At 42.6% G+C, this 122,573-nt stretch overlaps 7 protein-coding genes and 1 non-coding gene across 10 annotated transcripts in view; 2 read left to right on the forward strand and 6 right to left on the reverse strand.

Annotated features, from left to right (window-relative positions):
• The window catches only part of junbb (JunB proto-oncogene, AP-1 transcription factor subunit b), a 1,768-nt gene extending 707 nt beyond the window's left edge, over window positions 1–1,061 (reverse strand). Inside the window, exon 1 of the mRNA XM_073495119.1 lies at window positions 1–1,061. This exon is cut by the window's left edge and continues 707 nt beyond it. Within this exon, the coding sequence (XP_073351220.1) occupies window positions 1–766 (766 nt within the window). The 5' untranslated portion in view covers window positions 767–1,061.
• A 37,971-nt stretch (window positions 1,062–39,032) lies between these two features.
• On the forward strand, window positions 39,033–55,032 carry hook2 (hook microtubule-tethering protein 2). The gene is made up of 22 exons (XM_073493783.1): window positions 39,033–39,221; window positions 40,007–40,089; window positions 41,246–41,318; window positions 41,398–41,448; window positions 41,550–41,682; window positions 42,028–42,095; window positions 42,412–42,477; window positions 42,639–42,719; window positions 45,169–45,335; window positions 45,526–45,666; window positions 47,412–47,613; window positions 47,765–47,875; window positions 48,978–49,065; window positions 49,832–49,898; window positions 50,248–50,385; window positions 51,060–51,147; window positions 51,880–51,914; window positions 52,000–52,082; window positions 52,166–52,269; window positions 52,703–52,807; window positions 52,898–52,969; window positions 53,179–55,032. The coding sequence occupies exons 1-22, from the start codon at window positions 39,177–39,179 to the stop codon at window positions 53,305–53,307; spliced, it is 2,130 nt and encodes a 709-aa protein (XP_073349884.1). The 5' UTR covers window positions 39,033–39,176; the 3' UTR covers window positions 53,308–55,032.
• Window positions 55,033–55,954: 922 nt separating this feature from the next.
• On the forward strand, window positions 55,955–57,735 carry trir (telomerase RNA component interacting RNase). Its single transcript, XM_073494190.1, has 3 exons — window positions 55,955–56,776; window positions 57,138–57,209; window positions 57,289–57,735. The coding sequence occupies exons 1-3, from the start codon at window positions 56,486–56,488 to the stop codon at window positions 57,394–57,396; spliced, it is 471 nt and encodes a 156-aa protein (XP_073350291.1). The 5' UTR covers window positions 55,955–56,485; the 3' UTR covers window positions 57,397–57,735.
• A 111-nt stretch (window positions 57,736–57,846) lies between these two features.
• Window positions 57,847–68,638, reverse strand: ubn2b (ubinuclein 2b). 2 transcript variants are annotated; one of them, XM_073494187.1, is made up of 17 exons: window positions 68,034–68,638; window positions 66,588–66,716; window positions 66,372–66,473; window positions 65,424–65,555; window positions 65,194–65,300; window positions 64,493–64,991; window positions 63,926–63,996; window positions 63,696–63,825; window positions 63,201–63,307; window positions 63,009–63,119; window positions 62,763–62,906; window positions 62,586–62,636; window positions 62,445–62,487; window positions 60,847–62,130; window positions 59,389–59,596; window positions 58,780–58,848; window positions 57,847–58,524 (listed from the first exon to the last, which is right to left on the reverse strand). In XM_073494187.1, exons 1-17 carry the CDS (start codon window positions 68,346–68,348, stop codon window positions 58,478–58,480), a joined length of 3,549 nt encoding a protein of 1,182 aa, XP_073350288.1. In that variant the 5' UTR covers window positions 68,349–68,638; the 3' UTR covers window positions 57,847–58,477. The 2 variants fall into 2 exon arrangements, with proteins under 2 accessions (XP_073350288.1, XP_073350289.1); XM_073494188.1 differs by lacking the exon at window positions 58,780–58,848.
• Window positions 68,639–70,671: 2,033 nt separating this feature from the next.
• On the reverse strand, window positions 70,672–73,331 carry rpsa (ribosomal protein SA). The gene is made up of 8 exons (XM_073493840.1): window positions 73,276–73,331; window positions 72,504–72,675; window positions 72,259–72,377; window positions 71,710–71,955; window positions 71,277–71,405; window positions 71,021–71,192; window positions 70,910–70,930; window positions 70,672–70,810 (listed from the first exon to the last, which is right to left on the reverse strand). Exons 2-8 carry the CDS (start codon window positions 72,634–72,636, stop codon window positions 70,716–70,718), a joined length of 915 nt encoding a protein of 304 aa, XP_073349941.1. The 5' UTR covers window positions 72,637–72,675; window positions 73,276–73,331; the 3' UTR covers window positions 70,672–70,715.
• On the reverse strand, window positions 72,032–72,171 carry LOC141020300 (small nucleolar RNA SNORA62/SNORA6 family). Its single transcript, XR_012180827.1, has one exon. It is a non-coding gene; the product is annotated as a small nucleolar RNA SNORA62/SNORA6 family (small nucleolar RNA).
• A 1,638-nt stretch (window positions 73,332–74,969) lies between the features above and the next one.
• LOC141019498 (mitochondrial glycine transporter A-like) lies at window positions 74,970–80,524 on the reverse strand. The gene is made up of 8 exons (XM_073494434.1): window positions 80,125–80,524; window positions 79,325–79,405; window positions 78,153–78,277; window positions 77,844–77,928; window positions 77,537–77,716; window positions 76,366–76,534; window positions 75,986–76,146; window positions 74,970–75,849 (listed from the first exon to the last, which is right to left on the reverse strand). The coding sequence occupies exons 2-8, from the start codon at window positions 79,337–79,339 to the stop codon at window positions 75,727–75,729; spliced, it is 858 nt and encodes a 285-aa protein (XP_073350535.1). The 5' UTR covers window positions 79,340–79,405; window positions 80,125–80,524; the 3' UTR covers window positions 74,970–75,726.
• Window positions 80,525–81,616: 1,092 nt separating this feature from the next.
• On the reverse strand, window positions 81,617–115,077 carry LOC141019337 (myosin-9-like). Of its 2 annotated transcripts, XM_073494222.1 has the most exons (41): window positions 114,830–115,077; window positions 102,128–102,459; window positions 100,117–100,273; window positions 98,872–98,899; window positions 98,639–98,732; window positions 97,928–97,948; window positions 96,459–96,551; window positions 96,283–96,346; window positions 95,331–95,429; window positions 95,055–95,198; window positions 94,857–94,952; window positions 94,445–94,716; window positions 94,140–94,313; window positions 93,821–93,994; window positions 93,540–93,654; window positions 92,216–92,403; window positions 91,394–91,515; window positions 91,234–91,303; window positions 90,985–91,145; window positions 90,564–90,672; window positions 90,322–90,453; window positions 89,914–90,120; window positions 89,652–89,789; window positions 89,364–89,487; window positions 89,037–89,208; window positions 88,660–88,872; window positions 88,411–88,555; window positions 88,074–88,280; window positions 87,730–87,834; window positions 86,625–86,777; window positions 86,281–86,529; window positions 85,925–86,137; window positions 85,622–85,834; window positions 85,085–85,246; window positions 84,873–85,001; window positions 84,693–84,781; window positions 84,476–84,599; window positions 84,175–84,383; window positions 83,699–83,807; window positions 83,379–83,551; window positions 81,617–83,218 (listed from the first exon to the last, which is right to left on the reverse strand). In XM_073494222.1, exons 2-41 carry the CDS (start codon window positions 102,452–102,454, stop codon window positions 83,110–83,112), a joined length of 5,883 nt encoding a protein of 1,960 aa, XP_073350323.1. In that variant the 5' UTR covers window positions 102,455–102,459; window positions 114,830–115,077; the 3' UTR covers window positions 81,617–83,109. The 2 variants fall into 2 exon arrangements, with proteins under 2 accessions (XP_073350323.1, XP_073350325.1); XM_073494224.1 differs by lacking the exon at window positions 97,928–97,948.
• Between the last annotated feature and the right edge of the window lie 7,496 nt (window positions 115,078–122,573).

The following is a 122,573-nucleotide window of genomic DNA, read 5'->3' on the forward strand; positions in this document are numbered from 1 at the left end:
TGCGCTCCGCCTTGATCTTCTCCTGAGTCTCCAAGTCGATTGGGGACATCGGAGGCGAGCCGTCGCTGCTGAGGAGGTCCGGCACGGTCTGAGGCTCTTCTTTCAGAGCGACCAGCCGCTGCGGATGGAGACCTGCGCCGGGGAGAGCGTGCTGGAACAGGTGCGTGCCGTGCGTCGAGGTCTGCGGGTGGCTCTGCTGGTGCGGCGGCAAGTAGCTGATGGTGGCTGTGGGGTAGCTGGATGCGGAAGAGAGGCTTGTGTTCGGGCAATAGGCGTTCAGTGTTGTGTAGATGGGAGGCTCGGGCTGCAAGGTGGAGCCGAAGACACTAGAGGCCGCCGGCGAACACGTCGTAACACCGCCGGCACCGATGGACACATTAGGAGGGGGCATCTGGTTCATCTTGTGCAGCTCGTCCAGGGCTTTCACGAAGCCCTCCGCGAAGCCCTCCTGCTCATCGGTGATGCCCCGGTTGTAGAAGTACTGGCCCGGGGTGGGAGTGGTGATCACCCCGTTACTGTTTTGGATGATGAGCCTCTCGAGCTCAGGGGACGCGAGCTTCAGGGACCCCACGTCTTGCTGCTGCCCCCCCTGGTAGAGGTCTGTCTCGGCTCTCAGCTGGGATTTCAGGTTGCGATATGGCTCTGTCAAGTTCAAATTCATATTCTGCTTTAGCAGTTTGTAGTCGTGCATTGCTGCTTCTGAGTGGCCGTAAGCCGACAGAAAAGAGTCGTCATGATAAAAAGGCTGTTCCATCTTTGTAGACATAAAGTCGTAGGAAAAGTAAGCTTACCGGCTGCTTATAGAAACACAGTCAACAAATGTGAGTGACAGCAGAGAGCATGCGCTCGTTGTCTCTCTCAACAGTGTCCCAAAATCTCAAAATATTCAAAATCACTCCGAAAAGAGAAAGAGTGAAAGTCCAATGTCCAACAAAAGTGTGCAGCTCAGTGTCAGCAGCTAAAAGTCTTGTCCAGTGTCCTCCTGCTGCTTCTTCTCAGTCCTGTGAGGGAAAACTTATTCTCTGGACTCCTGTGAGCTGCGGCTCTTGGTGTTTGTTGAGGTGTGTGCAGTCCGTCCGGCACGTACCTTTATATATAGGCATACACACTGGGGCAGTGTGGCGCTCTGATTGGCCAGGCGGCCCGGGCCACGCCCAGTGAAGTGCGTCGTCATGTGACGCTAATGCCGGGAAGAGGCGACTGTAAACAAGCCTGTAGGCAAGAGAGCGCGCCGAGGAGGGATCGCAGCGGAGCCCGCTGTCAGAAATAAACGAGCTCGCTGTATTTCTTACACCTTTCTACGCGTTTGTGTGTTGAATAAGAGCTTGTTGTGTAAGCGAAGAGGTGAGGTTATAGTGATGGATCAAATAAGAGCTTTTAATTCATTCATCCGTGTTGTTAGAAAACAAACGCGCCATTATTTGTCTGAGTTAATGTAAGATAACAAGTGTGGCATTAAATACGGATCAGATCATCCTAAAGCTCATGTTAGATCCATAACATAGGAGTTATAGCCTTTATATCTACTGTTACTGTGCCTTATTATGATCCATCCTGTGAAGGAAGTCCTCAGGCCTTATATGGGCATGATGACGTACCAGTTCCTCTCAGGGAGAACCGGGAAGCCACGCCCACTCGGGCCTCATTCCAGCAGCAGTCCTGCTCCTGTATAAAGCCCATCCATGAGGCAGTTTGTTAGGGACTTTCTGTCCCAGCAGGGAGGAGAAGTGAGCATCCATCTGTAATTACTGACCAGGACAGACAGACTAGAACATGTCCACATGTCCTATACAGTCCAACTCATCTTCTTATTGATATTTACATTAAAACATACTTCAGTGACACACAGCACTGAAGCAGAACGCTGAGGAGTCACAGAGCAAACACTCCCTCCTCCAGGATCCTGACAGGTTCATGAGGTGTAACTGATGTTTGGCACGCTGCCTGAAATAGCCACGCTCTGATCATGAGTGGGAAATAGAAGAAATCCAGTCAATAATCTCAAACAGGAAAATTCATGTTCAGTAACGAATCTGTTTGATCTATAACAGCTTATCTTTTTTTTTGTTTTGGCTCTACAGGTAGAGGACTTGTGATTCGCTCTCTGAGAGCACAGTGCCCAGAGAAAGGAAATGTGATTCCTCAATAGTGCACCTGTTACAGTTGTGGTGAAGGGAACCTTTGTCTCCTGTTTGTAATTCTTCCAACGCCCACACAAACACAAATGCCTCCACTGATGGATCCCGTATCCCTGCACAGACAGAACAAGTCAGGTGGGATGCTTCGCTTCAGCAGGCGCTAAATCCTTCGGGCTGAACCTGAGGGATGAGTCTCTGATCGTTTTCAGTTCCAGTCATTTATAGCAGGAAACAAATCAATAACCGATGTTGGGTTTACAGATGGAGACGAGGCATATAATACAACTGAATAGTAAGACATATAAACAGGCAGAGGATCTGTCTGGATCAGACCTCTCCAACAGCTCTATCAGATGAGTTTAAGGAGCCTTTCATCAACACTGTCATGTTCTAAATATGTTCTTCTGAGTGGATTATAAACTGGATGTTAGTTAAAACTATTAATTATACAAAAGGGGATATTGTTGGGAAAATATTTTCATGCATTTGAATTGTCAGTGTCACTTAGAGTCACAGACACTGGATGTTTCAACCATTCACCCATTTACCTTTAGGCAACTATTTTAGTGTAAATTTGAGCATCACTCATTTCCCATGGGGTACAAGTTTACTCAAGTCATTTCTTCCAAGTTTCAGTTAGTGAAGTGAAGTCACAGGTTGTGTAAAGTCAAGTCGAGTCCTTAGTTAAAGGAGCCCCCCCTCTGGAATACCCAGTCTGCTCTGATTGGTCAGCTCACACACGCCTGAGCCAGCACCGCTAACAACAGAGCAGCTGTGCTAAATCAATTCTTCAATGCCAGACTACCCATTAGTAATAAATTATGCAAATATGTGACATGGTGACATAGTGTGGTGTCACAAAGTCACAGGTGGGATGACTGACGAGGCGTTTCAGGAGCAGTGTTCTCTGTGGGAGAGAGGAGCTTCTGTTGGTGCGTTCTTTGACCTCTTTAACTTTCAAGATCTTTTACATGCACAAGAACCTGTAACACTGAAGAAAAGGCAAAAATGTAAGCGCATAATATGTCCCCCTTAAGGCAAGTGAAGGCCTGAGGTGTTAGTACTTGTTTCATAATGACATTATCGGCCAATTTATTCAACCTGTTCAAAAAGTATGATATACAGTGAAATAAATGTAATCAAACGAAAACAAGTAATGTATCAAAAAAATCTATTATTTCATAATATCTTCTCATTCCAAAAAAAATCCCTCCCCATCACTTTTAAACACGGAAATACTGACAGCCAGACTAAAAAAAATAAACTGAAAACAAAATGAAGACAGACACGCCATTTTTATCATCATTTCTCAAGTCAAGTCCTGAGACTGAACGTCCATGTCCAAGTTCAGTCTCAAGTCATTCATTTTCGGTCAGAATATCAGTCTGCGTGTGTGTGAACTGTGCCGGCGAAAAAGGGCTGGGATCAAGCTTTCAACAGGTTTTCCCCCTGTGGCAGTGAACAGTCACAACTACCCTGTAACAACATGTACTTGGTGGAGATATTTGCTCCGACAGACCCTGTTATCATGTTTGAGCCTAAAGGGAGTGTTAGGACAGAAGTTACTCAACGTCCTTTTCAAATGTTACAGAGCAGAACTCAGCTGTTTACCATCCTCTTCACTTGGAAAGTGTGAAATCACCACTTTTAGGGCCTTCATGCCGAATCATAATGGCCTCATCTCAGGTAATTCTCTGGTATTCGGAGGGACTATTTTAATTCAATGCCTTTCTGTCAGTATCCATGGGAATATGAACAAACAGAGGAAAACAATAGTTCCTGGCAGTGTTGTGCCTCCACTTTGCCACCTCCCTTATAAATTCTATTCTCCGTGCAGCTGCCTGCTTCTGCTGCTGCTCTGCTCTCTGCTCCGGTTTAACTTTTATTCAGCACTGCGGTCGAGGTTGACCGCAGTCCCAGTGACATTTTGGCAAAGCACAACAGTATAGGGTCCAGAGTGGTGAGTGTTTACGGGAACACTCGTGAGGTGGCACCGTGCCATCCTGCCAAATGTTAGTCAAAAAACACTCATGTTACCCAAGCAGTGGGAGAGAGAAATGTGTGAACGCGGAGACAGATGTACGATGTGTTATACATTAATATGCGATATTGTTTGTGTCCTGAATAATCTCTATTAATCACCCCAATGATTTATTAACAGTAGTGCTGTGAATTTTTTTGGGTGGATTCAGCTCTAAACAATGCCATGTGGTGATTAGTCCGATGCTTCAGTTATCAGGTTCCAGCTTTTGCGAAAAAACAAAAAAAGTGTCCGACATCTTAGTCACATCTCGATTAGTCACATGTCTGTTTAGTCTGTTTAGATTTAGAGTTGCTCTGTGTACTCAAGTACAGAAATTCCTTCTTCTGAGTTCTGCTTTTTTTTCTCTCTCCAGTCCTACTTATCGCTAAAAACTGCTCCAGGATTTTCTGTTGATGTGGGGTTTTTATGCATATTTTTTGGGCAAACTTTCAAAGAGTTCCAGGGCAGGACGAGCTGCTTGGCAACAGACTCTGTTTTAACAGTCGGGATCACATGGACGGGTGCCAAAAACCAGCCGAGTGTTACCTGCTGCTGTTCCTGGGTGAGTTTGGGAAAGGCAAGGCCTGAGGGTGGAAGGAAGCTGTTTACCGTAAGATTAAGCAAAGTGTGTACGTGTGTGTGTGTGTGTGTGTGTGTGTGTGTGTGTGTGTGTGTGTGTGTGTGTGTGTGTGTGGACAAGCACGTATTATAACTTAGGGTGGAGTGAAGAATTTTTTTTTTTACCACATTGTGAACATCTGCATGAAGGGAGGAGATAAGAAAAATAAACATATTTTTAACTCTCCCACACCTCCACTGCTGCAAAAAACATTGTCTTCAGAGACAATAGATAATGTAGAGTGAACTTTTGACATTTTGTGGCTTTATTCCCAGAACAAGTAAGAGATTAAGGAGTATATTTTTTTAATGAAGTCCATCTTTTCTCACCTCAATCGTACAATATCACCAATTCCTACACACAGGGAAATCCCCTTAATTTCCTCACCCTATACATTCTGTCTTAACAAAGCAGGCTTTAACAATAAGGTGCTTATGGTGGAGATTGAGCTCTCCTCACCTCCTCCTCTCAAACCATCCCATTGTGCCTCGCCACCTCTGCACAACTCTTCTTTTGTCAGCAGCCTACTTGTCTGGGCCCCTCTCGGTTGGCGTGGCGGCTCTGTCCCTGTGACTCACAGCAGCTCGGGCAGCCAGGGGCCAATCAGAGGTCAAAGCCCCGAGCTCACTCCTCACTTCAGAGTCTTTGCCCTGACCTTCAGAACTCCTCCAAACACCCACTCAGCAGAAAGGAGTCGGGGGTTAGCGCAGAGAGAGCGGGTGGGCAAGGGGAAAGAGAAAGACATGCTCAGTCAAATGAGGTTTGTTTGCAAAGTGGCCTCTTGACAGAGTGGCTGACTCCTTCATTTGGACATAATGGGGCCTCTCATTCACAGCGTCGCTGTTCTCCTTTGTGACTGTGGTCACTTTATTGCCAGGTCTATTAATAGAGGGATCCATCATGGTTTATATCATCATCATCATCATCCTCGTCAACATCACATGACGGCCTGATGGTGTTTTCCTCCTCTCCATGCTATTGTTCCCAAACAGACGATGTTGATCTATTAACACTCAGCCTGCTGTTGTTACTGACAGCTTAGATCTCCTTTAGCCTTTATGTGCCACTAATTTGAAGACTAAAGTCGAGAGCTTTCTAATCAGATAATGCCTGATTGATTCCAAGCCTGACCTGCATCCAAGCATCAAATGTTGCATGAAAGCACTCTGACTAAATATTGTAAAGGAACTGAAAATTCAAAGAAATAATAGAATTATTATAGAAGTAATCATGTTTGATAAGATTTGATTTTTGCTTTGATTATGAGTGTGTCTGTTTATTTTTAGCTACACCAGCAGCAGGACACCACTGATGACTATAACCCCCTTTCAACCAAAGCAAATCAAGTGCTGGTTCTGGGCCGGTGCAACCTGCAAACCTTTTAGGAACTGATTTGCTTTTCCATGGGCATGAGAGCCACTGTATCAACTTCAGTTTTACAGCATTGCTAGAAACAACTATGGCAGACTGCATCGACTTTTTTGCTCCATAGTGAAAATCTTTTGTTTATTCTCATATCAAAACTGCTACACTACCTCTAGTTATTAAAAATGGCGGTCATCAGCGGCTTTAGTTGGCCCTTGGTCACAATTATTCCACCCAGATTTGGGTTGGATTACTGTAGACCAGAAAAGTATCGGTGCTGCTCTGAAACCAGTTTTCCTGGGCGAGAGCCAGTTCTGTTGAAACACAAGAACTTGTTCCAGAGGAGGCACTGGCTCTGAATCAGCACCTGAACTGCCTTGGTCAAAAGACACTCAATGTCAGGCTGCTAGTTGGTCTGTTAGTCACTCTGTCCACTGAAACCCTTCCCCACCAAATTAGCCTTGGTTCTTGAACCGGTTCTGTTCAAGATTCTTGGAACATTGGTACTATCTAATGAACCAGCCAGCATTTCCACCAGCTTTGAGCGGATGTAATCAAGGATGAGTCATCAATGTAGGGAGTTGCACAATGGACAATGACCCATATAATATGACACACCCACTTTGGTTTGCACTTAAGGTCAAAGAAAACCTGCTATTTTTGGTTCTAGCTGGGAAACAACTTTTTGGGTTCTGAGCCAATATGTTTCTAGTCAAAATGCTCAAAATGGTTCAAAGTTAGGCGCAAGAACCAAATACATGTTGGTGGAAAAGCCCTCCTCATTGGTCCAGAAAAACATATCTAAAAAACGAGTGGACTGACTCTTCTAGCAGTACCATGAGGTTTACTTTTTTTTTTTTTTTTTAGAGAATCGTCTCACAAATAGCTGCTGGATTGCAATGAAATTGGGTGCATTCATGTCCCCCTGAGGATGATCCCTTAATGTTAGAACTGTCTTAGTTTTCGTATGAATTTTTTGACCAAGTACCTGTAAAACTAGTTACAATCCCATCAGCCTTAGCTGTACTTTGTGTTTAGTTCTATGAAAATGTCAACATGCTAAACATCGGCAGGTTAAGGTCTGTACAAAAATTACTGGGTTGGATCTTACATGTTGTTTTGGTACAAACCAAGGCTCTCCCCAGCAATATTACTCTTTTTTGGACCCTTTCCTTGACTTTGAGAAAAAAAACTGCTTTACCCTTTCCCCAATATCTCAAAACTATAAATGTTTGCCAAAAGCTTGAGCATATCTGTGCCTAAGTCCAGCTAACAGAGCCTTTAGCATGGATGTAGACTCTTTTTCTTGGTAAATCCTTAGTATTTTTAACTTTAAAAAGGATTTTTTAACTCATTTTCTAATGTACGTTTGACAAATTCCTGGACTGAAATTATACAACACCGTCAATCAGGCTTAACAGCAGACATATATCAGACACAGTGATTGACACATGCATGAAACGCTGCCAAAGCAAATTAAAAAAAGATCTCGCTGTTCTTACATGACGAGATAGTTGGAGGGAAAAACACTGCGCCTACGCCCATGCCCATGGCAGTTTACTGAGGACATGCACACACAACACAGTGAGATCCAAATGAGCTGTAGTGGAAAATCTGTACATCTATCATTTGGAGACACATTTAACATTATATGTCTGTGATTTTTTTAAATAGCTAATCTTTGCTGTGATGTGCCATGAAATCCATGCTGACACCAAACTACTTCTCATTTTTTTTCCTCTTTCCCAGCTAAGTCAAATCCTTTGATCATTTTGGAGTCAAAAAAAGGACAACATGTCTCTTCTGTCCCTGGAAGACTTGTGACCTCTCTGTGTGCATCAGCCTTGTCACAACCTCTTGCTCACATCTTTATGATAAAAGCAGGGAGGGGGTAGGAAGCCTGTTGGGCAGCCACACAGTGGCACGCAGAGCGCTCTCCGTGGCTGCGCTAACTGAAAGGACTCTGAGACCTCCTTTGCAAGGTCCGACGTCCATCCTGCTCAGCGAACCTGAAACTGCCCCGTAGGATCTGTGAGTCAGGTAGCTGACCGGAGCTACAGGGGGCAGCCTCGGTCGCAGGCAGCGTGCCACGTTCTGCAGAGAGCGAGAGGGGAAACGTGATAGAAAAACTGTTAGTCAGTCAAAAGTGTGGGTCACTGATGTTAGCGCCAGAGGTCAACACGTTTGGCTGTGTCCCATGGCTCCATTCAACCCTGCTTTGCTCCCGTCCTCCTTCTGCCTTCCCTCTTTGTCTGTTTATTAGACTGTAGCGTAGGAACATGCATCATGGTAATGAATGCAGAATGTGCTCTTAATGATCTTGCCCAATTCAGGGTTATAAATTCAATCCCAGGGAGTCTGTAGCACAAGAGGACATTTAGCGGAATTGAGGGGAGGTTGAGGGTGTTGTGGCATGAGACAATTGGCTCCAGATCTTTCCTCTGCATGTGTGCGTGTGTGTGTGTGTGTCTCAGGAGAGGTAGGGATTCGAGTTAGCTGACATTTTATCCAGACAGTGTTGAAGTGGCAAATACAAAAAACGACATGAAATCCTTTTTCTCTCCACCAAAGTCTACACACGTTTGATCCCAGCGTGTTCGCCGTCTGCCAAGCTACTTTGAGTTTTCCTTTGAGTGGGTCTTCTCAGTTATGGTTTGGCTCAGTCACACAGCAGCTCCGCTATGTGTGTATGTGTTTCCTCCCGGTTCTTTATCTGCCACATGGTCAAAACATGGCTTTGGCTCTTATTAAATCAAAATGCCTCCAGAGGATTGCAGTGTCAGCCTCTGTGGAGCTCATGATCAGGAGTTATTTCCCTCTTTGGCAGATCTAAAAGCAGCTGCTCCATCAAATTATGCTGTTATTGCAGCCCACATTTCTTTGATAACCAATAAAATCTTTATCAGGAATCGCACATGCTCTGTTGAGCTCCCCTTTTCCTCTCTGCCTGTCAGCAGTTGTTTCTTGTCTGCGTTGAGTCTCATCCTCAGTGTCTGGTCCACTTCCTGGTTTCCCCAACACGTCCAAATTAATAAATAGAGTGGAAACTTTGCAGTGTTACACATCAGGATGTCATACTGAAGGTAAAGCCAGACCAGGGAATCCCTTCAGGGGGATATGAATGATCAAGAGGTCATGACCTGTACAGGAATGACGTCACTGTTCGACAGAGACGACGAGGTGTGGAGTTTGAGTCGATGACAGCGGAGTGAGTAAGTTACAAGTCACTCACATGCCCTCAGACCTCATTAAGTAATATAAACAAACAGCAACACAATCAGTCATTAGTACACATGTGCTTTTACTCGAGTGTGTCACTGTGATAGAAATCCACTGGGATTTTCTCAGGTTAGGGAGAGTTCAGAGAAAAGGTGCAGTGCCAGCAATTTCTGGGGGCAAACACTCACATGCGAGTTTTTCTGTCAACACAAAAGACCGCACATTTTCTGACTTTGTCTGCGTCGGCAACTCCTCTTAAGCCTCAGGGAGCCTTTGCGTGATCCTGTAACTGAGCGCCATTCCCGACGCCCGGGACCCGGCACGTCTTAAACAAGCCTGGACACGGACGCCCTCGAGTGAATCAGTGCCTGTAAAAATCATCCAACTCCCCCACAAACACCCACATATTTCATCCACGCTAGCACAAACACAGACACCGCGCTCCACTCTCGCTCACAGTCACACTCTTACTCACATATGTAAATGCACTTTTGCTGGTGCACCACCTTGTGCACAGCTTGAACTAAACAAACACACACACACACACCAGTTAGTACTCCGTGCCCCAGCTCAGCCTGCCACCAGACATGTTTTTGTATCACACCTCGGCTGACAATTACTGTTTGCGTGCTCTGAGCTCGGACAGTGATCTCGTGCAGAATAGATGCCGGGGTTGCTGTTACGAGCAGTCTGCAGGTTCTGTTGGGCGGAGGCAAGTAGAGACAACCACAGGCAGCACAATTAGCAGTTTGTGGTCTGTTATGTGGCACGCTAATTACCTCACTTTTAATGTAGTTTACCTTAAGTAGTACATTTAGGAAGCTCTGCTCCGAATATAGACTCTCCATGAGCAATTTAAGAGTCTCGTTTGGTCACACATCTCTGTTTAATTGTTTGCACAGGAGAGTTGTTTACCACAGAGAAGGTATCTGGCTAAACTTAATAAGTTTTGAGGCCGTCATACATTAAGAAAACATGGAAAATTTGCACTATTTGAAGGCATAGTTTGACTTTAGCAGCCCATTAGCCTAGATAAGCAAGAATCAGGGGCAAAGACCTCACTAACAGCAACTAAAAGCTAAAACAGCTAAATAATCGCTCATAATATCAAATTGGGTCATTTTTACACTTAAGTTTCTTTTTATTGATTCAACAAACCAGATTTAACTTGTTAATTATTGAGCTTTTTTCGTGCTCGTAGCTGGTTGTTCTTAGCTATCTCCCTCGGTTTCATGTCTTTGTGCTAACCTAAGCTAGCCAGCTGCGTGAAGAGTGATATCAGTCTTTTCATCTTACTTTCAGCAAGGAAGCAAATATACACTATTTCCCAAATGTTACACTATTCTTTTAGTCTTACAGTTACGTGTAATTTGTTTCACCTTTCATCTTGCCCAAACCAAACCCTCTCAAGTAATATAACAGGGTTGATCTGACGTGAAAACAGCTTCTCGGAGCTACCAAACAAGAATGTAGCATTAGAAAGCCTTCAAATAGTTTTCCCTGAAGTCAAGAACAAACAACATCTTCCCCCTTCATATCTCACTCTGAAAGTTTGGACTTAGTCATCTTCACAGTGCCTGTCAAACAGTTCACTGCTTTGTCATTACTCATCACCGTGTCAGTCTGGGCAAAGTCAGAGGTGTCCTGGTTTATTATCACATCTACCTCCATAATAAAGACAAGTTTGTTTTGTTGCAGAGCTTCCCGCACTGTATCCTCTGTTCTTGGCAAGAGATAATGAAACACATTTGTTAGTCTAAAGGAACATATAGTTCAGATGTTGCCTCGCACTTTTCAGGGTTTTATTTTCCACGTGAGAAACAAGAGAGTCTGATGTACAGGACCTGATGTTTCCTGTCGTGGCTGCTTGTGTTTTGAAGCGCAGGTTTTAATGGGGCTCTCGCTCGATGTTTCACTGTAAAGCGCAAGGACAGAAATAGCTAAACAATGCCTGGCGGCTAGAGGCTCGCATCCATAATGACCCCGGCCTTGTGATTGAAGAGGCCCCTCTAAAAGGCAGAGCAGGTGGAAGTGTAGGTGGTCTCCCCCCAGCACTCTCCTCACACTGCATATGCACACATAGCTGCCCCGCAACCTGCACGACACACACACACACACACACAGAGTCAGGCACACTGCTGGTGTATGTGCTGCTGTAGATGTTTTTCACTTCAGTCTGCTTCATTTCATCAGTTACCAGACCCTCTACACATGCTAAGTGCCAAAAATTAGTGTCTCACAGGGAGGGAAATTTTACTTTATTCTATTTCTGGGTCCCTTCTTGGGATATTCATGCTAATCACCAGCTCTAACTGCACTTATTTCCAAGTTCCAGTCATTTTAGTTAACATTTTACAATCGAGCAGTATTCTTTCACCTCAGTCTGAAGATTCCCCAGTAAAACAGAGCAGCTGTAGGGAGCCGTCAACTTTCTTTTCTGTTGTGAGTAATAACGAGAGTTGTTCTCTCATCCCATTGACGTTCTGAGACGATGATGTGGTGGAAGTGACTGTTATGTGAGTATCACCGTGCATCTTTTTGAAACGCTGCAACACCCCGTGACACTAGATAGGAAAAGGAGTTTCGGTGTCAGACACAGAAGAAACTTTAAGTGCAGACTTGGCCGGCTTCTGCGCAGTCAGTTGGCTTTGTCTTTAACCCACCACACAGGCACTTGATAACTGACTCCTCAGCTCAGCCTTGGTAGTTACTCACATAGACGACTGCTCTAGCTGCGTGCATGTGTGTGTGTCCAACTTCCATTTGATGTTATCTGGCTGCAGCCTCTGCCAAGACCATGAGCATTCAAAATCTGTGACTCACAAACACTCTCGACATCTGATCCTGAATATGGGCATGTGTATGGTGGTGCAGGATTCAAATGGAAAAGTAATTTTGGCATCTAAATGTGGTATTGGCTAAGTAGATTGGTTTCTTTGTGCTTACTGACAGATAAGCACAGATGTTGTGTGCAGATGATTGCATGCAGGTGGATCCGCGCACAGATGTTCCTCTCTGCTGAGTGGGTCGAAAAACATGCATACGCACTCTCCATTCTCTCCTCTCACCATGACACACACACAGTTATACACTCACATGTACTGTTTGCTATGGAATTAACAAGAGTTGTTTATGCCCATACAACAAAAGACAACACCTCAGTGCAGTTCAGAAGGTGTTAATGATTTTCTATATCGTCAACTACTATTGAGTCATTTTAACTTGATGATTAACCAGCTAATAATAATGTAAGCCCACATACGCTGCTTGAATCTGAAGGTGTTTTTGATGGAACAGAAGTGATTATTAAAGAACACTCAGATGAATGAATGCGTAAAGAAAATCTAAGGAGAAAGACATCATAGTATCAAGTATGGCACAGAAACAGGACACTTTGGCTCCTATCAGTGGTGTAACCAGATCTTCTAAGGGTCAGGGGTCAAAATTAAAAAAAGGGGCACCACAACCATCCCCCTGGTCCAGAAAACCTCCTCCTTCTGGCGGTCCAAAGCGTGCTAATGTTATAAACAACAACACTTCCCTGGTGCTCCAAGCTCCCACCCTGGGCAGTATCAGTTAATAGGACCGCTAGCTGCATGGCTAATTAGCTAACAACAGCTACGGTTTGCAGCAGTTAGCAGTTAGTTTTGCAACTTAGAAACTCTCTCTCTATATATAAAATAATAAGTAGTCTCACTAACAATCTGTGAATAAGGGTCAGGGTTAAGTAACACATCCTTTGAGCACCACCAAAAGTTAATGGGGTCTATTCTGGACCGGGACCCAATGAGACCCATCCTCCATCTCAGATTCATAGAAATCCGTTCAGAAGTTTTTTTGTGACCGTGCTCACAAACTAACCAACCGACAAACTGACACGTGTGAAAACATAACCTCTTTGGCGGAGGTGATGATTAGCAAGCTTCTTCTTAGCAGGAGACCCATAGTTGGTGGTGTGTGAGGTAGTGTGATGAAGTGTTTCTTGTGGAGGTCAGCGTCCCATCAAAATGATTTTGAAGCTGCTTTTTACAATAACAATGTTGCACAATGTTGCTTTAAAACACTGGCAGTGGCATCAATCTATTCTCCCCCTTCTGTTGTTTGCTGTACTTGTTTTCCTCCCTTCCCCAACTTCTCTTTGTACCTCCTTCTTCCCCTCGTCTCTATCCCCATTTCACCTTTAACTATCCTTCTTTACAACATGCACCTGTGCTTCAACTCCCTCAAAATACAAAAACTTAGCCCACCATCTCTGATCCTCCCCCCCCGGATAACACAAACCACCTTGCCAATAGCCTTGATCAGAGGCACCATGTGCTCGCAACCACATTTGCTCACAGCAGGGGCAGCGCTTCAGACTGATGCATGCGTGAGTGCAGCCACTTAAACTGGGCCATTCAAAGCCATGTGGACCCAGCAGGTGCCTCTTCTACCCTCTTCTCTGTATACACAACCGCCCCCTCTTTTTACTCCCCTTCTTCATCCTCCTCCCTCTCCCCTCGCTAGCCAGCCTTAGCCATCCACCCACATCCGTGTATCAATTAAGAAGGATCAGAGAGCAGACCGATGTCCTGAGGCAAATCATCTGCAGGATCAAACCTAATCACATTAGCACTGACTCTTTCACACAGGTCGGTGCACTCGATCAGCTGGATGAGCGCCTCATGTGCTGATGAATGGATGTCATCTAACGTCTGTCAGACACTTTTCAATTCCGCCTTGCATACAGCAGCGAGGAGGAAGTGGCATTGAACCTAAACTCTATTAGTATTGATTGCAATATTTGCGTCATTATTTCATTCAGCTCGGCTCGCTGTGGTGTGCTCACGTCCCAGCTAACCCCTGTGTCCTTCCTCACAGACACGACTTCCTGTGCTGCCGTGGTAGTTGGGTTTTCACACAGGATGTTGAGGGGGCAGAGAGGATGTACGAATTCTGATAGCATCCTGTGGTCGTGTGTGTTTGTGTGCTTTTTCCTGTCTGTGTGTGATATTTACTTCAGTGGAAGAACGTAAACTCTAATGCGTGAACTGATTGTGCCTTTGATAGGCTTCCAGCGTTTGCCACTGCCATCAGAGGGCACAGAGATTATTAACTAATTTCTAACTAATTTTTCCACAGGTCAGCCTTTCCAACTCCTACCAGTCTAACACAACTGAGGTCTTGTATTTTTGTGGGTGTATTTCATATCTGACATGGTTCCGATGTGAGGACTTAGACATTTTTTGCCAAATGCACACATTTTTTACCTTAGAAACTTAATGTTTTTCTAGAAAAATAAGCAGAATAGCTTCAGGAAACAGTTTCCATCAACTTGTTCAGATTCCTCAAGCCTTTGACAGGAAGTAAATACACTAGAGAACACAGTCGGTAACCACTGGAGCTCTGGCGGAAGACGACCCCACAAATCCCACGAGAATGCCACTTGTTGCGTGTTTTTGCAAAAAAACAAACATGGATGGCAAACAGAAGCTTGGACTGTTCATTTGCAGTGACATTTGCACTGAAAAAGCCAAAAAATAGGAAGTTAACAGCACAGCGTTTGGCTGTGATCCTGGATGGACTGCTGTGGTCAACATGGACTGGTTAGTCTACATAGGAGACTGAAATCACCAATGTAACAGGTCACACAAGACTGAACAAAAGATGATCATGCTTTATTTCACAGCCACTTCCCCCAGACTAACGCTGTATCAAAAGAACTTTCTCCCAAATTTCAATCCTTTTTTTCCTGGTATTAAAATACTGCCCTTCACTACCTCAGCTGAATCACACAAGCATGCTTTAAAAGAAGTTGTTTTTGGTTGATGTCATATCTGTGTCAAGGTCACAGAAGGTGCAGTAAGGAGGATGGTGCTCAAGAAATTTCCCCCGAGCACCCACCTGTTCAAATTTAAACTGGTGTTTCCTGAGTCAGTTTAAGTGGTAGTCCCTAAATAATGTGTTAGTTTTTTTGTTTTTTTTCTATGAATGTTTTGCCTGTAACTCCTCCACCGTCCTCTCCATCTCCCGATATTGAAGTCAGGTCGTAAACATGTAATGTGAACATGATGTACACATATTGTAAAGATGTCAATATGACACACAGCCTATTACACATACAACTGTGAGTGTATCATTTGCAGTAACATTAACTGTGAACATTTATTCTGGCAATTGGGCTGCACCGACTCTCAATCTTGTTAAAAATTGAAATACACTTAAGCCGATCATAAGCCCATTCCCAAACACCAAATGAGCTCAGTCTCAGTCTCAGGCTCAGTCCTTTCCCTCCCTTTAAACAGGGAGGGAAACACCACCATAGTTACTTACCAAGAGCAAGAAGAAACAGGCACAAAGCAACACAGACAGACAGACGGGCAGAGATTCAGACAGACGGGCAGACGGACAGGCAGGCAGAGACCCAGTGAGAGGAGGCCGACAGGAAGGATACAGGCCCACAATGGCTCGTCTGCCAGAGTGCCAGAATATCAGAGAAATAGGAAGAACTCCATGAAAAGAAAGGAAGAACAGGAGCCACAGGGTCAGACAGAACACAAACCTCAGACTGGAATACTTCACACAGTTTCCATTTATCCAGCCTTTATTTTTTTCCACCAGTGCCATTGTTACGGAGCGAGGCCTGAAACGCTGCAGACAGCCTCGGTCAAAACAGGACAAAGGTCACGTTTTTGTTTCTCACAGTGGTCCATTGAGTCAGAGGTGATTGTGTGGTGTTGCCCTCGGATGATACCAGAGGGTTTTACAGGAATGTCAAAAATGTCTGTTTTAATGTATCGCCATTTGTTTGTGCATTTTTCTCTGTGTGTGTGTCTGCGTGTGTGAGTGTGCGTTCGTATTGCTTGTTTGTGTCATGGGGGAAAACGTGTGTGGGTGTACTCCAAGCCCTAGGAATAGCATTTGCGTCGTAAATGCTCTGTTTAAAACAATCAATATCCACTCTGGTTGATACACTATAAAAGAGCATGAAGTGTGTGGTTTGATGTGTGTGCGTGTGTGTGTGCGGCTGTGCACTTTCATGATGGGAGCCCTGATGCGGCAGGGTGAGTATGCGTGAGCGTGTGTGTGGGCTGCAGGGCCACCCTCTGATCGTCTCCTTGGCAGCCGCTGTGCTGAAGTGCTCTCTGGGTGCTGAAGAGGCCTCCCAGAACGAGAAGAAACACACACACACACACACACACACACACACACACACAGTCCAAACTCTTTATCAGAGCTGACAGCCTCTTTTTCTTCACTACACTTGGACGGGAGCAGCATCGCCTAGATGCATCTCTGCAACTTTGTGCCATGTTATGATGCACACACACACACACACACACACGCTCGCACGCACCCATGTTCATGCACACAAATCCACACATGAACCCAGCCCAGCTCCCTCCCTCCCTCATTCGCCTCCCCTCGTGTTTGATGTGGTCTTTGGAGAGCCATGTTTAAAGAAATTCTTCTTCAGCTTTGAAGTCGCTCTGTTTCCCACTCTCTTTTCTGCTATGTTTCCTCTTTTATCTTCTGACAGTTTGCGAGTTGGGAGGGAAACAAGCCGGTGTGGAACAAGATACTCGCCCCACATACGCTTGTTTGCCATGTGTTGTACCTGTGAACTTGAGAAGTTTCTCCAGTAGAAGCTATTGTTTCCTGTGAGATACGGGCATACACCCCCCCCCAACTCCTGCCAAAACACTGTGGTCGCTCTCGTCGAAGAGCTCCTCTTTAAACAAATGCCTCGGGAGCAAAGTTTTGATGTCATTCCAGGCATTTATCAAACACCTTTTGTGAGGGAAGCGGCGCTCAGCTACGTCTGGTATGCTTCGACAAATATGCCGAGTCTCATTATGGCTTCTTGCTCTACAAAGACGCAGTCACTTCAAAGCATTCGTCTGTAGCAAAAGACTCTTAGCCACACTCGCTCACAGGAGCCGTTCACAGGTGGGGATGACAACACGAAACATGCAAGAACAAACGATCCACCGCTGCTGACGTGCCTTTTCAGAAATGAAAATTACGACACATGCATTGCGGGAATAAGTAAATGAGAAATTAAGTAAATCATGGGATGCAGATGTTGCAACACTAGGATGACTGTTTCCATTGAATTGGGTTGTTGTGCAAAATCCCAGCTGGCTAAAGACAACACAGCTGCAATTACGGTTTAAACTGTTCAACTCTCAGGCCGACTTCAAGTTGGGAAACGTGTGCTGAGTTGTTCTTTTCTCAACGGACTGTAAACTGTAAAAAACCAATAAAATCAAATACTCGTGCAGGGCATTAAGCAACGTGCCGTTTTCATACATCATGCTTCATTATGCAAGTCTATATTATTAAATCCTGCACTCTGGTCCAAAGCACAGTAGTGCACATAGTAATTACAGGAAAGGCCTGTGCACTTACAGGGACTCTGGGGTTTAATTTGCTCCGGCTGACTTGCACTGACCTTCCTCACCACGATGAGCTAGTTCATCCCACAGGTCAGCAGCGCCCACAGCAACGTTTGCAGAGAATGAATGCAGGCAAATGATTAATTGTGCTTTGAGAGGCTACATGAAACAATGACTACACTATTTGTACAACTCATTGCTCGTGGAATAATATTTACAGCGCATGCGGCAGGCTGGAAAACTGCACGGCAGTGATCCTGTTCTTTTTAATTAAAGGATAAATCTCAAATCCCTGTCCTGTAATTAGTCATCAGTTACAGAACGTTTTACAACCATAGGGTCAGGTGGGGCCTGCTGGATATATGTATGATTAAAAACATAACAAGGGATAAAAACAGCATCCTTGAACCGGGCCGTAGCAGCAGCCTTCAGGTTTGTGGAAACAGAATATGAAATTATGTCATACTCGACCTGTGAAGCTTTGGATACCTGCACATTCAAAGTGTGTATGAGCTGTAGTAAGAGAGATACATGGCCTTTTTTCACCTTTAAAAAAACCAAACACAAGAGCTTAAGAGTAAGCAGTGTGTTTGTCTGCTCACAAAAGTTAGCATGCACGGCTAGCTAGCTTCATATCTCCAGTAGTGGGCGATGGGGCATGTCATTAGCTATCTACAGTATACTGTTATGTGAGGTTACAGCTTATGTTGGAAATATACCTGTGGAAACACGACAGTAAGAGGCTTAGAAAATGTAAGTCGGACAGTAATTAACAGATAGTTAACCGAACAGCGAGGTCCCTGTCAGACTTTGCAGTAAAAGCAAAGACGAATCAGCTGAAAACATTCAAAGGTCAGCATGAGACGACGTTTTGAACCGACTCACTGACTTTTACCGTTAGCATGAACTAAGCCACAGCTGATGAAACCTACAAGCCAGGCACACACACCTGATGCCCACTTCATGGCCACTTTATTATCATTAGTGAGCTGCCGCCGCTGCTGACACCACCAGCACCATCACCCCTACCCATGCTTCCTCAGTGACAAACAGGAAGCAGCTGTTGCCAGGGAAACAGCCAGAAGGTCTGCAGAGTGTGGCAGAGAGTGTGAGCGAGGTAAGAAAAGAGAGAGAAATGTGGAAGGAATAGGATTGCTGTGGTGGTGGAATCTAATTAGACTGTGACAGAGGATAAATAGGGATATTTCCAGCATCCAGCTTGCGTTGATGGAGTGAGAAAAATGTGTGTTTTGTGTGTGTGTGTGTGTGTGTGTGTGTGTGTGTGTGTGTGTGTGTGTGTGTGTATATATATATATACTCTCATTTGCGCAAATACTGTACCTGCGTGTGAGCCTGGGAATAGGCTGACTGACGCACGGAATGACAGACAAGCTTTGGAGTCCTGGCAACCCGGCTATTTCTCTCTCCCATCGCCCTCCTCTCCCTCTCTATCTCCCCCCTCCTCCTCCTCACACCCCCACACCTCCTCCTCATCTCTAATCCCTCTGTCTCCTCTCTGCCATCTCTCCTCCACGTCTGTCTTCTCCCTTGGCATAAAAAGTGATTGCATATGGATCGTCACATAATCCGATTCTGTCACTGAGAATAGCTTTGCCTCTTTGGATCACTTATAAATTAGCCGGTTGGACCCAGAATCATTAGCTCAGTGTTCGCCCCTGCTATGCTGCAAAGGCTCACTGTGGGAATTAGTTTCATGGAGGCTGACACGGTTCTCACCTGTGAAATGGTGTTACGAAGTGGATAGTCTGGTTTTTGGATCAACATTAAAGAGCTCGCTCGCTCCTCCAGGTCTTTACTCAGCGGTGACATACAATGAAAATCCCTGCAAGCTAATTTTAAGGCCACCTGACTTTGATCTTGTGCCGTGAAAACAAAATGAATCTCTCAAGAGGCTTTAAAGTGGGCACACACACACACACGCACGCACGTGCACACGCACATTCCAGGAGAACAAACGATAGATGTGTGGAATCCGATAGCGCAGAGTGAAACGCCAAAGACAATGTAGAAGTTTTTAATCTGATCTTCATATCGCCATGTCATGTTTAACTATCTGTCACTAACTCTATGAAATATTGTTACATGAAAGACTAACGGTTTGTTTTCTTGCCCTCAGGAGGCGAACACAATGCAGTGTTTCCAACTAAAACTGGACCTCAGCTGTTGGATTTTCCCCTTGTTGGCAAACAGCCTTTTCCTGTCTCTGTATTTTTCCATGTTTCCCTGAAACTGCAGCCGTCCATACTCTCACTTTTGCTCTGCGCCCCAAAGCTTTCACAATGGATTTATGAGAAAGGCCCTGCAAGCAGCTGCTCTTGTGGCAGGAAGCCGAGTCCGATACACTTTCTCTGTGCCTTCAGCAAAGGTAGTTGGAGTGTGCTCCGAGGCACAAGCAGCTCTGATGTGCATGGGTTGGGCAAAATAAATGAAGGAAGGTGTCAGTACAGTCTATACAGTATACTAGTGCTTGTCAGATGGTCAAACAGCTTCAGAAACCCACTCATCCCACACCCTTCCAATGTACGATGGAGGAGGCTGTATCCAACCATTTCTGTAAATTTCCATGATTGGCCAGCTGAGAAAGAAAACTAGGTTTGAGCTCCTCTATTTGCTTTTGCGACACAACTATCTATTGTCTTTTTTTAGGTGAACAACCGATTGCAACACTATGAATGTCTTCCAGGGGGATAGACTGTCTGAAAATGTGATCCCTCATCCCCATACTTAAAGAGTACTGCTTCACGTTGTTGTCAAAATGTAACCTGAGGAGGAAATTACAAATCGAAGGCAGAGGCATTACCCGCCCTACTCGTCTTCTGATTGACTTTGAGTTGCCTTCATTGGTTGGCTTGGGGAACGTGAACGTCTTTACAAAATTTCACCGCAATTTCTCCAACAGTTGTTGAGTTATTTCAGTCTGGAAGAAGGGAGTGGACCGACTGACTGAATGCCATCACCACAGACCATATTAACATGGTGACCATTTTCCTCTGATGTAATGGTCAGGGTGGGAAGCTCAAATACTAGTAGTACTGTTTCCTTCCAGGTTTCGAGTCCAATAAACTTTGGGAATCTGACAAATTGTTATAATCCGACCGATTTCTGATTGATCAGCAGCTGAAAAGACAATGGGTTAGAGTGACAATGGGTTAGAGTTAGGCTGATGACCAATTAGCTAACGGTAGCATTCAACCACTTCTAGCTACTGTTACAAATAACAATTAGTTACAGTTATTGCAGATCATTATACCGTGAAGGAGATCACATTATCTCTTCCACCCTTTCTTCGTTCCATTTGCTGTGCATTTATCTGTTAGAGGTGTTTATCTGATGCCACACAAGCTACGGCAGCGTTGCGATTATCTGGAGTGAATTTACTTTCCAAGACACACATATCACCAGGAGTTTTCAGAAGTCGAGTCATCAAGTTTGAGTTGTGTACGTCAATGAGCGATGTTGCTCAATCATCTAAGAAACCACAAATCAAGGAAGCTGTGATCTCACCAGCATTGAACTTTGTGCAAATTATCGCAGGATAAGAGCTGGTAGAGAAGAACGTAACCATTTTCCATGTAGAAATAGATGAATAAGAATAGCCTCCTAATGTGAGTCATGAGTCACTGATGTCTTTTTTTCCATTGGAAGAAGGCGGTGTTGAACATGTAGTTTTTATGCCCCAGTTCTTGACCAGACACTCATCAAATTTGTTGACTGACCTTAAAAACTAAGGACCCAAGAAATGACTCCAGTTTGTTTGTGTTTTACTAGATACATGATGTGTGAGCTCCCACATACTGTGTCATCATTTCTTCATCGGAGTTCATTCATTCATTCATTCATTCATGCATTCATGCATTTAATTTCAACCAATCTTGATTTAAAAAATAAACACAGTGATGACATGAAATGATGATAAATCACTCACCATAGCGCTCCACCTGTGTTTAACACACACTGTGTGTTACACCTCTTTAGCACGCAAACATCATGGGTGGATCTGACATAACTACGTTATTTTTGGCAAAATTTCATAACTAAGTCTAAAAATAAAGCTGAAAGGAAGTGATATTTTTCTGTTTTGAGCTCAGACGTCAAGTTCAGCTGTGACACGAGATCAGTGTCACGTACTAACCCCCCCCCCCCCCCTTTTTTTTTATGTGCAGTAATGTTCAGTACACACACGTACTTGCATCTATAGTACCACCATACCTCTTTAAATTATCACTGTTTTCAATCTGCAGGGGTCTTTTAAGCAGGGCTGTTCCTCTCCACCATCAAAGTGACTCACACCAGGTGAAAACCCCTTTCTCTTTCTCTTTCTGTGTGTTCTCTGACCCGCTTAATGTCTGCGTTCCCCATGTTGACCTGGAGGACCACACGGGTGTCAGACCACCTCAGTGATGATGTCGGACCACCACAGATGTGAGAGGGAAAGAGGAGAACAACAACATGAAGAAAAAGAGGTTAGAAGAAGAGCAAAGAGGTGAGGAGGGAGCTGCTCTTGGCGCAAGCAACTGAAAATCGGCCATGCGGAAAGTGCAATTTTGGAGTGAGCATATGAAATCTAGATGCTGGCACAGGGACGGACCCAACTTTTCATATTGTACTTCACTGAACAATGCTGCTCACTTGCCCCCTCAACCACAAAGCAGTGGAGATTCTATCAGGTTCCTTATTCCTCTTCTGACCGCAGATCATGTTTCATTTAGAGTGATAATTATTCATATTCACTACCCACGGTTAACCGTAAAGATGAAGTGGTTTTAACCAAGCTACACCAGGAAGCTAAGTTAGCCGTGGAGATAAGTGGTCCTATTAGCTGACAGGAGTCTTTGACATCATGTCAACACCGATCCTTTACTCTCTGTTGAATAGCTGACAAATTTCCCATCAAACTTTAAATGTTGACATTGAAAATGAAATTTGGCAAATCTAATGCTGAAATGAAAAAAGAAATGTTGGCAGTCTACCACTGTTATTGGAAAAAAGTTTTATTGGCACTTAAAAAGTTCCACTGTTAATCACAGACCTTAAAAAAAACACAGTTCTAGCGTGGAAAAGAGGAGTTTGAGGGTACAGAGTGTGATTAATATATCTGCTTCTTAATGATCACTGTTATAGCCTCATCGAGAAATCTCCTATGAAGCATCAGAGGAAGTAATGTTTTCTCCCTCGCATGGTTGGAAATCACTCAACTACACTGCCCTGGCTTCCAAATGCTGCCTATTAGTATTTACATCCATGTTTCATGTTTATATGTGTATATCTGGCTATTGCATGCATCAGTACACACTATTTGCATATGTCAGAGTATGTGTTTGAGCCTTGGATGAGTCGCACGATGTGTATTCTTGTGAACCCAGTGGATGAGTCACGGGTGAAAACCCAGAGGCCCACTGTAGTCCACGTCTCATGTGAGAGGCCTCTCCATGGACATTCTGAACAGGATATAGGAGAGCTGGATCACTTCTGTGGAATCTGACTTCTTTCTGTTTATGGCAATCCGGTCTCACTTCCTCTGCATGACCCCAACCTGAAACTTGACTCATATGGATGCACCAGAAGATAGAGTTGCAACTGTACTGTAGACTAATCTCTCACTAGAATACAAGTGACTGAAAACAAAAGATGTCAATGTAACAGTGGATTTTGTCAACTAAGCTAATGCTACTGCTAAAAACCCCATGAGAATGAGTCATCCACCGACTTTTTTGTTTTCAAATGAACAATATGTATAGAGACTAAAGTACACACTAATTTGGATCCAATTAGAAGACATGGAAATAAAGTAGCAGTGTTGGTCATGTATTGGAGGGTAGAGCCAGTTGGCCCACGACAGTACAGTATGCATAGGGAGCTGGCGTACCACCAGTGGTACTCGTTCCCCAGGTTGAGACCAGGGGTTCTACATTATTATTTATTTGTATTTTCAATCTTCAAGAGAAAAGGATTTGAGGATGACGGTTAAGTTTGGCAAATATAACGCGCATGTAAGTTTGGCTGGAGATGCTGTAGCCACTCTTATTACTCTGAACTCTGATGTACTAGCACCTTAGCACCAGCAGGCAATGTTCCAGTCCATAACAGGTATTTTTCTTCACCTCTAACCCAACATAATAAAGTAAGATGGGCCTACTTAAGTTAGCAAATGGGATGTGCCCTGCCTTTGTTACTACTGTTGGCAATAAGCCAGTTAGCCACACATGCTAACATTTTCAGCTTACTTTACAGCAGATAAATACATTGTTTATCCATTCCTCACACATGCTCTCCAACTTATTTATATGCTGAGTACCACTCTTATAAAAGCCCCATGCACAGAGAGAGAGAAAGCTTGACAGACCTGCTGTGCGATTGCCAAACTATGATTGGACAATTGCTGTTTGGGGAGGGTTTATCTAACGGTCAGGTGTGTGAACCTGGCTGATTTTCCCAATTTCTCTCTTTAGAATCATCCTATAAGTAGTCACAGCACAGACATGGCGACTGTGTGTGTGTGTGTGTGTGGTATAAGCGCACTCACCAAGAGAGGAAGGAAGCATGAAACAAACAGATAACAGATTAGACGGGACGGATAAACAGCCTGATAAGACTTTATTACTCTCTAGGGGAAATGCGGGCAGCGAAGTTGTAAAGAGGAACGACGGCTTTTCAAAAAGGACTTTTTTTTTTACATTCTTCATGTTCCCTGCTGCTAAATCACAAGGCTCTGCATTAATGTCCTACACATGCACAGATATTAAATTCATTATGGCAATCATGTGTCGCATCCTCCCTCTCTCTTTCTTCCTCTCTCTGCTTCTCTGAATCAGCCACTCCAGGCAGCAGCTGCCAGCTTCTAATGGCTTCCAGATCTCCATCTCTTCCTCCCTCCGTTCCCCTTTCCCGTCTTGCTGTTTTTCTCTAGCGTTTTCAGATGAACAGGCCAAAGTGGAAGTGGAAATCCGCTGTACTTCAGCCAGTGAGTCAGCTAGCAAAGCACCCGTTTGAAGGAAAACCACAAGCAGGGGTTTGGAGAAGTAATGGATTTTGTTTTTCATAAATCACAGTGGAGGTTGTTGGGGGTTTTTTATATTTCAAACGGAAGGTCTTTGATGAGTGTATTAGTTAAATATGTGTGTTTATGCACAGGGGAAGACATTCAGAGAAATGTTGTTGAAGTTATTTACCTTTACTGGAAACTGAAAGAAGCTTGTGTGTAATTGCTGTGGGACAGGATTCAGGCTTTTAACTTAATACAGGCTTATAAATGTGAGCGTGTGAACAGGCCTGTGGACTGGCTGACACACTTAGAGAGCGAAAGACAGTTATTTTAAGAATTTTCCACTGAAATATAAAAAATGTCATTTTTCACTTTCAGTGCTCAGAAAACTGATGTGTTTTGGATTCGATTAATCTTAAAAGGGGATTTTTTTTATGTCTGTTTATCATAAAATCAATGAGGCACACACGTTGTAGGGAGGGGGGGGGGGGGGGTAAGCAGGGGCACCATGCAAGCTGTTGTTATGAATACAATGTATGTTTATGACTGATGATGGACAAACGCCTCCCGACAACAACTGGCACGTCTACAAATGGAGCCTGACAGGTGACGCAAAGCCAATAAGGCCTATATGTCACATCTGAAGTAGCCAGTGTGGAGCACACACATGCACACACGCACATTTCAAAGCCTATATTTTGACATGTATTGCTTTTAACTAACTGTGCGCAGACACAACACAAACAGGCTGACCGTCTACCACAGCTGACAAAAGCGAGAGACGCTTGTCCACAAGAGCAAACACTGCCTTATATCAAGTGCTCGATGACATTTTAATGGTAACAACCATCTTTGTGAAGCAGGCCTGTTTCTGCGACTGTTTTGATTACTCACTCTTACTCATCAGCAGCAGCAGCAGCAGCAGCAGCAGCAGCGTCGAGCCCTCATGTGCCACATACCACGACGGCCGCACGGGCACAAAGAGCCCAGTAAGACTGAGGCCTATCAATCAAGTGAGGTCACCGCGGTCGGACTGAGAGGAGAGTGGGACGGCTGCCCTTTTGTTGTACGTTGTTGTGTTGCGGCCTGTGACATCACCCTTTGTAGAGCCTGTCATTAAGGAGTGATAAATATCCTGTGTGTTTTTGCGTGTGTGTAGCAACGGACAGTGGAGAGAGAGGCTCGACCCCCGGAGCTACACGGCCCCTAATAGACGGTTTGAGGGTGTTATTGTGCGGCGTGCAGGGGGCCCTCTGGGGAGAGTCCCTAACCACAAAATGATGTCGATCATCAGTTAGTAGGAACAGAGTGCTTTGGGATGAATGAGTGGTCGCACAAAAGAGCTGACATAAAAATAGGAGAAGAAAGTACAGCAATAAAATCTGTGGTTTTCTCCAAGAGATTTTAAGCACTTTCCATTATGGGCTGCTCCTAAAACTGCTGTAAAAGCTCCTATATTTGAGCCCTGTCATCATTTTACAAGCATTCGTCAGCATGTTATTGTCACACAAGATGAAGTTAGCAAGTAATAAATTCTCAGCATTGGTAGCAGATATCCAGTGAGTCATCTCACCCACTGTATTTGACCTGATCGCAAAAACTGTTTAACACATGCACGCTCACAAGAACAAACCTGAGTGACAAACTGAGGCTCGGAGCCAGCAGCACTTCAAGTCATTGCATGCTTATTTTTTATTCATGCTGTAAGTCTTAACTTGTTATCTCCTCAGGTTTCAAAGTGTGCGCCAACAAAGAGAGCTTATGACGCTGACAGCCGCACAGACAGCTGCGACTCTGGCAGCAGCGCTCAATGTGAGACACTTGTCAAAACTCAAGAGGGCCTTTTGAAAGCATGACGGGGCAATCTGCCGTGGAGGTATTCAAGCTCGGCGCTGCGATGCCAAAGGGGGGAGCGCCGGTAGAAAAGAAAAGTGATGACTCACCAAACTTCCCAAAAACCCCCTCCCTCCCCCTTACTGGTTTACGGGAAGTGGAATGCTGTTTTTTTTTTCCCTCCAGTCTCAGACGTTCATCTTCTTGACAGGCTGCAGGGTCAGGCCCTGGGTTAATGTTTGTCTGTGGGATTGTTTCATCCCTCTCTGTGGGGGCCAATCCGGAGAACCGGTTTAATTATGCGAGGCGGACATTTGAAAGTTTGTTCGCAGCGTGGGGGAGGGCACGGACGGATGGAGCGCTCACTTGTGAAACAGATAAGCCTTTGTTCTGCATCATAATCAGACCTTTTATACCAGTGATTTACACTGGTGAGGCTGGGATTTACTAACTGCCAAATTAATTCACTGTTGATTTAAAAGGGATTAGAGGATCAATTCATATGAGCTGCTTAGTTGTATGTTTCCTGAAGAGATATTAATAGACCACACTGTTTTAAGCCACTTAAAGAATATCATAAGCTGTTTTCTTTGCTATTTCATGATATGTAAAGACGTCCCCTGAGCCCTCAAGGCACAAACATGCCACTTACAAAGTAGTTAAATTGTGATTTCATGGCATTTAACCTACATGCAAACCAGTGTGTATGTTGCATGCAAATGTGGGACACAATATATGTGTTATAATAGGTCTGAGTGCATCTTGTTTTCATATAGTATGTGACAAATGAATTCAACTCAAGGTTTTTTCAGAGCTTTGAACCCCATCTGATGGTTTTGAGAAGAAAATAAAGCCGTGGTTGCATGAAGACGTCTCTGACGGCGGATGGAGATGGCTTTCTTGACCTTCCTCTGACTGTCCACTGACTCCTGATGACCTTTGACCCCTTCATGTCTGATGTTCATTCAGTCTCTTGGCGAGGCTCCTTGCTGTTTCACTGATGTTTTGTTTCCCACAGCTGTTTCATGTGATGCCATAATGATGTCATACACTAATTCAGTCTACCTCGGGCAGGGTGGGTCACGTCTTAATGTGAGCCAGCGGATCTTAAGGTGTTCAATGGTTTGTGGTTATTATCTGTAGCTATTTGATAATGGCTTTTTTGACAATCACACCTTTATTTCATATCATTTTTCGTTTTGATGTCACTTTTCATGACAATGTCATCGCCCTTTCACCTTTCAGCCAATCACATGCTCCTTGCATCTTATGCTAGCAAGCTCAGCAACTGCCACCAGATTTGGCCAGGTAGCTCTGTTAGCTAGAGCATCAGCGCTTCACTTTGATGCCGACAATCTGAGCTCACAACCTAGCCTGACTAGTTAGCTGGCTACGTAATCACCACGTATAACCACGTTTGCATTATTATATCAAAAGGGTCGAGGGAAAAAAGTGCAATTTTAAAATGAAAAACAATGTTATTAGAAGGGCATTAAGAAAAAAAAGATGTACTCCAATAGCCTAAAATTCTATTATTATAATAAGCAATGATGAAATAACATTAAATGATAAGGTTATTTTGCATTAAACTCTGTAATAAGTCTTTAGCTTTTACATTGAACTTTTGAACTTCTCTGAATTTTTCATGTCTGTAGCAAATTAAATTTTCATCAGTAAATACAGAAGAAATCCGGGATGATTACAGGCCTGTTATCACAAATAACAGTAACTATGGCGTAACTGGGAGTGGGAGTGAGGTCAGCCGGCTCTCTGTGGTTAAGGAGAGCAGGGCTGCAGGCGCTGTGCATGGGGGGAATTCAGGCTGACCCTGCAGCGCGAGTTGAAAGGTCGTGGGAGTTATTGCTTCAACAAGGCTCTAATCCTCCATGACAACTCCCTTTCCCAACACCTTTCAAACTGAACCTTTATCCGCTCTCCTGTAATTATCTCCCAGACCACAGGTGCTATCACTGCTTCTTTGTGTATACATCTCTTTGTAGTAGCAGTATGTGACAACTGTATACCTTTTAATGTGTGTTGACCTTGAGATAACAATCAGCACTTCAAAGAGGCTTTGAATTGGTGCTCGGAGTCCAGCTCAGCTTCTCAGTCACCACTACACACAGATCAGAGACCTGACAAGCTCGGCGCGTGTTTACACTAGATGACGGATTCTTAAGAAATGAGACAACACGCGGGGTCAGCAGCTTTCACTCTCTCGGGTCATCAGCCGGCTGTGTCTCATGGCGTGTCAGTCAGCGGAGCAGCACTTCCATCACTTGTGTGTGTGAGCCGAGGGGACAGTTAGTTCACCTGTGTCCACATCACTATTGGTGGCTGTCCGAATGGATCAGCCTCGGTTGGGCAGTCCACACTAGCTTTGTGCTGACAGTGCTAAAGACAGGTGGGCGAGCAACAAGTGTACACGGTGTATGTGCATGCAGACAATACAACATAGGCCTACATGAGATATAATAACTTATGCATGGATATTGGATTTACATTTTTGTCCTAAATCGTGTGAACACAAAAAATATATAAATGCAAATGAGCATTCAGTTTTATTTTTCTGCAGAGTTCAAGCTTTTCAGTATAGTAAATTACATGCAGACCTAAATACATCTTTCATTTTTTTTGTTTTAGCTTTGTCTGTAATTGTAATATTGAATTTTAATTTGGTTTGCTGTGCATTGTGTGCAGCCAGTAAAATGAAATGCAATTCAATTCAACATTCCCCGCAGGATAATATATGCAGCTCTGCAGAACTGTGTGTTTGCAGGATGAAGTGTTTCCACTGTGCGTGTGAGCCTAATCTGTTCCCCTGCGTGGACGACACTGATGTGAATGAGGAAGGACAAAGGAGGGAGGGAGATCAGCCTCCCCCCTTCCCCCCGGTCTCCTCTCTCCCGGCAGCGATGAGGTTAACGGTGGAGTTACAGTCAGGCCAGATGCAGCCGTGTTGATTGCGGTGGACAGGTCCAGTAAACAGTGCCTGCGTGCTGCTGAGTCAGGTGGAGTGTCACTCTGGGTGAAGGGCCGCGGCTTCACTCAGGCCACACTTGTTGACAACCCGCTCTCTGCCCTCAAAGCCGGGCTGTGTAATTTAGGCTGTTAGGGAAGGGCATCAATTAAGCTAGGCTGGCTGCAGGAGGCTGAGCGAGGGATTGAAGGGTGAACATTGTTTGGGTGTGTTCGAGAGTGTGCGGACCGAAAGAATAGGGAAGTTGTGCAAGGTTGAAGGTGTGGTTGATTTTCTCTGGCACGTGTTTTGACAATTCTGGTTTCACACCCAGCCAACGGTCAAGAGTGGTGGAGTCTGAGGTCACTGCTATGAGTGGATATTAAAGAATCAGTTCACTTTTTTTCATGTTTTTTTTAATACAATACTCACATGCAAATATGTGCATTTAAAGAGTTATTGGTTGCTGTAGTCAGTGGTGGATTTTAACTAAAACATTTACTCAGGTTCTGTGCTTCAGTACAGATTTGAGGTACTTGTACTTTACTTGAGTATTTCCATTTTATGCAACTTTATACTTCTCCTCCACTACATCTCAGAGGCTAATATTGTACTTTTTACTCAACTTCATTTGTCGGACAGCTTAAGCTACTAGTTACTTTTCATTCCCTTCCTGTCCAGTGAAAATCATGTATCTCCTAATTTGGTGAAATAGATTTTGGCTCATGATGATGGATGAAGTGATTTAGGATGTTCCTTTATGGGTCGAGCTTAAAGCTCTACAGCAGTAAAATGCAACATACACATTAATGCGGCAGTAATATGAATCCAGAAACATCGTCTGTAATAGTAAAACAATGACAGGGAGCATTTTACTCCATAAAACGCAGGGTTTCCAGGCTGCCAGCCTGGGTGGCGATCTAGTCAGGCTGGCAGCCTGGCACTATTTCTATCAGTTTTCATGTCTCCATTATCGACTAAATAAGCGAATTAACTCACGTTTTGTCCTTTGTTGTTGGTAGCTGCAACTCTGAGGAAAACATAACGTGATCCGGTTGTCTTTGCAACAGCTGCACCAACATTAGTACCGATTGAAAAGTTTCCAGTTTAAGCAAGGTTTTGAATGCAGGACTTTTACTTGTAGTGAAGCATATTCACAGGGTGGTATAAGTACTTTAACTTCAGTAAAGGGTCTGAATACTTCTTCCCCCACTGCCAATGACTCTTTCAGTGTATGTTTAGGGAAGTAAGTTCTGTTTTTAGACAGAACTTGAAGAAATGTGAACCGCTATCCTTTAATTCTGACCTCACATCAACAGACCAATACACAAACACACACAGGCAGAGAAACTTCACCACTACCTTAACAATAACTTTCCTCATTCTCTGCAGTATTTACATCAGTGTAAATGGCCTATTTTACTGGGAAAACAGGCCTTCCAGCAGGCCCAGTCTTGTTTACCACACACCCTGTCAGCGTCAATCCAGCCAGCCACCACTAGCATGACCACGCCACCATGTCCTGTTGCACATGCAGCACCCCCATAGGTCATAATGTTCTGGTGAAGGGTGTGTGGAGTTATCTGAAATGGCAAACAGGGTGGAGGAAAGACGCACCTGGCTTGTGTCCGAGAGGTGGAGCGCACTGCACGCTCAGCTATTGTTACAGTTGATCGTGGGTGTATGAGGTGTGTTTGCTGGCTTGTGAACATGTGCTGGGAGGAGCAGGCTTAAGTACCGTGCCACAAACCTGTTATTAGTTCAGCGCAGTAATCATTGCATTCATGACCACTAAATAATAGCATATTCAAACACCTTTAAGTCACACTTCAAGAGGTGATATTTGTGGTTATTGTATAGTACTCGCCACCGATGACAGCGATATGAACTGCTTCCATTATATTGGAATGAAATAAACAAACACATATTAGCAGGGATTAACATGCTTGTACAATATAAACACTACAAGAGTGAGTAAAACAGCAGTTCCTGAGGTGAAAAATGCATGTTAATTGTGTAAATTCAATATGCACCAAACTGTACCCTTCTGTGTAATGTTTCATTAGACTATGTGACGCTGTAAATAACATTGTCATATCATTTATTTTTAGCCATGCTAGATCTGTGGATAGTATTGTCTTGGCACAAAAGTTGGCACAAGATTCATAGCTCCTGGAGGATGAAGTCTAATGACTTCGGTCATCCCCTCATTTCTTTAAGCACCATCATCAGTTTCACAGTTGTAATTTCGAGTCAATTATCTTAACAACTATTTGATAGATGAGCATAAAATTTGATACAGATATTTATGCATCCTGCAGAGTAAACTGTAATCAGTGTCCAGTACTTTGATTCATGTGTGACAAGTTACCTGCTAAACTAATCACATTCCCCTCAGCTAATTAGCTAATATTAGCATGCTAACATGCTGAACACAAGCTTAAGAGATTTTCACGTTTTGTACAGTAACATAAAATACGGCAGTAAATACCCCACATTTGAATTTTAAAGAAGTTACATGTCTCCAAAAAAGGTGATTGCTAACAAGTGGCTAAATGAGACTACAGAAGTTAAACATCATGAGACTCATCTACTCGCTATTCTGTCTTTCAGTCCAGACTTTAGTTGCAAACTATTCCAACTCTAACTTTACAACTTGTATATTAAACATGTTATATTAAAGTGTGTATAGCATAGTAAGATGTTCAAGTCATGCGACCGCAATGTAGTTTGCTTATAGCCCAATGTTAGCATTTTACTTTTGGCGATTGCATTTTCATATCCAAAATCATGAAAATGGTGTAAGTATCATGAACTTTTGTTTTCCACAGAGCTTTTTTTCTGCAATAATCCAAAATCATATTGAAAAATCCCACAGGCTTTTTGTGGAGCACTCTATACCTGTCCAACTTTATTATGTTAGCATGCTAATGTCAGCATTTAGCTGAAAAAATCACTGTGCCTAAGCAGCCTAGGCCTCAGAGAACTGCTAGCATGGCTGTAGTCTGTTATTTTCACACTATGAGTGACAAAGTTAGAAAGCGGCCAAGCACGTTACATTGTTGCCGAAGCACTGCTGAAAGTTGAGAACGGCTCAACTCTGATCTGTGATGCATCACGTCTGTCACATACAGACAAGTTTCAGGTGTTGTTTTCACGCTTTATATCGCAGGTTCCCATTGAAAATGACTTATAGCCTGTTGTTTTCTCACTGAAAGTGTGAACACACCATTTGTCTCGTTGTAAAACAGCTACAACCAATTAAGTGTATTTTATGCATTAAGTATATCCTAGAATTATTAGTAATCTGTGTAGGAATCTACCCTGGCTTTTTTGATAGTTTCTCTATCTATCTCTTCATATTATATTGTGTGTAGCAGGCATAGCGCTCATTGCTTCTGGACAGGTTGATCCTCTCCGCTTAGGCCTACTGCGTGTGAAATATCCAAGTGATTGCATCCTCCAGAGACCTGGCGTCTCATAGAATACACTTCAATAATACTATTTTTAGATGCATGAGTGTCACATCGAAACTGTGCCAAGGCAACAAAAAGTAATGAAACTATTTAAGATGATTGATAATCTCTGAAGGAGATTGTATCATCTGGCATGAGCTAATATTTACTGTGAACCTGGAGACAATGGAGGGAGTCTCACGTTGCCCAGAGGAGTAGTGCACCTGATACACTCGAGGGGATTGGCCCTAATCACACGGACGCATGGAGGGACTCTCCCTGAGAAGAGCCACTTGTTGCCAGGCCACTGTGACTCACTTGCGCTGACCATGTGCTGCCTGTTTGTGTGTTTGTGAGCGAGGGGGGGGGATGAGGCATCGAAACAGAAAGCGAGACTGGAGCGAGAGAGAGAGAGAGGTTGAGGCTTATCAAAAAACACAAACAAGTGCTGTGAGAGTAAAAGCAAGCAGAACACACCTGTTTTGATACTATAACAATGATGGATTGTGTTGGGGGGGCCTGCTCCCACATCACAGCTGATTCCTCCTCCTCCTCCTCCTCCTCCTCCTCCTCCTCCTCGTCCACCTCCTCGTCGTGGGCCTCTGGTGTGATGTTACAGTGGGTCGAGCCTGAAAAGACCAGAGCGGTGTTTGACTGTGACTCATGTTTAGATTTGGATCAATAAGTACGAGGGTCATATAGCGCCTGTTACGTAACACGAGTGAAACTTTGCTGTTCCTAAGTACCCCAGACCCAACAATCACTGAGTCACCGGAGAAGGGCTGAACCCGCCGGCTGTATTCTGCTGGCTGTTCAACACGTGCTATATTTCTACAGGGATTTCAGAACTGGTTTTTGTAGGCAAACACCCTTTCTGTAGGTCAACATGCTGTCTGCTTTCACATGTTCAAGTGTTTCAAAATGGTCACTCCCTGTCAGGTGTCAGGCGAGGTTATCGACTACTCGCCCTTACAAAAGACATAAATCCACGGTTTGAGAGCGAGGGAGGAGACAAGGTCATAAATCTCCCTTTTTTTCCTCGCCTCTGGTTTACATGTCTTGACAGCACGTAGCTGTGTGTATGGGTGACCTCATGTCTAGAAAGGGGCTTTCTGATCAGACTCCTGGTGTTTGTCACCTACAGCCACACGCCCTCTTTTTTATTCTCGGCCTGTCCGTCTCTGCTCTGCGGTTTGGTTGTTTTCCTTTCCCTGTAACACCTGGGAAAGCTGTCGAGGGGAAAAAAAAAAAAAAACGCTGCCAGCTTCCCAACACATTCCAGCTCCAAATGCCTGGGCACAGCCGCACATTGTTGGCATTCTTTCATTTAAAGGTGCAGCAGTCCTTTGTCCCTCAACACCACATCATTCATTTATATGCAGGCATGTGTGGAAATATTTAGGAATCATGTTTTCACACACTCTTGATGAATTATATGGCTGAAATATCACCTGAAATGAGGATATAGGGCACAGAAGTACTTCCTCTTCCAGACATAGGCTATAAAAAAGTACTCTGCTTGGTATAATAATTTGTCTCTGATATGATTTTTCCACAATTTAAAATCTGCACAGTTCCTGGAAACTTATTTTCCTCATCAGACCTCACTATAAGTGATGGGATTTGACATGAACGCACTATTTTCTTCCAACATTAGAACAGTTTTAGTTCTTTCACACGGGAAAATTATTGTATTTGTTTTTCTCTGTGCTCTCCTCGCTGCTGGAAAAGGCCACAGAGTCCTGAGCTCCGATCAGTATTTTAATTCAACATTTGAATTTGTTGTCGTGAATCATATCCAATCGAACCACACCCACATCTTCCTTATGAAGCAGGTGATTTCATTATTTTTTATTTATTATTAAAAAATTTACATTTTTTAGTTTTAAAATCTTTAAAAAATATGGCTAATAATAAGAAACATTATGTGTCTTCTTTAGTCGTGAATATTAATTTTATATATTAATATTGAATATTCATTTTCAGCAGTGCTGTACCCAAAAGTTATACTTTTAAAATATCACTGAGGTAAAAGTGAAGGTCACCTACATGAGTATGAAAAGTACAAGTAAAAGTAAATTATAGATATAAGTATTTACATGATTACCAGAATCAGTGTCTTTTTATCCAACTGCCAATAAAATAAATCAATAAAAAGGGACAATATGCAAGAATTGTAGTTAAAAATGTTAAAAAATTAACTACAATAATCAACAGAATGTGAATAAATAGGATTTTTAACATTATGATGTCTATGTATGGTAGTGCAGTGATATCTTTTGAAGTTAGCGTGCTAACCAGCTAGCCCTGGCCCAGCACTCCCCCGAACTCCCAGTCCAGACCTTTAGCACAGCTAACTGAGCTAACTAGCGAAGTGCAGCTACAGTTAGCAGCAGTTAGCGGTTACTCTCCTGCTCCTGATTTGTTTTGGGTATGAATTTGACAGGTGGCCAGTTCTTACATATTGCACCTTTAATAATGTGCTATTTTTGCTCTGATGCATCAAAAAATCTGCAAAGTAACAAGTGGCTAAACTTATCAAATCCATTTAGTGGAATAAAAAGTATAATATTTGCCTCCAAAATGTGATAAAGTGGCAGAAAATGAAAACACTAATGTAAAGTACAAGTACCTCAAAATTGTACTTAAATACAGTACTTGAGTAAATGTGCTGATTTTCAGAGACTCTGAAACGACATCTACTCCTCCCTCATTGAAAAATCTATGAACATGCAGATTTTCATTTATACGTTTTAACAGGTTGTCTACTCTCACTTAGAAGCCCATTCTGTGCAAATGAGGCTCTGAGTTTCAACATCAACCTCGATTAATTTGCTTATTGGACCGTGATTGGCTTCCAAACTCGTTTTGATGTCATAAAACCCTGTTGATACATGCACATATTAAACTGTGGTTTAATGTGAGCACAGAGAAACATTCCCCCTCCAGCAGATAATTATGAAAAAAACCTCAAGTCTTCTCGTATTAAACTGCACATACGTCATTCTGCAGAGTCAAGCACAATCATCCAGGTGAGGTAACAATAAGCAAAATGCAAACTGCATGTTTGAGTGAAGTGGGGCTTTAATAAATCAAAGTAAAAATGTGAAACATGCAGTTTTCTACTATTCAGAAGATTTCACAATACTATGTGTCTTGTAGAGTGCAAAACACTAGATAGTTTGCACTTTGCACCAAAAGAAGTTTAAAAAAAGGAACTATCCCCTTTTTTTTCCAAACAAGAAAACCACAAGCTTCAAAAAAAGGAATAATTACTCAATCTTAGCTGCTGGCCCTCCCACCTCCACCCTTCTAGTTCCCCCCAGAGGGATGCAAGTGCGTCAGTGTGGGGTTGGAAAAGAGGAGAAGTAAAGTCTTTTGACTTTCAGGAAGGAAACACATCTGGGGAATAAGGAAAGAGCGAACGGGTGAAAAGAGGAATTAGCGTGGAGGAAGAGGAGCTGGCCAAAAATAGTCAGCCTCCGCTCGAGCCCTGCCTCGCCAGAGCCCCTACACCACACCTCCTTCCACTCAAGCATTAGTCAGCCCTGACCGATCCCTCAGTGGGTGACTAACTTCTCTGCCCCCCGCCCCAATCACGAACCTCACTTCCTCCCAGGTGTCTTCATCCAGTCTGGGGTTACTCAACTTGAGACCCCCACTTCAGCTTTATCTTTAGTTAACTCATTTAAAAACGGTGTTTCCACTTGTATGCCGTGGCCCTTAACAGAGCAAGTCAGCCACATACAAACTCACTAAATGGAATAAAAAATACATAAAGTTTGACTATAAACAACTGAGAGATAACAGGAGTTGTTAGTAAGTCAGGGGCCTGAACTATAATAACAGGCAGTAGAGGGTAATTGGTAAACATGTGCATTCCTCTGGCTAGGAAACCATCTAGAAAAACAGGAACTCTGACCAGACAAATATGGTAAAGCCAGATGTAGGGAGGTGTTGTGACCAAACTGGTTTTGAATGGGAAGGACCGGAAGAATAACAAATATGCCACCTAATGCAGGTGTTCAACTGGCACAGTGGACTGTGCTGCACAGCCACTAGTTGGGCTTGCCAAAGCAAACAGGAAGCAGTGGGCAGTGTTTTGTGATTGGCCGCCGCAGTTTGATTTGTGAGAGTGACAAAGAATGCAGGAAGGAGACGTGAGGACAGGGAGATATGCAGATTACTGAAGAAAGGGTGTACGTGTGTGACAGCATGTTAATAATATGAGAGAGAGGCTTCTGACAGAAATGTGTGAAAGTTTTTCTCAGACCAGTGTGAACCGGTGACCGCGTTTCCACTCCTGAGGCTTTTGGATCATACTCAAGACAGGTAGTTCTTATGAGGAGACAAAAGACTAACTTTGGAGTATTATATCACAGAGGGTCACACATTAAATTACAAAGTGCCAACTGTAAACTATTATCCCTGCTGTTTTAAAACACTTTGGCCACTCAGAGTCTTATTAGAAAGTCTGGACAAAACACCTGTCACGGGCAGTGTGGCTCACACTGGGGCAGCCAGTTGTGCATCAAGCTGTTTGTTAACTAGAGCCATCCAGTGGTGCTTTAAGGAACTTTGAGTAAAACAAGGAGGAAACAACAGGGCCTTCATTGATTCTATTGACCACCATTCGTTACTGGGATTGTAAAAATACAACAATAATAACTGAATAGCAGCATACAGCTTGTTTTCTTTCTTTCTGCCTAGGTGAGAAAGTGACAGATTTTTCTTAGAAACAATCACTCATATTAATCAAAATACATTCCTCCCTTTATAAAGTAGGATTTCCAGGTTTTTTCCTATTAATTCTGGTACAAGCAGGTCAGCAGCTAGACCAGCAGAACTTATCTGCCCCTGCCACCACCCAAACCTACCTCACCATACAGGAAGCTTCACTTTTGGTGACACTGCATATTGCACTAATAATGTATACTGCAGTGATATTGTACATTTGTATTCATACTGTATGATACTGTATATCTTCTGATACTTTATATTTACATATTAAATTGCTCATCTTCTTCTGTAGGCCTTTACTTTTTTATCTGATGACTTTTTATCTTATCATTTATGTCTTATGTTCCTATATATTTTTTATCTTTAACCTTGTATTATGCTGTAAAATGGCAGAAGGCAAAGCGAGAATTGGTAACATTTTATAATAACATCATTAATTAATGGTAAATGTATAGTTACAGTTATGTCACTGTGATTACTTTATAAACCATTTATCCAGCAGTTTATCCTAAAGATGCAGCTGATATTTTTATTAGTTATGGTTAATAAATACTGTGTAGGTCATCTATAAATGTTATTTAGATAGTCATGTTGCAAATGATGTTCATGCATCTTTACAATTGTGTATTAAATGGTTTATAAAGCATTTAATTGTTTGTTAACAGGGAAATTACTAGTTACTTAAAATAAACACTTTGACTTTCGACTTATATTTCCACTTAGTCTTAGAAATTGATGCCTTGTCTGCTCACTGTTGACGTTTTGGGGGTATTTTCGATGCATTAGTCTAAAAAAGATATATTGGTTTGGATTGGTCTCGAATATTTTAATGATTTTAGATAATCTTGGTTTGTTTTAAGGTATCATTTAGGAGGAAATTTTGTATTATTGTTATTATTATTGTTCTAAAGAATATTAGCCTATTTTCTGATTTTATTGTCGTATTTCTCTTTAATTCTGTTTTCGGGATTATTTGTGTTACTAATTTTATGTTTGTCAATAATTGTTATTGCTGCATAACTTGAATATATTTGTCATCTCAATTATGTTTTTTCTGTCCGCCGAATGAATTAAATAAAATGTATGAAATTCTTTTTAAGGCTTAAGTCGCCAGCGTTTAGGCAAACATGATTGTGGGAGCTTAAAAAGACAGCAGGCTATTATTATGACCATCATTACTGTGTTATTATTATTCACCATGACAGACGGGTTGACCCGCAGCTTAATCCGTTTCCATGGGAACGCTCTTAATACGGAAGCTCGCTTGGATAACAGGAGCTGAAACGCAAAGGGGGAAGGAGCAGCAGGAGGGCGGCCATGGCTGGACAATGACTGACGTGGAAAGTGTCAGGAGTGAGTAAAAAACTTCGGGAGAAAAAAAGTCTGGAGCGCAAAATCAATCTCCTCTCTGTACGCTGCTGTCGGGTTCATTGGACGCTGCACAATGAGTCTGGATAAAGCAAAGCTGTGTGACTCACTGTTAACCTGGGTAAGTTTGGTATTAGCGAGGTTTCCTAGCAAGGCTAACCGGAGGCTAACAGGTGACAGCAGGTGTTGGCAAAGTCAGAAAAATAACGTTACTTTTGTAAGTGACGGCCTTACATAAACGATGAATAGCCACTTTGTTGAATGAGTACATTAACGTGTGAGCAGGTATGAAAGTTATGTGTTTTGAAGCCAACTATCGGCTAGCTAGCCAAGCTAACTAGCTTGGTAAACACAGTGGAAGTTTGCTCTCTCGGTGGTCTGTCTTACCTTGTTATCTGAAGCAGACTGACTGCGGTGTCAGCGAAAGCTGACTGCCAGAAAAACAAACCCAAATAGCTTAGTGTAAGCTGATTTATGATGTAATGTTAGGCTATCCAAACTAATGACTTATCAAACCCAGGGAAAATCCACCTGTTTGGCACTTTTCCACACAGAGGCAAGTGTAGGACTAAAGTAAGAAACCAACAAGCTAATAATAGCATGCGAGGTAGGACTGTAATCCCTCATAACTGCCTAGTATCTGTCATTTAAGTAGTGTTTACAAAGACTGAATTTGTTTTCCAAAATTTGACAAGTTTTTACGTACCTGTTCTATAATTAGCAACATTAAAGCTGTTTATTATTTTGGGCTTTTACACACATTAACAGATTAACACCCATGAGTAACACGTTCATCAACATATTACAGTCTGGTTCAGATATATAAATTACATCCGTGCATCAAATATCTACTTGTTTTTAAAGGTTATTGTTTTAATGACTTATTTTTAATGTCTTCATTCTCAGTTGCAGATATTTCAGGTGCCATCATGCAACAGCAAGCACGACCTAACAAGCGGAGTGGCCATTGCACATGTGCTGCACAGAATGTAAGGGCAGCCACATGCACAAGTGTTTGTTGTTTTGATTATGTGAATGCACAGCATGAATTCATGAAAAGCCTGGTTGAAATTCATTCAGAACCTACGCACTGAGATTTGCTTATCTGTGTGGTTTTCAGTAAATTGCCCTTTGAATTGGACATGGCTATTATCTATGTAAAACAGAAACCATTTAAAGAATATGGTCTGGATTTTTGAAAAGACAGTTGTGGTTTCTGTGGGACGATTGTGTTCAAAGGTTATTATAGAAACACAGACATATTTATCTTTCCCATAACTGAATAAACAAGCTGCTCTCGGGAAGATACGGTCTGAAAAACAGTTTGAATCTAGAAAAGTGGCAGGGTCTGGGTCTAAAAACAGTATAAAATTGTGTTGTCCTTTTTGAGGTCAGTTTGTTTATTCAGTCATGAAAAGGAAGAGAGTTTGTTTAGGCATAAAAATGTCTCCTCTGATTAAAATTTCTTCCAAACTACATAGTGCACCTTTTTAACCAAAAAATAAACAATAGTCCAATTCAAAATGAAGAGAACTATGTTTTAAGGTTTGTAATGTCTGAAAATCGTTCTTGTGCATATGCAAGGAATGTAGGAGCAGGGCACAGGCTCACACACACAACGTCCACAACGAATGTGTAAGATGTACATAAAATCCTGCTATATTCTGACAAAATAATCTACAGAAAATATGTTCAAGGGCTAATAATTATTCAAAGGCAACTGTCTACACACCCACTTGGTGTTGGTGTTTGTTAAAAAATATTTTTATAGGCTACATTTTTCAAGTTTTACACCAGTGTGACCAATGACAATGTTTTGTTGCGCTTGGTGGATGTTTTTTGCTCAAGTGCTACCAAAATAGTTACACCCTGGAGCTCTGACAGGTAAGAAGACAACATAATTGTTCCCTTTTCATTTTAAGTTTACTTTAACCTTGAACCTGATGCTCAACTGCTACTTGAGTTATCTCATAACAAGAGCATTGTCCCCAAATGTGACATGTGACTTTAATGAACTGTTGTACTCGGATGTCATTGTGCTTTAGCAGAACAGAAGCACAGGGCTTCATTGCCCCGGGGAATCTTGATGTCCAGAGATGTGTCGTCCTTGTCGTCACCAGAGTTTTCTTGTGCTCTCATTAACAGAGACCCCTCTTGGTTTAATGAGACATGGCTAGGCAGGATCAAGGAGGAGAGCGGGGCCAACTGGCGCCTCAAGGTAATTTGTGAAACAGCAGGATATGACAGTATACCCTACGGTATCCACTTCTTTCCTCTGATTAGTTTTGTTCTTTCAGGTCAGCAACTTGAAAAAGATTCTCAAGAGCATGCTGGAATACTATCATGATGTAAGAAGATTTCTATTATTTCTACTAACTTTGCCACTTCCAGTCCACTTTTAAATTTGCTCAAAGCTCAATCCCAATCTCACCTTACTCTTAATGAACAGGTACTCGGTCACCAGGTGACAGATGAGCACTTGCCAGATGTGAACCTTATAGGAGAGATGGGAGATGTCACTGAGCTGGGGAAGCTGGTCCAGCTCGTGTTGGGTTGTGCTGTCAGTTGTGAGAAGAAACAAGGTACACTGTGTGCTGTAAAATGGAAAAAAAGAGAGAAAACCAAGTAGATGCAGCCATCCATAAAAATAACACACAGGATTAACTCAAAGTCTAATCACATGGTTCTTGCTTTGATCATCCCAAATTGATAAACATACCACATGTTGTGTTTCTCCACACTAAAGACAAAGGAAAGAAAAAAAGAAAAATTGAAAAAAGAAAATGTATTTAAACATTAGCTTTATGATCACAGGCTCTCTGAAAATACTGGTAGAAGCATTGCTGGTTTGGTTTTTAGAGAGTATTTGTGTTAATCTGTTTTTGGCTGCACCTTCACTGCTCTGTGTTGTCGTCTCCTAAACACAGAGCAAATCCAGCAGATAATGACACTTGAGGAATCTGTCCAGCACGTCGTGATGACAGCCATTCAGGAGGTGAGTGAGCCGCTTGCTTATCCCCCTGGTTCTCGCTACTTTGCATTAATCCCAGCTCTTAGTCATGGTTAATTCACAATCAAAGAAATCCGGATAAGCATAAGACTGATCGGAGTCCCAGAAACCTTACTCTGAGATATTTCAAGAATATGTTTTGTGTGTCATTGGCACCCATAGGACTGGAAAAAACCTTATAAATAACATACCATATAGAGACATTTAGAAACTCCTATAAACTTGCTTTTGGGAACAGATTCTTGTATTGTTCCCATAATGTAAGCTTTTCACTGACTTTCTCATGACTGCTTTGTTTTAGCTCTTATCAAAGGAGCCTTCATCTGAACCGGGAAGCCCAGAGACCTACGGGGACTTTGATTACCAGGTGAATCCTGCAGCACTTTCATTCTCTTTCTGTATATTGTTCTTGTTCCTTACTCAACAGATCTGTTACATCCTCCTTTTGTGTTTTCACGCTTTCATTCATGTTAACTCCCTCCTACTAGGACTAGTGTGACATCTCATCTGTCTCTTCTGTGTTTGCAGTCCAGGAAGTATTATTTTCTAAGTGAAGAAGCAGGCGAGAAGGAGGACCTGAGCCAGCGCTGTCGAGACCTGGAACATCAGGTTAGTACACCAAATGAGGTCTACGTCTTACTTTGCAAACATTTCCCGAGGTCTTAAAGTTAGAATCCTTCAGATTTGGTCCTGGTTGGTTTGATGACACTTTTGGTTACTGGTGTAACATCAAGTACATTGAATACAACAGGAGCCAAAATTCAAGGGACGTCAAACGCTCCTTTCACAAAAATACTGGACTATCTATTACAGTACAGCCAAACCATTTGACATCAAAATTAGCATGTATATGCAGGATGTTTAAACGCAGGTAAACTGGGTAAAAGCAGGTGAATGACTCCTTTTCAATTGCAAATGGGCGAGTTTGCCTTTCTCGTTTTTTTTTGAGAACAGGGAAAAATAGAAGGCAGCAGATCATATACCTCATCAGACTACATCCAGAAGACATTAAAACTTGTATTACAAAAGTCTTAATCATTAACATTATGAATTCGACACATCTTTTCTACAGAGCTGATGATTGAAGTAGCTGAGAAGTGAGACATCTCGCATATTTCCCCTCTCTTGATAGTTGAACATGTCCAGTACCGACCTGGTACTGACATGGAGGACAGTGAAAATGTAATCATGGTTACTTTTTGATATCTTTTACTTCAACCTCTCTTTCAAACACTGCCAACTGATCAAAGTCTGAGCGCTGGTCGAACGGAGACGGATTGAAAAATATTTACGTGCTAACCATCTTAACTTTAAGGCATGTCATAGCATGGCAAGAATTAGTGCGCCCACCCAGGTGTTTTGTCTCGATCGGAGCCGATCGGAGCTGAAGGCAATAATACCAGTGACTACTGCAGTCATTTGTCTTGGGAATGAATGCCAATTGTACCGTTTCCCATAAGAGACAAAAGCCAGACGTTTATGGGTGTTAGTGTATTTTTTGTGCAGGGCGAAATGGGTATCATTGGGCTGTGTTAGCATGAGAACTAACTAAATACTCTCTGATACAGTGTATGTAGAGTGAACAGTCAGGCTGCTATCATTGAGATACACCTGCAAACAGTAAAGCAGGGCTATATGCTGCATTGTTTTCCTGTGAAACCCTTGACTGTAGGTAGATAATTTAAACCCAGTGTGGGGATGGCAGACCTTGCCACTAAAAATGAAAACTACTGTATGGAGGCAGTTAGTGAAAATAAATACACTGAATGGCTATTTTTGAAAAACTGCTGTACATAAATATGTACAGCAATATAATATGTTATTTGATAACATGAAAATCTTCAGGATTCTAACTTTAAGATGGCATACTGGGGCTTGGGTTTGTTTTTTCTTCCATTTGTCTTACAGCTGTTGGAATTGTCTCAAAGGGCAAACTATTTTGTGGTTTTGGAGTAACATAAAACCGTTCCAACTGTTATGAACCTGATTCTCCGATACTTGGATTCCCAGTTTAGCTGTACTTTGGTTGCAGCATGTTGTTGAATGTGTGTGCCTGCTCCTTTTTGTGCTCTGGCCCTTATTGATAGCCCGCCTGAGACTTTGTTTGTGTTCTCATGGCTTGTTTTTGCACCACTGACTGAGAGGGGACTAATTTAGTCTTTTTTCTTGTCAATAGTTGCATAACATCAAGATAAAACTGACACATTGCCTTGGGATGGAGCAGTAGCCAACAATAATTTGTACTGCTCTCTGCCCACCTGTTTGTTTACTTACTTAGCCCACGCACTAGGGATTAGTCATTTGTGTTGTTTTGAAAGCTATTTACTGTTACTGGTCCTGTGCTAAAGCATGCAATCTGTCCTTAAAGTTCAGTGTAGGGTTTTGCTGTATTCAAACCGCAAAGATGTCCAGCAGGTATATATACAGGTAAGTATACACCCCACTTTTTTAATATTGGAATGCGTCCAGCTTGTCTAACTGTAACTTGACTCAAATACAAACAACTTGTGAGCTTTTTATTGTAACTCTGCCCTGTTAAATACATTTCTATACTATGACCCTATAACCAATAGTGTTAAAGGTCCTCAATGAGCTGTGCACAGTCTTCTACTTATATCATGAAGATCTGGTTTTGACCCTGAGGACAATCCTAACAACTTCACTATTGAGAGTCCCATCTGCCTGAGACCATTACACATCAGCTGACTAACTAGCTTTTGACAACTGAGCATGTGAAATGAGAGCAAAGCATGTGTTTAGAGGTCCTGTAAGCATGAAAAGTGGTGAGTTCGTCGCTGTGCATCTGTATTTTACTTCTGTCATGTACCAGTACTGTGGCTTTCTCATGTTTATTTACATAAGGATGTAAATTGTTCATGTCAGCGATCTTGATATGTCTTTGAATCAGGACTTTTCTGACGCCTCTTCTATCTCTTCTTTGTTCCCTTTTCACTTTGTGCATCTTCACCACTTCTCTCTCAGCAGTCTTTTACCGACTCCCAGTCTTTTCCCCTCTTTTTACAGTGTTTGTCATCTGTTCCTCTCTCTTTCCTCACAGCTGTCGGTGGCTCTGGAGGAGAAGTTGTCCTTACAGGCAGAGACTCGCTCCCTGAAGGAGAAGCTGAGTCGCTTCGACTCTCAGGACGCCTCCACCACTGCCATCACCGGCAAGAAGCTGCTGCTGCTTCAGAGTCAGATGGAGCAGCTACAGGAAGAGAACTACAGGTAGGAGTCAGAGTTGCTGAGGAAAGACATTTCGAGATTTACATAATATGCTCATCTTTTAAATAACATTCATTAGTTATGTTAACATCATGTAGACTTACAGATCAAGATTGTTTTTGCTCCATTTAATGTCTCACAATGAGTCCATTCAGCTACACAAACCACTGCTCTGCTATCATGTATATCTCAGACTGGACAACAGCAGAGATGACATGCGTGTGCGGGGAGAGATACTTGAGCGTGAGGTGACCGAGCTGCAGCTACGTAATGAGGAGCTGACCAGCCTGGCGCAGGAAGCCCAGGCCCTCAAAGACGAGATGGACATTCTCAGGTGAGACCAGCGATAGCATTGAACTTAATGCAGAAGCCAAAACAGTGCAGGCCTCCTCACAGGGCGTCGGAGGACGTTTCTTATAATTCTCAGGAACAAAGTGGGCAAGCAGGTGTTTTTGACCAGTGCCGGTGTATTTAATATACAACAAGTTTGTGAGACAAGTTCTTGAATCAGAAACATGCATTCAATAAATAATTACATTACAAGGAACATTAAAAGAGTGTTGGGCAGATTCAAATTCGTCATCACAAGTGCTCCATGTGAAAGTATCTTTCGTCAAACAGATGTAACCTTTTACGTGCTTGTCCCTGAAATGTTGCCACACTCACAATACAGCCGTACCAAAATTGTCCCTGAAATGTTAGAAAGTCTGGAGATGGGAGAGTGGCGCTACAGATTTCAATCCCTGCTCTAATTCACACATGACCCCATGCAGGAACATTTTTGTGAAAGGGGCTAATGTTTGTACTCAGCCAAACTGCAGAACCGTCACGCTTGGTTTGCGTTAAATCACATGACACTGAGGGTTTTGTGCTCTCTGCTTTTGAAGCGTTCCAACAGAGCATTATAGTTTGTGCAGTGTCACACCAGGGAGGACTCAGGACATTAAGGGCTTCCTTAAATACAGATATATTCAGAGTAGAATGTGTGGAATTATTGTTGAGTCAATAGTTTGTCAACTTCTGGAAATGTTCCAAGAAGTCAACTAAATGCCTATTATATAACTTAAATCAGCAAGTTATTTATTGAGAAGGTCAGTAAAGCATAATTTTGATTGAAAATTGTCTCTTTTATAGGATTCCTCTGTCCCATAGAGCTCCATTGTTCAAAAATGATTAAAAATACGTTAGTATCATTGTTGCACTGGGCGAGATGTTCCTTTATAACCATGTTAGTTTATTTTGAGTTAATCACACGTACATTGTTTACGGGTTGTAAATACACACTACTACATATTTTTCTGGTTGAAAATGGGACTGAACAATTAATCAAAAAAATATATATATATATATATAAAATCACAATATGTCCAAGTGCAATATTCAATTCCCAGATGTAACAGTGTTCTGCTCAAGGTAAAATGTGTCAAACAAATTACACAAGTTTAATTTTTATCCTTTTTTCAGTTAAAATGAGAAACGCATGCTATTCCCACTGTAATTATGATTCATCGCAATATCTGTCAAAATCATCACAATATTACTTTTTTTGCGTGTTGTTCAGCCCTAATTAAAAACGATCCCCAACAAATACACTATTACCTCCTGTTTGAGTAAAGTTTGCTAAAACTACAGAACCAGTCTCAGATGTAAAACTACATATCAATGAACCCATTTTTAAAGAATGGCATCTTCAGTAGAAGTGAATGGTCGTGGAGCTGAGAGACACAGACAGGAAAGTTGAAAAGTATTGAGAGAAAGCAAACACATTGTTGGTTTTGATCTTTTCAAGCGATTTACTGACAATCTCAAAAATGTCAAATATCACCAGCATTTTCCTTTAAGCTGGAGTTCATCTATTATCAATTTACACTCACAGAAACAACTCCCACACTGCCCACACACAGACGTCCATTCAGCTCCTCTCTCCGACATCTGTGAATTTCATGCATTGACACTGGCTTGCGTCAGAGTTGTTGGTTTTCAGTAGTTAAGTACACATCCACACGGATGTATTGTGTAAAAGTCATATTCCTGTTCTGGTACTCAACGCCTCCCACACTGTGCTCTCCTCCCCCTCAGGCACTCGTCTGACCGGGTGAACCAGCTTGAAGCTCTGGTGGAGACGTACAAGAGGAAGCTGGAGGATCTGGGCGACCTGCGCAGACAGGTGCGCCTCCTGGAGGAGCGCAACACGGTGTACATGCAGCGCACCTGCGAGCTGGAAGAGGAGCTCCGTAGGGCCAACGCTGTCCGCAGTCAGCTGGACACCTACAAGAGACAGGCAAGCTGTGGGTTGGAAGGAGAGAGGGAGGGTGTTACTTGTTCCTGTGTTGACGTCCAAGTGATGCTAAACACAGTCTGGCTCATGCACGTGTTTGGAAAAGCTTGCCGTTTTTATTGAGAGCTCTGTTGCTATGCTCTCTGACTTGCAGGCTCATGAGCTACACACCAAGCACTCGGCAGAGGCCATGAAAGCTGAGAAATGGCAGTTTGAGTACAAGAACCTTCACGACAAGTATGACGCACTGCTGAAGGAGAAAGAAGTGAGTTGGTGAACATAGTTGGGAAATAAAAGTTTGATTGTGGTGGGCAAAGAATGAGCTCTTTTATCAGTGCAGAGCATCTGCTTATAGTGGCTCTGTCACATATCATAGTCACACACTGAAGCCCTTTAATATTACTATACAAGATGCAGTTATGTCGTTTTCATTTCAGTGAAGGCCGTCCTGTATTGATCAACATTTGTTGTGATTATTACCTCCCTGCAGGAGGAATTGTTGCCAAGCAAATATAGTACTATTCTTCAGTGGACTCCCACATCCTGTGTCAATTCTAGCACCTCCTGAAATCTGACAGGAGTGATTAATGTCCTCCGTTACTTGTGGGAGTAATTGAGAATTACATACTGTACTGACATAAAGCGTACATTTAGTTTGTGCTACTTCTAGGTCGTGTGTGGGTCAATATATAGGAAACTTGTAGGGTCGGGTTTAGGGATGCAGCATTGTGGTTTAAAGTGTCACAGTTGAGGTTCAGCTGTGTCACTTCTCAGAAAAATAATGTACCAACGTACATTTCTTTGAAACTAAGTAGCAGTGAATTTAGAGTTGGACTTTGAGTGCAATGTAAACCAATGACAACAAAGACGAAAAAGGAGCATTGCATCATTACTTAACACTCCCCAAAATGGCATGTAACAGATGTTAATGTTACAAATTATTGTACTGTATTATTTGGTTACTGTATTATTTCTTTTTTTGTTTTAAGCAGCAGCTGTTTAAAAATGCCAACAAAGAAATGTTGTGTGGATGAAGTACAATCAAACTTCTCATGTGATTTTACATTTTACATACATAATGTAGTGAAATAAATTAATGCGTTATAATTGTGTAACCAGGATTTTTCCTCAGACTATAACTCTATAATCATTGCTTCCCTAGTGTCGTTTGAGAGTCAAGTCCATTTCTATTTGCAGAGCTGGTCTAACGAAACCTAATTAAGCATTACTGTGTTCTAAATAATCTCTTGGCATTTTAGCCTTTACTTGACAGTCAGTGAAGATAAACACATGAAACGTTTCTTTCCACACATTAAGCATTCTGAACTGAAGCTGAAGCCTGTGTTGCATTTTGCTTTGTTCTGTAGCGTCTGATCTCTGAAAGAGACACGCTTCGTGAGACAAACGACGAGCTGAGGTGTGCACAAGTCCAACAGCGGTGTCTCAGTGGAGCTGGTGAGTTGTAATTGTTCTCAAATTACAAACAAATAACTGAATAACTAAATGGCAAGAATTTAAAATAATCAAAAGCAAGATTCCACTTTCTGTTACGCAGCGTTTAAGGTTTACTGCTGCATAGGAGAATGTTAATGGACCACCAATGTCTGACCATTAATTAACCTCACACAGATATACTGATCAACCGCAACATTAAAACCACTGACTGGTGAAGTGAATAGCATTGATCATCTCGTTACAATGCAATGTTTTCCCTGGAAACCTTGGGTCCTGGCATTTGTGTGGATGGCACTTGACATGCACCACCCACCAAAACACAGATGTAGACCACGTTAACCACCTGGCAACGCCACTCCTCAATACACAGTAGGACAGTGTACCCTGTCACACCATAAAAACTGGTCAGGAATGACCCAAGGAACGTGACAAAGAGCCCAAGGTGTTGACATGATCCCGAAATTCCCCCAGGGCCCCATCTCCCAACCCACAGTACTCGAAGGATCCAGTGCCAATGTCCCAATGCGAGACACCACAGGACACCCCCAGAGGTCTTGTGTGCCTACCTCGATGTGTTTTTGGGACACAAGGGGAACCTGCTCAATATAAAGCAGGTGGTTTTAATGTTAAGGCTGATCGGTGTATATACATATAAATATGTTCTGTCAATGTGATTCTTTTTTCCCCCCAGATTAAAACAAAAATAAGCAAATTGGGCTATATAATAATGTTACCAGCTGACACTTAATCTCCTCTCTCTCTGCAGGAGGCTTGTGTGACAATGGTGCCACAGTGGGGAACCTGGCTGCAGAGATCATGCCTACTGAGCTCAAGTATGTCTATGTATTATGTTGTATCTGTTTGTATAAGCTGGGATGTGGTGGTTAACATGTAACCAAATATAAGCGTAACCAATGAGATTTTCCTCCTGAACTTGTAACACACATGCATTGGTGTCACTATCAGAAGCCCACTTGTGCTCTATATTAGTCTTCTATAGTAAGAGGCAGAATCGGAGCCTGAAATAGCAACACATGCCAGTGCTGCACATTTGGCCAAGGCGTTGTCAGGGTCGACTCGGCAGACCTTTTATGACTCTGTTGCTCTCTGACCCGCTTCATCTGTCCTCCTCTCCTGCCCCTGTTTCCCTCCACTCTTCTCATTGTTTGTCTCCTTCCACAGGGAGACGGTGGTGCGTCTACAGAGTGAAAACAAGATGTTGTGTGTCCAGGAGGAGACCTACAGGCAGAAAGTAGTGGAGGTGCAGGCAGAGCTGGAGGATGCTCAGCGCAGCAAGAACGCCCTGGAAACTCAGAACAGGTAGAGTGATATGTGTGTGAACAAGGACCTGGACTGTATGTTAAGTTTCAAGTAATCAGTCCCCTTCTAGGCCACCATATTGTGTGTTCCCGGCCATTAAGCTGCTTGTTTGGCTGATGGTGGGAGTGATATCTGCCTAAATGTCAACGCACCCTCTGGACTGTGTGCTCAACTGAGCTGTGTGGGCTGGACTGGAGGACAGACAGCAGAAAGCCAGATTGTCCCTTGACTGTGTGTGTGTATGTGTGTGTTTACATGCCTGTGGGCATGTGGACATGTGGGTGGACTGTGTGTGTGTTTGTGTGTGTGTCCATGCAACACCAGGCCCAGGGTGTGGGAAGCATCCTCAGCAACAGTAACAGGAGGAGAGGAGTGGAGTGAGCATGCTCAGTGGGAGCGAAGCAGTGAATGGCCAGGCAGGCAGGCAGGCAGCACACTTGGTGGAATGGATGAACACTCCCTGCAGCAGATGTACACAGATCCAACATCTTCCACCCACAGTATCAACTTAATAACCTTGTGTTTCATCTTCACCATCTGCCTCGCTTCTCTTTGTTACTCTCTCCCACAGTGTTCCGTAAACCTTCTCATTTTCTCTCCGTTTCTTGTGTCTTTTTCTTGCTCATTGTGTTCCTAACCTTTCCTTTTGTCCCACGTCCTTGTCTCAATCCAAGGTTGAACCAGCAGCAGATCTCAGAGCTGCGTTCTCAGGTGGAGGAGCTGCAGAAAGCACTCCAGGAACAAGACAGCAAGACGGAGGATGTGAGTGGAGAGAACTTCTTCCTTCTCCTCTGCCCACTTCTGTCACTTTTGTTATAACTCCTCGCATCACAAACCAGTTTTCTACAATTGGAGTTGACAGAATAATGTGTGAATTAAAGCAACAAAATGTTACTTTCCTGGAGATAGTTGGTTGATTGTCGAGTCTCGTCCCCAGTTTGTCAAATACTGACGCTTTGGGTTGGTAGCTCAGGTCCAACGCCATGTTATGTTTTGTTGCTTTAAACTGATCAGCGAGGTGAAATCAAGAGATCAGCCTGTATTTTTCATGTTCAGTTTATCGTTTTCTGAAGTTTTCTGTAGATATGAAAACTGAGATGTTGTTCCTAGAATTGAGTTAATAATGTCCCCATGTGTAACAACAAAGTGTTTGCATGGCACAGTGACTGTATTGAACCACTTGACCGTCAAGGACTGCAGTGTTTGTTCTACTTTGATACATGCTGTGTGGGAATTTAACCCATGTTTGTGGTGATTCACTGTTAACGCCTGCCCCTCTCTGTCTGTCTCTCTCTGCCTGCCCCCATCGATCAACCCTGCCAAAATCAGGCCATCGTAAGTACGGCCCACCCTCTGCCCAGCTGGCCCATGATTTAACTCTTTGACTGCTTGACTTTCACAGCTGATATGTGTGTGTGTGTGTGTTAGTGTATGTGCCATTTAGATAGCCTTGTGTGTTAGTTTTGAGTGTAATTCTTTTTTTCTTCTTTAAAGTCCTCCTTACTGAAGAAAAAGCTTGAGGAGCATTTGTAAGTATTCTAGTTCTTCTTACATTTGATTTAACCATGTGAGATCAGAACAAAAGTGAACACACACGCTGTTGGTATGTTGCAGGGAGAAGCTCCATGAAGCTCACTCAGACCTCCAAAAGAAAAGAGAGGTCATCGATGACCTCGAGCCCAAAGTGGACGGCAACAGTAAGTCAGTTTTTGCTGCCTCTTTGAGCACCCACCACTCCTTTTTCTCTTCTCAACACATGTTTTGTTTTTCTCCCTCTCAGTGGCGAAGAAGATCGATGAACTCCAGGAGATCCTGCGTAAGAAGGATGAGGACATGAAGCAGATGGAGGAGCGATACAAACGCTATGTGGAGAAGGCGAGAACGGTCAGTCCAACCTAACTGAACGTGTTGTCCTCGTCAAACAGCTCTAAAATAAAAGTGTGAAGGTTATTTTTTCACTGGTTAAAGGGGAACTCATTCACACACATCATTCTGCTTACTGGTGTTGGGAGTACTACTGGATATGTGAAAGAAATTATATAAGAGCTGTCTGAAGACTGATTTACCTCAAGTGATGTCATTTGGGTCTGAAGACTTTAAGTTTGAAAATGAAAAATCTGGAGGTGTGGAGTTCTGCTACTAGCATAACACACCTACATCTCTGACAGAACTGTCGGTGGCCGTGTTGCATTATGGGTAATGTAGGTTTTGACAAGGAAGAAAAATGTGTGGAATAATGAAGACAATATTTTTTTACACTGTTTAAAGGAGTGCAATGATAAATCAGCAAAGTAAGAAATGTCCTTTTTGTGTGCAGGTGATCAAAACCCTCGATCCCAAACAGCCGGTGACTGCGAGTCCTGAAATTCAGGCACTGAAGAACCAGCTGACAGAAAAGGAGAGAAAAATCCAGCACCTGGAGGTATCAACGTTGTGACTTAATTATACAAATTCAGGTCATTGTGGCTCTTTGAATCTCACTAATGCGTGATGATCTGTTCCTGCTGCGCAGCATGACTACGAGAAGAGCAGAGCCAGACATGACCAGGAGGAGAAACTCATCATTTCTGCATGGTACAACATGGTAAGTGAGTGTAGATCTGTGTAGAAGGGACTTCAATGTTTTCATGAGAATTTCATGTCAGTGAACTGACTCTCTGTAGTTAAACTGAGTTCTTTTGAGGCCAAACAAGGATTTTTACTGGACAAGACAAAAGTTCTTATTCTGTACATACTCTTTTACACCCACACCTGATTCTTCACTCCTCCTTTGTCTGTCTGTCTCTATCTCAGGGGATGGCGTTGCATCAGAAGGTTTCTGGCGAGCGAGTAGGTCCCTCCAACCAGGCCATGTCCTTCCTGGCCCAGCAGAGGCAGTCCACCAACGCCAAGCGAGGCCTGACACGACACCATCCGAGATAAAACATCCAGCCAGTGGAACAAACATGAAAGGAAGCACAGAGAAGATGAGGCGATCTACAGTAGACTTCTTCATCCGAACTCCCTGCACCTTTTTTGCCTTTATGCCTTCTTTACTGGATCGCTGCACCTCAGAGTATTCCTCATGCTGCTACTGCCCCCTGCTGGCTCTTAATGGTACGAGAATGTTTCTTTTCCCCGTGGAGCCCCAGAGGAGAGATTTGACTGTGTTGAACTCTGCTGTTGATTCAGAGTCAACCCATAAAAACAGAAATGATGGGAGTAGAAAGAGTTGTAGGGCCTAAAGAGATGCTGTCTCACCTTTTAAGGTGACTTTTATTTCCTCTGTAGCCTCTTGGACTCTATCCTGTTTGTTTAAGGTCTGTTTTATAGCTTATAGCTTTTATAGCTTTTTTTTTTAATCTTTTATCTCATACAGTAGGATGAAATGTGAAGTAGTTTTGTCAAGGTTACAGTTAGAGGCGTTATGAGGGGTTTTTACAACTGCTATTGAGGTGCTAAAGAAGCCCAGGAAACAGACTTTCACACTGAGCCGTTAGCACATCTCCTTGGTTTTGTTCATTTGTTTTGAATGTTGCAATTTTTTGAACCATGTGTTTTGAGGTGAGTTTGAGTCTCTAATTTTTATTCAAAAACATGTAAAGACCATGAAGTTGTGCTAACAGCTTGAATGGGTTTTCCCCTATGTACTCTGTCACTGGAATCATTTTCTCTAAAATTACAAAATTGCTCTATAGGACACACCAAAGCACTTTCCTAGAAGGGTGGGTTTGTTCGGTGCCTCACAGAATACTTAAAATACTCCTCTGGATGACACTGAAGTTTGACATATTCAGTGTCAACCTCTCCTCTCTGTCTCATTTGACACAAATAGATTTTACTTAAAGACTCACTGCATCTTGCTCATGATCATGTGACTTCTGCATATAATTTTTTTAACGTTCTCATTTGTTGTCTATGAATTTGATTATCACCTTACGATTATTTTTCTTCTTCTTCCCAAAGATTAAACAGGGTGTTGGTTGTGGGTAGGACCTAATTGCACTCAACCACTTTAGACTCCAAACCAATGTGAATATAGACAACTGAAGGCCTCCTATTTTATTAAGACTGGAAAACCAATACACAATGAGTCCATAATGATAAGAACACTAAAAATAATGAATCAGCTAATGGCTGTTTGCTGCTGCTTGACCACATTTACAGTTCAACTTAACTGGAAGGATTTATCGTTTCGCTGGAATTTTGCCTGTTAACAGGAAGTCGGAGGCGGGTAGAAAGGTTGAGCCTGTAATACAACACATTTATCAACACTACGTCCGCCTTTGTTCACTACTGGTTAGTTTTCCTTTTGAACAGATCTAGTCATTTTTGTCCATCCCATGTCAGAGCTCTGTTTTGTGACCTTTACTTTGTCTCTGTGAATGTTTGTGCTATTGTCTACACAGACCAGGATCCTGCTGTTGTGTGCACATTTTTCTACTGTTTGAGTTCCATTATTTGAGTTTATTTATGGTGTTAAGTCAATATCTTTACTACACATTTGCATGGCGTGAAGGGGTTAATTTAGGTTTTACAGTGTTTGTATCATACTACTGGTCTCGTAGATTATAGCATAGTGTACATCACACAGGGATCAGAGGCAAGTTAAATATTTGTAGTCCTGTCTGTTCTACTTTTGCACTACAAATAAATGGGATCTTAAGAGATGGTTGTCTGGTGTTGTCTTTGCCAACACATTTTAAGTAAACTGAAGAACCATTCACCAGTCCGTACTGACTCAACCATGTATGGAAACTTATACAGAAGGATCTGAGCGAGAACACTGACCCAGGTTTTATCACCTTGGTCCTTCTCGTGGGTGCACTTTAATTCTGTCATGATCTAAAGGCCAAACTGATTAGTCAGACTTCTCACATCCTTCAACAGCCTGACCAGTCCAGTAAACGGTGAAAGCATTGTTTATCTATTACACCACTTTCTACAAGCATGTCTTGATGACAGTCTAAATCTTGCTGGTCAACAAATAATCACTAAACAAAATCATGTAAACAGCATGTTCCTTCAAAATGGCCTGTTGGAGACTGCAAATTGTTTGTTAAATTTTACAAATTGCAGTTAAGTTCTTCAGTTTTTCTCAAGGAGATGTCTCCTAGAATTAAGCTAAGATGGAGCTGACTATAGTTCAGCTTCACTTTCAATTACTTGAAATCCACTGTGATGAATATTATGCACTTCTATGTACACGCCTGCCTTACTTTATTCTACCTAGAACTTATAATGACAACAAATCTAGGGACAAATAATTTTGATTCCCAAGAATCAGCAACAGGTCATGTTTGGTAGAAACCAGCTGGAGAAATACAGATTTATGATGTACCGCATTATAGTGAAGGACAAAGGGTTAAGTGTAAGGACTCGAGGTTTGTATTTTATTGTGGAGGTGGAAGTTTTAACACGGATTTATTTTGTGATAATAAAAAATACATTCATGCTTTTAACCCAGGCAGAGCAACACAACAACAGTGGTCCAAAGAGGCCAGAAAGAGCTTTTATTTTTTAAATATCAGTTTCACTTCCGGCACAGCAGGGGGCGCCACAGCCGCGACGTGACGTCACCAGTGGAAATTAAAGATGGCCGACAGCAAGTGATGGACAGCGAAAGTTAGCGATAAGCGTTGGTGAAATCAGCGAACCTCGTAGTCTGTGCCGCAAGTATTTGAACTTTGTTGTGCACCTTTACTGTATTAACATATTGGGATACGTCCCACATGTGAACCGGAGGATTAAGTTGAGATTGTTCGACCGTAAAAGACTCAAAAACCCGGGCATTAGCCCGCAGTATTAGCCACGCTAGCAGCCGAACCAGCGTCTGCTTTTGTTTTTGTCGAGGGTATGCGAGAGAGGGCCGACACTGAAGTATTTATATGCTTTTTTTTATTTAAACTTTTTCTTTGATATTTGCATTTTTTCTGAACCGGACGGTGCATCCGCTTAGTTGATTTCCGGGGCTTTTTTTTTACATTGAATTGCGGGTGGGGTCCAGCCCGTCTTGCAACGTGTTGACAGCGCTGTTCTTTAAAGGCGAACTTCACAGGAAAGCAACACTCCTCACTACACGGACACATACTCGCTCTGAGCCGCTGGACTTTGCCTGTTCATGAACATGGATTCAAAGCGGGCGCACGGCAAACCTCAAACAAGCGGCGGCAGCAGCAGCGGCGACTCCAGCCCCGCGTCCCCCTCCGGCAGCCCCGCGCCCACGGCAAGCAAAGCCCCGGTGCCCGGAGGAAACGCGTTCGCTAACGACGGCAGCTTCATGGAGATGTTCAAGAAGAAGATGGAGGAGGAGAAGAGGAAAAAGGAGATGCAGGAAACAGGTGGAGAGACGAGAGCCACCGAACAAGGACAGGCATCAGTGGAAAAGAGGCCGCCTCCCGTGACGAGCTTTGTAAGGGGTTTGGTTGTAAGATGAGATAGCAGTAGTTAGACACATCCAAATTAAATGCACCATGATTGACAGTCTTACTCTAACTGGAATTTAAGTGATAACATCCTGATGTAATGGCCAACATTTAGCATTTCACACACATGCCAGTGCTTGTGTTATATTTATTTTATCAACACGTTGTGGTAATGTGTAACATTTGTAGATCAGTGAAGACTAGGGGATGCTCCTCACTGACCATGGTTTCCCTGGTGGTGCGGCAAGAAACTAAATGTAGACCTTCTGCTCTGGTGTAGTCTCCTTCATTGGCAGTCCATCTGCAAGGGCTCCTATAACGGTTTCAGTCTTCTATCCCCTAACCCAGGTGGGGAAGCGCAGAGGCGGAGTGTTCCTAAAGACCGGCATGGTTGCGAAGAAGCAGAAAAACGACACAGACGTAAGTGGGGTTTGGTGTGGGGAGTCAGGAAGGAGTGTTCTTTTACACTGGTAATCACCTTGTGCCTCGTCTCCTGCAGGTCGAGCCAGGCAAGAGCGATGCTTGGACAAAGTACATGGCTGAGGTCAAAAAGTACAAAGCCCACCAGTGTGGCGACGACGATAAGACCAGGCCTCTGGTCAAGTAGGTTCCAAAAAGCGGACATGAAGCGACAATGTTTTGAGGGGAAAACCATCTGGGAGAAGCTCCGGGTATTGCTGACCTTCTCATACTGCCAGTTCATGTTACCCTTCACGTCAAGTCTTTTACAAACTGCTTAGATTGACAGACCTTTTCCCTTTTTGTATTGTTTTTGTCTTGTTTATTTGTTGGACTTTGATCTGGTGTCAAAAGGTGTTTGAAACGTTCATTATTGATCATTATTGTTGAATATTTTGATTTGTCATGTCTGGGTTAAGTTAGGGTTGATTAAAATTGGATTTAATAGCCAAATCAAGGTGTCAATTAAATTTACACTGCCCTTTAACGTGTGGTGTTGTGCCTCAGTTTTGTTAGATTCTCACTGTAAGACATATGTTGTAGGGAGTGCAGAGGAAACATGGTTGTTAGTATTTCAAGTTTACATAAAATGAATCCATTGTGAAGGGAAGGATTTTAATTAAAAGTAGGTTTGAGTTCCATACAGAAATGAATTCCTTTAGGAATTCAAGTACAATGAAAAACTGTACAGCTCTCATTGAAAAAAAAAAAGCTCAAATTCAATTTGCAGTTTACATTTCTTACAGGTATCAGTGATAATTACATTATGATAAAAACAGCACCAAATAGACAAACTGACCATGCATCAGAGAGGGAGACATACAAAAGGCACACTTGCAACTTTCAGACTCACCAACCAAGCTCATTCAAACCCTCGCACATACACACACAGACACACACCTTGCACTCTTAAAAATCCCATTCGTCCTTTCTCCCTGTCCACAGTGATATAGGTCTATCTTGTAAACATTGACAAACTGAATTTGTCATTTGATTTAACAATTCTATGAAGAATAGTATTTAAAAGTTATCAAATTGTTTGAAAAGTTATATTTAACTGTGGTATTCATGAAAAGTTGAGCTGATCTTCTCAGATCAAGTATCAGACGTGTAACCAGGTCCTCATCTCGGACCCCTACATGAGTGGTCAGTCCATCTGTCTCGGTCCATCCTGATTTGTCCCAACACTTCAATAGACAGCATGCGCTGGGCATTGAATTCCAGCTGTATCATAGAGTCTTCCTCTTAGCATCTCCTCCCTGGCTTTGACTGACATCTGGACAGAAATAATACAGTTCTTGAAAAGTTAGTGAAGAGCATTGAGAGACACATTACAGAAGTTGGACTACAGATATAAATGAGTACATAAAAAGGCATGCAGTCACGAACAGACAAGCAGAAAACGGAGTGGGACCAAACGGAAAAAGACAACCCAAGACAAAGCACACCAGACACTTGAAAAGAGAAAAGGAGGGCAGGGGAGGGAGTAAATGGAGCAGGCTTTGAGGGTGGAGGGAGGGTCAGATTTTACCTGAGAAAGCGAGCTGCAAGTGAGGAGGCAGAGCAACCTGAGACCCTGACTGGAGACTCTTATACAGATCTGAGGAGACAGGACAAGGGAACAAGGAGGGAGGGACAGATTCCAACAAAACGGGAAGGGGAAAAAAGTGGAGAAGGAGCAAGATGGCGTAGAGGAAAAGGACAGGTGACAACAGCCAAACAGAGGAGGGTAAAGATAGAGAGAGTGAGAGACAGGTGGGGACAGTAACCAACACAGGATTGACATAATTTTGGTAGGAGTGCAGAAAAAGGGGAAAGGAGAAATTTGGGGAAACGAAGCAAACAAAATGGAACAATGTCAGACAGGAGAAAAATCACAATCTGACACACAATATGGTGATAAACAAATGAATCTGTAACACACAACACAAAACAAGGCCTATACAGGAACATTCAAACAGATAACAGCAAAGCAACCTACACAGTGCCTGCCTAAACTTATATTTCCTATCACATCAGAAACTTTCCTTGTTACATCATATTTAGCACCTGCCACCAATTTTAGATGTATGTGTGCTGCATGAGTTAAATTTCAGTAAAAAATGAGTATCCGTGTTTCTGGCCTGCGTGCATCACTCACTCTGGGTCAGGGTAGAGAACGATGCATTGCTACTGGCTGCAGAGCCACTGGCTGCCGCACTGGAGCCTGCTGCCCCCAGTGGAGGCAGGTTGAGCAGCGGAGGGAACTGGAAAGGCAGGGACACGGGCACCAGGCCCCCCAGCATCCCAAAGCCCAGGGGAAGAGACGAGGCTGAGCCGAGCAGACCGCCACCGCCTGCCGTGGAGACCTGAGCAGAAACAGGCCGTTAATAATCTTACAAGTTTAATACTTTAAAACTGCTAATTCTACATGTTAGAGACAGCAGCAACATCATAACTGTGTTTATGAGCAAAGTAAAGTGAGCAACACTTCTACAATCATTTATTCTGGTAACCCAGTTTACTTATTCTCAACCCCTTTTCCATATGTGACTTACAGTTCACCCAAATTACAAAAGAATATTTTCCTACCCAGAATAAACGCTCAGATCCATTCATTGTTTTTAATATTACTGCTACAGACAGCTGTTTGCAAGACAAATGGTCTCTTAAAGCTCTGCTATCCTCCGCTTAAGCATATGTGTAGTACCATAGTGTAAAAATGCATTAAAAACCTGACGCAAGTAGAGGTATGCGTATTAGCAAAACATAATAAAAGGACATTTTCATTAATTTCTCAAGGAATAATGCATGGATTTTCATGAAAAAGGTGATTTTAGGTGGCTGGTATCTATGAGTGAGTATCAAAGGAGACTGAGGCACGCGCTCTTCTGGGTGCCATTCTACCTACTGATGCATTAACATAAGCAGCAGAGAGAATTACGGATTACAGAGAACTCCTGTTTTCATAGTTTTCGAGAGAATGCTTATCACAATTTCTCAGAGTTATTTGGTTTGTGTAAGTATTCAAAACCAAAAGATATTGAGTCTATTATCAACTGATAAAAGCAGCGAATCCTCACAATTGAAAGTGTTTATTCAAATTAGCTGCCGATTAATTAACTAAATGCCAACTATTTCACATCTACAATAATAAATCATTATAAAAAAATGTCATTATTAGTGTACCATAGTGGTATGTAATCAAGCAGGTCCTTTTGCTGTATTTACTTAAGTTTGAGCCTTCTGCCTCCACCGATATATCTCAAACTGGACATAAGTGAAGGTCTCAAAACTTCGGCTAATAAAACTACATGTCTACATTCAAGTCAGGGTAAATTGAAAATGTAAGTGGTTCGGGTGCATTGACTCCTTAAAGCAACAATTTGTAACTTTCTGGATAACATTTGACTGTTAAATCTCATCCACAGGTCATCAAATACTGACGCTTTGCGTTGGTAGCTCAAGTCTGATGCCAACCCCAAAGTGCCAGTATTTGATGACACTCACTGGAGACCACGTTTCCCTTTTCAACCAATGCTTTTTTCCTGAATTATCAAAAAAACAACAGGAAGTACACACTACAGGTTACTAGTGTGGACATGCTGGCAGAACAAACCTGTGGCAACTGAGAAGAGACCGATGACGATGGGACAGACGCGATTGGCTTGGCCCCCTGAGGTGTCCCGCCCCCGGGCCTCGGACGCTGCCCTGGATTGGCAGAGGCCACTGTGGGGGAGGCACTGGATCCTGAATGCTTGCTTATGGATATGGTGTTAATAAGGCTGGTGTTGGTGGTGCTGTTGTTGTTGGTGGTCTTCTGGCTGCCTGGAGGAGTGTAGCTGCCTTGCCCCGGCTTGGTTGCTCCTCCTTGGGCACCTGAGAACGGCGGGCGGAACCCTGCTGGGCTTTTGGGAGTGTACTGGTGTATGTTGGGGGTTGCCTGAGACCTTGGGGTTATGGAGATGGAGGGGGAGACTGAGGTGGTAGTGGTCACAGCAGGGATGGGGGTGCGGGGGGTGAGTTTGATGATGGGCGGGACGCTGCTGTGGGTGGACTTGGTGAGAGTGGCGTGCATAGGGGTGATGAAGTTAGACTGAGGCCGGGGCTGGGGCTGAACTCCAGGGAGCGTCTGAGAGAGGGTGGGGGAGGGGGAGGATTTACTCTGCGGGGTCTGGGGAAGACGAGGCGTCTGGAAGGTTTTGGGGCTCACGTGTGAGGGGGATGTGAGGGTATGTGGCCGAGACTGAGGCGATGTGATGATGAGAGTGTCACCACTGTTGGCTTTATTATTATTGCTGCCTTTGAGGAGGCCAGAGTGGGGAGTGGAGAGCCCCAACTTAGATCCTGGGGCCACAAGCGGGGATGCAGTGGGTGGTGGACGTGGTTTAGGTGGAGATGCTGAGGCAGGCATGTTGGCTTTAGCCACGCCCACACCCAAAGTTCTCTGAGTGTTCAAAACCGAGTGTCTGTGTGCCTGCACTGTACCCTTAATCACCCCCATCCCATCCACCCTCACTGAGGGCAGAGGGGAGGTCACGATGGAGGGAGGCCGAGACAGAGAGGTGGAGGAAGGCGAAGAGGTAGAGATGTAGTGAGGTGCGCTGGAGCTGGGAGTATTGACAGAGTTCTTTTTCTGTTGCTGGATGACTGACGAGGAGTGGAGAGAGGGGGGGTTGGTGGTGGGCTTGGGTCTGTCCGGGGATGGGGGGCTGTCCCCGTGGGCCAGGCCCTTGGCTGCGTTGCCGAGGATGGCCAGGGCCTGGGAGATAGAGTCCAAGGAGGGAGCCGTCAGGTCCTCGTCGAGGGAATCGAGACATATGGGCTCAGCCGGTGACTGGGGCGGTCGCTTGGCAACCTGGGCTGCAGGGGAGGGTGTGGCCCTTTGAACCCACACAGCCTCCTGTAGGTACAGAAAATTACATTTACACATATTATATCATAACCTTACCACACATTTCATAGTCATATTAAAAGGACGGGGTCACAGTGTTTCAATATATCGCAATAAAGCCTAAAAATATTTTTAAGGTGACATTTCCCAACCCTAATCTCTACATTTAAAGACTTTCTAATGATCTAATCATTCCTCCTAACTTTATTTAATTTGAAAGCTGCATTCACATTACAAATACAAAATATTGGGCAGTCATGTAAACACAAACCACCATATTTTCAAAAAAGGTTTAAGGTTGATCTTAAAGTCAGAAGTCTGACCTTTGGCTTTGCCTTGGGAGTAGGGACCATCTTCTTCTTTGCTCTGGAACAAAAAACAACAACAACACAAGTGAGTGAGAACAAGCTGGACATTGGAGTCAATTATGAAGAAGTCAGTTCATAATAAGTCACATGACTCACGTGTAGCCTGTGAGGTGACCGTGAGCCATGGTGCTCTCTTTGAACAGCATCCTGCAAACAGAAATAAACATGTTGGAAATATCAACACAGCGAATATTCATGTAGAGGGATTTCACTTCTCAGCCAGCAAGTTAACATCAGGTGGGCGATTGTTGAAGTAATACCGCAGACACACACCTGGCCTGCATCCAGCCTTTAGGCCAGAGAGGTTTCACTTCGGTCTCCATGAAGGCTTTGAGGTAGTCTTCTAGAGACAGCGAGTTCTTGCCCTCCAGCTCATAGCAGCCCAGCTTCACCCGCACCAGGTTGCACAGCAACAACCTGGAAATCAAACATCTACAGTAAGCCCTCCATCACTCCACGTTATGTACATTTACGGCCACCTGTGTGAAAAGTGTTGCTCCCTTCCTCTATGAATCTGACCTGAGTTTGTCGTCCCAGAGAAACTTCTTCCGAGGGCCCATCACCCTCTTCCCTGGTTTCTCCTCGTCATCATCCTCTGAGCCGTTCTTCTCTCCCTCCTCAGACTGCTGCCTGTGAACACACAAATGGTCATCACATAGATACAGTGAGTGTGATAATCGAGGATTCAGGGGTCTGGAGTCGTGTCCTTACTTTGCCACTTTAGCAATGCAGTCCATGTTGTATCGAGCAATCTGCTCCGGCATCACACTGCACACTGCCAGTTTCAGCTTCAGCAGGGGCGTTCGAAGGCGGTCGTCCTGGGCGACGGGAATGAGCACAGTCAGAAATCACACTCGCATATGCTGGGCGGCACAACACTTGCTAAATATAGAATTGGATAACGGGCAGGTAGCCAGCAAACGCAGCACTGACACAACAATGACTTTGCTTTCACACAGTGACATTTAGACGCACCTGCCAGCTCACACTCTCACTAATGTTTATATCCTGTGAAATACTGTGTAACATAAGCCCTCATGTTACTACAGGTCCATGTGATGCATTACACAACATCAAGCTAATTAAATCATGTAGAGGACTGTTCATGTCTCCTTCCAAAGCAGAGACATAACGAGCAAACGACAATGTGTTCCAACTTGACGCAGCAACATTTTTTCGTCTAAGAATAATACTCCTCCCACACACCTGAATGTTGAGGCTGAGCTTCTTAAGGCGTTTGAGCAGAGCTTCTTTATTGCAGGGCACAAAGGCCTCCAGGTGAGAGTAGACAGCTGAACGCACCTCTGCAGGCTGCTCCTGAACCTGCAGCTCGATACTGAAACACACACACACAAACAGAGGATGATGTCAGAGATTTCCCCACAGTCACATTTGGTTTTTATGCAAATCTAATGCAAATCTAAAAAGGTACTCACTCCAGCAGGATGTTGTTCATGTCCAACGTGAAGAATTTCTTCCTGCCCTCTTCATCAAATAGACGGGACGCCTGTGCCAAGCGACAAGTGTTAAACAGACTAAAAGGTCAGTCCCGAATCAAAATGTTTAACGTCTTTGTCGGGATGGTTTTCTGCAGCAGTCACATCAGAACGTTATTTGTATCATAAATATTCGAAATAAGAGTTTCAACGATTATTCAATGAAATAATTAGTCGAGAAGAATATTAACCTTCCACTATGATGATGGTTTAGCCATTTTTTAAGGCATGCTCTGGTTTCACAATTGCAAGTTAATTTTTGCTTGTCATAGGCTTATAAATAATAAATCACAGATCCTTGGGTTTGCTTTGGTTGTTCAGATTGAACAAGTAATCTAAATCAGACATTTTGGCATCTAGAAAATAATATACACATTTTTCACTATTTTGGTGACATTTATAATGAGGTCAAAAAAAGAATCTGCAGATGAATCAGTAATAAACAAACAATTTTGGTTGCAGTCCTGATCTAAAACATGTGATCCAGTGGAACACTGAAGTTCGTACCGCTCTCAGGTCTTCGATGCGTTTTGCGAGTGGGCCTGGGAGTCCACTGGGCAGAGGAGGAGGAGGGGTCATCACGCTACTCTGCGACACTCTGCTGCCGCCTGCTTTATGTCCCATCCCGAACGAGCCGTTCTCGCCCTGCACCGGACTGGAGGGCTGAGGAGAGTCCAGCATCCCGAAGTCCAGGTCACCCATCATGTCCTGCAGTATGTCGTTATTGGCCGAGCCCAGCAGCGACATCACGGCTGGGTCGGCGGACAGGTCGGCCATGTTGCAGTCGTTGCTGCCGGCAGCCTTGGGGTGGGTGTTGAGGAGTGCACTGTTGGCGTTGGGCACTTTGGTGGTGGCTCGTGGCAGACCAGCTGCAGCGATGTTCTTCTTGCGCATCTCCTCTTTCTCCCTGGTGAAGCGACGCAGCATGTTGGCCAGGTGGATCGAATCCTTCATCAGCTTCTTCCTCTTTTTCTTTTCTGGCCGATGAACATTCAGAGCTGAAACTCTGCCAGGACAGGAGAGACAAATAGAAGAAAGACATTCAACTAACTAGCAGAGAACAGGTAGTGACTTTAGGAATTAATCTGTAGTGATTAACTTGTTGGGCGCGTACTGATGGGAAGCCCTGAGGAAATATTCTATACATGGAAAATACTAGCGAAACAACAAACTTGAGATGAAACACTGAGGAAAAATTAAAAGCTCACCCGGGCTTTGGTAGTTTATTCTTCCTGGGTTTCTTTTCCTCCAGAATTCCACCATCTTGCTTTTTGCGACGTTTCTTTATAACCCGCTCCTCACCGTCTTTCATCTTCTACACACAGGAGCAAAACATTTGGTTTATTAATACGGTACAACAACAACAGTCAGCTTCAGACATATTTGATTATTTCATGTGTACAGTCTGCCTGTATGTATCTCAATATTGTGTTCTTACCTTGAAGTGATTATCCTCGGTGCCTGCATTTTCTCCCTCAGAGTCCGATGCTGGTCTGAACTGCAGCGTGCCCGTATTGATGTAGAAGCCTCCGTGTTTTGTGGTGAGTGAAGCCGGTACCAGCTCGTCGTACTGAGGCCAGGAGAGAAGTATAATTACTGTTAGTTTTACTCTACTACTGCATGCCTGTAGGCAGTGCTTAGAAAAACAACAACAATTACACAGTTATTATCCCAATTTAGTCTACATCATAATTAACTTTATGCACTTTATATTCATCTTTGCCGACCACTGTTTCTGTAGTTAGTATACAAGATTTGTACTAACAGAAAATGATACATGTGCCATAAAACTGCAACTTGGGAAAACCAAGCTGCAATTAACCTTAACAAAAAGCAACACAAGACTGAAAATTCTGTTTCCTAAAAGCTTGCTCAAGAAGTTTAATCTCTTCTATTTAACTTTTTTAATTGTATTTTTTCCCAGCAGTAAGTATCTTATTTCCCGTAACATTAATAAACAAATAAATCAAGCAAAAAAGACAACTTAGTATTGTTCACTGGAGTGAACTTAATTTTGTTACCTTTGTTACGTGCGTGATTAGTCGACTACTCAATTAAACATTGCTATCCTCACTCGTCAGCACCAGAAATACCAGTCGGTTGGGCAGTTTTAAACGCGTAGCATATTTGACATAACTTGCACTGCAATGTCATGTCCTTGTTATCAAATGTTTATAAAAAACAAGCAGCTGTTACTAATGTTACCAACACTGGTTAACTGTTGCATCTAAGGTGTAATATATACAAGTTTTATTATGGACAATACTTAACCTTATAGATTGAATTGTAAGTAAAAGTATTGTAGAGGCTTTGGATTTTATTCATTTTAATTTTCACTTTGAGAATACAGTATGAGTAATACAGAAAGAGAAGTGTTTGTGCTTACAGCCTCTGAATTGTCTATGAAAGGGTCGGTCTCATCATAGCCGTAGCCGATGTCGATGAGATCCTGCATCCTGTCCTTTTTCTTCTTCTTTGGGGCAGCACCCTGCAAACAGAGGGAAAACACACAGACCACAAACATGTAAAAAATAAACATTCAACATCCACACAGTTACAGCTGTGATAACATATACACATATCTAGGGACAATAACACTCACATATTTGCTCTCAAATTTCCTGGCCAGCGCCTCCACCTCCTGTCTCTCCCTGTCATCGTCAGCAAAGGGGTCGGTGGGGTCCAGGGGAGGAGCGAGTCCTTTGGGGACCGTTGAACCTGGAAGCTTTACCTGAGGAAAACAAGGACAGTGTCAAAATCATCAGTCAGGGGCACTCCACTAATTGTACACATCAAAATCAGTTTCACGAAGAGCATATAAAAATAGTTGTCCAAGTTCTGTTTATGTTCTGTGTTTATGATTACAAGATTACAAGATTACAACTAGATAGAGTTCACGTCAACATCAAAGTTTTAATTTCAACTGGGAAACATATGACTTCCTGAAAGCTCTGATATATCCATCTTGGAGCTTCATTATACAGAAGTGCCTGAATATCTAGCTGGATATGGACACCTCACATCAGCCAGAGTAAATGTAATGGTTATTATAGCGTTATACAGGGTTGTTCCGATACTGAAGAGAAAATGTCTCCAACACTGCCCAACACTGATCCAATACCACGTAATTTTATTATTAAAATTAATAATTTTCTGAACAAGTAGCTAATATCAATGAACGGAAAGCAACATACATGCAGGGTTAGAATACAGCTGTTAAAAAAATATTCATTAACTGTATTTTTTTTTTAAACAATATCAGCCGATACATTAAGTTCAGGTATGGGTATTGGAGAGGAAATAATGGTTTCGGTACATCTCTAGTGTTATATCAACAATGCACAGCCTTTATAACAGTCACTCGACTATCTCTAATCACACAACTGACTGCTTGCAAGGCGTAAACATGAGAATTTTTCTACCACCAATCCCACATGACATCTAGCAGCATTTACCAGGCAGCAAGGGCCTGAAAGGGGCACTCTGTAGTTTTTGTTTCAAATTTTAATATTTACAATATTAATGAGGTAATATTACAAACTCAGATATATCTATTTTTTCCATAACTGAATAACTTTAAAACCAGAAAAGTCACATATCAGGATATAACACATCATACATATGTTAACATAATATATCATGTTTCTGGAGTTTCTACATGGGACTAAAATGCAATATATAAGCATCTGCCTTACAAATCTTCTGTCTCTCCCAACTAAGTCACCAAATGTTTTGAAAACACAAAGCCAAAGTTGCTGCATTACCCCTTTAACATGCAACTTTTCATTATAAACTGATTCATCTCCTGTCTTACTCTTCTCTATCCAGACCTTTTGTTCGGGTCACAATAAATAAATATTGAGCATAATAACAGTAACTGTTGAGTGCAATATTAACTCCACATGTGCACTCTGAAGTAAATAACAACATGTCTCAGAGTGACATCTCAGCCTCACACACTAAACAGTGCAGCCCTCCTGAAGTGATGCCAGCTTAGGCCCCTCCTGTGCACACCATGGTGCCTCCTGTGTGTCCCCTCTGTCCTAACCTGAGTGAGAGTTGAGTTGACCAGCTCGCCGTAGTTGAACTCCGCGGACGCTCGTTCATTTGGCTCGGTCAGAGGGAGGTTGAGGCGGACGGTAGGTTTCGCCTCCCGGGTCTCGGCATCGCCTCCTTTCGTGTTACCGAACGGACCTCCGCCACCTCCTGACCCGACCGCCGCGGCACTTCCACCTCCATCTTTCCCAAAAGTGATGTCGACGGCCTCATCTTCGCGGCGGCGTTTCTTGCTGGACTCCGGGGTCGGCGGCGAGGTGTTGAAGGACGAGATGGTGACGAACGGCACTTTCCTCGGCTCTGCCATTTGACGCTCCACGTCCGACGACCGGGCACGCAAAACGGGGAGCGCCGCACTCCTGTGAGCCGCCGCTGGCTGGAAAGCTAAACCTGGAGACGGTCGACAAGTAGAGCTAGCTAGTTGCTCTGCTAGCTAGCTTCCTCAGAATGAGTGCTGCAGGCAACACAATTACTTTTATCTCCTCTCAGCCCGTATTAATCCATATAGTAGTATCCCTGGCACCGACCCCGTCACCTACGAGGGACTTAAACAGTGGGAAATCGCAGTTTTGATTGCTTCCATGAAATTGGTTGTTAGCTACCGCAAGGAGGATTCTGTAGTAGCCATCTTGATCATTATTATCATTATTCAGTGGCTGGGCGTGCGTATGAAAAGAAAGCGGAAGCCGGGGAGGAAAGGGAACAGCGTTCGTCCAATGACAGAGCCGGAACACGCCCACCTGACAGACTACCGCGAACGTGCAGGAGATGATTGTTCTGAACAGGCGGGATGTGCGGACCCTGAACGCCTCACGACTGTTTACTACAATGAGAAATTATACTGTTGTTAATGTTGGACGGGCTGTCTGCCCTGGTTGCTCTTGAAAGCGGAAAAAGAACACTTCTAAGGAGGTTCACTTCAAAATGATGAGCTAAAAACACCCTTATTATGAGTTCACAACATAATTTGACCAAAACTGTATCATTTCAACGTGTGCAATACAAATCAAGTATTTGATCTCACTTAAAGGGGAACTGTGTAGTTTCAAAGAAGAAATTATGTATTCTCTGTTGCAGATGCATTGTTTTAATAACACAATAAAGTTAAGTGAAACTCAAACTCTGTGGTTTTACAGAAATAAGAATCGATACACGCATTTAGTGTCACCGCTGCTGAAGTACAAGCACAGATGCAGTGTCTCCAGTAGTTCCCAACCTTTGGCTTGTGGCCCTGTAAAACTAACCCCCAATGACCCCTAAATAAAAGGTTCCAAGTTTCTATGATGGGACTACTTTATGGAAGAAATTAGCAAATTTGTAATTAAATTAAATTAACTTTTAACAAAAATTAATGATGCCCATTATTTTGGGGGGGGGGCTGGAGAGAAAAAAAGCTAAAACTTTATGATAACGGTGATATAAGTAAACAATCTTGAGAAGGAAAACGGTTTTCTTCACTCCGTATAGTCATTATTGCACTTCTAGTGAGAAATGTGTTTCTCTTAACGTAGGGATAGCAAAGTGGAGTAGTGCGATTCATGAAATCATTGTATATCCCTAGGAAACATTGGAAGTGATTATTATTTAAGACCTTGCAAAACACCATCACACTACAGATTTTGTTTGCTCGGGCCGCATTCTTCTTGGTCTCAACAATGGATTTCACCTGTCTTCTTTTAATGCCTCACTCTTGTTTTTCTAAACATTTTCTTACAAGTACAAATGGCAGTAAAAAAAAAAAAAAAAAAGTACAACTGTTACACCAAGAACATTTTAAAGTTGCAGATCAAATCTACATTGATTCTTGCTGGGCTATGATAAGCCCTTTGGTCATTGTTTCCCCTTTTTATGTTTGATGTTTTCTAAAGTTGGCAGTGAAAGTTTTGGCTACAGCTTCTCAAGCTTGGAAAAAAAAATTCACTAATAATTTTAAAAAATAAATCACACACCCACTTTGTCATTTCCACTAGTCTACAAATTAATGATCGTCATATTTTGATCCATCACATTCAGTGTCTATCAATGACGACTGAACTTGCAAAACACGTTGGCTGTAACACTCCACTATTGTTTTATCATCTTTATCTCAAAGTGTCAGCACTTCATATATGCGTTTCAAGTTAATCAATGGCTTGTAATCCTTCATTCTGCAGTGTGGGAGGAGCTTAGCCATTAAAGTCAGAGCCACAAACTTTCAAGGGCTTATGTAACATTCAGGGCTAATTAAAATGTGTCAATACATCAGCTATTAAATCCACTCCTGCATTCATAATAGTGCTCAATAAGGAAAGTACAGGAGCAGCCTTGCCTCACATTTCGGGCTGACAAAACACCCTGTCCTACACCAATAGTCAGCAAATCATCTATTCAACTTATAAATGTAGTTTCATCTCTTCTAGTCACCTCATTTTATTACAGCTCAAACAAAATACAGCAGGTCTACACTATAGCATTTCCTTAAAAAGCATGTTTTATGGAGGGACCCAGCTCTCTACCATGCTGAACGCATTATTTCAAGTGTCACAACTTCCACTGGCTTTATCAATTAGCATCCAACTGCATTTAATATGAAAACATTGCAGTTTTAGTGACCTTCAGTAAATTTCAAATGAATTAACAGAGCAACAAAGTTCAAGTGTAAACAAACACTTTTATTGATGCCAGAGTTGATGATTTAAGACCAGTCAGAAGTGGCACCACCCCAGTCAGATGCCTGAGCAGTGGGGGCAGTGGACCAATCCTCTGTGGCAGGCTGAGTGCTCCAATCCTCTGCAGGGGAAGAGAGAAAAAAAAATAATAATAATCAATTATTGGAATCAATATATATAGATTTCAGATTCATTATAAACTAACCAGAAAATACTTCACCTGTCTTGACAGCTGGAGCCGCTGTAAGAAAGTAAAAGCAAAAGTTAAGTGACAAATAAAAAAAGGTAAACATCAAATTGCAATTTTGGATAAAAAATAAAGTTTACTCACGAGCAACTGTACCAGCAGGGAACTGCTGGATGGGTACAGATGGCACAGCAACACCTTCAGACCAGTCAGCCACCTCAGGCTGGGTGAACTCAGCTGCAGGAGCACTCCATTCACCCTGGAACTCTTCCTTTCCAACAGCCTTCTCAGCTGCAGCCTGTTCCTCCTTCTCAATCTGTGTTTAAAATATGCATGTGTATTATTGAGTGCAAAAAATAAAAAAATGTATATCTCCCAAGGTGCATTGCATGTGCCTTACCTCTTCAGGATCCCTGTAGAAGTACAGATCAGGCATGACTTCCCATGGGTGCTCCCTGGAGATGGTTCCCCTCATTCTGAGCACCTCCCTGGCCAGCATCCACCACATCAGACCCACAGAGTGGTGACCCTGCAGCACAATCACAGATTAGCTATGGATAAACACGATATACAATATATACCTGCTGTGGCTACATCTTTTATACTTTATAATATCTACAGAGGACATGCAACAGTTTGACTTTGTGGCAGACATCTACACCCGTCCCAGAGTGGTTCAGAGAGGGCAAGTTAGAAGTCAGGCTTTTTTATTTTGCACACATCCTACACCCTGCACAGCACAGACAGGACAGCGCCGGGCTCTAGCTGTGTGCAAGGATTTATTGATACACAGCAAACATTTCAATGATTGATTTTTATTCCGCTCGTCTCACCTTGTTGTTACAGGGGATGGAAATGTCCACGTATCTCAGTGGGGAGTCGGTGTTGCACAGGGCAATGGTGGGGATGTTGACATAGGAAGCCTCAGTCAGTGGCTGATGGTCAGCACGGGGGTCTGTCACAATCAGGAGGCGGGGCTCTCTGAAAGCTGCCTGGATCTGATTGGTGAAGGTACCAGGGGTGAAGCGGCCGTGGAAGGTGGTGGCACCGGTGGCAGAGGCAAACTTCAGCACTGCTCTCTTTAGTGCGTAGAAAGAACAAGTTGCAATCAGGATCCAAGTTAAATTCTGCTGATTATTTACATTGGAGAAATTTAATTGTGGCTCAAGTTGCTATCAAACGCCAGTCATGGGACTGCAGTCCTCGTGGTGTCAGCGAAAACCCAGCCAGCTCACTCTCGCACACTTCCGACACCGGAACACCGACATCAGTGCCCGGCTTTAACAGTGTGCATATTATAGTTAATGTGCCAACATTCCAGTGTCTAAACTGGCAGTCGGCAGACAATTAGGACAATTCAGATGTCAGATCAGATTGTTTACCTGGCCAGTGTTCCTGGAGGAGATGACACACACATCAGCTGGGTTTTCAATGGCAACAATAGCCCTGGCTGCCAGAAGCAGCTTCTCCCAGGTCTTCTTCAGGTTAATGATGTACACACCTGGTGATTGAAAGAAATTCAGTAAGTTATAACTCGATTGGAGAGCCCTGAAAACATCTTTATACTGTTTAATCTCATGCTCATGTCACATCACACTAAAATCTTGCAACATATTCCACCACTCACCGTCACTTTTTCTCTTGTAGACATACTGGTCCATCTGGAAGTCCAAGTTGGTGCCTCCCAGGTGGGTTCCTGCAGCCAGGAACTTCAGCACATCCTCCTCCTTCATTTGAAGGACATCCAGACCTCCGGACATCGTGACCACTTTCCCTGCGTTACGAGTTATATGGGAGAGCTGGGAAGAGAATGAACGGCATTGGTTAGTTCATGCCAAGTTTGTGACATCGTGGGTGTGTACGCAACAATATTAGTCCAAAAACTAGAATTTTATGATCGGGCAAACTGTACAACAATTGATTTCTTGTTCAGGGAAGTCATGATGGTTGATTACTAGAAAAACTGAAGCTGATGAGGCTTCACGGTCTTGCTAAAAAAGCGCACTCCAGCCCGCTAAGAAGCATTAGCTTAAAGCATCCGCGTTACAGACGGGCATTAAAAGCGTAGAACCTAGCTACAAAGAAATATTTATTTATTTTAACTCATTGTTACATCCCTCATGGCAGATATGTACATTTATTTCAGGTAATACTATTAAGTGTAAACAGTATTTATACTCAGGCGTGAGGGGCACACTGCTGGATGAGCGCGTGTCAGATGCTAGCAAGTTAGCTTTCGTATTAGCATCATATACTTTGGGATAATTTAGGACGATAAAGACGCTAAATATACGATTTATCCGGCCCTGAAGTGTGTTTAATATTCAACATATCATAATATCCCCTCCTGGGCCTCATTTAAAGGCATATTACCAAAATATATCCGTTAAAGAACTCACCACGAAACAACGCCGTATGGAAGTCTGACCACACGGTGAAAAGAGGACGATGGGAGGAAATGACGTAGTATTTATACCAGATTTCCAAGCGTGTGATTGGTCGGTTAATGTGAATGGGGCGGGCGAGTAGTTCTGCCAGTTGGCCACCAGGTGGAGCCTCGGGCCATGTGCTGTCATGATCGGAGCGGAGGTAACTCGAGGCCGGAGCGCGGGTCGGATGGGTATCCCATATTAAGACAATGGGGATGGAAAGACCATATTAAGACAATGCTGAGACGCTGATTTCTCGGTGAAAGACTGACCTTTGCTGCAACTATATTTGCAGGAGATAAGGAGTCCTAGGCCAAGGGGACATAATGTGTACATAATGACACAGCGAATTGAGAAATAATTTCAGATGAAAAGTGTCTAACGTGCAGATAGTTGTGTATGATCCTGTAATCCTGGAAGGACTCATTAGCAGAGGCAGTTGTGTTGGGAGACTGAACAGACTCACAGGTAGATCAGTTGGTCCATTGGCAATGGTGTGATCTAAAAACTGGGTTTGGATGAATGTCAAGGACATTGAGCAGATGGGTCTTACAAATAAGGCCAAGGAGGAGTGGGGCGACGTGTCACATGGTGGAATAACATGTTTTGGAGTTCTTTTTTCTGGGAATAATCCAGGTTGGCAACACACAAAGCCGTTTTGTTCAGTCACCATGAAGTACCTCATAAATGATTTATGATGCTCACTCAGACATTTTTTTTTATCAGCCTTTCACTCTATGAAACCTGGACCTGACACAAATTATCACACAATCATTTATCTGTAATGAATGAAAAATATCACTGGATGTGACACAGTGTGTTGAAATATGGCACAAATAAGAGGCCCACTTTAAGTTTAAAAGAAAGATTACTGCTCCAAACCCTGCCACGATGAACTGCCAACACTTATTTAGAGACAAATCACATTAAAAGTAAGAGGAACGAGTCTTTATGAAGTTTAGTTCTCTCTTTCTCTCTGACTTTTAATGAATAACTTTGTCTCAGCAGATATTAACCCTCAATAGCTTACTGTCTTACTTTATCCTGACAGTCCAACACTCCTTGTCCTTATTTCCAGCTTGATGTTATGTCACCACCCTCCCCCCTCTGCTGTTATCTCTGTCTGAGAGCGCCACGATCAGTCTTTGGCCCTCATGTTCTGGCAGTCTGCTGCAATATACTGAGCGATATGGCTTTTCTAATCTCTTGGAAGTGCCTGTGATAGTTTTACACCACGGCTGAACCAGATATTTCTACTGGCAGAATCAGTTTTATCTCCTGTCCGGTTAATGAGAAGAAAGAGGCAAAGTACAGATCATTAACTGCTGGTACTTGAAGTTGAGTTAGTAGAAGAGAGCTTTTGTTTTTAAGTAAGTGGTTCTTAGTAAGTGGTTTAATCAGGATTTAATTCAGTTTCCGTCACTGCTATAAAGATAACCTGAAGTATCAAAATTATGCATGCTGCTGCTTATTTCTCCATACAAGTAAAACTGAGATGAAACGCTTGGTTAAGTCTGCTGTGTAATAGTGTCACATGGAGATACAGCTGCAGTACTTTCACTACAGCTTTTCAGAGGTCAGCCAGCCCTCAGGCACTAACCTGAGGCTGTCACTTTCTGTTGAATCATTCACACTGAAAAAATGCTTCATGTTCCACATAGAAATACTGTGCAGTGTTTTATTTTCTTGAGCATCTTTAAATAAAAGGTAAGAACACTCCAACAACATCTTTGCATGAAAATACAAATATCAAAAGAAAAATCAGTACTTTTGAAGGCATTTGAAAGTATTACAAGCACATATCAGAATATAAATATACACCATGTTAAGCAAAAGGCATTCAACAGACTCAGGTTTTAAACTGTGCCTGAGGGAAACGCTGGGGGTTAAAGTGCATTAAAGAAGTCTGAGCTATCTGGGCTATCTTTCAGATCACATGTACATGTTCCACAACTGTGGAAAAACCAGACACAGGAATTCCCACCGAGGCATTTCTAAAACATGTCTCAGTCCAACTACTCATTAAGGTGTAGGCATTTTTACAACTTGTAGTGCAATACAGAACATCATAGCATACCTACATCATTTAAAAATACTTTATCCAAAGTTAAGTCGCCAAGGCCCCAAAAAAATAATAAAATAAAAAAATCAGGTTCCTGAAGTTCAGCAAAGCACATTTCATCAAACAAATGCACCACATCTCTCTTGAAGTCCTACTTGTCATTTAGGCAACAAGTGTACACTTTCTTCGCTCACCAGTCTGCACCTCCTGTTGCAGTGAAATATTCTAAGTCTTTGACACTCGTATGAGCGACACATCATCAGGCTCATCTGCACTTTCACAGTTCCATCCTGTCCACTCATCACTGTCTCGACTCTAGCCTTCTCTTTCCTTCACAAGCGTCTCATCAATTCTCCACTTCAGGACTTCAGTCCGACACGAAACATCATCTGCTCATACACTGTCCATGCCATGGCGGCCATCATGGTCCTCCTCAGTGCCCGTGGGACTGCCCCTCTGAAGAAGCCCTGGAGTCTGTGTTCCTGAGGGAGAGGAGGGAGAAAGACAGGTGTCAGATACAATCATTAATAGTATTGTGCAGCGATGGATATACAGATAAAACTTAATCTGTTTACAGACGGACCTGTTGTGACCTGACAAGAAGAGTGAGACGCTTACCATATAGATGTATCTGATAGCCTCTGCTGTCCTCAGCTGTGGATTGACTTGGACTTGTGTTTTGACCACATCAGCAGGCTGCGTGATCAGGGAGGCCAGTACACCCGCCAGGATCCCACAGCTGAAGTTTGCCAGGGGGGCAGAAGGAGACATGCTGATTTCTTAAAGAAAGACAGACAGCAGGTATTTAATTCAAGTGGATGTTAAAAACAATCACCTGTTTAATTATAGTATTTAAAATGTAAAGAAAAAATAACACAGAATAAATGGAGTCTAGACAAGACGGACAGCTACTGTTTTTGTGTGCTTCAATCATGACTTTCTTTGATATAAAGACATGCTGCAAGTTAATACATAGTGACTTCAGGGTGGACACTTGCCTTTTGGCAGCGAGGCCTTGGTCTGGCTGTAAAACATGACGTAGATACCAGAGAAGGGAACATCTCTGAGGAGAGTGGCCATCAGGCCAGAGAACAGAGCTGCAGGACCTTCAGTCCGACACACACTGCGCAGAGCCCCGGTCACACTTGCGTAACTGTACTTTCCACACTGAAAGACGAAAACACAAAAACACATTAAGTTAAGTTTAGTATGCACATAACACAGTTATCCAGTAACATAACTAAAACACATTGTACCATCATTCACATTACATTTTGATGTTTGGCTACTTTATACTAATTTGTACTGTGGAAAACTTTATTTTCAAACAAACTAATAGAAGCCTTTCACATGTGTGTTTATGGACATCAGCGGGGTCTGTTGTAGCTCTGCACAAAGTAAATACACCTTTAAGTTTCTTCAGTTATAGATTGCCATCTTTATTGAGATAGAAATGTAAGCATCTATTATACTGCATTTATAAAAACATATAATTTCATAATTAAATAACAGTGAGACCATATAACAATTTGGGATCTTGTGGACATTTAGGAATCACGCTAAACTGGACTTAAAAAAATTGGCTGTTGGAACAAATGGCATTATAGTGAGTGTGTGAAATACACACACTGTGTTATAATGTAGTTAAAACGTGAAAAAAAAATATTTCTCTTGAAAAACTTTGTTCTGTAAAATTTATACAGAATAATCGATCAGCTCTGTGGTCAATTTTTGCCTTGAGCCACACTAACAGGTCCAACTCACCCACTGAACACCCATCCACTGGCAGAGAATAGTGCCAGTATAACAAACAAGACTGGGTTAAGTCAATTATTCTCATCCAAGGGTACTTTCACCCTAGGGGATATTTCTGTGTTAAAGCAACATTATCTAACTTTAAAAACTTAAACTAACAGCTCTAAAATGATGGTACAGTGTCTTGTAACAGGGTGAATGGTCTCTATTGGTCTCTATCACTTGTTTCTGATATGTGTATTCTCAGTGAGAGGGTAGGATCACAGCGTTACATACATGTTTACTTCAAGATACAAGTTGTCAACACATAACAATGTTATGACTTAATGAGTCGTTTGTAGTTGGCACCTACCTGACGTCTGACTAATTGTTACAGACCTCGAATAAACATGAAATACGTCTGCCTGTGCTTACTTCAAAGCGTGTCTTGATGACAGTGACTGGCAGCATGAAGATCCCTGCCACGGTCCGCGCCCCGCCTCCGAGCAGCGCGGCCTCAATGGCCCTTGGGGTCCTGTCCTGGAAGAAGTGCTGCTTTAGAGAGTAGTAGGTGCTAAAGTAGAGCCCCACTCCCGGGATGGTGCGAGCAAAGGACTGGAGGAGCAGACGGATGAGAGAGAAGAGTCAGAAAAGGGAAAAATCTGAAGCTGGTGAATTTGTTATTATTTTTCCAGACACACAGAAGACTTTTGGGATGGAAAAAGTGTAAAGATGTTCTTACCGGTGAAACTCCTTTCCACAGTCCCAGCAACTTCTCTGTCCGCACCACGCTCCGGAGCACAGTCACCATCCCCACTCTGTTCGAACTAGAAGAGAAACATTTGCATGAGCTGACAGAAAGGTTACTAATGCTGAATAATGAATACTGCTTTCATGTGATTGTGATTCAGGGTTTAGCTGAGGTCAAGCTTCTTGTGCTCAACCGGTCAATAAAGTGGTTTTGGAGGTCATAAGGCAAGAAAGCATGTGATGCAAGCTAGTCTTACTGATATTCATGTCTATGTGTGTGCGTGCATGTACACAGACTCACCCAGGCTGCATGCCGCTCTGCAACGTCTGCAGGCGCGTCTTGACGAGGTCGAGAGGCTGGAAAAGCAGCGTGGAGCAGGTCCCGCTGAAGGAGCCACACATGAAGGCTTTGATAGCTGGGTGAGCCTGGGGGGGAGGAGAGAGGAGGTGAGGAAGTGGGAGTGAGGGAGGATACGATGAAAGATGAACACAAGGCAGCTAACAATCATTTGATTTAAAGTGTTAGAATTGCTCCTTGAAGCCTCTTTGATAAGTAAGTAAATTATTTTCAAACCAAACTAATTAGCTTAATAATCAAAGTATGTATAAAATTTATTGCAATAATTATTTTGTTCTTGACGACCTGTGCCCCAAAGCTGTTGATAAGGAAGTAGACATTCAACACTTTATCACTTTATAGGAGTTATATAAGCGACATTAGTCACGGTACAATTAGGTGCTAGATTAGTTAAATAATGTGTCAAAATAACGTCAATTCCTCAGATAAATTTATCTTTGCAGGTGTTAACTCATTGTTTCATTGCTTCATGTTTCTCTTTTATATCAAAGAGGATTATCTGGTACTCCGAGTCTCAGTGAATTGGGTCAGGTCAGTTTTATTATCATCGCAGTTTGTTTAGGTCGTGCTAGACGCTGATAATTGAACTCTGCCATGTCTACCCTTTCTGATTATTCAGCTGTTATGTAACAATGCAGTTTAATCCAGAGAGTAACATATGTCACGATTATGTCAGGATGTCCTGACCTTGAGGTAATTACTTAAGGCAATGACAAACATACACAATCAATCAAAATCACAATATTGTCAAGTGTAATATCCAAATCCCAGAGGCAGCAGGTTTTTTATAAATGCAAAATGTGTGACAAAACAGCATTATAATGAAGTACTGCAGTGCTACAGAGATGCATTGGTTCATAAAACTTGTTCTACAGAAGTAAGAAAACGTGTTAGTTTGGTATAGACTCCACAAAATGTTACATTATAATGATCTTTAGCAGGGTTGTCAGTGATTTAAAAAGAATTCAAAAATAATCAATAATGTATTTATTTATTTTTTAATATATTGTGCAGCCCTACGAATAAAGGTAGGAGAATAAAAATCTGACCTCATCACTTTTCGCTAATATCAGATAAACAAAGATGTATTTAATTGTTCTGGCTGGAAAACTTACCAGGGACAGTTCCATAGTTATTCAGGGCGATGACTCTTTTTCCTCCTCTGGTCGATAATTCACTCTGAAACGTTTGCACACCTTAAAAAAAAAAGAGGAAAAATCAGAAGTGGCCTTTCAGTAATGGGATCAGTCGTTTAAACAACACAGCCTCAGCCTATGAAGCATCTCTTCCAGATGATGCTGGAGCATGTGCACAGTCCTGCCGTCTGTGTCAGGCTGCACACAGCAGACTATATAATATACAGATCACCAGACTGACACCATGTTTCCTATTTGTGACCACCGGACACACAGCCGTTCATTAACTCAACAAAGATCACTGCGCTGCATATTAGGATGGATCTGCAGGCTGCACGATTTCACATGTGAATGTGATCTGGTGCAATTTGTGTGTAAAGGCACAAGGTAAGCTTTGTTCAGCACAGGAGGTCTAAAGAGTCTTGGTTTGTTGTCTCTAAATGGATTTTTGTGGGGTTAAAGTTTTGGTAATAAAATTAGTATGACCCATGTAGACACACTGTATTCTGCTTCAACCTAATAGATACATTAAAGGAAATGAAAGCAGACAAGTCCATTACCTACCAAACTAATAACACATCATTTAACATGCACAACATGCAGCTGAACCTCTGATACAGACAGAAACCAGACACAGATCAGGTGTGCTGTATTCTCTCACTCATCACAATATGAACATTAATGTTCTTATGGGGCTTCTGACGTGATCTCATCATGTGATGCCAGAATTATCAATTTATATCAAATACACAGCATGAAAAACTTCAGGTGTTGCTTACCCTGTTTAGAGTCTGTCTGCTCAACTCTTCTGCAGTATGAGGAGACTGTTTCACAGACTGGTAATACAAGTCTGAAGCCAGTAGTTAGCCACTAGCATAGTTCAATAAACAGCTATAGGACACGGTTAATAAAACACAAAAGGCCTGTCTGACAGACCTTTTGCGAGTTGTATAATAATAAAAAGCTATTCTCCCTCCTCTGACACGGCAGTAGCAGTTAGCTAACCACCTTGCGCAACTATTTTGTCGCAGTCAAAATTTCTCTCCGTCGAGAGCCCGAAAACTAACACAGCGTGAATCCTCCTGACCGACTGTAACAACGGCAGCACAGACACAACTGGACCTCCGCCGCCTCAGGAGCTAACCCTAACCCTGACTCTAACTCTGCAACATTAAACCTGCCGGCTGGCCGCCTCATTCATAAACTTAACCGGCCGGTTCCTGTTTTGAGGACGGCGCGTGTCGTCACTGTGAGAAAGCCCCGCCCATGTGGGAGTTCCCGGCTCCTGATTGGCTAAGAAGCTGGCCGTGCCTTGAATACTGACCAATTAACTGAGGACTCGAGTGAATTTTGATTCAGCAACTTGTCTGCACTTTAAAAACTCAATTTAGGCAGAACGAAGGTTTTTGAAGGTAATTTAGTGGAATAAAAAACTACACCCACAGAGTGAAGATACAATTATTGTATGAGGATATTTTTTCCCCTGAAAGAAACAAATACCACACACTTACAACTGCACTTAGGAGCGACTTTATGCACTTATTCAGATTTTACCATTAAAATAATGTAAGCGTTATAATCAAAATGTTCTTAAAGTAAAACCGTAAAAGTGTCTCGTAATGCAGAAAGGACTCCTATCAGAGCGCTATACTGTCTTCAATATTGCATTACAAATATAGATGCTTTGGGTATTTTTTATATTATTTTAAATGTTGATATTTAACTTGCAATTATAAAGCGAATATATGTAGCAGAGTAAAAGTAATATTCTCCCCCCTGAATCAAACGGGAGAAGTACATGTGTAAAGATATAGAAATACCTTAAGTGCCTCAAAAAAGAAAGAATACTGGAGGCATTACTTTCATATCAGTCACAAATATAGTTCCAATACAAAATATTTTAGACAATAAAAACTCTTATTCTTAAGTCATGACATGAATGAACGTGTTACAGGCTGTTTTATGAACAGAAACATGCTAATAGAAAAACTACTAGTAAATAGAGTTCTCACCCAACTGCCTTGATCCTTGTTTACTATAATTGACTGTGGTGAAACCGGTTCTGACTTGCTTGTGCTCTGCTCTTACAGAAACCCCTGACTGCCTCCTGCTGGTTACAACACATCATTTCATAAACAACTGAGGAGTGGAACTGAAACCTTACTTCACCCAGTTATCTCAAATTATTGACTTAAAACCCCTCAAAAACAAACCTCAGTATGAAGATTAAAAAAAAAAAAAAAAAAAAAAAACACACACATGGTCAACATGTAGCAGTTTAGAAAGCATCTTTAATTGCAATAATACCAACATTTCACAATATGATTTCCACTCCAGAGGTGCAGACAGACAAACATTACAGAACAATTGTTGGAGGAGCATTTTTCTCTTTTTTGGATTTCCTTTGTATTTTTTTTTTAAGTGCGCTGTGAGCTGTTATTTTTAAGTAACAACACATTCCTCTCACTTCCCAGCAGTGTGAGCCAAAAGCCGCCCTGAGCACAGCCTGCGAGGGGTCGACATCATCCTGACACAAATAGCTTGTATCTCATACATCTACTCTATACCTGGCTACATATCAACTCCCCATGTTTACATGATGCCCCGTCAACCACAGTATAGCGTACATACAGTAGGCTAAAGACATGAAGTTCGTCCCTTCCCCCTGATTCGCCTCAGCTTCTCCTACCTCACCAGGCCGTGCTCTGAGAATACAGTGTGTGCTGTGAGTAATCAGCTACCCCACCACCCCCTTTAAACTTTACCTTGAACATTAACGAAAACACTGATAGTGATAAATGTAAAAATCAATGCATGTCAAGAGAAAAAGCCAACCACCCTGCCCAGTAGAACGCAGCTGTATTTAAGGCCTTAGTGTGTGTTGGCAGTCTGTGCACTCACTAAATGAGCATGTGCACACTTTTTCCAAAACTTCCGAGCTTCTCCGTCAATGAAACACACGAATGCAGTGGTTTATAATATTTAGGCTTAAGTGTTTTTTGTCATCTCAGTGCAAAAATAAGGAATTTCAGCACAGTCACAATCAAATGCCTTCAGTATGCGTCAATGAGTCTCCAATTGTTTTTACTTCAAATCTGCCTCCAATTTTTCATTTCCACATGAAGTGTGTGTATATCAAATTATTAAGCTCAAAAGCGTAGTCACAAGTACTAACTGCAGCTAAATTGATAGAATACATGTCAGCATATAAACCTTCATTATAAACGGAGGCGAGAGCGCGAGCATAATAAACATGAAGAACTTCCATTCTTAACCATTATAAAAACTTCTGCATAAAATACAATTCTATAGATTGAGATATTACTTTGGTCCCCTTCCAGTAATCTGTCTTCATTTATGTATACTTCTTTCTTTGTTTTCTCTTTCTTCAATTAGAAAAATAGATCCTCAATCAGGACTATTATAATTGGAATGTTTCCTTATAAAAATATCATTATCTTTTTTATTTTTCCCAGAGAATCAAAAATGAAGCAGAACAAAACAATTTGGCCCAAAAATAACGTGTGTGTATTTGTCAGCATGGTGATTGTCCCAGTTTACTGGCTTCTGTATGTGTGTTAAGAATGCATAGATTGTCAGTGTTGAAGAGATCAGACTGTCACAGGACTAAACTTGAAGGAAGCAGACTGGATCTCTGTCTCTAGTTTCAATGTTTGTGTTCCTCTGTTCAGTAAGTACAGTAATGTGTGCTCATATGTGAATTTTGGGTCTGTCTGGTAATGATGCAGTGGCACTGTGGCTGTTCATTCAGGCTTGGGCTCAGAGGTCTCGCTCTTGGGCTCGCTCTCCTCGTCGCTTTCTATGCCAGCGCGGGGAACAGTACGGCGCCCAAGGAAGGGGAGGTCGCCACGCCTAAAACAGAAAATGAATAAATAAAACATTGATTCACAAGAATTTCCACTATGTTACAAGCAGCAGGACCTAGTGATAATTCAAGAGTGCTCAAACTACCTGTCTGTAGAAATCTAGATAAAAATGAAAGTTACTGGGAATCTGCCGTCCATGTTCCTACCTGAGCTTGTTCTTGAGGGTGGTGACTTCACGGTTCATGGCGTCTGCGGACTCCGTGGCATCCTCCAGCTCCCTCTGCAGTTTCCTTCGGTTGGCATTGGCTCTCTGAGCCTCTTCCTCAGCCTCCTCCAGTTGACGCTTCAGCTGTTTCATGCGGGAGTTCAACTTGTCGACCTGTAATTCCACACAGGTGAAGTTAGACATGCTGACCTTCATAATACATCTGATGTACTACAGAGGAGCTGCATTCTCTTTTACTGTCACTTATATCATAGATCAGTTGTGTTATTAGTTTGACAATGGTGAGTGAAAACCTCAGACCTGGTCCTTGTGCTGCTCCGTGTTGCGTCTCTCGTCATCCACCTGCAGGATGACTTCCTTCAGTTTCTTCTCTGTGCGTCTCACAAGCTTGGTGGCACCCTGTCTCTCCCTGAATCAAGAGCACAACATCAGTCAGACAAAAAAACACAGCACCAAATACTGTCAGCTAGTTTCACCTCAAGGACAAAAGTTTGTCATAATGTATTCATAATGTAGAAAAAATGGCCTCTGGGAGTACCCCAGTTTTACTGGGTTATTATTACTGATGCATTCACAAGGAAGTAGCATTTAATTTAACAAGCATTTAATCTAACATATTACAGTGCATTGTATATTACACATGCTTCCTGGGTAAAATCTTCTGAAAAGTAACTAAAGAGAAATCTGAAAAGTAACTAAAGAGAAATCTGAAAAGTAACTAAAGAGGTCAGATTACATGGTGTAAACATCTGAAATGTATTGAAGTAGGCCTTCACCTGGTCTCCATGTCCAGCTGTTCCTCCAGCTGAGCGATCTTCGCCTCTAGGGCGGCCATATTAGCCTTGTACTTGGACTTGACCGTTCCTTCCAGCTCCTGCAGCTTCAGTTTCAGCTCCTTGTTCTGACGCTCCAGCTGGGCACGAGCACCTTCCACACGCTGAGAGCTGCTGCGCTCAGCTGTCAGCTCCACGTTCATCTGGTCAGTCTAGGAAAAAAAAAAGGGTCATCACTGTCTCTTCTGGAATTAACATTTAGGGTGAACTGTACTGATAAAACGTTGACCAGCTGCTCACAAACCTGCAGCATTGCTTTCTTCAGCCTGTCGTTGGTCAGCTCAGTGTTGCACTGTTCCTCCTCCAGCTCTTCCTCCAGCTGAGCAATACGAGCCTCCAGCCGTCTCCTCTCCTCTGCAATCTGAGCACTGAGAGATAAAGACAGGTGAGAAGGTGATGAGAGATGATAAGGAGGATACAGAATAGTGGTCAATGTTGCTGCGGTTTAATAGCCGTCTTACTTCTTGGCGGCCTGGTTGTTCATCTCATCCTGCAGTTCATCTCTCTCCAGCTGGGCCTGTCTCTTTACTCGCTCTGCAGCTGCCAACTCCTGCCAGTGATGAATGAAAAGAGAAGTAAGTTTAAGTGTGAAACAAAGGCAAGGGAGTAGAATAGACAGTTGACCATGTGAGCTTGCCGACCTCTTGCATCTGGAGCATGTCAGCCTCCATGGCCTTCAGCTTCTTCTCTGACTCCTTGCTCTGAGCGAGGATCTCCTCTCTGGACATACGAGTATCCTCCAGCTCCCGGTACATCTCCTTCATCTGGGCCTGTGGGAACAAACAACATGGTTAGTATTTAAACATATAACAGCATTTTTGTTGTATTGAAGAAATCCCAACAACTGACTCACTTGGAGTTTCTTGAGCTGTTTCAGTGCCTCGTCGCGGTTCTTGTTGGCCATGTCGATGCCAGCCTCCAGCTCCTTCAGGTCTAGCTCCAGCTTCTTACGTGCGGCCACGGCTCCAGAACGCTGCTTCCTCTCATCCTCCAGCTCCATCTCCATCTCTCGCACCTGACAGGTGCACATTTGATTTAACCCCAACCCTTTAAAATCTTTGTATAAACTAATTTCTATTTAATGTGGTCTAATTTGATCAAAGTAATTATTAGTTTCAGCTATTAGAAAGCACCACTGTGTAAGAAATTCCCTAATTTATCTCTGAATATGGTAGCAGCCCATACATTTTAATTTCGTGCTCATTTCCAGTGGATTGTCAAGGTGGACAAACAGGAGCTGACTTGTGTCACCAAGAACACGAATACTGATGTAGGATAGTAAGCTGATGGTAAGACACTATACAGATTCACTGCAAGTCTAGGACCAGTTTCCCAGCAGAAAACACTTGATATAAGTATAAGAAAAATTCAGTCTATATCCTGTTGGTACCTGTTTGATCAGTGCCCTCTTCTTCTCCTCGCCCATTTCGTCACGTCCTGCCAGGTCTCTCTCATACTGGGCCTTCAAGGCCTGCATGTTGACCTCCAGACGCAGCTTGGCATCCTCTGTGGCCTGCAGCTCGTCCTCAAGCTCCTCCAGCTGAGTCCTCATCTCCTCCAGCTGCTGCTCCATCGCACGTTTGCCCTTCTCCAGCTCGTGGACCTGCAGGAACGAGGAAGAGGATGTGTGATGAGGACAATGGTATGTATAGGCTGAGAACAACACCACTGATGACACATTTTCCAGACTTACATTCTTGCCAACATCATCCTTGGAGGATACCAGGTCCTCCATTTCGGCCCGCAGCAGTTTGTTGTTGCGGTCCAGGTCTTCCTTGACTTCCATCAGAGTGTCCAGCTCACGGGTCAAAGCCAGTGCCCGGGTCTCCTTCTCACGGGCCTCAGCTTCAGCTCGGTCACGCTCCTCTGCATAGCGGGCAGATATGTTCTTCTCCTCAGCCAGCATCTACAGAAAGTAATGGTGACCATGTCAAATCACAGAAGAAGACAATCACAAAGAATTCACTGCTAAAAGAAATCAAAAGGGATTAATAGCTTTTATCTTTGATGTATATCCATTTCACACATGCTATGAAAACACTCTCTCACCTGGTCAAACTTCTTCTGCTTCTTCTCCAGGTTGGAGACGATCTGTCGGAGGTGGTCCTGGTCTACCAGCAGGTCGTCCAACTCTTGCTGTAGACGAGTCTTTGTTTTGTCCAGCTTCTCAAAGGCAGCACATTTCTCCTCCAGGCGCTGGTTTGTTCCCTCCAGGTCCCTCTGAAGCCTCTTCTTCCCCTCCTCAGCGGTCTCCAGACAACCTGCATCCTGCTCAACCTTCTTCTTCATCTCAGTGAGCTGTGAGGAAAGATGTGGCGTCATTCAAACGTTCACTGCTGTGAGATCAACATGTGCTTTATAAAGTTGAAATGACACAATGCATTTGTTCTTACCTGAGCCTGCACCATCTGAAGCTGCTTCTCTACATTTTTCTTGGCTTCTTCTTCTTCCTCTAGTTGTTCTCTCAGGCTGTTATGATCATCCTCCAGCTGCCGCAGACGTGTGCTCTGTGACAGTTTTTGACGTGTCTCCTCCTGGAGTAGCTCCTGTTGTACACAACAATATGTAAAGCTGAATTATATGTAGCAGACCATTTGGTATGGTCAACAATTTTAATATCTAAAAATGTTAAAAATGTTTCCAAATCATCTGACGCATATTTGTTAAACAATTAAAGTTTGGGTTACTTATTGTGATTTTCACATCAATCTGGTGGATAAATTCTTCCATGCTCAACTTAAATATGAGTTTAATAGGTGAACATATGAGCAGGATTTCATGATCTCACATCTAGTTTGGAAGTCAATCATGGTTTAGTATGCAACTTTAAAAGTGTGATGTGGAAATTCTTGATGCACACACACCAAGAACAGACTTAACAGTTAAGTAGGGGAACTCTACAACTGTTCAACTTCACACATTAAAGAGTTTTCAATGAGGAAGAAGGAGTAGACATAATTTTACATATTATTGATAAGGTTATTGAAACTTTTAGTGGAAAACTATTAGATCCAAATAGTCTTAGAGCGTTTACAACAGAGCACCAATTTTCATTCCACCAAAAATGGCCATGTAGAAATTTACAAGATTAAACCAGCTAAAAAGCATTTTAAGAGGACATGCTGTAAAACTACAGCCCTTTCATTAAAAAAAAAGAAAAAAAAAAAGAAATTCCACTGCAGGCAAGGATGCATACTCTGATTATGGTAGGTTATAGTTCCGTACACACAAAGTTTAATCAATTTGCACATTGTCAGTTAATATACTTTTGATTAATTATCAAATTCCATTTTTTTCCTCTTTCAGATTTTTGAGGCATTTTTGCCTTTAATGGATAACTGAAGCCAGGGAGACAAAAGGGGAAACATTTGACAGATTGTATTCTGGACAAAGCCAAATCGATTATTGATTAATCACCAACTACTCTAGTTTTATTTAGTTTTAGACCATGGTAGTCCGATCTCTGCACATACAGGAGGGTAGAAACAGCATGCATACCTGAACATCCTGTAGCTGGGACTCCACTGCAGAGCAGTCTTTTGTTGCCTTGATGGACTTGCTCTCCACATCGTTCAGAATGCAGTTCACATTTTCCAGTTCAGACTGTGGACAAGAGGACAACATCTGAACCACTGAACAGAAACAACACATTATCTGCTTGGGGTTCAGTTCGGTGAACTAATACTCAGAATTAGCATTGTTATCACATAAAGGTCATCTTTTACTGAGCACAGATGTGATGAGGAGCACAGACGGCAGTAATCATGCATGTAATAGTTCTTGGTGCAATCAACACAGACAAAACAACAAGAAAACCCTCAAAGTGTTTTGAGGAATTGTACCTGCGTTTTTGCCAGTTTCTCAGCCAGCTCCATTCTCTGGCGCTCACTCTCTGTGTGTTTGAGCAGCAGCTCCTGGACCTGGGCTTCAGCCTTCTTCCTGCGATGCTCGGACTCCCCCTTACCCTGCGACAGCGACTGCAATTCGATGGAGAGCTCATTCCTCTCAGACTCCAGAGCCTGCTTGGCTTTCTCCATGGACACTTTGTTCTGCAGGGAAGGGCAAGTATTAATTATATTTGTGACTGCAGAAACATTGTGTTTTAAGGAGATAATTATTAGTTGGATAAAGGATCATAAATAAATTGTATTTTTAAAATAAAAAATAAATTTTAATTACCCTCTTGGCCTGCTCCAGCTGCTCATTGAGCTCATCGAAGGCCTGACTGTGTTTCTGTCTCATCTCACCCAGCTGCTGCTCGTGAACTTTCGCTTCTTCATCCAGAGTCTTTTTCAGATGTGCCACCTCTGTCTCTCGCTTGGACCTGAACAGGGATAGCAGAGGTTAAACTGCTTGTGTTGAGACTCAAAATAATGCCATGTAACGTAATGGGTGGCGGTTTAATCAATCCTAGACCAATGTCACTACCTTAGTTCTTGCTGAGCAGCGGTAGAGTCCAGAGTGTCCTCCAGCTCTGTCTTAAGGGCCTCCAGCTCTTCTCCCAGATCCCTGCGGTGTTTCTCTGCCTTGGCTCGAGCCTGCCTCTCCAGCTCCAGATCCTCCTGCAGTTCAGAGAGCTGTGCCTCCAGCTCACGGATCTTTTTCTGGGCCATGTTCTTATGCGCAGCCTCCTCCTCGATCCTTAAGGGAGAAGCAGGTCAGCAAGAATGAGTACATGGAGCAGAAGGTGTGGAATATAATCTTAACCTATCATCCTTCTATCATCCATTTGATTCCAAAAACTTATTGCCTGATGGACTATAGGAGTACAGGGGTAACAATGACAATCAATTACACATACAGACCTGGCCAAGGCTGCCTGGAGTTCTTCCTCCTTCTTAGCTAGTTGGGCACGGAGCTCAGCGATCTGGGCTTGCAGCTCAGCGATCTGGTCGTGTATCTCAGTGAAGTCGCCCTCCAGCTTGCGTCGGTTCTTTTCCAGCTCCTGACGCCCCTTCTCCTCCCTGCGCAGGCGGTCTGACAGTAGCAAAAAAGAACAAATTACGAGATTATTAGGGAGGGGAAAAAATTATGAAAGTTGAAAACTGCAATAACACCTTGTCCTTTTTAGGACCACTGGGATCTATAGTGGCAATCATCTAAGTGACTTTGTCTTCATTGTGTTCTCCTACCCTCCAGGTCTGTGATCATGGCCTCGTGTTTGGTCTTGAGTTTCTGCAGGCTCTTGGATTTCTCCTCCTCCTCCGCCAGGTTGGTCGTGAACTCAGAGATCCTCTCTTCCATCAACTTCTTCTCCTGCATTCACAAATTAAAATAAGTTTGCAGAAAGAGTTAAATTGAGCACAGTAGTAGTCACCATCTTAGTTAATTCTTATTACATCAAAAAGAACAAGCAGTCACTGCTACATTTGATCCATCGTCATGTCAGTCCTGGTGATTAGAGTGGTTTTCATCCTAACCTTATTCAGTTTATTGTTCTGGTCATCTAGAACCATAACATCCTCTTCTATCTTCTTCATCTTGGCCTCCATGGTGACCTTCTCTAGCTGAAGCTTCTGTCTGGCTGCCTCCTCCTCATCCAGCTGCTGCTCCAAGTCCTGTGTACAGATAGAAGACATCAGGGTTGGTAAGTCAAATCAGTGTGTAAATCCGTATAGTGTTTATACACCCACAGATTTAAATATGTATGCTTTGTCTTGTGATTGAACCTTTCCTACTTACTCCAATATTTTGCTGCATCTTCTTTTTCTCCGTCAAGAGTTGAGCGGCACGCTCTTCCTCCTCCTCCACACGACCCTCCAGGTCATGGAGGAACTCCTCCAGCTCCTGCTTCTTGGCAGCCAGACGGGCTCTCATCTCCTCCGCCTCAGCACAGAGTTCTGTTTCTGCCTGAAGCTGCTCCTGCAGGGCCATCTTCTCAGCAGCCAGCTGCAAGCAGATGATACAAAAAGGTGATTTTAATATCTTGCACAACTAACTAAAATAGAGGAGAAACAGTGCTTGCATGACATTAAGACCAAGCATCCTCCCTCCATCCATCAATGAATTTGACATGAAGGACAAGGTGCCAATTTCCTGGCATGGAACAGAAAATTAACTTAACTGAGACTGTGGTTTATGAAAGTTTACCTGCTGCTGTTTTTCCTCCATTTCCTGCAGTTGCTGCTCGGCATACAAATGCTTCTCCTTCACTTTATGTAGCTCTTCATCCTTAGCCAGCATCTCTTCCTCCTGCCTGCTGACTTGCAGCAAAGGCTTCACCTGAGGACAAAATGGTAGAAATAATGGGAATTAGAAAAGACGAAAAGGAAAGAACAGGTATGGTTCTGAAATTAAAGTAACTAAACTGTTAAGATATTTTAGGAGTTCACCTTGGTGAAGAGCCTCCACCACTGCCAGTTCCTGAGTTTAAGATAAGCGGCACAGTTCCTCTGGATCACCTTCATTGCAGTCAGTTGCTGCTGTCTCTTGGCAAAAGCCCTTCAAAGCAAGAACAGACAGACTCAGACGACTGTATTTCATATTACCATGAAATTCAATGCAACCAAGATAAACTGAAGTAATACACTTATTTTGGACATCAATGAAGTTATTGTGATATTTTGCTAAGTTGTACAATTAACCTGAGTCAATTTCTTATAATGGCACTAGGGAAAATAAAGGTTGAGATGCAGGAAAAGTCATGTTCATGTCAAAGTTTTATCTCAAACTACACTCCCATATATTTTTTCAGGAGCTACTAGGATCCTAATAACAGTGGAGTCACATAAAGCAGGGATCATCTCTTCTTACTTGCGAGCCACGTAGCCTCTGCACCAGGCCTGGAAACTGATGATGATGTCTGTGATCTTCATGTCCCTCTCCTCCTCCAGGTGAGCGAGGACTCCTGCTCTGAAGAACACTTTACTCTGACCGATCCGGTACAGGTTAGGATCCAGCTCCAGGCTTTTGATCTGACAGCACAGGAAACACACCGATAAATTGCACTGCAGAGGGGCTGGATATTGTGGATCTTGGCTAGAATTCTGTAGACAAGCTTACCATGAGCACACAGGCCTGCTTTCCATCCATGAAGCCCTTGGGGATGGCGTTGGGAGTGAGGATTTCGTACCTTGAAGAGGGATATTTGATAGGATTTTATTTTTTCTGAAACAAATCAGACAGAGAGCAAGATGTAGTGGGAAAGGTGTTATTCTGTTACCTCTGTCTGAACTCCTGGAAGACGATGCGATTGGGGAAGCCCTGTCTGCAGATACGGATCCCCTCCAAGACACCATTGCACCTCAGCTGATCCAGAACCAGGTGGGGGTCCAGTTTACCAGCCTAAAAGGGGAACATTTACTGATCATTGTGGCAAAACAGACAAACATCTCTTCGGCTTAGGTACTTTTCCACCAAAACAGTCTATGATCTTCAGAACCAGAGCTGCAATTCCAATGCAAGAACCTTCCCCAGAAACAGGGAACCTTTGAGGGAACTCAGTAAACTTCCACCGCAGGTTTCTGGGGACATTATTTGACCACCCAAACAGTCCCTGCTCATGTGGTAGTACTTTCTAAAAGTACAAGAACTTTGAGGTGTGGCTTTCAGCAATGCACATTTCTGATTGGTCAAGTACTCACAGCATTTTATTTCAGCCAATATTTTTAAAAGTCTGCAGCTGCAAACCAGTTTGTTTTTTGTTGATTGTGCTTTGGCACATCGACATGGAGTTGCAAAAGTAAGCAGCTGGACCAACGCCAATTGTTGTTGTACAGTCACATGCAAAAAAATGATTTGTAAAAACAGTCGATTTTTCATATGTCAGCGGATATACCTAATCTTGGAAAGTCTTTAAACTGTGGTAGAAATGCAGACAACAATGGGCAGAAGGAACCATTTAATTCCCAAACTATCATAAAGAAATTACATTTTGTCCCTAGTTCTTTCAGTCCAAACACACGGGTTAAGCTCCTCAAAAAGGATTTTGGTCTGGTGGAAAAATTCCTGCAGTGGAAAGGCTAATGGATAATTTCTCCAATACCTTTTTCTCATGATTGGGGATGATGCAGCGAACAAAGTTAGGGTTTGTGTTCCTCAAAGTGGCCATGAGCTTGGACAGCTGCTCCTTGTACAGCTGGCCCACGGTGCGGAACATACCCTTGCGGGTCTTAAAGGCACCGGGCATCTCTGACATGCCAGACACCTTGTCCAGACCCACAATGCGGTCCACTGAAAGAAGTGAGAAAAATAGAGAAGAGAGACATTAGGTACGAAGCCAGCGGGTTTTCATTTTATAATTTGAATATTCAACCAGGTAAACTCAATCCAAATGCATGTCACAAGGAGTAATGAATATGACCATTGTCTCTCCACTTCCTCGTGGTAATTACACACCAGGAGAGGGTAGAGGCAATTCATACAACCAGGACCAGTGAAACACCACACAAACACCAAGTGAATGGGGAGGCAAACAGGAGTCGGTAGAAGGATGACGGAGTGGAGTCACAAAAAGCCAGTGAAGCGTGGAGAGATTACACACCATTATGAAAAATAAAAAAAAAATCTATGCAGTGAGTAGAGTCTATTAGCACTGCCAGTCTGTCGTTCTGAGTGGAAACTATGTGTAGGTTCAATTAAATATGTGCGTCAGGAAAGTGACAAACTTTGGCAGTTGCAGTGGGCATGTATTTCTGTGGTGATAAAAAAACCAAACCAAACCCATGCAGTATATACCCATTGCTGCAGTACCCATGACCAACACCAGGAGTCCCCAAACAACACTATTACACAGAGGGAAAGAAAGGAGAGTTCAATGACAGAGCATCAAGTGCTAAGACACCCAGGAGATTCTGTTACTGCACAAACAGCTGCTTAGACATAGATACAAGTGACAAAATCCTTATCTTTGGAAAGTTTAAACACAAGTTGGAACATTAGGAGAAATTGATGGACAGCAAAGAGGTTTCATGGTGAAAATAATGTGTGGACAGATGGTAGGAATGACAGGGAAAGACTAAATGAAAAAAGAAACCTGTTCACCTGAGTCTGAGTGAAGAATAGGAAAACGCTGATAAAAATAGGCTCTCTGACAATTCTGTACCTCTGAGACCCAGTGAAAGAAAAAATAAGACAGACAAAATGGAGCCATACAGAGGAAGAAATGGATGGAAACAACAAGTGGGTTTTGAGAAGGTAAAAACAAAGGTCCACACACCAGACAGTAAAAGAGAAAGAAAGAACTATGAAATGTAAAAAAGGAACAGGAAAGCCAACATGAAATATATTCGAACTTCAAGCACCGCCACTGGAGAAGCAGCAGTGATTCCTGGGTTAACACAACAAAGTTAACATCTGCCTCAACTCACCATCCTTCCACAGCTCAGAGACAAACTTGTCAGTGGACAGGTTGAGCAGTGTTGCCACGTTGTCATTCAAGGGGTCCATGTTCTTCATCAGCCACTCGTCAGCCTTGTAGTCCACCTGAGAAGTAACATCAGGCAGGCAGCGTTAAGTAACTTTCTTAGACTCGTACCTGTAGGACATTATTATGAAGAGGAGAGCTAGACAAATCCATGAAAGACAAAGTTAAAACAGGCATCAGAAATGCTTCAAAGACATTGCATCATAATGAACTCAGCATTTTTACCTTGCCAGCATAATGGATGATACAGAAGTCTGCTTCATCCTTCAGTTTTTTAGGCTTGAAGAATTTTGGGTGAGTGCCCTGCTCCTGGAGCACCTTCTCCACAAAGCTCTTGTCTGTTGCTTTGGGGAACCAACACTCCTCATCCAGCAGAGCCAGGATACCAGGGGGACTGGCCTGCACACAGAAGGGAGAGCACAAGTCTCAGTGCATGAAATACTACAGCTCTGCAGTAGTGGAAGAACAAGTTCAAGTCCAAAAATAAGACTTAATGTTTGGTGATGCAGAGAAATTAACAGGTGAGTAAGATTTTCAAACTCACAGGTTTCTCAATGAGTTCGATGCAGGGCTGCAGATCCAGGCCGAAGTCAATGAAGCTCCACTCGATACCCTCCCTTTGGTACTCTTCCTGCTCCAGGATGAACATGGTGTGGTTGAAGAGCTGCTGCAGCTTCTCATTGGTGTAATTGATACACAGCTGCTCAAATGAGTTCAGCTGGGGGACACAAGAGAAAAAAATGGTGAAGAACACTGTTGATCAACAGCGGAAATAAAAACATGGAAGAGATTTTAAATGCTTTTTAATACGTATTTGTATGTACATACTGCTTTTCTGATCTTATTTACCTCAAAGATCTCAAAGCCAGCGATATCTAGGATGCCGATGAAGGAGGCTCCCTGTCTCTTGGTCTTGTCCAGAGCTTTGTTGATCCTCATGACGAGCCAACGGAACATCCTTTCATATGTAGCCTTTGCCAGGGCCTCCACAGCAAACTCTGCCTGCTCCTGGGTCTGGGCCTTCTGGACGTAGTCTCTGCCCACTTTGATCCTGGGCGACAGGATAGCCCTGGTGAACTCTGTGACATTCATGCCCATAAGGTGGCACACCTTCTGGGCAGCTGTTGCAAAGGAGATAGGACAAAGTAAGTAAGCAACACAGGAATTTGTTGAGTTGTTAGTCAAAGAGGGGAGAAGGATATCAATAATACTTGAGATATAACTGAAGGATCATCAACAACTTGTGAAGGGTCTGACTTACCGGTGTTGTCGGGCATGGAGGCCTGGTCTGTGTGGCGCTCCTTCTTGAAGTTCATGTTCCCTAGCTGTAGCACAGAGGACACCACCTTCAACATGCCTGCATAAAAAGAACAAACCGGAAGATAAACATGGTCAATGTGGCACTGGCACTAGAAAATAAGCAAAGGCAAAGATGTTTTAAAGTAATTTTCCGTTTTACCAATCTGCTCATCCTCTGGGATACTCATGATCTTCATGGCCTCCAAGGTCTCTGTAAAGAGGTCCTTGTCCTGCTGCCCAGGAATTGTGACGTTCCCGTTGGAAAGGAAGCGGTAGTTGTTGTAATTTTCAAGGAGGAGTTCATCTGAGAGAAAAGAGAAATCAGGAGTTACAAATCTTCACAGGAAGCACCTCTGTAAGACTTCAGAATAAAATACAAATGATCATTACTACTCAGTCTGTCCTTAAACAGAGAGTTTTGTAATATGTTGCTTACTGCGCAGTTTATCCCCAGCTCCTGTGAGCATGTAGTAGAAGACATGAAAGGTCCTCTCATCTTTGGCCTGCCGAATGGCACGGGATTTCTCCAACAGGTCTAGTCATCAATCTGTTAAGGACAAGTTTTCTGATACTATCATGACTATATACACTCGTTTGTAGTGAGACACTGCCAAATTCCTTGAAATGTCTTCAAATTCAAACTACTGCTGACACATCGCTGTGGAGAGAGATCACTACGGTAAAAGCATAAGACGTGCGCCGCTATAATCAGCGTAGTTAGAAGTAGTCAGTTTAATTTATCATTTGGGATTGTCTGTTTACATATTTGTCGTCCCGAGTGGGGGGGACAAGGAAAGGCCGTTGTTTTGAGCCTGCAGTATGAGAGCTAATAGCAAATGCAGCAGAGCTAAACACAGCAGAGCTAAACACAGCAGAACTGTTCAGAGGAACATGAAGAGTTAAACTGAACTGCAGTTAAATGTGACAACACAAGAAGTCACAGAAAATAAATGTACTGAAGTTACTGAAGTACCTTACTAGTGTCTGTAAATCCAAACTCAAAGTACTTTCACCTACAAACTGCACTCAAGCAGCACAAGTACAAGCAGTGACCAGGTGGTGGAGTAGTGGCTTCAGGGCACAAAGACCTCAGAATTTAGGAAAGCTTCCAGTCTTGGCACTGTGTCCCATTTCATTTTCTAAATTCAGTTTTTTACAGTTTAGAGATAACTTTTCATTTAGTTTTGAACCCATTGAACTCTTCTTTCTTTCCTCAACATTTTAATGATGATTTTACTATGTCACTAATAACTAACAGCTATAGATGACAAAGTGAAAAAACATGATTGGTATCAGCCAAAACTGCTTCTGCTGATTGGCCCCAAAAATCCTGATCGGAGCACCCTTACTACAAATCAAAAGAGAAGCAAAGACAGTGTGAAGGATACAAGTTTCGATATTGGCACCAACAATGTAACCATTGACGTCGAAGTTGATCCTGATGAATTTTCCCTAAAGGGGGAAATAAAAAACAGTTTTTAAGAAAAGGTATGTTCCACATTCCAGTTGGAAAACAGGCTGGTAATAAGACATCTGAATCAGAAGATGTAGCACCAAGTCTTACAAATCTGGAAGAGTTGTCGTTTTTGACCGTCTTGGCATTTCCGAAGGCTTCTAGGATGGGGTTAGCCTGCAGCAGCTGCTTCTCCAGCTCCCCCTGGTGGAAATGAACAGAACAGCAAGGCAACATATAAAGTACACTTTCCATTAAATCCAGATAGCTCTCAGCCATGGATTCAGATCTAACAAAACCTTAATTGCTGGAGAGTAATTCACTGTGATGGATCATGAGAACATCTTATCATGTTCTGCTATTCATCGACTTCATTGTAAGAAACATATTAGTTAGCTTCTTTTTTAATAAATATGCTGACATAGTGGTTCATCAGTTTTAATTTACCCATGGTATACTTACGTCTGAGGAGAAGAGAACATGGAGTGTACAAAACATTGAAACAAAAAGTGATTAAAAAATAGGAGGGATACCATAAACACGCACCAGCAGTACACACAAACACACAAATCAAGCTTTTCCCCCACACATTATGTAATGTTAGTGCCCGAATATGCAAACACCCAGAGACCCTGTGACCCTCATCAGTAACCCATCACCTGTTACCCAGAGAAGAATTATACAGTGAGTCCAGAGCACAAAAAGAAACAGTCATCTCAGCTTCAATATAACTAAATTTCAACCTGTTCTGGCCTTCAGTGAAGTTTCTGCACTTACACAGTACACACACCATGTGGCCTATTCTTTTACCCATTTGGCTGACGATCACTCATATCCATCGAGCAAAAACATAGGACGACATCAGCTAAAATCCAACAGCTACCGCTCCATTGATTAATACATATAGCAGAAGTTACACGTTGGAGTGGGCAGAGAATTCAATCAAACAATGACATTCTACTGTACAAATGTTTGTTAGAAGCCTATGAGCGGATTTCTGAGCAACAGTGTAGGCTTGCTGACTGGACTACTATTCTTTCACTGAACCTCTTAATAAAATACTGTGAAAAAAACAATTACATAATTATATGACATTTACTATACAGGAGATTTTAATGCGTCTGTCTGGAGAGTATTATGTCTGCAATTACAAATTGACTGGCCAAGCAAAATTTTAATGCAGAAAAAAAAAAAAGCAGAAACTTCAGACTCAGGTGCACGCACAGAGTAGCGATACAAATTATGAAAAATTCAACCAGACAAATATATAAATAGATCTATCAGACCAAACAGTGCTGTGTTTTTCCAGCAAAGACCCCTCCCTCTTATCCTACCATTGTCTGGCTGAATTTTTCACAGGAACACATACGGCTGCCACTGATCTGCAAACAAACTTCCTCCACACTTCCTATTGGCTGGCAAGACATGTCACCTCTGCCCTTAATACAAAGTGACTCCCGCAACAGTGCGCTCCAGCGAGGGGAAAGGGAGGGGGGATGAGGGGGTGAGGGTGGACGAGGAAGGTGATGACAGAAGCAGGTGGGGGAGGAAGAGTGCATGGAGGGAGGGAGTTAACTCACATGTGACAGGATCGAGCTGTTCTGTTGATGGGAAGAGAGAAATACAAAAACCTCAAAAAGGGATGATAGATGTGGTTTTCATCAAACCCCACCGTCACATCTATCATAGAGCTGGCAGACGAGATAACAGTAGTGCAGGTTTTCCAGCAGAGTCTGACGTAATGCTTGACTGCTAGATGATAGACTGAGTTTTATTTCTCATGAGGACATGCAGTAAAATCAGCAAATCCAAATACATCACAGATGAAGTAAGGCCTCTGGTCTATATAAATTGTCAGTGCCAGAATCCTTTAAATCTATAGTACTGTGTTTCTGTGCCTGCAGGGCCGTTATCTTGACTGCCACCCTTTTCCTTTGGTGGCAGCTCTTTTCTGTGGCAGCTGTACCACAGAGGAACTTGTCTACTGCAGAAAAAAGCAGCTTGAATACAACAATGTGATGATGATTAATAGTCATGAATATGGTCACAGTCAAAATAAAAAAGTAGTTGATCGAGTGTGCAAAGAGGGAAGGGATGTGTCGCTCCTGTAAGACAAAAGCACTGGAGGAATGAAGGTATTGTGTCTCACTTGAAAATGAATTAACAGCAGGAGTTGAAGTGAGAGATGAAGGGATGAAGTTAGAAGATACAGTGAATGACTTTGAGGATGTAGAAGAGTAATGGGAGAAAGGTTTGAAGGATGAACTGTGTGGATGAGGGGCAGGACTGACCTGATCTTTCTTGGTCTTGTGAGAGGAGGCCACATGAGCCAGATACTGGATCACCTTCTTGGTGTTCTCTGTCTTACCAGCACCAGACTCTCCTCTGAGACAAACAGAGAAAAATATAAAGGGTTTAGAGATAGACTGTCTAAATAGAGAGTATGACAAAATAAAAATAATCCAATTAATGTTAATTGCTAGTCTAGTGTGTTATGTGATGTCTATGTGGATTTGTAACTCACGTGCAAAGAATGGACTGGTCTTCACGATCTGCAAGAGAAGACATGCAAAAGTTACAGTACCTCTGCAGAACCACAACGCTCCATATTCTAAATGAGCATATGTTATCATCATAGTGCATACAGGAAGAACATTGGCCACAGACAGGAAGTCAATATCCGGCTTCCTGTGACTGGAATGAGGTGCTGCTGTGGGTTGCTGACTAACTGGCTAATCACCCATCGCCTCCCTTAATGTTATCTGAACACTTTGCTATAGCCAAACATGGAGAAAAAGAGTACCAATGGGACAGGGGGAGTTGTTTGAGTGGTGTGCATGACAGACACCACAGCTCAGCACATGAAGAAAAAAGTGAGCTGGATTTCCAACCCAAGAGAACATACAGGAGGTGGGCTAAGAAACACATTACAATACAATAGCCAAGCAGGAAATACCAAGTAGGTGCTCGCAATGTTCAAAAAACACTGCATATTTATGTAGTGTGGCAAGGGTAAAAGCCTGACAAAAAGGCAAGATGACGTTTGCCAAACACAGGAAATCTGCATTAGCAAAGGAAGAAGAGCCCTTAAAAGGATGTTTTTCTGACAGTCACTGGAAACTAGATTCTTAAAAATTAATTGAGCTGCATCAGTCTCAAGAACAATTAAGAAATTTGAGTTTAACAAAATAAGTCTATTGCAGATTGTTCTACACATGCCCTGAATATCCTTCCAAAGAATGTGACAAATAAATTGTATATAAGACACGCATGCCCCATTTAAAAAAAACAAACCCTTCTTAGCTAGAATTAAGAGCGTCCGGTATTTTCTGAGACCAGTGGGGAAAGTTACTTATATGAAATGCTCTGCTGGCAACAAACCATTATTCTGCAGCAATTGGTCCCAACTGTGTTCTACTTGAAGGCCCAAACTCTGTATACAAGCGTCTGTCATGCACCTCATTTACATTTTTACAGAGCATAATGATACAAATAAACTCTCAGCATTACTGTATGTATGAGTACAACCTAGTCTATTAGGAGCCTTATACTTTATAGCTCTGTGTGGCACCACTCGAGCACAGTAGCTTCATTGACAATAGATTCTTAAGGGACCCATGTTACAAGCTTGGGGATGCTAAAATAGCTCTGGCAATGAAAAAACTTCATCATGTGGGCCAGCAAACTGTGGATTTCACTTTCTTATTTCCTTCTAATGTGCTCATGCAGCAATCATAATAACAGTTTTACAGCATAGTCAGCGACTTACCCTGCATCATGCTTCTGTACGATGTGTCAGTGATGGCGTAGATGTGAGGCGGCATTTCATGCCTCTTCTTGCCCTTGTACATGTCAACAATCTCCTCTGAGTAGATGGGCAGGTTCTTGTAGGGGTTTATGACGACACAGAAGAGACCAGAGTATGTCTGCAGGACAGATAGGTGGTATTAAAAACAAGCTGAATTTGAACATGGAACGAGAAGAAGTGAAGGTACCAGTCGAAGAGGAGGGTTTTGGTGTTGAAAAGGGATGGATTAAATGAGTTCAGGCCAACTCCCAAAGACTGGACATAATCAGACCAAAAAATAATAATAATCATTGGTCTCAACCGCTGTATAGAATATAATCTATCAATTGCTTTGTTGCTGGCTATAATTCACATTTCGTTATTTACAATATGTCACCCAAGGAAGAGCCATGAAAAGTAATTTGTCTTATCAGCATAGCAATCTAGTTGGCTACATCAACATTGATTATTTCCTGTAGTGCAGATCTGCCTGTTAATGAAGTTATGTTATGTTTGGAAACAGAAGTAAGAGGACGATACGATTCTGTCCACAATTTGCCTGAAAAGTAGATCTAGCACAATCTAAAATCATCAGATAGCCCACCCCTACACAAGGTTATTTGTTTGTCTCCATTCAATGTGCAGCGCAGAATATGGATCATGGACTTGGGTACTGGTCATTTCATATACTAATGTGCAATAGTTTCCTCTTAAAATTAGCTTCTTTATAAAATAATAAAGTTGTACTCGGTACAAATTCATTTGATTAAGGCTTTCCCATCCCCCATCAACACTGAGCTGAACGTTTCTCAGGAACTCTCATTTGTTACCCTCTTATATTATGTAATCTGAACCCCGCCCTGCTGCAAGTTTAGGCTGATGATTGACCTTGGCAATGTAAAAACTACAGCTACTTGACAGCTCAACTGAGTCATATCTCAGATCTACATGGGAGAATTATCTTGTCTGCTTTGAGGCCAACATTAAAATCCTTCTGCATTCTTTTCTATAAGCTCTACTAAATCACTTTGTGTATCTGGACTCAGTTCTCCTTCAACCATAACTTCTGACTTTTCTCTGTGCTGCATTCCTGTGCTGCCCTCCAACATCTCTGTACCGGGCATATCTCCCTCTGTTGTACACCAGCTCTCCTTTGAGACAGGGTCAACATAATGTCTACAGAGACCTGGAGGCACTCTAACCAACCGTAGCCTGGATCCCTGGAGGGAGCGGTTCCACTCTGTTGATGTGACCCGGTCACACCACAGAGTCAAAGACACCAAATCACTCCCAGCCCAGCACATGGGGATAAATAACATTAATTATGGCCGCAGTAATAGCAGTTACAGCACGATTTACATTCCATGTCCATCTGTGCAAAAACTGGACTCCCCTCCCTCCCTCCGTCTCCCAACTCCCTTTCTTCACATCTCATACTCTGGACTGCATTGTTCCCTGGAGCGTCCTGTTTACAAGATAACTCCAAACACAGAGAGAACAGAGAGCAAACAAGACTGGAGAGACCGAGGGGAAGAGAGTGTAGAGAAAGACAACTTGCATACCATGAGTACTAGTTTGGGACTATGTTCACTTTCTTTGCAGTGACAATTTGCACACAATGGGTTGACTAAAACAATGGGGCTTGATGAGATAATTAGAGGGTTGGACAGGGAGATAAATTGGTTTGGAGACTGGCCATGGCAGATTGTTTTCTATAAGCCAGTGGGGATTTTAAAACAATTGAAAAGAAAAAAAGCTTTAATCTTGCCAACTGGACCATGTTTTCCTGAAAATTGTTTGGAGGACAAGCACACCAATAAAACAGAAGCAACACAATGCCAGAAAGTGTGACAGATCTATTTTATATTTAAAATTTTAATAAAGACTCCAATAAACATCTCTGAAACCATAACCGTGAATGAAACTAAAATTAGGCCCATTCAATTTCAGCATGATGAAAGGTATGTTACATCTGTGACTGCATCATACTCACATATATGAGACCAGAGTAGTATCTCTCCTTCAGGTTGTGCAGCACAGAGGCCTCGTTCAGGCAGGTGAGCTCAGCCATGTCCTCGACCTTGCTGAACTTGGGCGGGTTCATCTTCTGGATGTCATCCTTGTTCACCCTGATCTTCTTCCCAGAGTCTGCCAGCTCGACCACACACTCGTCGCCGCGCTCCTCCTTCACGGAGCCGGCCTCGAAGCCCAGGCGCTCTGAGGGTACCCATACCAGCTTCTTGGTGGCCCAGTCAGCCTGTGCCAGTGGGTTGTTGACCAGATTGCGGTCCACGTACAGGAACTTGTCTGCGGCGGACATGGTGGCTGTTTAAGAGAGACAAGGAGATTGTTTGTGGTTAGTGATGGCAAACTGAAAAAATATTGATGTCAGTAACCCAAACATAATAGCAAATATAAAACACATACACATTAATCCCACTGAAATCAATTATAGTTAGTTAATTAGAATTACGTCTAAATAATATCTGGCAGAAAGAAAGGCAGGGGGTTGCGCAAAAAAGGCTTCCTTTACAGGACCAGACCTTTGCTACCCTTCCTTCTTCACATGCAATCTCTGAGGAATGCAAAGGTCACCGCTGACGGGATGTACAACAGGAAGAGTCAGCTCCAGTTAGGTCGGCTTGACATAAAACACAACCATGTTTCTTGGCTAACTGCTGTGAATACTCCATCCATAATACCATCTAGGTGACAGGGGAGAAACTTTTGCCTAAGATCACAGAGATTTAAGCTGATCTCCCAGCAGAGGTGCCTCCAGTTTGGCTATAGGGGTCCTACAAACAACCGTCTGTCTGCTGGTGGGAAGCCTGTGAGGGAACGTGTCCTTGTCGTCTTTCCTAGTGGTTGGTGTGAGAATCTGTTAAGAAGGAAGTGAAGGGGAGTTGCCTATGGATGATTCTGGAGAGATATCTTAAATCTCTTCATGACTTATGGTTGTTACCATTCAGATAGTTCTAGAGAACAAACCTGGTGACTAAATCATGAAACAAAAGCCCCTTTTGTGAATTTTACAGTTCATCTGAAGCAGAAAAAAAAGATAAAGGAGCAAGATAAAGGAGCAAGTTTTGTTTAAGGACATTTTTTGTAGTTCAAGCCTCGACTTGAGTCGTCAAGTTCTTTGTAGTTTACCGTTTCTAGCATTGTCATTTTAGTGGTGTCTCTAATGTTTCTTGGCAATTCATCCTGGCACCTTTGCATGTCTTGAAAAAGGCAATAAATGATTTACATCTTTTGCAGACCAAAAAAATGTAAGTTAGTAGCAAATTTGCAAACAGGCTTCTACAGCTGTTAAGAAAGTCAACATGCTAGGCACTAAAACGATTTAAGTAACGACTGCAGTTATTATGCACTTTGAGTACTGTCTTCAAACAACGTGTTTCTCAATGTTTTGTTGCAAGGAGTGATGAGCAGAACTAAGTGGGAAGATAATTGTCAAACTAGATTTAGCTTCCCATAAAATTTGTAGTAATCCAAAACAAATGTTTGTCATTAAGTGCTATGACCAGAAGTTTAATATCAAACATGACCGTGTGAAGGCATATAGACAAAAAGCTCTGCACAAGCTGCTCTTGCTTTACTACACCTCTGACATTTCATAAATAACATCTTCTTGCCAAGGAGTGCTGCGGTTTAACCCATATAGAAAGTGACTATACAAGTATTACCAGTATCCAGGAAAGTCAACCCGCCCAGCGAAGGCGAGAGCAGAGAGACTCTTGGCACTTAACTGAACATGATGTTCTTTCACTGATACAAGGGCACCAAACTTTACCATCTCAATTATCATTCCAGCACAGCAGGACCACCACACCGTTTTCCCAGCACCACCAGGGTAGTTAGCCCCTCTCAATACTCCCATACATCCAACAGAAAACAGAGAGCTGCCCTATGGAGGCTTGTCTGCAAATGCTTTGTTGCTCATATGCAAACACTAGGGAAATCACAGCAGAGGACAAGTTCAGCCTGGTCCAGTATTTATCATCATGTCTGAATTATAATATTAGCTGGAAGTGTTTTATTAGTCCAAGAGGAGTTTTAGATTGGAATTTTATCCAGTGGGACGAGGTTCTGGTGCCAAGTTCTCACGCTCAAAATTATAAAACACTGCTCATACACAACACTGCAAAAAATACTTGCTCACTCAATGCAAGAATAATCGTTTTAAAAAAGGAACATGCATTATCCAGAAGCTTAGCTCAAACATCAACATCTATCTATATCAAATATATCTAGAATCTGTTTATATTGGCCAATATAGGCCTGGCCTAGCTCTGCTTCCAACAACTGTTTATAAAAAGGAATCATTGGACAATAACTTGAAAAAAAAAAAATGCAAATTAACTGCACATCATTCCTCAACTGTACTTAAAAAGGTTACAGACCCTTAAGAGTCTTTAGAAAAAAGAAAAGTTTAACAGGGTTATGTCAGTCCTGTCCGTTCCAGCACATTAACCCTGATCCGAGAGAGAGAAAGCAGAGGGAGAGCCATTCTTCTCATGACCCCTGCCTCCCTCCATCCTCTATCAACGCTCTGTCAGGCGGTCCTACAGCTGACGTCCATCACTGCTCAACCCACCGCCAAACTCATCTCTTGTGCACTGAGTCGACCCCATCCCGTAACAGAACGTGGGGCTAATTAGTCATGCTACACCTCTCAGCTGGCTCCAAGCTTCCTCCTCTGCCTTCAGACACCCTCCTCTCCCTCTCCAGAGTCCTAACAGCCCCCTCCCCTTCCCTTCTGTTTATCCAGTCTTTTCAGGGTCGCATTCCTCTCATACTCACCCTTTATCAGGGAGAGACAGCGAGCAAAAGCATTCCACAAATTTCTGTCCTCGGTCCTCTATGCCCCCCCTTACATCTCTCTCAGACCTATTCTCTTGCTTTCTTTCCCTTTTCTGCCCTCCCCGTATTCCCATCACATTGGCAGGTCACATGCGCCTTCAGGGGTTTCATCACTCAGGGGACATCAGCATCAACTCACACTGGAAACAGACCCATAGCTGCATAAATCGAACAGACCTGAGCACCCTCAGTCCCTTTGTGTATGTGTCAGTATGTTCCCATGCTTCCTTAAAACTCACTTGACCATTACTCACTCCAATACATTTGGATCGGTTGGCCCCACACAGGGCTTAATATGAGCCATGACTGATTATAATCCCTGTTGCTTTGTTGCTTGGCAAAAACAAGAAGTGAAACGGAACAGGCTGAACACACCCAACGCTCGGCTGTTGCTTTAGCTTGCCATGTTGTACCATTATACTATACATAGATGCAGGGAGACATGATGGCCACCATGAATTCAGCATCTCATACACTTCTAATAAATACAGACACCATCTGTTGCTGTGGTAAAATAGCTTGAGCATGTATTGCTTTAAAAAGTCAGTTCCTCAAGTAGTAATCAGTAATTGTAAACAAAGACCATTCACAAGTGACTGCAGATCTCATATGTTGCAATACAGAGACAGCCTGATCACATTTTTCTGTGAGCTGCCAACTCAGTTGGACTAGCAAACCAATTATCTTCATTATCAATTAATTATATTATTTTAGATTCATTGTTTAGGCTACAAAATTTCAGAAAACAGTGAAAAATGCCCAAATAGTCACCCTCAAGATGATTTCAAATATGTTTTTGATAGTCAATTTACTACTTCAGTTCAAAGTTTTAAAAGCTGAAACTGGTAAAAGTTTGGTAATTCTGCTTAAAAAATTTAACTACATCATTATCAAAATAGTTGCCCATTAATATCCCAATGATCAACAAAGCAGTTCAGCTCCAATTTGGACATTATAGTCAAGTCTGTTGATGTCTGCCTCAATCCCACTCACATGCTTGCCACAGATAACTCTCAGTGACACACTTCAAACTGCCTCTCCAGAGAGTGACATGAGACTAAAATTACTCCAACAGCTATTCTAGTTTGACAAGAGCTGTTCTATATAGAAAGTAGAAAAAAAAGAGGAGGGAAAAAGAACTCCCATCAGGCAATTTTAGATGAGACTGTTATAGTAAGACATGGATGTTGACTTGACTTTGAGATAAAACAGTGTGCATTAACACTCATCTCACCCCCTAACTTGGCTCAGGTTTCTGCAACTTCCCTGCCAAGTCCTTTGTAATCCTGTAAGAATCAAGGCTTCCCTGACTCCATGTCACTTTGCAACATCGCTCAGCTGTGAAAGCATTCACTATCTATTCTGTTGAGACCCATTTACAATGAGATTAGCTGGTTGAGATATTCACAACAAGGATTACTCCTTAATTGAATACATGACAGTCAGAAGAACACACATTTAACTTGAAACCAATCCTTGGCAAAAATCCCTGAACTTTATGAAGCCTGGCTGAGCTACCATTACAGGATTATACTCTAAAAATTCCCAAATGAAATCAGAGTAAGCAGTGTCCTGACAAAGCAGCAGCCTACTTGAAAAAGGAAGAGGAACCATAAAATAAATAACACAAGGAAGAGAACGGAGGCCTGTTTTAGAAACCGGCCTCATCACAGAGACCAGAATGTGGTAACAAAAAGGAAGTAAGGCAGCAGCCACGACTTTGAGAAAGAGGTGGAGGAGGGACGAGGAGAGGAGAGGAAAAGGGAAGAGCTACAGAGCGTCCTTTTCAGTCCCGCTTGTCCTGCTTAGAAAGCAGGTCAACCTTGGTCTATAAAACTGAGGCTATCCATCCATCCATCCATCCATCCATCCGTCAGACTTTCTCTCATTCCTTTCCACCTCACTGACTCTCCCGGAGTTACTGTAAAAACCAGGAGTCGTGACAACCTCTACCACAGCATGACAAGACCATGTACATTCAAACCCTCCTCCTGCTCCAGCTAAAGGGAACTTATAAACCCGCTGTGCAGTGTTAACCGACACATTGACAGGAATATTATTAGAACATCAGCCAAGTCAATAACCCTGCGCGCCCTCCAACTCCATCCCAGCTAGCTTAGGCTGGGCCAAATCTCCTCGTCCTCAGCTGTCCTGTTCATGCTGTGGATATTCTTTCACACTTTTGTCACTCTTGTCTGTTCAGCTTCAACTGTTTATATTTCCCTTTCAACAAATACTCCAGTGTCTATTTCTAGCGTCAGTCCCTCCTTGGCTTTACCACTTTGATCCCCCTCACAGTCCAGTGATCTACCGACTGCGAGGTTGCTCTCTCACGAAAGTGAGAGTGGGTGCCAAACCGGGACTAAAGAGGTACAGAGTCAGTTAAAATTCCTTATGGGCTCACACGTCGGCTCTCTCCCCCCTTCACCCTCTGTCTCTGAAAGTGGGAAGGGTGGGGCAAGGACATGAGAGGGGAGGAAAGAGGAAATGACAAACTGAGAAAACTATTTTGCCATTTGTGGAACTTGTTGAGTGCGAGTCTTTCAAGGAGGAGGGAAGGTGGTGTTCTCTTGAGCACATGCTGAGTGGCTCGGTGGACCAAGAAGTAAATTAAACCCTTGCTGGAAAATAACCGCACTGCATGACAGATCTACATCACTTTCCACATTACTTTTCACATTCCTGCCACAACCACGATCCAATTTCACTTTCAACAGTAAACTGGCCAATGCCATCTACCATTTACAACTTGAGGCCCCTACTAGGTCTTACTAAAGCCCTCAGCAATCACCTACACCAGTGGTTCCCCACCTTTTAAGTCTGATGTGCTCCCACAGCCCCATAAAGAACTTAAGTACCTGTTCACCAACACTACCAGTCAAGTATCAAATGTGTACACATGAACTGATTACAAACTGGATATTATTTAACTATTAATTATGTAAAAGTCAATATAATAGGATACGTTTTAATAATCTTATATGAATGAGGTATTTTTATACCCAACTAGTTGTATCTAGACCTTTGGACTTTCCAGTGTCATCCAAACCAAAATTACAGGTGTGAAACTCTAGACTGGAGCCAGACCTTGATTCATCAAAAAGAGGTGGTCCCGGCCCAGATAAAAGAGAACCTTAGCCCTGTTTGTTTCTATGAAAACATTTTTTGGAGGGTTCCAACTTTCAAACCAATTACAGGAAGTAATGGCAAGCTATCCTCAGCACTGGTATTAGGAAAAACAACACAACAAAAAAGAGCAGCAGAATTCAAACTAATCTCGAGGTTTGCACTTGAAGATGGTCTTGCTGGTAGTAATGCCATAATATTACAGCTGCAACAAACCAATTTTCCTCTATTCAAATTAACAACACACTGATGTTAATTAATCGGTTGCAAGTAAAGAAAGACGCAGCTCTTGTAGATGATAGCGACAGAACATAGATATGGCATGTATAGTTCTTTAGTGCGCCAAATTTCAATGTGAAACCAACACTACTCAGAACAAATGTATATACTGTAACAAAAACTTGAACCCTTGGTTTAACTTTCAGCCATGAAAAGGCCTGATGTTTAGGTCAAGTTTGCATACATGCTACTAGTGTCAGAAGCTCAAATTTCCAATAAATTATCCATTACTTTTTGTTGTTTTAACTATTATTTCAACTGTTTAAACTTCCCTGCTCACTTGCCACCTCGTTCTCACATACTTTGTATACTAGTATACACTTTGTATACTAGTATACAAAGTGGCTGAGCTACTCCACAGCCATTCCACATACCCACTTGGGTGCACAGTACCCTTGTTTGGGAATCATTGGCTGACACAACTGCTTCAACTGACACTAAACCGTGAAAGTGCAAGTTTCAAGTTTTTGGCTCGATGTTTGACAATCTTTATAATGACCGTTTAAGGCCTACCTACTGTATCAAGAAGTTAGACCCGCTGAACAATTAACTTAAATGACAGGGAGGACAAATAAGTGGAAATAGGGCGTTGGTCTGATAAGCACATCATTTCAGGGTCATAGAACAAATTCCACATCTATCATTCAAACAGCTATCAGATTACAACAGTGAATGCACAATTGACTGGTTCTTTGACAAAACAGAGCAGTCGCTGCACCAGTTTGCCCTTTTACGAAAACACCCAGGCAGTATTGACCATTAGATAAATAGATAGGTGGTTACGTAAGCCTTTCAACTGACGGTGAAAGAATGTGGAGGGGAGTTAAGATACACATTTCAGTTCGTCAGCAATACTTTTTTCTGTGGAATGCTGCACTGGCACAGCCAAGTCTTTTATTTCAGACAGACCCAGTGAAGAAAAGCTGCTATTACTACTTCACTTTATCCTATCACCAGACAGCCCTCCCAAATTTAACCTTAAGGATTATCGTGTGGCTTGTTTCAGCTCTATCACTTGTTATCTCTGGTAAGGGCACTCCCTTCGAGTCCCTCACAGACAACACAAAGTTATCTTATTTAAACAATCATCTTGTCAAACAATGCATTCACAGACTCAGAGCGACATGCAAGTTTGACAATGCTGAAAACTGGTGTGCAATACAAATTTAGACTGACATGACTAAAAAATGTCCAATGGGAGACAGAAGGTAGCTAATTTCAAAGTTCTCGGTGCAAAAGTGAGTTTGAAGTGTTGCACACTGTCTGAAGTACTAACCACTTCTCTATGGAGTCAGACACGCCAGGTGTGCAGCTCACACACACCCAGCCATTGACAATCTATTTGTTGACATGTACAATAATACAACTGTGCTTTAGAGTAAGTACATAGCTTAACTTGACATTTGCATAACCTGTTTTGAGTCAAATGCATTGCATGCATTGAGTTTTAAGAACATCACTACAAAGACTGGCAACTAGAATAACCTTACAAAAACTTTTCTACAAGGAAGTTGCATAGGAAAATGGACAGCCAAGTGCTGAGTATCACCTAATCATTAAACTGGCACTCTAGAGAGGGCTGGAGTAGCTCAGTAATCTCTGATCCAGCATTACCTCATCATTTATGCCATAAAACAGAATGCAGTATTATGTACTGAGTCACAAGCAATAGTCCAAGTCAGAGCACAACCATTTCCTGGTATTGTTCTACTCTATTGAAACCTTACAGGTGCGTGCTGTGAAAGGGAGGATGAGGAAAGGACGGGGTAGTGGCAAAAAACACAAGAAGAGGAAAGGGGGCAGGGGAGGTTAAATGAAGGCAAACAGACAGGGAACAGAGATCACCAAGAAAGGTCTGATGAGAAGACTGACACAACGAGGGAATGCAAGAGAACAAAACAGCAGTGAAATGAAACCCACAGCAGACACTACTGCAGTGCAGATATATCCTTGTGCCCAGTCAGTTCAACCATTCTGACTGAGGCAACTTAATTATGCCGTTCATGTCAACCAGAAGGAATATGTTTGGTTGGAACAAAAATAGACGAGACAGCCAAGAGAAAAAAAACGAAAGAACCGAATTAAAGGCCAGCATTAGTGATATATGGCACAATGTACAGACAGCACAAACAGTTTGTATGCAAGCTGAAGTCTGTTGAGTTTGATACTGTCTGCTTTATGAAATAAAGAAACACACATTATGTCTGCTTCTGAAAATACAAGTGACTTTCTAGCAGTGCTGACTATGAGAAACCATATAACAACATACTGAGAAGTAGCATGATCAGCTCTGCCATGGTTAATGGAGAATCTGAACAGTCTCCTCTCAGACTGGAATGTTTTGCCTGCATGAATGAATATCAGCTGACTGTGTAGGAAAGTAGGATATGCATGAGACTTTAGTGCCCTACTGATCATCAACTAAATCTATTGTCAAACTATTACTAGAAAATACATGAGTAATGTACTAATAAACAAGAACTGGTTAAGTCCAGCTGACAACCTCCTTTTCAGCTCTTAAGACATGTGAACATATTGTATATTACTGAAGGAGTTTGCTCAGACTATGGTTGCAATTAATGAGATTTTCTATTGTTGATCAAGTCTTCTAAATATTTTCTTTTTAAAATTGATTTCTTAATACATAAACGCCACATACAAATTGTGAAAAACCTCCACAATTTATTATTTATTTACTAAATAATAATGTTTTTGCCCAACCAACAGTCAAAAACTCAAAGATATTTCATGAACAATCATTTAAAGACTAGGCAACCAGAAAACATTCACATTTGAGAAGCTGGAGGCAGTACATTTTTAACATCTTTGCTGAACAAAATGACCAACAGTTAATGGACTATCAAAACACCTGCTGAATAATTAATAATAATAGCTGAATAAGCTTTTTGGAGCTGTTCCAGCCTGTTGTATCCTGCGTTTCCCTTCTCTTAGCCTGACAATCTGAGTTCAAGGAAATAATTGAGCCTATTGATGCAGTTCAGGTCACACACAACAGATAAAGATTAGAAATACGTCACATTTGTTAAAAACAACCATGAGATAACTTTGGGTTGCAGTGTGCCAAACTGTGTCATACTGCCCTCCCCACACTGCAATCTCATTTGCAACTAAAGCGGGGGGGCCTGCGAGTAATCTGTCTCAGCCAGGATGACCGTCCTTCAATGAAATCCAAACATCCACAGGCATGTTCACTCAGACTGTATCATTTTGAGAAGATTTGTGCACACAAGCTCCCTGTTCACTTTCTAAGATGTCTGTGTGTAATTTTGTCTACCCTACAGTACATAACTCTCCCAGGGGGCCACAAGCCTGGACATTGCTGACACAGAATGATGGAATGTAACGACCTCTGTAGGGGGGCTCCACAACAACACAGAAACTGGCAATAAGTGAGAAAAAACGGGCCTCTAGAGAAACTGTTGCACAATGCATTGCCAGAAATCATGACTCAAATGAAATAAGAGAAAGTGACATACTAGACGTGTCATGATGTGCCCCTTTAAGGCTTACATCTTTCACAAGCTGCAGAGAAAAATCACTGGCACTGCTCTGTGAAAGAGTAGGTGAGTCTTCTTTAGAAACATCAGCATGACAGATGGCTTTGAATCAAGCTAAATAGGCCTACATGCACACACCTGTTTGTTTATTACATGTAACAACTGTGATTACCATTTCTTCATAAAGTTACACAATCATTTCTATGCTTGAGTATCAAAAAATTATTAATGTGGTTAACTCACACTGTGGTTTAATAGCTTTTTGGCAGGAAACAGCTGAATACAAAGTATGGTTCTGATTACTACAAATGAGAGCAACGAGGTGCTGCTCTCACTCTCTCTGAGACCACTAACGCTTTGAGCAACAAGAAGCAGGTTTGGGTGAAAGAACGTCAGAGTTTTGGAGGGCTTCGATGCCCACTCTGACTTGAGGTTAGTTTCATGCACAATTTCTTTGCAGATACTCAGCCAACTTGCCATACTAAAAATCAGTAGTGCGTGCAAGCATACCAGAGTGTGTTTGCTTCCCATAGTGCAAACACAATGATGTGCCATCTAACAGAGCAAACACAAATTGTACAGACAGAGCACAACACTAGTGTAAGTGCACAATGACACGACACAGACAGGCCTAACGAGACAGTCGATCTGAAGACAGTCTGAGATTGTAAAAGTTTTGGTCTGAGGTTTGCGTGTGGGAATTAAAATATCAAGTGTGATGCTATAACATAGGCATTTGTATTCGGCTACATACATAAAAGTTATCTACCCAGAGGTTACCTGAAGTCTGTCTTAATCTATACGCTTCACTCCATCTACTAACTTATTAAACTCAACATTTACTCACTTTATTTACCTGATAATTTCATCATGTTTCTTCATATTGTTATTTTTGCATTTGCTACTTGCATACTCTGCATATACAGCATTAGTTTATGCCTGTCCATTCTGGAAGAGGGATCCTCCTTTTCAGATCTTCATGAAGTTTCTCCATCTTTACTCTGTTGAAGGTTTTTTGTAGAATTTAACTTTATCTGAATAGAGAGGCTAAGATTCAAGGGTGTGTTATGTTTTATAGTTTATGGAGGCCCACTGAGCCAAATGTTTTACTTTGGACTGTATAAATAAAATGTTCTTAACTTGGCTTGATATTGATATATCCCATAAAAACGCCATGGAAAATTCTCTTGTAGCCTCGCCGATGTTCATCACAGTACACTGCACTGTAATTAGAAGACAAACCTGGTCATTTTCAGCTTGAGTTCTTGTGTATTTCAGGAATCATTGCGGCTAAAATGAGGCTAATTGATATAACAACCAATGCCTATTTACCTCTTTAAAATGCTCTCTCCTCTTTCCGTTATCAGAATCTGTCAAAACTGTTTTTCTGTACAATAGTCCCTGGGGTTGGAGTAAATTGCAAGCCAAACTTGAGCCATTCAAGTGCCAAATCCTAAATGTGTTGTGTGCAGAATAAAAATGTTTTAAATGGTCTCGCCCTCTCCCTTTATTTGTCTCAGGTCCTGTGTTCTGAATATTAAACATTTTGTGTGACTCTTACCTATTCCAGGGGTTCTCAAACTTTTCATGTCAATGATCCTCACAATGGATGCACATTAGACCACAGATGCCCAGTTTCAGAAGAATCTGTCTGAAGTATTTCCCTTAGAGTATTTTTTTTAAGACTTCATAGCCATACAATGATCATACTAGAGTCACTATAAATTACAATGACGAACCTCAATTCTTTCCATGTTGTTTCAACTTCCCAAAAATGTGACACATAAAATATTCTATTCCTACTTTTGCTCGGGACCTCTTGCAGCCCAGTCAATGACCCCTGTTGGTCCACGCACCCCAGTTTGAAAATCACAGATATATGCTATACAATAATTTACCAGGTATCTTTCAAAAAGGAGATTTATCTGAAGTTACTTGATGGTGACTTAAGTAAGGCCTATGTAAATAAATAAACGATGCATGTTTAATATCCCATATTATAATTACTGATAAATACTGATGTACTGAACTTCTAATATCCATATAACTGAAACTCATGATTTTGTCCCATCAAGGAGGCTCATCTACAGCAGGTCGGAGGAAAGCTATAGTGAAGATAATCGACTATGTCCTCCAGTGAACTAAATCACAGTCAAATGTATTCCTTGTTTGCCGGGGGCCCCCTTGAAAAACCCTCAAGGGCCCCTGTGTGCCAGCAGCACGGCTATAAAGAAATACAGAACGAGTGCACATGCAGATGACATGGTTCAGTGAGGTTGAGCTGGTCGCGCGGCGGAAAAGCACAGCGCCGTTTTTCTTTTTTCTTTTTTCTGTCCACCGGTGAACCGCTGACGTCATGCCGCCAGCCAGACATGACTGGCCACACACAGCGTCTGTTTCTGACCGCTACAAACCGAAAAGTTCAACCAAACCACAAATAAATGATACATTTCCAGGCGACCCGGACGGAGCCGGTGTTACATGTAGTCTGAAGTCACTTTTCTTGCATTTCCATCCCACTTGAGCTCAAACTCTCCACCGGCCTTTTTTCCTGCAACTCATTCAAGCGAATCACTTCCTGCCTCCACCGTTATGGCTTTTAGCTTCTCCGCCAACTGCCACAATGCTGATGCTGTATTTGACGGTCACAGTCCTACACATCACACACATGAACTAGTATTTAAAGTTTGAGAGCAGTAATATACGTACTGGGTTAATTAAACCTCGGTTTAAATCTGGTAATTAGCTCTCACTCCACCCAGCGCGGTTGCTGAAGTTGCAGCCTTGAACTAGCGGCCGTGCTTCCTGGTTCAGTGCACTTGCTGGAGTGACGGGCGGATTGAATGAGTTATGAAAGGAGTACATAGAGAAAGCATGGCGGACAAAAGTGTACAAGTTGGAAATATTACCTGCTCTTTGGGTGCAGTACGCCTTTCAGAGGGGTTGCTAACAATAACCGGGTGGCTCAGTCAGCGTCGCCGTGAGTCAAACTTCTTTTCCTGTCGACAGCAGCTTCGCAGAGACTTCGGGCTAAACTACAGCTCTCGCTTCCTCCCTCTCTTTCTCTAGTTCAGTCACTCTTTCTATCTGTTTTTTTTCTCTCCCCTTCTTCCTTCTGCCCTCCCTCCTCCACTGGCTGCTCACTGGTTCGCGTAATTTCAGTCAGTGCGTAGCCAGCGGGAGCCGGGGTGCGGTCCAGGACGAGGCGGGTCCAGCCTGTATGTACCGCCTCTCTAAACCAATCACAGCCGCGCTTTGATAATCCACACTTTGGACCAATCACGTTCTCCCAAAGATGTGCCTAACTGGAGGGGTGACGGCCACTGGGCAGGGCGAAACGCGCAGAAAAAACTGAACTTGAAAGAGTTGGGAGGAGGGAGGGAGGGGAGAGGGTGAGGGAGGGGGGCACAGATAAAGCTGTGTTTAATGAGAAAGGTATGTGCATACTAAGGATTTTTATGACCATATAAGTACTAGCCACTCTCAGGATGGACTGCATCATCCCGGGTCTCCCAATGTGTCAACAGGGTCTATGTCTGAACACTGTCTGCTTTGAGAACAAGTAGAAGTGACGTCCCAACTGTCTGATACTATTTCTGCTTTAAAGATTGATACACATGAGACAAATCCCACTCACACATTCACACTATTCTATACTGCTACTCATACTTCCACTCCACAGATAAAACTGTTTTAACTTTTTTTTAAAAAACTAACGAAAAACTATGGCAAAATTTTAACCATCTTGAAACTGTTCACTTTTATATTGGAAAACAAGATTATTTATATAATCTATATATAGTTGTTGTATTAACATTACTGCACATTATTTATATATCCATGGCATTCTCTCCATCCAGAAGGAGGTCAGAGGTCAGCAGCAGAACAGGGCCAATAGAGCTCATAAGGATTTAGTGTCTGGCCCATGTACACTTTGGCAGTGTGGTTATTGACCAATTTGGCCTTGAACTTCTCATCTTTGAACTATATAAAACTCTCAGGGATCATGTCACTGTTAAAAACAAATCACCCCCCACCCCCAGCTCCCTGTTTCCAGCAAGGGAATCCAAATATTTCATATAAACTACATCATATAAACAATTACTTCTTGCTTGCCAGAGTCCTTAGATGCAAGTAAAACAAACTGATTTGGGTGAAATTTTAGCACACTGTATAGAGATGATTAGAATCTATCATTTCACATACACATTTCAGGATAGATAACTTTAAAACACTAGAAACGATAATTCAGCATTCATGTGGATACACTTGTCTCATCGTGACAGATTTGACTTCTCTGCTCAAATGGAGGACTTTTAAGATTCACATTGGCACTTTTAAAACTCCAATAACTGCACTTTTCTGCATATTCTGTTAGCACTCGTGTACTTGAAATTTGCATTGCTCTTCTGCACTTTTTCTAAATGCACCAGTGCATCTCTCAGATGAAGACTGAGAGACCTAACACGATATAAAGTGCAGTACAGTGATGCAGTTTACTCTCACAGGTTCCAATCACTCAAACAGGTAAGCCTAGATTCATGACCCAACACGCCAACACTACATGGGAACTGCTGCAGGTGATGATCTAATTAATTTGAAGGAAACACTTGTTCAGTCTTTAAATCACTCTTGACATTTATTTTTCCCTGGCTCTTTTAAAAGGCCCGACTTTTTCTTTGGAAGTGTGAGCATTAAAGATGACACAGAGGTATAAACAGAGAACAGGTTTATGTACTATATGTGAAATCAAATACAAAGCAACAGGTATCTGGAAAATTTGCATTTAATTTGATCTCAGAAAGAAATGAGGAATAAGAAGAGATGAGTAAGAGTAAGGGCTGGCGGTACAGTGCAAGAAAACTGAGCAAAAAAGAGGTGAGTGAAATGATGAATGTTGAGATGAAAGTTCTGCGGTGCTGTTGCCAAAGTCTACACAGAAGAATGGAAAGGCACAAAGTGAACCTGTTTACTTCAAATACTCTCCTGGGATTCAGACTGGGTGATTTGAGCCCAGTTTGTCGAGTGGAACTGAAGGCGCACAGCCAATGCACATGCCACAACCAGCAGGGAGACATTAGCAATGGAAAATAAATATTTTTTACTTTGTCAGTGTGAAGTATGGATTGCACAACTGCAGCTTTGATCAGTAACAAAAACTGAGATGGAAAAGAGGACTGAATTCCATCCCCGGGGGATTTAACAAATTTTAAAAGAATTTAAATTCTGATTGAATTAAAAATAAATGAGTCAGCTGTGACATTTGGACACCATGGGTTGCACACGGATCGCTAGAAATTAAAGTCAGCAAGAGAAAAGAGAGGTCTAAACAGTTGTCTAAAAGTAACGGATAAATGGTTGAAATAGATACCCTGGTTAAAATTGATATAGTGGATTAATGGCGTCATGAGCAGAAAAAGGTGTCACACTCCCTCCATGTTCTTTGTTTTGGTAGCCGGGCGGGTTGAACATGTGTGTGAGCTACGAGCTACAAGCGGCTAAATGGCTCCAACGTGACTGGGAGTTGGCTTTATTTCTGTTTCTAATGTTGAAATCGCTAGATGGAGCTGAATGTCGTATACGGCACCTTTAAATAGTTAATTAGTTAATGGATAAACAGTTTGACATCATGGTCCTGTCATTTGGTCATTTTTTTGGTGTGTTTTATGTCTTTTCGTGGTTTTTGTGGTGTATTTTGCCTTTTTTCCAGTGTTCCGTTTTACCTCCTGTTTTCTTGTGCTCCTCACCAGCCTAATTTTCCCATCCACACTTGTCTTGTATCTGTTTTATTAGTCCAGCCCTGTTACCTGAGTTCTTCCCCAGTCTGCTTTCCCTCCACACCTGCACTGCATCTCCTTTATTAGCCTTCCCTCTTCCCAGTGTTTCTGCAGCCCATTCCCTGATTCGCATGTTTTTCCATTCATTACCTTCACCTGTGCTCCTCTGCCTCACTCCGCCTGCACCTCATCCCTTCAATTAATTAAGTTTGTATTTAAGTCCAGTCTTTTGTTCAGTCATTGTCGGGTTGTGTTCCTGTGATCCTGCTGTTCTGGGTCCCCAATGTCCCTTTGTGTTTGCCTGGTCCTTGTACTGTGGTGATTCTGATTAATCCATTCATTACACTTTATGTAAATAAATGGTTGAAATTGCTAATGAATAAGCAGTTGAAATAGTCAAGAGGAATTAATAAATTGATATAATAGCTAATGGGTAAACTGTTGAAACAGTTAGCTAACAGTAATGGGTAAATAGTTAAAGGGTCGAGCTTCTGCCACAAGGAATACAAATACAAACTTGACCAAACCAACCTAAACACTGACAATTCAACTTCATGACAACAATATTATAACCGCATCTGTGTAGTTCATATTGTTAAGTAACTTCCTATTTAAAATATAAACTCATTTGGAGCATGACGGGTCGTGATCATGAACAGGTACTTCAGTCTGAATCTGGCAGGGCTGTGGGGATACATCTGCAAAAAAGCTTAACCTCAGTTTAGAGGAATAATCAAGGTAATTCTACTCATACAAGCCAAAGATTGACCTTTTTATGTTTTATCTTCTCTCCTACTCTTAGCGAGTGATACCAGACAGAGGGAACACGAAACAGATGTTGCTGTTCTGAGGTCCAGGGACAAACAACTTTCAACAAGATCTGATGCAAATACTGCCTCTATAAGTGAGATCAGTGCACACTGCGATCTAAATACACAGCTAACGTTCACACCCCAAAAAGGCAACTCTTATGTCAATTTACCCCGAGAAGTAACAACATAACAGGTCGTCAGGCATGCCTGGCATCTCCTGAAAAACAGGAAAACGCACATTTTCTGTTCAACGTGTGATTTACGTTCGCTATGTGTCATTATGACAGGAATGTGTCTGTGTGTTTTCCTAAAGTTTTAGCAGCTGGGCATCACATGCATGTAGAGCAAAACACTGAACGTTCAGCATGCCTGCCTGGAAAATTCAATAAATCTAACACACTCTCTCTCTCTCCCTGGGATGGATGGGAAATATCCGAAAATTTCAGCAGGGAGGTCAAAGGTTGCCCTGTCACCCGTTACTTGAGCAGGACCAGATGCCGGTGGAGGAGAGAGGCCTAGAGGAGGAGAATGATGGGAAATGAAACACAAAGGCACTTCTTGCGCACAATAAAGTACTAAAATAAGCACATTTTAATCAAAAGCAAGTTTAAGCTTAACAAAAAGCTCGCATGTAACAAAAACCTTGTGTCAAAAAGACTACATGATTCACACAACAATGGCGTGAGACAAAACAAACAGACCTGGGCACCGACAGAAATGTGGCATTAAAACGCAGGCATGAATTACCAAATATGGACACTTCTGACCTCACTATCTCCCTCCCTCTCGCTGCCTCCTGCTCTCCTTCTCACTGTGACCTAGTCTCTCTCTCTTTTTCCTTCGGTTGGTTGTAACAGCGTCAGGGTGTGTCTGTAATTCAGGGTGTGTAAGGCCATTATATCATCCAGTCAGAGAGAAAGGGACCCATTCAGTGACAGCATGTTAAAAGGGTGGCATGTTAACTCACTGACCACTCTTGCTGTGTAATTACTTGTGTGAGTTCATGTGTGCGGGCTTTCACGCTTGAGTGTCTTGGTGAGAATGTGTGTGTCTGCGCCCTCATGCATGAGAGATACATACATGTGTACATCTAGTAGCTCGGATCTGTGTCAAGTTTCACAGTTAAGAGGTTGTTAAACGCTCCTATCTGACCCAGATTGTCTTACCTGACATACACAGAGAGAGAAGGCTTGAGTGTGAGCCCAGCGTAAACACATTGCCCTTCATTCCAGCGACCAGCCCTTGTGTTTCCTCTAACATCATTCCCCAGTCATGTACTAACCCCCCGCCGAGACTATTTACGCAACTCGCTTCAGTTCACAGAGCCTCCTGACATTATAAAGCAAAGTGTTTGTTTGCGTGTGCCGAAAAAAGGCCAGAACCACAAAGAACAATTAAGAGCAACTCCAGCATTTAAGATAAAACAATAATGAGATTATGGCACAGGGACTGGTTGTTTATTCTCTCTTCTGTCTTTTAGTCTGCCAAGTTTCCTCCTCCTTTCCTCGGTAATTAGTACACAGGAAGGAGCGATAAGACATATGTCGACTCACAAAACTCAGGAATGTGGAATAAAGGGACAATGCGCATAGCTTTCCCTCTTTTGTCAGGATGCCTCTTTGCTCATTTATCATCTGCACCGATTTGACGACATCACTGATGGTATTGTAAGACACGTGTACGTTGCATGGGAAAGAGATGGAGTGATATAAACAGCAACAGTGGTTGCATTGTCCTGTCTGAGGTTGGTGTTTGTCTGGAACAGAATGGAGTCCTAACAAGGTGGAGGGCCGCATGTGTTTCATATATAAATACAGCTATGTATTTACTACAAACACAGAGCGCTCTCAGGCCGTGCCAAACATGGGTGTTGTTACATAGTTGCTCGCTCTCCCACACACACAAAACACATTTCGACACACATTGCAAAAGCATTTGGATCCACGACAAGCAATCTAATATCAAACAAACACACAGCGAACATTAACGGTTTCAGGCTCCGAGAGAGGCGGGCAAACTGGGACGGAGTCACTAGAAGAAATCTGCAAGCCCTTGGTTCAGCAGCAGCAGCAGCAGCAGCCGCTGGCTTCCCCTGTCTTTTTTTGCCTTATATGGTCACAAGAGTGGTGGAGTAAGAGAGAGAGACAGCGGAGGGAGGATGGAGGTGTGGTCTATTGTTTTTGGCGGAAGAGGTTTAGGGTTACGTGCTGCTCTTGAACCTTTGGAGCTTGTCGTCATCTATTCAGTCACCTCTTTCCTCTGTCTGAAGGCAGACAAAGAGGATGAGCAGACAACACTGGGGAGGTGTGTGTGTGTGTGTGTGTGTGTGTGTGTGTGTGTGTGTGTGTGTGTGTGTGAAGGGGGGCAGCTTGATTCATGAGTTTGAATCCTGAGGCCTACAGACCAGTCACTGATTGTCAAGGAGCAGAAACAGACAGAAGAGGCAGAACGTGGTTTAAAATGGCAGATCATTATCTAAAGGTGGTGTCGTGCAGTCCCAGACATCTCAAAACTATGCAGGAATGTTTTTCATCCCGCACACAACAATTGCCCATGTACATCTGGATCACTTGGTTCGCTCACACCTGCTTATGTAATGCCAGAGGAATTCCCCCTATTCAACAACCACCGGTTGCTACTGAGCAGCTCTGCATGAATACATCCCTGGGCTTCGTCTGAGATGATCTAATCCAAGGCACGACCACTAAATGTGCAGATGGAACATGTCAAATGATGTGCATGTAATAAGCAGTCTGGAGGCCCTCGGCATGATTCTGTCAGCTGTGGGCTCTGTAATGACATGCCAGGTTGGGAAGGCAGGCAGGGGTGGGAATGTTTTTCAGTTAACGAGTCATGAGAGAAGAGGGGATGATGACATGATGACTGGAGGGACTCTGACTGCAGGTGCTCTCCTGTCTCCATCAGCCTCACCTGACCTCATATACGTGAGTGTTTCTCATGGGCAATGACACAGAAATGCCTTAATCACACACAAACACACACACGCTTTAAATTCATAGGAAAGGGTTCTTGCACGGTAAGAGTCAAACAGGTGAAACACTGGAGAATCACCAGAGTAACCGCCAACTGCGGCTGACTGTAGCTGACATTAGCTAATTAGCTCAGTTAGCCCTGCAGGTAGCGATCCACACTGGGAGCTCAGAGACACTTCATATTGACAACTGCAGTTATGTGAAAGGGTAGTTTGTCAGTTCTGTGAGCAAACTAATATGCAAGACCAGCTCTACAATGTTTAAGTTGCGTAACTAACATGACTGCTGTCTAATTACGTATTTTCAGTCTTATATTTCATGCAACGCTCATGAGTTTTAAATTGACAAACACAGTATGTGTAATTCATGGCACAATTAGTGTAAGTTCTTCTCAACCAATACATAACAAAGGTCTAGTCGTTTTAATACTTTTGAATGAAATTCTTACACATACCTTTAACCAACAGACTTACATGTTGCACCTTTAAATTTCCTTCTTAAAAAAGTGATACTAAAATAAACACACCTTTCCCTACTATTCCGATGTTAATGATTTAACAGGTCCAGTGATAACACACCATTTTATCACTTTTGCTTTCGTGCTGGCTCCACACTGTGTCGGTGTGTTTTAGGGCTGGAGTCCCACACATTTAGACTGGTTTGAGACAGGCAGGTAAAACTGAAAATGTGACGTTGAAGGGTGCAGTCTACTGCGTGCCGTAGGCTCAAAGTCCATCTGACTGTAACGTATGTTGACACCAACTTGCAATGGAGGGGAGAAAGGTGGTTTTGGTGGAGGATTTTTGGTCAGGTGCGAGAATCAAAACATTATTAAGTCAAGATTACAGAGAAAGAAGGCAGACACTGTTAATTTGGGAAGGAATTACAGAAGGGAGGTAATTTGAAGGGCAGCAATAAGTGGAGGGCGGTGTGTGGGTGTTTCAGTCACGCTGATGAGAGGGTTGTGACAGCATGAGTAACACCTACATGTTCAGACAGAAGGCAGAGAAATGGGGCTCATAGAACACTATATACATCTAATAAACATGGGAATAATTAAAGGCTACTTCT

This window comes from Pagrus major, chromosome 23 (assembly GCF_040436345.1).
Source record: "Pagrus major chromosome 23, Pma_NU_1.0".
Taxonomy (NCBI): Eukaryota; Metazoa; Chordata; class Actinopteri; order Spariformes; family Sparidae; genus Pagrus; species Pagrus major.

Excerpts from the sequence above, each read along its gene's own strand:
- hook2 (XM_073493783.1), top strand. The coding sequence starts at position 39,177 with ATGAGTCTGGATAAAGCAAAGCTGTGTGACTCACTGTTAACCTGG. Across the intron at positions 42,478-42,638 it reads ACGGGGACTTTGATTACCAG|TCCAGGAAGTATTATTTTCT; the intron begins GTGAATCCTGCA and ends CTGTGTTTGCAG. Across the intron at positions 50,386-51,059 it reads GCCCTGGAAACTCAGAACAG|GTTGAACCAGCAGCAGATCT; the intron begins GTAGAGTGATAT and ends TCTCAATCCAAG.
- trir (XM_073494190.1), top strand. The coding sequence starts at position 56,486 with ATGAACATGGATTCAAAGCGGGCGCACGGCAAACCTCAAACAAGCGGC. Across the intron at positions 56,777-57,137 it reads CGCCTCCCGTGACGAGCTTT|GTGGGGAAGCGCAGAGGCGG; the intron begins GTAAGGGGTTTG and ends CCCCTAACCCAG. Across the intron at positions 57,210-57,288 it reads AGCAGAAAAACGACACAGAC|GTCGAGCCAGGCAAGAGCGA; the intron begins GTAAGTGGGGTT and ends CGTCTCCTGCAG.
- ubn2b (XM_073494187.1), bottom strand. The coding sequence starts at position 68,348 with ATGGCAGAGCCGAGGAAAGTGCCGTTCGTCACCATCTCGTCCTTCAAC. Across the intron at positions 66,474-66,587 it reads GGAAATTTGAGAGCAAATAT|GGTGCTGCCCCAAAGAAGAA; the intron begins GTGAGTGTTATT and ends CTCTGTTTGCAG. Across the intron at positions 58,849-59,388 it reads GTTCTCTACCCTGACCCAGA|ATCTGTATAAGAGTCTCCAG; the intron begins GTGAGTGATGCA and ends CTGTCTCCTCAG.
- rpsa (XM_073493840.1), bottom strand. The coding sequence starts at position 72,636 with ATGTCCGGAGGTCTGGATGTCCTTCAAATGAAGGAGGAGGATGTGCTG. Across the intron at positions 71,956-72,258 it reads CCTCCAGGAACACTGGCCAG|AGAGCAGTGCTGAAGTTTGC; the intron begins GTAAACAATCTG and ends TACGCACTAAAG. Across the intron at positions 71,193-71,276 it reads TCTACAGGGATCCTGAAGAG|ATTGAGAAGGAGGAACAGGC; the intron begins GTAAGGCACATG and ends TTTTAAACACAG.
- LOC141019498 (XM_073494434.1), bottom strand. Across the intron at positions 77,717-77,843 it reads TGTGGAAAGGAGTTTCACCG|TCCTTTGCTCGCACCATCCC; the intron begins GTAAGAACATCT and ends CTGCTCCTCCAG. Across the intron at positions 76,535-77,536 it reads TCATCAAGACACGCTTTGAA|TGTGGAAAGTACAGTTACGC; the intron begins GTAAGCACAGGC and ends TTCGTCTTTCAG.
- LOC141019337 (XM_073494222.1), bottom strand. The coding sequence starts at position 102,454 with ATGTCCGCCGCAGACAAGTTCCTGTACGTGGACCGCAATCTGGTCAAC. Across the intron at positions 87,835-88,073 it reads AGAAACTGGCAAAAACGCAG|TCTGAACTGGAAAATGTGAA; the intron begins GTACAATTCCTC and ends TCTTGTCCACAG. Across the intron at positions 85,247-85,621 it reads AGAGGGCACTGATCAAACAG|GTGCGAGAGATGGAGATGGA; the intron begins GTACCAACAGGA and ends TGCACCTGTCAG.